General features: G+C 39.0%; 2 protein-coding genes across 9 annotated transcripts; one reads left to right on the plus strand and one right to left on the minus strand.

Annotated features, from left to right (window-relative positions):
• Positions 1-22,023: 22,023 nt before the first annotated feature.
• On the minus strand, positions 22,024-88,385 carry LOC134211926 (bridge-like lipid transfer protein family member 1). 7 transcript variants are annotated; one of them, XM_062689336.1, is made up of 23 exons: positions 88,241-88,385; positions 86,901-87,044; positions 84,756-86,840; positions 83,230-84,689; positions 82,593-83,144; positions 81,939-82,530; positions 81,515-81,616; positions 68,686-69,260; positions 60,298-61,903; positions 60,072-60,194; positions 58,179-58,341; positions 57,473-57,705; positions 42,524-43,154; positions 42,051-42,464; positions 39,830-39,968; positions 39,401-39,766; positions 35,504-37,658; positions 30,332-31,541; positions 27,829-29,520; positions 24,674-24,877; positions 24,473-24,603; positions 24,041-24,396; positions 22,024-22,530 (listed from the first exon to the last, which is right to left on the minus strand). In XM_062689336.1, exons 2-23 carry the CDS (start codon positions 87,012-87,014, stop codon positions 22,320-22,322), a joined length of 15,114 nt encoding a protein of 5,037 aa, XP_062545320.1. In that variant the 5' UTR covers positions 87,015-87,044; positions 88,241-88,385; the 3' UTR covers positions 22,024-22,319. The 7 variants fall into 7 exon arrangements, with proteins under 7 accessions (XP_062545320.1, XP_062545318.1, XP_062545316.1 ...); XM_062689334.1 differs by having other exon boundaries at positions 39,830-39,995; XM_062689332.1 differs by having other exon boundaries at positions 57,473-57,840.
• On the plus strand, positions 62,490-63,699 carry LOC134216036 (uncharacterized). 2 transcript variants are annotated; one of them, XM_062695067.1, is made up of 2 exons: positions 62,490-63,357; positions 63,415-63,699. In XM_062695067.1, exons 1-2 carry the CDS (start codon positions 62,547-62,549, stop codon positions 63,606-63,608), a joined length of 1,005 nt encoding a protein of 334 aa, XP_062551051.1. In that variant the 5' UTR covers positions 62,490-62,546; the 3' UTR covers positions 63,609-63,699. The 2 variants fall into 2 exon arrangements, with proteins under 2 accessions (XP_062551051.1, XP_062551052.1); XM_062695068.1 differs by having other exon boundaries at positions 63,418-63,699.
• Positions 88,386-101,261: the final 12,876 nt, after the last annotated feature.

The following is a 101,261-nucleotide window of genomic DNA, read 5'->3' on the forward strand; positions in this document are numbered from 1 at the left end:
ACGACACGTCACATCGTCCCTTACGCCAAATACCCGGATGAGCAGCCGAAATTAACTGATCCCGAATCCTTTCCTAAGTTCCATCTATCCTTAAATATTGTGGACATAACCTCGAGTCACCACGAGAACGTTGGCTTATATCAAAAGAACTGTGGCTTCGTAAAGTGTCGTACACGCCTGAGCCTACCAAAAAAGCGAACTTAAAAAAACGCCTTTTCCTTTTCGAATTTTGGAGAAATAAGAAGATCTTTAAGAGCATTGTACTAAAAATGTACATAGAAGCCGAAGATAAGTAACCCTCTCATATACCAATGGGGATAAGGCTACCAAAAATCCAAAAATCCATAGATTTAAGTTATGATGTATATAATCGCACACATAACCATTCTTCACGCAAACCACTAATAAAAAATATATAGAAATAAACTTTAAGTGTGGTCACGAATAAGCAATAATTTGATTTATGTGTGGATTAGGGCGTCCCAGAAAACACTATACCCGAAAAGTCGATAGATAATCGCATCTGGAGCATTTCTGTAGAACAATCCAAAATTCTGAAAAATAGTTTAGAGGTCCAACAAAGCGATTTTTGAAAAAAGCTGTTTTTTACACATTCATCAAACTCAAAACACTTTTTCGATTGTTGAACTTTTTTTTTATTTTTCTGTGGACCATAATACGGTTGATATTTTGCAATTATATGAATTCTATTAAAAAAACGATTTTTTGGGATATTTAAATGGTTCTTTAAATATCCCAAAAAATCGTTTTTTTTATACAGTATCCCCCCGCTTATCCGGACCTCGCTAGTCCGACGACTCGTTAGTCCGGACCTCGCTAATTCGGAATTTTCCGGATTAAAAAGTATCAACACCCATTTAAACACATTATGCTGTCAGTTTTCAAATTTGTGCTGTGAATTTGTTTTGGTTCATTTGTATGGATTTGACAGTCGGATTAACGAGAGAAACCCCGATAGTCCGGCCATACATTTGTCGGATCAGCGGGGGTATACTGTAATACATATTCGCAAAAAAAATACCTAGTGTTGGTAAAATAGTTTTTTCTCGTCCATTGTCATCCATTATCCAAAAAGTATTTTTATAAGGAAAGTTTTCGTGAAAGTGGATCGGCCCTCCTTAGCCGTGCGGTAAGACGCGCGGCTACAAAGCAAGACCATGCTGAGGGTGGCTGGGTTCGATTCCCGGTGCCGGTCTAGGTAATTATCGGATTAGAAATTGTCTCGACTTCCCTGGACATAAAAGTATCATCGTGCTAGCCTCATGATATACGAATGCAAAAATGGTAACCTGGCTTAGAAACCTTGCAGTTAATAACTGTGGAAGTGCTTAATGAACACTAAGCTGCGAGGCGGCTCTGTCCCAATGTAGGGATGTAATGCCAATAATAATAAGAAGAAGAAGGATCGAAAAATTATTACAACGGGACTGAGATATTGAAGTTTTAGTAAATCTTAAAAACCATGATCATTTGCTAATTTATCGAAATTCTACATTTCTCGCTTAACTTTTCAAAAGGACCTAAGTAACATTTTTTTCATGATTTAATTTGAGTGCTACAATTAAAAGCTTTTATGTTTTTCTGTTGATAGCAATATTCAAATTAAATCATGAAAAAAATGTTACTTAGGTCCTTTTGAAAAGTTGAGCGAGATTTATCTAATGGTTATTTAAACAATTTTCAACAAAATTTAATTCAGAATAAAGATGACATATTCCCTAACATGCATTATTATGTAAACTACCAACATGTAAACAAAAGATAAATATAGTTGAAAGAATACATTTGCTATTGTTTTTAACGGAATTAACAACTGTAATTCAATCTAACGAAATTTAGATTTACGCAACAACATGAGAAGATCGCAATATGGCGCATGTCAATGTCAAAATTTTTTAAAAGAACTGGGCATGATTGAAAGCATAATTCTACACTCCGAAACTCCATGGCAACCAAGCTTAGCATGCTTGCTAGACTGCCATAATCAGTTTTAACAGTCATCATAAGGTACACTGGGGGAAGTTGGAAAAGGGGGTAAGGGTAAAAATCGACTCGAAAGATTGGAATTGTTCATACTTTACAATTATTACCACACCATAACATTTTGCAAGAATAAACTATGATGCCTACACTAATACTATATTAAAATTAGTATAATACATACACTAACACGGTTAACGCTTGAACTGTCATTTTAGGTTTTGCGTGAATTTTTACATTCATAAAATCAATTCTTATTTATTCTTTATTCTTTATTTGATGCAGGGAAAAGCCCGCTTAAGTAGAGCAAAATGTATGAATTATCGCACAGTTGGTGCAAAATTTACTGTTTTTGATAGCCCATTTTGATTGAATGTTAATAATAATTTAAATTGATTTTACACTAATTCAAACATGCACAATCGATTTTTACTTTTCCACTTCCCCCAGTGTACCTTACTTCAGAAATTATTAAAATTAAATTTAATGCATTAATGCTACATAAAACTTCAGCCTGGATTTATATTTTTATATTTGGTGTCGAAAATGTTAAAATTGTTGAAATATCTTATATATTTCACGGACACGAGGTAATTTTCTGCGAAAATTATCAAAAAAAAATTTTTTTTGATATATTTAAATGATCTAGAGGTCATATAATTGTAAAATATCAACCGTATTACCATGTAGGATGCTCATTATGGTCCACAGAAAAATTAAAAAAAAAGTTAAACAATCGAAGAAGTGATTTGAGTTTGACGAATATAGCCAATATATAACAATAAGTGCAGAAAAAACAGCTTTTTTCAAAAATCGCTCTGTCGGAACCTTTATACTATTTTAAAAGAATTTTGGGTTATTCTACAGAAATGCTCTAGATGCGATTACTTTCACATAAGGCTTGAGCACCATGACTTTTCGAAAATAGTGTTTTTTGGGACACCCTAGTGTGGATCCATATCGATTATATTAGGGCGGCGCTATTGCAAAAATGTATAATCGAGACACATATACTATATATAGTTGTGTATATATAGCAGTGAAAGATTCTCTCTCAGATTCCCGAGAAAATAGAAAAAAACAAGTAGAAACATAAAAAAAAACAAAAAAAAATGTTTTAGCTGGGATTCCTATCTTTGTTTTTTTTGCACCTGAGCAGGAGAAATAAACTCAATAGTTGCTAGGGTAAAACGACCTATTATGGAGGGGTTAAGCACCGTGAAAAAACAGAATTGATTACAAAAATTACCTGTTGGTCGATTTTCACATTGTAGTAGTAGAATAGGATGCTCGTTAACTATAGTTTCGTAAATATTACATCAATTGTGCTAAAAGTATGTTGTTTTGTTTTTATCACAATAAAAACAAACTACCGCAATAATAGGACGCAGTTGCATATCGTTGCGATATTTTTTGAAGGTCAGTCCTATTGTTGCGGTATTGCATGTAATTCTTATGGAGAGCGATACCGCAACAAAAGGACCTTAGCACTACCGCAATAATAGGCTCAAAGGATTCAAATTTTTAACGAAAAATGTTGATTTTTCATCATTTTGAACGGAATTTTGTCAAACAAAAGCTGTTCTAGTCGTTAATCCGAAGAGTTTTAGCGTACCCTCAATTGTTTTCAATGGTATTATATCCAGAACGGACTATTTTAACACTACCGCAACATTAGGGCATACCACAACGATAGGACGTTTTACCCTAATTAAGTTATTGATACCTCACTCTGTTCGGAACTTGGTGTGCACACGCACAGCTGAAAGTATGCTCTTTTGGGCAGAAATAAAAGATATTTTAGTTACTAGATAAAGATTGTCGCTGTCGTCGCTGTCCGGAACATCTTTTGCTGACGAGGATAGGGGATCTAAATGTCAGTGAAGGAAAAATACATACGATTTGACAGTTTGATACCACACATGTTTCGGGCAGCAGAACAAAGGGAACCGAAGCGACAATCTTTATCTAGTAACTAAAATATATTTTGCAGAAATACATTCTTTTGTGGGAGAATGGGACTACCCACAAAAGGAGTAAAATTTGATGCATAAAAAGGATAAGTTTTACACACTTTTCCTTTTTTTATGCATAAATGTTAATTTTTGTTAATTGTTAATTCACAAATGTGAATAAAAGATAGTCATAATTGTGCATAATATTTATTCCTTTTTATGTGTAGTCCCATTCTCCCACGAAAGAGCGTACTTTGAAGTCATAATTAAATACTTTATAGTCAAAAGAGCATACTTCAAAGTATTTTGTGTGTAAACTTTTTTAGCAGTGATAGGTAAAAATACCAAAGAAATAAAAATAAAAAATAATATGCAAAATACTTCAGGCATAACATACTCTGTGATTACAATACCAAACGCATAACAAATTGTTATTCGTTTAGTGTTAAAATACATGAACATGTTATGAACTGCTCGGGCACTCTTAAATCCATAGTGAAGAGCGATTAAAATATGACGTCCACTTCTTTTATATATGTCTTTGAAGATACATTTCCTACATTCTCACATGGGTTTTTTCCCGCAAAATCTTGGTGACGAGAGTGATGAGCACGGCGAACGTTTTCACCAACAAATGAAGATGATGGAACGTCGTTACCAAGGGTTTTGGGATGAAACAATGATGGGTGTTGTTGTTGGTTTCTGATTCGAGAAACAAGTTCAAAACATCTTAGACAAAGTCATTCGATTCTCAACCATTTTTAATATTACATACCTGAATAAATTTCTTTTGTATCAACTCGGTTTTAAATCCTGACATGCCTTAATCAAATTGATATGTAGAGAAAAGAATCTCCCATGAAAACTTTACATGCGATTTGGATGCTTACAACGACATCTAGAAAAGGAACTCTAAAGCTGTTGTATTTCAGCAACATTTTCAAGTGTTTTACAAAAATGCTCATAACTTCGACAATTTCCAACCGATTTCATCCATTAAAGGCTCATTTTCTCCAGTTTTTAATGGACTTTAAGATCCAGTTATGGTATAAATTTTTGAAACGTTTTATCCCTTTAAAAATGTTGATTAAAACAAGATTTTTATGGAAATTCGCAGGAAAAATTAAAAAAATGCTGTAAATTTTTAAATAACTTCAAAATTAAATTTTTAATCAAGACATAATGTTCAAGTGAACGATAGCAAATTTATTTAGCTACATTTTCAAAAAAAGATTCAAAATTGGTGCACTAGATCCAAAGATATTGACATTTAAGTAATCGTGCTTTTGTCCAAAATTCAAAAAATCATTTGTTTGTATATCAATCAATTTTTTGTATATCTCTAAAATGGCTCTACCTTCATTTAATCTGACCACGGCATTGAATTCAGCGACGTGTACGCAGGTTGCATTCGACGCGGAATCTTTCCTAATTTTTCGCTATTGAAAGTTGGCCCAATCGGCCATTGCGTTCTAGAGTTATTAAAAAAACATTGGAAAAAATTCAAAATCGTGAAAAAATGTTGCAATGCATTCAAATGAACCCTATTTGGGAATTGATGGAAATAGCTGAATCTATCTCCCTGAAGTGCAATTTTGACCTCTCTTATGTGCTTTTCTTGTTACTCTTATGTATTTTCTTGTTTTATAATACACGAGAAAGGCACTATCACCGGTGGGCTTCGTGGCCGTGCGGTTAGCGACGTCAATCGTCTAGACGCATGGTTTATGGAGCGTGGGTCGATTCCCGCCCCGTTAAGGAGAAAACTTTTCGTGATCGAAAAATTCTCCACCGGTCCACTGCGTGTTATGTGTCCTGTCCGTTATCTAGGTGTTAAGTGTTTAGTCTGTACGACCTCTGTCGAAGACAGTGTTCCTGTCTTTTTTTTATGAGTTTCGAATAAAAGAGCTTATCACTTCAACTTATTGTTACTTTGAAAAAATCGTTAAATTGATGTACTTTCATATTCAAACATCGGACGGCGACAAATAATCGCCAATACTCAGGTACACAAAGTGATAGCCGAATAAGTAGATTACGGAACCAAAATCCAAATTTCCAAATTAAACAAGCTATTCGACGAGGATTTAGTACTTTGAAACCGGCCATCAGACGGACGGCCCTATAGAATAACCAACAGTTCAATAGCGTAATCTCCACCCTGCGTCAACGCCTTCGGAACGTTTACGACCACCTTAAGCAAACACAAGAGGTAAGTTGTCCTGGTGCGAACCGGTAAAGCTACCAATGTTTACAGGAAAAATTAACTCTTTAAACCGAAAGGATAACAATTCAATAGGTTTCCTCGGCAATTAGTCTCGCCGGTCCGAAGCGTAGACAACGCCCACAGAAAGGAGATATATTGCTCTTAACTTTTGAGTCTAGTTGAAATGTGGGGCCAGGTACGGATATGATGTACCCATAGAACAGGGTAGCAATGGAGGAGTTGATTGGGTGGAGGAATGGGAACGGAACCAAAGAATAATGGAGCGATGGAAATGAATATGAAATTGAAATAGAGGGTGGTCTTCACAATTTATATCGACAAAATTAATTTTCACTATTGAGCTTAATTTTATCCATTCCATATTACAAAAGCCCGCATCAATCTTACTTAGGGCCGATGCCCACGTAGCGGTTTTTCAACGCCACGTGCACGCAGCGTTAAAATAACGCTGGTGTGCATCGGCGTGGTGACGCTGCGTTACCGCTTTTTCCCGGTGCACACCTGCGTCTTTTTGACGCCACGTGCACTCTGCGTTGAAATGACGCTACGTGGGCATCGAGCCTTAGTTGACCCTTAATATAAGTCAAACCCGTGTGGACATAGAGCTTCTTGTATTCTGAGATTTTATATTCTGAATTTACATCCACAATTAGTCAAAACTCGTATATCGCAGAATTCTGCATGATACATAAAAAATCTCACGAGGGTAATCGCTGCGACGACCAGAAACTATACTACATTGTGATTAGAAGCCCATCTTTCGGTTGGCCGCCTTCGAACCCAACCGCGATATAGAGGTCTTGGTGCAAATCGAATCATGTCAAAAGTAGTACGCATCGTGCTAAAAAAAATGCTACATAATGCGCACTTATTTAAGGTAGTTGCGTTATTTTAGAACGGCAGATATTCCAATTTTTTTGAAAATTATTCCTTCATTTTTTTTGCAAGTGGGAAATTTGTCAATAGTGCATCGAACGAACGAACTTAGAAAATCCGTATTGGAACTTAGTGGCACTAAATTAGTGCAACTCGTTTCCAAAATAGCGAGATTCGGTACACCGACGGATCTGTTTCCAGCCGTAACATGCCAGGGTAACATTTTTCCGCCGAAGACTATTCGGTCATTTCCGATATAAATTACGTTTGCCATTCATCTTACCCCGATGATTTGAGACCAACTGAATGTGCTACATGAAAATTATGACAAAAAATGAGTTATTTTTATTGGCGCTTGGTGCGATTTACCAGAATCCAAATGTTGATTTGTGTCCCGTTTATTTAAATCAAATTAATGTGAAAGGTTTAAACAGCATACATATGATCACATATCAAACATAGAATCGAACGATTATCGAAACTATTCTCTTCGCTCGTCCTTTCAATGTGAAAGTCAATTTCCCTTTTAATCTACCTGTTGCAGCCAACGGTAACCATCTGCGTTCGCACTCGTCTGGGTAGTTGAACGCCCCCTTTCAGTTTTCAGTTCGCTGTAAATCGCCAGCTACCTCGAGTGTGTCTGTCTAGGTATGCCCATATATAAAAGGATGCGACTCAATGAGTCCTTACCATTCGAGTAGTGCACGTTGAACTATCAGGAGTTTGTAGTGAATACAAAGCATCCAAAAACATTAAAAAAAACTACTATAAAGTGATGGATTATCAACAAGGTTACGGATACGGTGGACTACTACAGGACCATTCCTATCAACCACAAAATGTGGGTTATCAATACCAGCAGGACCCAACGCCCTATTATCAAAACTATCAAACAATGCAGCAAACACCCCAGATGTATCAACCAGTACAAACCGGCAGCGCACTGGATTATCAAATGGCTCCAGCTTGGTACGTACTAAACCAACAGGCCAAAATTCTGGAGAACTCTTTGCTGCCAGGAATGATTGACCAACCGGTCAGCAGCAAACCGAAGCGAAGGAAGCAGCGAGGACCTTACAAGAAGAAAAACGCAAAGTCGCCTTCTCCCGAACCGTCAATGCAGCTGCTTGATAACGTGCACGACCAAACAGCAGTGCAAGGAAGCAATAAACGTTGGCTCTCGTCGTGTGAAGATGACGCGCAAATGTATCAGCCAGTGGCGAAGCAAATGAAAACTGATAACCAAGGAACGATGGCGCAAATGAAGGTGTCGATTTTTCGGTGCGTCGAACTGTTGGCTCAAAGCTCGGTGAATAATCGATAAAAAGTGTATCATGTTTAGTTGACAATTCTTTGCACAAAGAAGTAAAATATAAAGTGTTCGTTCCTTTTATTATTAGTTTAGATATTTGTTTTTTTAGATATGTTATAGTGAATTAAGAAGGCAATAAAAAGTTATGAATTGAAATTAATATCGATTTTTATTTAAATATGCAATTCAGAAACTAGTGTTTTTTTCAGATAATATTTCTACATTTGTAGGGCGTCTATTCAAAATTTGTTTTCTAATCTCCGGTTAATTCACGATTTGACCTACACGAAAATTACCAAACTAACGTTATTCAATAGAAAATCTATGTTTATTAGGATTTCTAGTACCGAGCCCTTTTTGTAGTAATAGTACTACGGTACTGAGAGGTCAAGTACGGGTAGTACCGGGAAAATACCAGTACTGGAGTATTTTTATTGATGTTCAAATTTGAACTGTATAATGACCTTATAAAAGTAATATGACATGCTGTCAGACGGCTCGTGGAAGTGATGGAGCGGTTTTATTTTGAGTTGCATCTGAACGGGAGAATGATTCTGGCAATCTTGACGAGCGGCGATGGGACCTGCATAATCGAACAGCTCTCGCGGAGTTCATTGCTGACGAAAAGCTGGTCAAGTGTTCGGTTGTTTTCATTTTCCTCATCATTCATCTGTTTAAGTCAGCAGTGCTATTCGCGTCAAGCAGCACACCAGATGTCTGGCCGATCAGGGATCTCGAAGCAACCGGGAAGAGAAATCCCGACTTAGGACGCTGTAGCTGAATTGATTGTGCTCAAGTTGAAATCCCCGAGGATAATCATTTTGTCCCTTGGTCCTAATTGCGAGACCACTCAGTTAAGCGCAGTGAGGTGACCTTCTATCAACACCGCACCCATAATTGATTTGATCGGGAGGGATGTGAAGAACGCAGATGAAGAGAGTTACATCAGCAGTAGTTATAGTGACCCACAATTGATCGACAGACGAGATGTCAGGAATCACTAAGCAAGATTTGAAGCAGGAGCGAACATCTAAATTACATAACGCATTAGGGAGAGGAAGGGTATCTGTCTGAGCGTTACGGCCTGTACAAATTTTGAATCCCTTCCATACAAGGGGGTGGGTGGGGGTTGAAAATGGTCAATTTTAGCGTTATGTAATTTGTGAATGAACCCTAATAGAACATCATCTCCAGTGTTTTTGTTACTGTTGGAAGATTACCTATTTTGCTGATAAACGAAGTATGATTCGTCGAACAGATTTACGTTGGTATTATTGTTGAGTCAAGGGTGGCATTGCGCATTGCGCAATCTCTCGATTCGAACGTTTTAGCTCTCGATTCACAAAAATGGCGGCATTTTTTGTATTTTGTTCGTCTTCATCCATACGGAGTACAAGATTTCGAATGGTGCCGTACTAGCTCATCAAGTATGTTCTGTCAAACGGATGTAAACAGAGAGAATAAGACATAGCTAGACTGACCAGATCATTTTGATTGAAAAACGGGACAAACGCACTTGCAAAACGGGACATGTCGAAAACCTTGTGATAAAATTCAAGAGCTGTGGAAATTTCAAAATTTAGAGGCCTAATTTTCATTTTCCGTATAAGAAGTTAGAGAAAAATTTTAAAGTGAATTTTTCAAAACCATAACCTTCTATCAAGTACCTTAACTAGCCTTCTAAGCATTAAGTCAGTTGTGGAAAAATCCTGAACAACAAATATTTCACTCTTCAAAGAGGCGTGCACGGAAAACACGAAGGAACAAAAAATTACACATTTTTCAATATTAAAAAAAATGTTGGATTTTGAAAATTTATTTTAATTCGTTCTTGAACATGCATTAAGGTCTAAGGATTTTATTACTGACCAATAACAAAAACTTTCCAATTCTGAGCAATTGAAGAGAACAAAAAATAGTCAAAGTATCCTTCCTGGAGGCTGGTTTACATTTCGGAAATCGTGTCACTGAGTTGGTTCCTCATGCATTTTCAAGGGGGGAGTTTCGTTTTCCTAGCCCAAATCCCCTAAATCCCACCCCTTTAAAATTGCATGGGGAACCAAATCCCGTGACACGTTTTCCGAACTGTAAACCACCCTTTAAAGTAAAGCCGGTGTGGGCATTAGAGAGATAAAAAATAATTTAAAGAAAAAAATGTTAAAAGACAAATGCGAAAAGAGTAATAGGGTGGGATTATTGATTTCCCGTGCCAAAACCCTTTTCCATGAATATAAGTGAGGACAAATCTGCAGATAAGAATAACAAGAATCTCATCAAGGAAAGAACATTAATAAGAAGTAATTTTAATTATTTCAATGAATATGGTTGGCTCATGTGAATAAAGATCAAATCTAATCAATTCACAGTCCTTTTTGATCGAAATTGATTAAAATGATGCTAAAAGTAGCATCACATCTCGTGAGTCTTCTCCAGTAATTTTGTTCTCATGTGCTTCCAAAAAGGCCCACACATATGGATGCTCCTGATCTGTAAACTAGCCTTAAAGTAAGTGAGGACCGAAATCCGACCAAATTTTCACTCGGTTCGAAGCTGTCTTAAAATCGTTTTGATTTTGTTCAGCTGATTTATTGATTATTATTATTTTTAAACATCGTGGTTTTTTTTACAGTAGATGAATTCGAAATATTCTGAATTATTTAGAAAGACTTTGAATGATTCTTGATGTTTCAAAAAGAATTATATGTGGTAAAGCAAGTCTGAAAAAAAAAGAATTAACCTACTTCGCAAGATGTAAAAAAATCGAAAATGAACCTAATCTGAAAATTAGAATGTCTTCCTCTACGCTTCATTTTATTGAAGTTGAAGCGTGGCCTGATTTTCAGAATATACTTGCCTACCAAGTACCCGGTTCCGTTAAATTCACTTATAAAATTTGACAAATTTTAATGCCATTTTGTAGCTCTTTGGAAGAATCAATGAAAAACGGGACAAATTGAGGATTTTTTAGATTACGACGGGACCGCACAATAAGGTCTAAAAAACGGGACTGTCCCGTTAAATACGGTACGTATGGTCAGCCTAGACATAGCTGTTTCCGTGTTTAATATGCTACGGGCCCATTCACAAATTACATAACGCTTTAGGGGGTGGGAGGGTATCTGTCAGAGCGTTAAATTTCATACAAAAAACGTTACGAGGGGGTAGGTGGGGGTTGAGAATGGTCAATTTATGTAGTTCAATCAAAGTTAATTGCCTATTTCCGGGGATTGAACCACCCGACTTGGACATTAATTTACAATGTTGTGAAAACTCATATGTGAATATGTACGTTATTTATGTGGAAGATATTGATTTGGAAAATGTATTGGAGGTAACCCCTTTGCCTTCGATGGGACTCGAACCCATGACCCTACAGTACGCTAGACTGGTGCTTTAACCAACTAAGCTACGAAGGACCTCCGTCGGCCTTCGCAACCTAGCGGCTACTGAACGAGCTCGAGATTCCCAAATTGGACGCATAGTCAAATCACTCGCAATCCATTTCTCAAGCCAGCACTTCCACATGTGTAGTACACGTTCACATTAGAGGTACGTGAGTATTTAGAATGTCTGGCGGCTGAACACATTCTTCATCAGCAACTGTACTGATCAAGTGAGGTTGTGTAAGCTATTTGCCAGTCGGTCGTCAAGCTCGTTCAGTAGCCGCTAGGTTGCGAAGGCCGACGGAGGTCCTTCGTAGCTTAGTTGGTTAAAGCACCAGTCTAGCGTACTGTAGGGTCATGGGTTCTAGTCCCATCGAAGGGAAAGTGGTAACCTCCAATACATTTCCCAAATCAATATCTTCCACATAACGTACATATTCACATATGAGTTTTCACAACATTGTAAATCAATTTATGTAATTTGTGAATGAACCCTACCCGCTCGTGAGACCATTTTGAACGCATCCGCGATGTAAGCAAACAGAGAGAATGAGAGATAATTTTATTTGCGTGAAGAATGCTGCCTGTTCGAAAGGCAAGCGCATGGATCGGCAATTAATTAATACTCAAGTAAATTCATGTTCTATGGCTAAAATAAGCAATGATTTTCAGTGAGCAGTTGTGACCATCTATTGCGTTTATTTGACAGGCTCAGGCGTGTATAACACTTAACGGAGCCGTGACTTTATGATATTTACAATCGATATCATCTTATTATCAACTTATTATCAACAGTAAGGGGAAATGGGTGTATACCAAGATATTCGTGGCGACTCAATGTTAGATTGCGCATTTGCAGGACGGACTAGGTTGGGATTTAGGTTTGAGGTATTACAGCTGCTCATCCGGGTATTCGATGTCATTAACGGTATGGCGTAGCGTCGTGCTCGAGTTGTGGTTCGTCAGGGAGCATCTTCCGGATGGCCATAGCTTCGTATTACACAGAACAATAAGACAAAAACAAAACAAAAACGAGAAAGAAAAAAATAGGGGAATTAGACTTTTATGTCAGACGAGCAAAGAAAGGCATAGATGGCCTGCATATGGCCTGTAGGGTTGTTTACCTCGGGCCACAAGGGTATCCAATAGTTGCTCTCTGGACGCGCCATTTTCCATGCAATACCAAATTACGTGTTCGATGTCATCGTAACCGGCTCCACACCCACATAGATTGCTATCGAAAAGGTTAATTCTATAGAGATGTGCGTTTAGTGAATAGTGATTGGACATAAACCTCGACATCCTTCGAATGAAGCCTCGGCTTAAGTCCTCACCTCTGAACCACGCTCGCGCAGAAACTTTAGGAACTATGGAAAATAGCCACCGTCCAAGTTCATTGTGTGACCAAATCATTTGCCAATTTTGAAGAGTACTCTGACGGACTAATGGGAAAAACTCGTTGTTCGAGATTTGTCTATCATAAACTTCACCTTCCTGTGCGCCCACCTTTGCTAGCGAGTCCGCCTTCTCATTGCCATAGATTAGGCAATGAGATGGGACCCATACAAAGGTAATCTTGAATGATCTTTCGACCAAATCACGCATCTGCTCTCTTACAGTTGTAAGAAAGTAAGATGCGTGCTTAACAGGTTTCATCGACCGGAGTGCCTCGATAGAACTAAGACTATCCGAGAAGATGAAACAATGGTCTACGGGCTGATCGGAAATTATCCCCAAAGCGAAATTAATTGCTGCCAGCTCAGCAACATAAACCGAACACGGTTCTTGAAGTTTTCGGAAGGTGGTTGAATTTACGTTGAAAATACCGAAGCCAGTGGATCCGTTAATGCGAGAACCATCAGTGAAATATCTATTATTGCAATTGACATGTTCATATTTTTCAGAAAAAATGGAAAAGATAGATATTTGTCGAAGATGATCTGGTATTCCTTGAATAGCGTGTTTCATGGACAGATCGTATTCAATTGAGGAACTGTCGTTAACGAAGTGAACTCGAGGTGGATTATTACAGTCGGGATTCGCTGGTTGGGATTTTAATACTTGGGTCATTTTTTAATTGGGCCTCCGCTGGTTGAGCCATGGCCCAACTAAAAAGCAACCGTACGTCAAAATTCAATGTAAACACGGAAAGCGGGATTGGGCGTCACTGGACATCATTTGTGATGTTTAAGTCGAAATACACGTGTTCAAATGGCTGTCAGTTGGCCCAATTAAAAAACCGAATTCATTAGTTGGGCCGAGGTCGTGGCTCAACCAGCGAATCGCGACTGTACATGGAAGACAGAGTTCTGACGATATGTAGTTGAGATAGACTCGCAGGTATCTTGAACGATGAGCCAGTTCAAGCATATTATCGAAGTTTTCTAATACAAGTGTGTTACTTGTTCCACATTTGATCAGTATTCTAAGTGAGAGCTCCCAGTAACGGTGCTTTAAAGGAGAGCGTTGAATGCATACAGCCAAGAGCAATACGCAAACAACGATATTGAATTCGTTCCAATTTGATTAGGTGGCACTCAGCTGCTGAGAGGAAGCAGAAAGAGCCATACTCTAAAACAGAGAGAATAGTCGTTTTATATAGTTTGATGAGGTCTTCCGGGTGAGCGCCCCACCAAGTTCCGGAGATAGAACGGAGAAAATGGATCCTTTTTCGGCATTTCTCTAACAAATAATAAATATGGGGTTTCAGGTACACTTGGAATCAAACCAGATCCCAAGGTATTTAGAAGATAAAGATTGGTTTATGTCATCTTTCAACAGCTTTAGTTTCAGTTGAGCTGGGTACCGCTTCTTAGTACACTACCAATTGAGTTTTTTGAGGAGAGAACTCGATCCCTAAATGTCTGGCCCAAACAGTCAGGTTATTTAGGGAATTTTGCAATGGTCTTTGCAGGACATTTGCACATGAACCTCTTAGGGAGATCACGGCATCATCTGCAAGTTGTCTAAGCGTGCATTGTCCTTCCAAACAATTGTCAATATCTTTAACATAGAAATTGCAAAGCTAGGGACTTAAACATGAACCTTGGGGAAGGCCCATGTAGCTATTTCTGGAAGTTGTCAGAGTGCCGAGAGTAAAGTTCATGTGTTTTACTGTCAACAAATTGTACAAGAAATTATTCAAAATAACGGGTAATCCACTACTGTGCAGATTTTCCGACAGTACTTCTATGGAAACAGAATCAAAAGCGCCCTTAATATCCAAGAAAACTGAAGCCAGTTGCTCCTTGTGCGCATAGGCCAGCTGTATATCTGAAGAGAGCAACGCTAGACAATCATTTGTTCCTTTATCTTTTCGAAAACCGAAATGAGTATTTGACAGTAATGCATTTTGCTCGACCCAATGGTCAATTCTTGAAAGGATCATTTTCTCCAATAATTTCCTCATGCACGATAGCATGGCAATCGGTCGGTATGAGTTGTGATCAGACACTGGTTTCCCAGGCTTTTGAATAGCTATTACTTTGACCTGTCGCCATTCTGGAGGTACGATGTTGTACTCCATGAAGCAGTTGTACAGGTCAAGCAATCGTCTTTTTGCGATATCTGGAAGATTTTTAAGAAGATTGAATTTGATGTTATCGCATCCCGGAGCAGAGTTGTTCAATGAAAGAAGAGACATAGAAAGTTCCAGCATTGAGAATGGTCCACCCAAAGAACCGGGATCAAGCGTAGATTCTCGAAATAGCGGTTCAGCTGGTACGGAATCTGGAAAGACCTTTTTTGCGAAGTTGAATATCCATCGATTGGAGTATTCTTCACTCTCGTTGGTGGAAATGCGGTTCCGCCTGTTGCGGGCCGTTTTCCAAAGTGTTGTCATTGAGGTTTCTTGTGATAGTCCCTCGACAAAACGTCCCCAGTAGCTACATTTTTTAGCCTTGAGAAGATTTTAGCTTTCTTTCAAGCCTCAAATACTCTTCGAAAAGCTCAGACCTTCCGTGTTTACGGAAAGCCTTGAAGGCATCAGATTTCTCGGAATACAACTTAGTACATTCATCATCCCATCCAGGAGTGGCTGGTTTTCTCATGACAGATGTACTTGGAACGCATCGTTTCTGAGTTTCTAGTGCGCTTTTATGAATCAATTCGGTAAGGAATTGATACTCAGCCAGTGGAGGAAGAATATCAGTTGCTTCAATACCAATTTTTACCGCCGATGCAAATTTTTGCCAGTCAATGTTTTTCGTGAGGTCGAAAGGAACATTAACTGGCACTGATCGTTGATAGCCGCTTTTGATTGTGGTGACTATCGGCATGTGGTCACTACCATGGGGATCTTGGATTACCTTCCCCGTGCAATCTAATGATAGTGAATTAGAGCATAAAGACAGATCTATTCGACTTTCCTGACCTTGAGGTCCTATTCGAGTTACTTCGCCTGTGTTCAAAATATTCAAGTTGAAATTGTCGCACAAATCATAGAAAATAGGCGCTCTGTTATCGTCTCTAGTTTCGCCCCATGCAATACCATGTGCATTCATATCACCCAGTATTAAAACTGGGGATGATAAAAGAGAGACTCCGATCTTGGCGAATAATGTTAAAATCGTGGAAGTTGATTTCATCTTCAGAAGAAAGCCATGTTTCACAGAGTGCAAATATATCGCAATCGGAGTTGCGAATTAAAAACTTAAACACGTCCAATTTATGTTTCAGACTATGACAGTTCCACTGCAGCACAGTGATTGTATCTTGTATGGCCGTATTATCCATCGAAAGATACAAGTCCTGCAAGAAGGGGCCATGAAACAGTCAATTGCTTCAGATAACTTTCAACTGTTGGAATAAAGAGGTCAATGATTGGCCTCAATGAATTCGGAATATTGAATAAGTTCAAAATACGTTCCACAAGGTCCTTAAAGGATATCAATCCTCGCTTGGACGAGGTTCTTTTCTTGGAAGTGCGAGTATCAGTTTTCTGCTCAGAGATATTCCTTGACTGAAGTTTCTTTGTAATGTCAGTTTTAGGCAATGGCGGGAATTCGGAATTTTAAATAATCCCCCATTACCATCAGATTTAGGCAAGCTTCTAGGGATGATTTTTGTTTTCTTACGGCGCAATCCCGGGGAAGACTGTTTCTTCCTCTTTTCGGGTGCGTGTACCTCCGCAGAATCATCCATATCGGCTACGTCAGAGTCCGATTCGTCTATGGAAATGACATCATAAAAATCATTTACTTGAATGGCAGCTGAAATAGCAGCCGTTGCGTTGGCAGTTGCGGATGTGTCTTGCGACATCACCATTTCTGCATACGACTGCTTAGAGCGCTGCACTAACGAACGCTTAACTTTTTGGGTACGCTTTTTGTACACCGGACATTCTTGCAAACCATGGGGAGGATCCATGCCACAATAAGCGCACTTTGTAACTTGTTGTTGGCAGGACTCCTCCCTATGTTTTTCAAAACATTTGCCACAACGGGGCTTGTTGTCGCAAAACTCGGCAGTGTGCCCCAACTGTTTGCAGTTGGTACAATTGAAAACTCTGGGTACAAAAAGACGCACCGGAAACAACATATTTTCGATATCTACATATTTTGGGAGTATCGAACCGGCAAACGTTACCCGTAGCGAACCTGACTTCGAATATACTTTTTTACCATCTACCATGGCTGCTGAATGCAATTCCTTGCAGTCCAGAATGTCCACGGTAGATTGCAGGGCATTCTTTAAACGGCCTTTTCCTGCAAGTACATCCTTGCAAGTCAGGCTCGCTGCGTTAATCACGCCTTCAATCTCGACCTCCCGCGAGGGCACATAAACCAAATATTCCACATTATAGTTCTGGTCTTTTGCGATGCCATTTGCATCCTGGTATGTAGGTGCGGTTACACGTAATTTGTTCCGATTGATCTGATGAAAATCAGTTTTCGGAAAACGACGCGTCAAGTCACGTTTGATTCCTAAAAAATCAATACTTTTCACTTTCTGCCGAAAGTAAACAACCCAAGGCCCAGGCGAAGAAGCCTGGTAGAATCGCCTGCGAACGACATTGTCTTTGGGAGGCGTTTCGCCTCCGTTTTCTTCATCCATCGAACGCAAAATAAATCAAAGTAAAAAAAAACAAATTAAGAAATATAGAAAATGGACTTAAAACTAGTTAAACTAAAAAAGAAGAAAAGAAAAAAAAACAAACAAATATTTCCGTTATTGAATTTCAACTCCTGCGAAAATATTTTTTTTTGTCGCACGCTGTACCAGACAACGGTAACAGACGGCCGGCAAAAGTAAAAACGGACAACAGCCCGACCACTGCTGTGTGGTGGCAAACTGATACAATAGAAACGTTGGATACAATGTGTTATACTCATCTGTTCCTTTTGGGCTATTTGTTCCCAATGATCGGTCTTCCACTGGATGGGACCGATAATGTTTGTGATAATTCAATCACTTTGTAAAATGCACGCGCGACCCTTGCCGTACGTACACCTTCTTTACGATCGCGAATCGCCTACGGCAATCACTTTATCCACAGTGGGATACCGCGGGATATAAAAAACTAAAACTATTTGAGAAAAAACTCACTGAGAAAATAAAGCTATTGCCTGCGATGAGACACGGTCCTTCACAACCGGCTGCTTCAAGCGATCGGCAAAGAATGTGACCGATTTTTAAAATCTCTTCAATTGAGACATTGCTACGATCAGACAATGTTGTAGGCACATTAAAGGGCTATAAGTTAGACATACCACAAGAGCCGATAGCTAACTTCTGAACAAGTTCTGGAAATATTATACAATCGAATGCAAATGACATTTTACAACACTGGCTACGACAAAAAAAAATCAACAGACCAACATTCATTTTAAAATGAAAATTCAAAGCTACAATTAAGCTCAGCAATAAATTGCTTTCATATTAGGGGGAAGGGGGTCTAAGATTTTGTGACACTACATATACTGCCGTGAATCGCATATCTGTCCCATCTTTGCTGGGTTTCCTATTAATATGGGACAAATATGCGATTCACGGCAGTATACTAGTTATACAAAAAAGCGTGATAGAGGGGGGAGGGGGTATCTAGAAATCTCAAAAAGTAGTGGACGTCATATTTGAATCGCCCCTAATGTGTTTTAACTGAATGCACTGGGGTCATTCTAAACCCCTTTACGAAAATTTTTCCCAGATGTTTTTACGTGGTTTTTCGAATTCGCCAGAAAATACCAAAAAATCACTAAAAAACTAATTTCGTTGAAATCGGTTTTTACATGAAATTCGATTAACGAGATTTTTATGTGTATTTTGAAAATAACACAGTCCGTATCCCCCACATAAACAGCGACTTCAGTATATAATAGATATAATAATAATAATAAACAAATTAATTTGTTTTTGGCTCACTTCATCAATATTTTTATGATTTATTAAAATCAACCAAATAAAACGAATATGTCAGCATAACTGAAGATTTACACTTGAATTCCATTTAAAAAAATAATTAGAAATAGCATTTGAAATTTTAAAAGAAGGCATACTAATGGCATTCCTTCTCTCGAAATACAATAATAAAACATTCATTCTCTTCACGTACAGAAATAATAGTATATTATAAACTTTCAACAAGAAATGACTCTCGAACAACATTTGAAAGCATTAAAGGTGACGAGCGTTTTGCATCCGACTTGAGTTGTTCTCGAGTGTGCTATCGAGTATCCATAATGCCATAACATCTCGCTAGTCATGTACCTCCTTTTATCGTTCGAAATCGAATCGAAACACGTGATGCCAAACATGCTCGATTCGATAGAATTTCGTTCGAAACGAGATGCCACCCCAGGTTTTGGCGAAGGCATATACGTTGTAGCAGCCATCGCTCAGGGCCAAATGATAATCGACAAGAGAACTAATGATCTCACCGACGTTCTAGTGGTATATCAAGACATACGAAGATTCTGGAACCGCACTCCTACCACTGAAAAGGGGCCGTACACTAATTACGTAAGCATTTTTTCTGGGTTTCTCGACCCCCCCTTCTCCCATGTAAGATTTTTCTCATTCAAATGATTTTTTATTTATATGGTGCGTAAGAAAACAATAAACCCCCCATAAGTGATTACGTAATATGTGTACGGCCCCAAACATCCGGTAGGTGGAGGTGAACTGGTGGAGAAAATGTAGCAATATTAGAAATCTGTACGCTCTCAGGTACAGAAGATACTGGTAACTGATTGTACATGCTAATTATAGGATTTCAGAAGACCCCGTCTCTTAACTCAGACGCAGGACCGGGACGGCTGCTGGCTGGACTGCGTTGAGAGGAATGGGGGCTTCCTCACAGCTGGTGTCAAATGCGCGTCCCAGATGAAAATTGGATGAATGCATTGCAGAGACTTGATGTTGCGGTAGAAAAATGGTAATTAATTCGTGTAAGTACGTTGATCCTGTGCGTTAGATGAAACTCGGAGACAATTCCGAATAGATGTCAGCAGAGATAACATAAGTTTGGCCTGCGCAAATCAAAAGCTTGGGATAATTTCAAGCGATAAACCATCAGAGATTGAGTGTTGAAAGGCGATGCTGAAATTTGAATCTGCATAAGGCGATGAATTTCAACGATAAAAAATGTATTGCCTTGAATAGTAAGTTGGAAGCTCCCTAATCCGCTTCTAAACTCAGAGCCAGGACGCTGTTGCAGTAGGCGCAACCGATTAAGAGGAACTGGGGACTCCCAAAATGCTGTTATCGGTGCGTCCTATTGCAGAGGTCGCATGCATTGTGGGTGGCGAATTCAGTTCATTTGTTCCGGAGAAGTAGGTGTCGACAACAGGAAGACTTCGCCAACAGGAGAAACCGTGAAGATTGATGTGTTTAGCAGCGACTTCCACATGTTTTTTAAGCTGGTATCCCCGAATTCTCGAAATAGAAGACCTATAGCCCATGTATTCGTAATTAGTGCGACTTCACGGAGCTTGGATCAATCCCAACTTTGAACGATATGAAGCACATACTTTTAATGTCAATTTTTTTCATCACTAGCGGGACCACTTTGACCGAATTTTCACACTGAATGCAGTCCTTTGCAGCATCTTAATAGATTCCGGTTTGACGCTCGGGTGAATACGGGAGAGGTACAGCCAGAACATCGGTGCGGGCTCAGGGACCCGCCGTAGAGGAGCGTTCGGCCAGGTCGTTCAGCTTGCTCTGCATATCAGGGCGCCTTTGTGCTAGTAGAGCAATATCATCAGCCATATCAAAATCGTTTAGATGCTCCATATATGCCAGAGCTCACGGTTCGGTACACGGCCAAACCTTTAAGAACAATGCACAGTAATATGATGCCCCGCCAATTGTCGTACATGCTCCAGTTGGCTAAATAAGTAGCGACTTCCCAGATATTGCAGAATAGTTTATGCTACATTTGCTCTACTAAAATGCGATCTATCCCTGGAGCCTTATTGGATTTCATGCAAGCAGCTATCCGCTTCAATCTCCTGCAATGATGGAGCTTTGAAGTTGACGCGGGTAATGCGTCGCACTCTTGCCGAGATATTGATGGTTGGTCGGGCGTCGAAGCTTGAAGAAGTTGTTCGGAATGCTCGAACCAACGTTTCAGCTGATCAGTTGGGTCGATGAGTAACTGGCCTGTCGCGTTCTTCACCGGGATCCTCGGATTCATCCTCAATCCACTCATGTGTAGTGAGATATCGTAGAGGAGGCGAATATCGCCTGTTATTGCAGTTTTCTCCCCTTCGTCGGACAGGGAGTCTACCCACGCTCGCTTGTCCCGGTTTGCAGCAGCGTTCAGCTTCCTTCTCTAGAGCAGAATACCGTTGACGGGACTCATACGAGACTGATTTGGTTCTTGCCCGATCTATCGCGGCCTTTGCTTCTCTACGCTCCTCAATTTTCCGCCATGCTGCATCTGTAATCCACTTCTTCCACTGAGTGTGCAGCTCACCCAGGTTGTTGTCGCTTGTTTCGATAAAGGCATTCTTGATGGCCGACCACTGCTCTTCTTCTCCAGCACATCCGCTGCCCGAGCTCCAAGTTCTTCAATGAACGATCTTTTCACAGCTGGATCTTCTAGTCGACGTATGTTGAATGGCCGCCCGCGGCTCTTCTCCCGCCTCTGTTTCCGAGCAAAGCGTAAACGGATCTCGCCAATTAGAAGGTGATGTTCAGACGTGATCTTTCTACGACGGGATTAGGCCCGAATAATACAGGAATAATAATTATTATTAACAAAAAGTCCCTAAATTAACCAGCAGGAAAATGTTCGGACGTGTAAAAAGTACATGAGAACACTGATGCATTATTGATGACTATTGTTTTATTCGAACATGAAGAATAAGATTTTTCTTGTGGTTACATTCAGATAACTTTGAGAACACAGAAAGCTGTGCAGTTGCATACACAACTGCTCTACATATTGCGATGCTGCTTAAAGCACGGACTAGGAAAGTTGTACCACTGAACAATTATGTTCCTACACTGAAGATATTGATTACCATTGTTTTTGCGTATTGTTTTCACTATTTCAATGCTGTATGATTATCATTATGTAACTGTGTTAGATAAATTTAAAGTCTTACCTCACCCGGAATTTATTTCTCCTGATCTTTCCCGTCTGTGTCGTTTTCCCTCGCCATGAGCAATAATTGTAGCATAAGCATAGCCTCAACCTTATCCAAAGGATCCATTACCCCCCTCTGCAGCCATTTTGGTATGGTAGTTCGCGCGTGACTGAATCCCAACTTATTCAGAATGTAATCGATTCCATACGGTTCAATTGATTTACCTGCCCACGATAACAGTCTGGAATATAAAGATTAAATTTCAAGAATTAGAACTGTTTCATATGTGTTATGAATATAATTTTTCAGGCGTTTTTTTTTTAACAGTCAACTTTCACTCATTGGGCTAAGATTGTAGCACATCTAGTACGGAAGTTAGTTGGGCTTCAATTTAACTGACTATAATATCCTCTCCCTCTTATTCGCCTCTTGTTGCTCCGACGCGTTAATCCGGTTCTCGACTATTTTTACGGTTTTTTGGCGTTTGAGTGGTGTTTCCAACCTATTTTCAAGAATGCTTTCTCCTGGATTGGGGGCAGCAGGGACTATGTCCAAGGTCTTGACGACCCCAGGATAATTGCGAGCGCACAAGCCCGAGTCCTGGACAGACCTAACACGACGGCCTTCCGACGAGACAGGAGGTTTGCGCAGGCCCAATAAGCCGCCTTTAAAAACAATTATTACGAACGATTGGAAAAAATACGACTCGATACAATTGACTTGATGATTTGCAGACCCTCCCCGAGCAAAGTCTGAAAACATAATGAGAGCATATAGAAAACATATTTTGATATTGATATCAAATTGAAATCATAATTTGTTTTCAAATATGATTCATCATGACTGATTACATATTTTGATCTCAATTTGCTGTTGATTTCTAAATTGTATGTATCAAATTAAGTAATCATATTCGACGATTTCACAACATCAAAACAAGTTTTGCTCTCAAGCTTTGCTCGGGTCTGCAGACTGCGTGGTTGGCTACGTGCAGCCTAGGACCGAGCTGAATGGAGAAAACTTGTATGCACTGTACAGGCCACCCCGGCCTTAGTCTGAGAAAATAATAAATAAATTCTGCTGGATTGATCAGGGTAGAAATATTTCACAGTCAATGCAGTGAAATACATGGATCTCAGTATAATCTGCAGTCGCCTTCATCGCCGCCGTGGTGAGTGCGACTGGGTGCAGCCGAAAAATCACTTCCAACACCGACAGTTCAATTTCGCATTCAGCCACTCACAAGTCGCTCTGACAGGCTGCTCAGTTCGCGCCGTACCGTATGACTGTGAGTGGCCCATTTAAACGCGTGGTGATTTTTTTCAATTTGGTGGGTGAATGTGTACATTTTGCTGTGGTAAATTTCATCTTCGCGGCGCAGTGGGTGATGTGAGTTCTGTTGTTTACTTTTCTGCCTCTCCGGGAATGTGAGGTTGATTTCAAAGCAGGAAGAAAATAAAAACATGATATAAAAAAACATCACCTTCATCCAGTGCTGCCGAAAATTTACAACCCTGGGATTGATAGTTCGACTTCCCAACTACATGCGCTGTAGTAAAAACGCTAAAAAAATGCCGAAAGCAACTCCAAAAATTCCAAAGGATTGGTTTGCCCCAGTGGTGCTTATTACCCCAGTCACCCTCAAGTGGGTAGCAATTTGGGCTACGATGTGTGTTAATGTTCTCTGAACAAGTTTAAAAATATTCAAAACTGTTTAACACTAAACTAAAACTAAAACATATCAAACTTACCTTACTGTTGGCTCCAGATGCCATGTTTTGCAATTGAAGTGTCTCCAATCGGTTCTAATTGTCACCTCGTTTTCAGCCTTATCCACTTTGATATGCACATTTTTCGAGTTGGATTGTTTTTCCTCCGAAGCGGCTCGATTGCTCGAACCTGACGCACCGATATCATTCAAATTCACTGCGCTCCCATTGGCAACCGAAGAACCGGATGACGACGAGAGATCATGCATTGAAGAAGCTCCCAACTGACAAGCACTCTTGACGGGTTTCAGAGATGATACTTCCGGTGTGGGCGATGGTGATGGAGTTGTCGGTTGAGGACTGGGTGACGCTGCACGTGCGCTGGTTATTGTACCGAGCTAGTAGCAAATAAAGAAGAGATCACATGAGAATACATAAAAATAAACATGTCTAAGTTTGAAATTGAATGCATACCACTTTTTCTTTCTCCTTCAAATAGGATGTGATCAAGTCGTGAAGGAAGAAAAATGCATCCGCGTCAACGGTCACAAAAATGTGATCCTCAAATTCAGTGATGAAACTACACTCGACCAGCGGCTTCTCTTCTGAATAATGAAATAAAAATTTAATTGTCAAATTCGTCATCAAAACAGCACTGCTTCCATATTCACTTACGACATGCCTCCGGAGTGCTAATTCCTTGCAGATGTTCCGTTTTGAAATGGAGCTGCAGACTAGGAAGGGCAAAAATCACCTCCCGGTTGTGATTTGGATCCTGAAGCTTGGGATGGGAAGATGTACCTCCACCTCCACGAGCACGCTCGATCGAATTCGTATGATGTTCCTTGTCTCGTTCCAGCACCGGGAAACGATCAACCGCTGTTCCAGCGAGAGAAAAAAAGGATTGATTAATTAATTGTTTTACAAAGTCCATAGATTGCGGTAATATAGTTCAACATAAATACTAGAAAAATTTTGGCTTCAGAAAGTAAAATGAGAAGAAAATGAAGCGTTCATGTCGGCGGGACAAACGAGCGTGGACGAACTCTCTGTACCTTAATGAGAAAATCGCAGTAACCAGAGATATTCACTTCCTTTGCGATATCATGCGGCGCCTAAGCCAGGCGAAAATGAATACGACTAAGATAAATGTTAAGAGGCTCATTGTTTCTGAGCCAAGTTACCATTTTTCGTACATCATGAGGCTAACACGATGATACTTTTATGTCGCAGTCGAGAGAATTTCCAAACCGAAACTTGCCTTAATCGGCACTGGAAATCGGACCCAGCCACCTTCAGCATGGTCTTGCTTTATAGCCGCGCATCTTACCGCTAGGCTACGGAGGGCCCCAGGGATCTGGGAGAGGTCTGAGCTAGAAATTAAAATTAAAATAACTCGTTATGTTCGATTGCCATGACATTTTCAGGGAAGAAGCGTCACCATTTTTGGTACATGATTTGACAATGGTGCCAATCCGGCCGGATTTATTAATCGGAGGTCCTTGGTCAGGTGCAGTCAAAACCGGGATTTTTTCTTAAAACCATTAATAAATGAGCGAAAGTGCCCAGAATGTTTATGCAAAGTGATCAATCATTTATTGACCAGTTTCGGTTTCTTGGTTAGATGAGCTCCATAAATATTCTATGCATCGTGTGCCGTTGTAGTTCGATACGATATGCAGACTATCTGGTCCGATGACCGGTCTATACATTTCCAACCTGCCTGCCGCAGCCTTCATGTCGCCGATGACGATTTTGACGTCCCGCAGCGGGCATCCATCGTATGTCTGCTCTAGCTGTGCATAGAACGCTTCTTTCTCGTCGTCAGGTCTCCCATCATGTGGGCAGTGCAAACGGGTTATTTCAATTTTGTTTTCTAGGCCAGACCGAAACGGGTTAATGATCTCCAAGAGCCCCATTATTTGATTTCAATGACTACTAAACAGCTTTAAATTCTCTGAATTACGAGAATAAGTAGGGCGCTCAGCATTGTAAGGAAGTTCTTGAGAAAATCATCAGCTTTATCGAAGCACAGTACAAGGAATTCCCATCTGGGTCGTAGCTGGAGTGAGGTAAGGATATACATATTCCATCACCGCTACTGTCCGTCATCGTAAGCATCGTAATCGATGGGATTCTGGAGCAATTGGCAGCCTATAACGAGGCTGACGTTTGACATAAAGACTACATATTTGGCATAAAAACAATAATAATCACAATGATTCAAGGGTAATTTGGCATAACGGCCACACGGCATAATGACCGTTTGGTATAGAATTAAAAAAAAAACTCGTGCTGTACAAGAGTCTCTTTGCCTTATTCTGGGCACATGCGTGTTTTAAGGAAGTAATTTACTATTTCCCTAATTCCGGGTTAATTCATGATTTAAATGAAGAAATGATGTACACTAACCAGTACAGTCAGGAGGGTCCCGTAGCGTAGTTGGCTACATGTTCGCCTTACAAGCGGATGGTCATGGGTTCGATTCCCAGCCCCTCCACCAAACCCTCGTCAGTCGCCGGATGCGCAGCCCATGCGGTAGCGTATTGGGGAACGCGTCATACCGTGCGGCTGCCTGATGACGACTGACGAAATTGTTCTTCTCGGAGGCATTCCTCCAACGGACCCGGCTTAATGGCAACCGAACAATGCAACGATCATTGAATGCACGACATGGACAAACGGACACAATGGACTCACGGTGAGATGGACTGGTAACGACAACAATAATGAGCAATGGAAATCTAAAAATAGATTCTGTGTGGATTCTGTACGGCAGAATTCCACAGTAGATCTCGGCACAGTAGCGGTTAAGTAACACAGAGTGCCTAAACAAATAAAGTAAGGAATAAAAAAAACCAGTACAGTCACCACGATATTATTTTATTTGCTCGAACTAATGCCGGAGTGGCCTGTGCAGTATATAAAAGTCTTTTCCATTCAGCTGGATCCATGGCTGCATGTTGTCAACCACGCAGACTACTGAAGGTCCGTGAATCGTCCTCCACCTGATTGATATAGATTGCGAGTTTTTGTATACGTGCCTGGTGCTGGAAATTTGGTTTCAGAAGTACCTGCTAAGCTACGGAGGACGACGCCGACGGGGTCCTTCGTAGCTTAGTAGGGAAAGCACCTGTCTAGCGCACTGGTTTCGTAGGATCAAACCCCACTGAAGGAAGTGGTTACCCTTCAATACATTTTTCGAACTAAATCTGTCACATGTTGTGCATATGCATAAATCGAGTTTCAGACATAGTAATTAATAACCACTCCGGGTGGCTCAATACCCGGAATATAGAAAATTAACTTTGAATAAACTGAACATTTAAAAATCAAAATTTAATCTTTTCGATGGAATGATTTTTCGTATGGAAATTTCAAATCTTGATCATCGGTGTAGATGACAAGAAGTTGGCGTTATCATTCAATAATGGAAAGATAGATTTATGCTAATTTTTGTCTATTTACCTAAAAAAATGTTGTGTTAAAGCTGTAAAAAATAAAAAAATAAATATTCTGAAAAACCTATTCTAGATAAACTGTGTAGGTACGCAAAAAAATGTATCAGAAAATCGATAAATTTTGTATACTGGATATACAGAAACTGCTATTGGTATAAATACGATGAATCCCTAAATTACCACAACTTATTGCCCTAGCTAAAAAATGTATTAAACTAGTGTTCGGTTTGGTAGATCTTACACCGTAAAACACTACGCAAAAGCGATCCACCAGCTTACGGGTTTGGGCATGAGCTTACATATTGTTTAATTAAAACCATGAAGAGATAAATAATAAAAAATAATATAATAGCAAATATCACAACTTACCATCAATCTCACTGTTGGCGAAAGCGTAGTGGAACCACTCGTGCAGTGTTTTAAACTGCGGCGGAAAAATCACGTTCCTCGACATTCGAACCACGGTTGCATTCGAGTGATGTTGCGGCGGTTGCTGGGAGTTCATGCCCAGTCCGAACGTTAGTGTTTGAATGATATGCACTTCTTCGGAACATTCAACGTGCTGTGCTTCCGTAGCGAAATTAATGCAAGGTTCCTTCAAGCTGAACAACGCCCACGATTTTGATTTGAAATTTACACCGTGGAAGCAAGCTAAAGAGATGTTTTTACCATGGAGCTCCATGGTACCACCGAGTACGGTTCCTATATTGGAAAGAGGTACTCCAAGAGTAGACAGCCATAGACCCTTGGTTTGCTTGAGAGGCCTTTGCCAGTGGCGGTGGTGACGTGCATCATGATGACTTATCTCTCGCTCTGCAGCTGTCTGTAGCACAGTTAGATTCTTTTTGGTAGACTCCTTGCGGCGAACACTTGAACGGTTGTTTACGGTAAGACGTGGTTCGAGATTCGAGAAAACACGTTTAGAAGATTTGAATTGCTGCGAGAAAAACTCCTCTAGCTTGTAAAACATTTTTAAAATATCTGCAGTTGTGGACTTTGAGATCATCATTTGTAGTTGATCCCATGAGAGATCGCCATGAATTAAAATTATTGCAGGATAATTGGTAGGAAGAGTGTTACTAAAGTCATGATCCTTTGAGAATTTCCACTGATCTCTCAGTTGTGCACTGAGTGAACTGATTCTAGTCATTAAAACACTTGTTCCCATGTAGTCAAATTTGAGCTCCAGCGCAAGTAGCTTGATACCAACCTTATGATCTGGTTCACAACCCGGATCTTCTCGAATATGGATAAAAGTATCAATTTTACTCAGTTCGATCGTACCACCAACGATACCTCCTTTCGCATCCAACGACGATCCTCCCAAACCAACTCCAATGTACATGTTTTTGTGACCTGTACTGCCAATACTCAGCCGTCCATCGCTCCGGAAGGCCTTTGTGAGCCACACAATATTCCCCATAACGTTACCCATGTTCATCTGAACATTTAACTTAGTAAAATTAACAGCAAATAGCACCAAAGTTTCCCACGACGTAACCTGATTAACATCCGAGGGAGAAGTATTCGAATCCATACTGGACGACTTGCGATCTTTTAATTTTGCTGTAGTACATGTAGAACTGCTGCTGCCTACACTGTGTTTCGGCAAGTCATCCTCCAAGCTTAGCTTCATTTTATCACGGCTCAACGTTTCAGGATTATCCTGAGGAAGTTCCGTATCGGTACCCGCTCGCATGCTGCTACCTTCCGAAACACTTTCCAAATCACACATACTGACCTGCGGTATGCTCAAATCACCGAGGAACATTCTCCTCACAATGCTTCGCCGATACCACGCCTTGGGAAAGGCTAGAATCTCCGTCAGTCTTCGCATGTCGTATTTAAACGACGCTGATCCGATGTCCACAATGGTGGAGAATCGTATCACGGCTTTGGACTGGTCCGACATTTTCCGACTCAGACCCGTCTCGTAATTGATCTTCTTCGACCGTGTGATGTGAAATTTGACAAATTCCACATTTATGCTGAGCGAGTCTTTCCGTTCACTGTCTGCAAGCGGGCTGAACTGATGGGATTCCTTGAGGTTTGTCTTCTTGCCTGTAGAGAGTATTGATAAACGAATAAACATTGTATGAATTGTGAGAATTTAGGAAAACTGCAATAAATTGAGAACACATTGTTTCAAAAGTACTGAATGATTGCTGCTTGGCTAATAACGGATACTTTAGATTATGAGATATCAAGGAAATAATGAAGTATTCGGAGTTCTTTCCTCAGAAAAGTCAGGAAAATATAGTACTGCTACTACCGCGTTTTGCCTGCAAGGTTTAATAAAATTCTAGGGCATAGCTGTTTAGAAATTCCAAAGGGATTTGTTAAGCAAATATTACTTTTTTGTGACTCTGATTATTCAAACACACTGATGTGGACGATGGATATGGTGAGCATATATCTATTTGTCGATGCTGACAGAGAATCGGATAGAGGTTGGCGGCTTCGTTGGAAGTTACGAAATTGGAGGAACGGGGAAATCGGGGAATTCGGAGGAACGTCACTCCAGACCCACGATTATGGAGCTTTTAAATGCTTAAGATATGGGTGTAATGACGCTGTAGACAATCAGATTTCCAGGAAGATCAATGATACAAAAAGGATGAAGCATCACTTAACCATTATAAGGCCGGAACCCGTGTACTTCTCTGTTTCGCAACTTTAAATGATAAAGTTTTATAAATATTGGGAAACTGAAATTGGATCTAATCTAAGAATTCAACGAAATGTAGGAAGTACGTATACCTATGTGGCACATTTCAAATTATGGATTCGTGCATCCGCATCCATTTATGTGTGTTTAATTTCGAAGAAAACTGACCAAACCTGAATATTTTCCAATAATTACTTTACTTACCTCCGTAAGGGTGGAATATGTAAACGTTAAAATCCGCTAAACAACCGGTGACACTAAGCCCTCCCGCCGACTTGGCATCACTTTCACTCAGGCCAATATTGGAGGGCACATCATCTTGTCGATTAGAGCTAAATATGATATCCAAGCTGGGCAGTTGGAGCATACACTCCACTCGCGATATCGGTAAGCAAGAGAAACGGAATGTCGAAGGTTGCATATGGAAGTAAACCACTACGTCGACCGGAAAACTGGCATACACGGCATAGTTGTTTTCGAGCATTTGTAAGTTGACCGGATTAGATGGGACTGATATCGCCTTCGATGGAATCGGTTCGAGTGTTTGCTCTAGGAACTCAAGAATGTGCGGAGAGATGATAGTTTCTTCCGGGATGCTTTGAAGTGTCATCCAAGCGAAAAGAGTTGCTCGCTTCAAGCCATGTTTTCGAGTAGCTGCGAATGGATCACCAGTGCTCAGCCTTGGTGAAGCATCGTCATCGATAATACGTGATTGGTACTGCAATTTGACATCCAGTCCAGGAATGTGGAAAATAGTTAGATCAACTAAGGCTGTGTGCGGCGAGTATTTTAGTCGGGCTTTCTCTTTACTTCTCCTTGGAGGAACCGGGCTACCCCAATCTGTACCAATGCTTCGTTCTCGTTTGTGGTGTTTTATGGTGCTGCTCACACTTGTCGACATTTTGTCATCTGTCAGGTCTTTTGTGTGCAGCACACATTTGCCAGACTTTACAAGCACCTTGATGTCCAGCTCGAAGTCAATGTTTGGCTCCTGCTGCTTTTGGGGATGATTAGGACTCTTTTTCCGCAATTCAACTTGCTCGCCATCAATTTCTAAAAGATCTGGAGTGTCCAATGTAGTCAATGATCCATCACATCGCGGCCAATCAAAGCCAGAGTCGGAATAACCCGTTTCGGAATCTGCACTCGGAAGTGACGATTGGCGCATGGCTTCGGTAAACGTAACACGATTGGCTTGTGGAATTTTTACCTTCAGAGATGCGGTTCGCGATGGACCTGGATTTGGTGATTCTTGTAAGCTGTTAAGCAGGCCGTCATTGCCCGTTACTTCAATACTTGTGGAACCCTCGCCTTGTTCTATGAGATCTTCCCTCGTGGGGGATGGAGCTATGAATGATCGCGACCGATTCGTGGCTTTTAGCATTGTTTTTCTGATCGTCGGTCGTTTCCATTTCTGTAAAGAAAACAAGGAAAAACATCTATTACAGTAACTACGCAAGTAAGCGTGTAAATCTTAATACCAGGCATGAAGGCTTGGGCATTTATAATATACAGGAATGGAAAGGTTTGGTAAGAAGAATATGGTTGAGGATATCCATCCTGATCCAGATGATAATAGAACCATATGCTATGGGTGTTTCGCTGAGAAATAGTAATCCAAGAAGTTCAGAAAGATGGAATTACCTAGATCTCAAAGACGTTTAGTAATAGTGCACCATAGCAGCATATATGTTCCACATAGGTTACTGTAACTCATATGCGACCGGATTCAGTCACAATTAAGTTGCTGCAATCTTTTTTCTTCTGATTTATGCTTCTTGGGCACTCTGATGTATGCCGAAGGCATGGAATAAGAGACATATGATGCCTATTTTTACTCACTTTGTGGTTACTAAGGTACTTTCAAATTTCCCAACATTTCTGACTTGTATCTTGTAATCTCATGTCGAACTCGTTTTTTTTTCTTTGAGTTTGTTTGTCGACTGGCTAAGACCAAGCGAAATTCAATTTAAAAAAGTTTCAACCAAGTTTGGAACCAGTTTCAACCTAAGTGCTGTCAAAACGTTTTTTTATTCGCTCAGGTTGGAACTAGGTTCGGGAATAGAACCCACACTCCACAGCACATGCGTTTAGAGGATTGACGTCGCTAACCGCACAGCCTCAGAGCCCACTGTTGTCTAATACAAGTATAAAAATATCTTTGGAAAATTGTTCGGGAAGTTATTCAGAAGTTGATTGAGGATTTTCCCTACAGCTTGTGTCCTAAATTAGGTCGGTGGATGGATTGAGTTTGGGAATTCTCCGTGAAGCCCGTATATAACATCCGATAAAAATTGTCACAAAAGTGTAAGTGAGGAATACCGTATAGATAATATCTAGCATTTCTTATGAAATTTATCTACGTTTGGAATTTTTCTAATTATTTCTTATAGATTTCTTCCAGTAACCCCTTAGGAGTATTTGATTTGAACAGAAATATATGAGCCTTGATTATTTAAGGAGAACTCTCGAGAATTCTTCCAAAAACCCTTCATGAGTTCTTTCAGAATTTCTTTCGGTAACTCTTTTTTGAATTCTTGTATGCATTCCTTGGCGATATCTTTTAGGAATTCCTCAGTGACATCTTTCAGGCTTATTTTTTTCAAGGAATTCATTCGTGATAAATTCTTTTGGTAATTATTCTATGAATATTTTGAGCATTTTCAATGGAAGTTGTCCCAGGGGTTACTATGGAAATTCCTGCAAAAAATCCTTCAGACAACCCCTCTGGAGTATTTTCTGAAGCTCCTTCAGGAATTCTTCCTTAATTTCCAGCGAGCATTCCTCTGGAAGTTCCTTTAGATATTCGTCCGGAAGATCCATCAAAAATCCCACCGGAAGATCCTTTAGGAATTCCTCCAGATGATCTTTCAGGAATCCCTCCGGAAGCTCTTCCAGGAATCGCTCCGGAAGTTCTTTCAGAAATTCTTCCGATAGATCCTTCAGGAATTCCTCCGGAAGTTCTTTCAGATTTTTTTTCCGATAGATCCTTCAGTAATTCCTCCGGAAGTTCTTCCAAGAATTCCTCCGGAACTTCCTCCAAAAATTCCAAGTATTCCTCCGGAAGTTCCTTCAGGAATTTCTCCAAAAGTTCCTTCAGGATTTCCTCCAAAAGTTTCCTCAAGAATTCATCCGAAATTTTATCTAGGATTTCCTCCGAGGAATTTCCGAAGGAATTTATGGAGTTACTTCCGGAGGCATTCCTGGGGAAAATTCCGGAGGAATTCTCGGAGAAACTTCCGAAGGAAAACCGGAAGAATTCCGTGTGGAGTTTCCTGAGAATTATAGGAATTCTGGTCAAAATTTCTGGGGGACTATTTGGAGTAATTTCTGACTTGAATGACTAGGAAGGAACTCCTAGAGGATTTCCAGGATCAATTTCTGGAATATTTTCAGGAGGACTTTCTTGGATGAATTTACAGACGATCTCCAGGGGAAACTGCTTTTGGAGCATTAGTAGGAGGAGCAAATTTGGAAAATCCTGGAGAATTTTTATTACAGGGTGCTGCAGAAAATAATGCGAACATTGTTTCTGTTGCTTTCAAATCCCATTTGAACTGCTCCAAGCAATAATATAAACATTTTTGAGTTCAGTTATCATTGTAAGGTCCTTTCAAACAAATCTACTGAATGTGTGCTCTATTTTTATTAATAACTAGCGGAAACTACCCAGCTTTGCCCGGGTGTTGCAAATGTTACAATGAGCTTATTTGCAGCACCGCACTCTAGATCAATGTCCTTGCGTTTGTTTTGTTTTCCTCAACAGCTGACCCAAAATTGTATTCTAATGATTTTTTACTTTTCCCCGTTAAATTCACCAACTTTTTGTATATACAAACCTTGCGGATCCCAAAACGAATCGATTAGGGAAAATAGCTTGTAAATCGGTCAACCCGTCCGCAAGTTAAATCGTCAGGAAGGAAATCTCAACTCATTTTTATTATATAGATATCCTCAAGCCAACGCTGGAGCTAAAAACACGCCTGTCGAACCTAGTCCTCCGACATCGACTGCCATGCTTATGTTAGGGCCTTCGCACAAGGGTGCGATGGTTTGCAGGCTAGTGCTTCAAAATATGCCGCAATCCTATTATATAACCCAACGGGTTAAGATTCAGACTGCTAGGGGGCCAGAAATCTTTCGACCAAAATTTCATATTGTTCTTCAGCCAGTTTGGGTTGATTGGACGTGTGACATGGCGCTCCATCATGCTGTACGACAACGTTATGATCATCGGAGAATTTGGCCTTCACCCAGGGAAGCACTTGTTCCTTTGAAATACCGATAAATAATTCCATATTGATTTTAAACCCAACATAAATGAAAACAAACGACAGTTTCAAACCATTGGACGCCTCCAAGCCAAACATCATAACATCAGCCGGATTGGTTTGGAATTAAAGCTTCATTTTCTCCAGAACATCCACAATTTTCTTCGGTGAAATGAACCAGTCCGTGCGGCCGTTGGCGTCAGCATCGATGCTGAAAAGTTTTTCGCGTCGGAGAACAGGATCATATTTTTTTTTGTCTTGACAGAGCTTGACTCGGCTGCATGAGGCAATCCCTTTCGAACATGTTTGAACTTTCTGAAAACTCAGATGTGAATATGTACATTATGTGGAAGATTTTGATTTGGAAATTGAATTGGAGGTAACCACTTTCCCTTCGATGGGACTCGAGCCCACGACCCTCAGTACGTTGTAAACATTTTGTGAATGAATGTCCAAGTCGGGTGGTTTAATACCCGGAACATAGGCAATGAACTTTGATTGAAATGTTTGAACTTGTTTTCGGCGAGAGACCGATGCATGACGAAAGAAATCTAACCACAAACATCAAACGCTAATTTTCTCGAAAGTAGAAAGTGGTAGAAACTTTTTCAAGGAAAATATTTTGTACCAGGTAGGAAGGAGTCCGCCTAAACCCATAAACCCAGTCCGGAAAATGCGATGTTATGAAAATGCCTGAATCTATGCCTAACATGAAATGAATGCCTGAATCTATGCCTAACATGAACATAAAATGCCTAACAGAGGAAAAACGAAAATAATATCAAGGTAAATTAAAATTAATCGCAGATTTCTTTGAAATTTCACCGGAATCTCAACTGCGGAACTGTGCGGTATTTTTTTCACAGATTTTCGGTGATTTTGACAGTTGAACAAAGGGAAAAATCACAGAAAGTTGGTGAAACAATTTTCGAAAAATTCTGCTGTTGAGATTAGAAATTATTTAAGTGTGAAGGATGTAATACCTATTCCCGCAATATTATTACAAGAGAATTTTTTTTGAATCATCAAAATTTTTTTGAATCAATAAATTTAGTAAATTTTAGTCTCTAGGTACACTTTTAAAAGATAGGGGAACACAACTCACCTGTAACATATCCCTTCGGAAGTACTTATAGCAAATGGCTTGCAGCCCTTGCAGTCGCCTCTCCTCGTTCTCAATCGTTTTCGATGAAGCACCGAGCGAACGCAGATCGTTCACTGTTTTCGTTTGCTCTGCAATCTCGTTCTCCATCATCATGGATCGCTTTTTGGGATCCAAAGTTGTATCGAACAGAAACTGCGGCAGCGAATCAATCGATTTACGTCCCTTCCCACCGGGATACTCCTGCGAGGCTCGGTTTTCTTCTGACTGGTCAGCGTCGTCACTATCCGGAGTATCGGAGGAGATTGGATCTTCGTCTTCCGATCCGGTTAACATGGTAAGGGTGTGACCTAATGCGGAGAGTTGTTTGCCGATATTGACGTCTAGATGAATGTCTACCCCTTCCATCTGCCATGTCACATTTAAGAACCATTTGGCGTTGTCCGGATGCTTGGCTGCGATCGTACGGGAGCACACTTCATATGTCCCGTCAGAAACTACACACAGATTCATAATGTTTGAATCGTTCATGTTTGGTTTCCAGTCATCCAGAGAGGAATCGAAGTCCTCTGCAAATCGCAAACATAGCCCAACGAACCTTCCCTTGGAAACAAGGGAACCGCAGCTACAGGCAGAAATAATTGTATTCTCGAGCGTTATGACTACTGCTCTTTTTTGTTCGAAGTCATTAACCGATCGGTTACCCCAGTGTTGAGGAGGCTGATTTAGTGGTAAGCAGATTCCCATATCTTCGACCGTTAATTGTAGGAAAAGCGTAGACAAGTTCGCAGTGGCCAAATGTTGACTTAACTTCTCAAACGGTACTTTTTCGAAAACTTGCTGGGTAGCCATTAAAACTTCTTTGTTCAGGTTAGCTCGCTTCTCTGTCCAGTATTCATAGGCATTTTTGTAATTCAACCAAACTAGTATGGCTTTGTCTACGGCGATTGGTTGCACGTATATCAAAGGTCGTTTCAGTGTGATCAACACCAGTTCTTTATCGTCATTCACCATTTCGTCTTGGAATGCATTCCGGAGACCAATTGTCGTATTAAAGAATGCATATTGCTGAAATTCAGGTTCAGCTTCATCGAATATAACATTTTTAATAATTTGTCCTAAAGACAGATTGAGATCGATTTGTGCCTTACCAAACAATTTGGTATTAGCCCCTTCTGCCAAATTCTTAACACGGTTCGATAAGTGCAAATCCAGTTGGCCTGTTTCGAACCGAACTGCAGAATTACATGGCGTTGTAGCCGTTAGCTGAATCCTTTTCACCCGTATATTCAACGAAAATAACAATCTTTTGATGTGCTGTGCTCCGTTATCTTCACCGTCCTCCAACCAAATGGGAACAGGTTTCTCTCCACCGTACACTTTTTGAACCACTTCGTTTACTTCCTTCATGAAAACCTTCTGTACGAACACCAAGTGATTGAGCAAATCGGTCGAAAGACATCGCTCGAATACTCCTATTTCAGCCGATGCAGCCAGATAACCCCCTTGACGCAGCACAACTCCATCAATTGGAGCTTCCTCTGATGAGCTTTCGGGAACATACTCGGCGCTCACATGTACTGGTGGTAAAGCGATACACGCCTCTGACGGTAAATTGGTCTCCGTTGCTTGAGCTTTGGTCGTGAAACTCAGAGTATGGTTCGGAAGATCTACGGTGAATTTTGCTTTACTGCCCGTAACGCCCGTTGATGTTACATGATCCATCTTGTACTGAGCTTGCAGCGAAGGAAGCAGCGCGGCTGTCACCGACAAGCTTTGTAGGATGACGTTGAATTGCATTACCAGCGGTTGCAGAAGGCCGTTTGGATTATTAGCAGCCACTTTAGACGTTGTCGTACTTTGTTTCCGAGCCGTTGGGACTTTGTCGCGGGCTTCCCGCTGATTATTTAACGGAGATTCAGGTTCTTCATTCTGGCGAGTCATTCTACCGGAAGTTCTAGTAACGCGCAATTCCTGCAACGTTGATGAAATTTGCTTGGAACCCCTGGTCATCATGCCGTGCAAAGCGACTGGGTGCTGCGGAATGTCTATGTTGACTATGCCGATCGAGAGCAGCCCATTGTTTTTATCCTTCCCTTTGCGAGTTATGCTCGAATATAAGGTTTGGCTTTTACCGATGGTGACTTTTACGACGGTCCTGGAAAATAAAATAAAAAGATTAAGACAATGCTTTGTATAAAAACATAATGGTAGGAAGAAAAGATATTTTAGTTACAAGATAAAGATTGTCGCATGAGCTTATAGAACTAATAGAATTCAAACAACGGACCCTTAGACTGAGAGCAGAGGGAATTCTGCAACTCACCAATTGCTCAAGTATCCTACATGTTGGTATTCAAATCGATGCTAGGCCATTTGGCCGAATGAGAAGTGGGGAGTGAGATGTGGAGAATGAGAAGTGAGAAGTGAGTAGTGCGAAGTGAGGAAGAAGTAGAACGGAAAAAGAAAGAAGGAAGAAGGAAGTTGAAAGAAGAAAGAAGAGAAAAGCAAGAAGAAAAAATAAGAAAAAAAAGAAGAAGGAAGGAGAAATAAGGAATAAGGCTAAAAGAAGTAGGAAGGAGAAAGAAGGAATAACAAAGGAAAGAAGAAAGAAAGCAGGAAGAAAGAAGGAGTAGCGAAACAGAAAGAAGAAAGAAAGAAAACGAGAGAGAAAAGAGGAAAGAAGAAACAATAAAGAAGAAAGAAGGAAGAAACAAGAAGGAAAAAGAAATACGAAAGAAGGAAAAAGAAAGAAGAAAAAGAAAGAAGGGAGAAGGAAAAAAGAAAAGAAAGAAGGTAGAAGAAAGAAGGAATAAGGATGAAGGAGGAAGAAGGAAACAAGGAGAAGGAAGAAAGAAGAAGGAAGAAGGAAGAAAGAAGATGGAAAACGGAAGAAGGGAGTTTTAAGATGGAAGATGGAAGAAGAAAGAAAAAAGAAGGAATACGGAAAAACTATAAGTGGAGAAAGAAGAAAGCAGAAGGAAGTAGAAAGGAGGATGAAAGTGTAAGAAAAAAAAAGCGAAGAAGGAAAAAAGGAAAAACGAAGAAGATATAAGTATGAAAAAAGAAGGAAGAATGAAAAAGAAAGAAGCAAGGATAAAGGAAGAAGCAAGAAGAAAGAAAGAAAGGAGAAAGAAGAAAGAAGGACGAAGAAAGAAGAAAAGATAAAGAAAAAGAAGAATAAATGAGAAAGAAGAAGGAATGGAAAAAAAAGTAGAAACACAGAGAACAGACATGGAGGCTCGAACAAAATTTCTTGCAAAACATGTGTAAAGAAACACACCGAACCTCAACGCCATCGACGTCGACATTGCAACTCACAATCTCATTTTGACAACACGATGGCGCTGGTATGCTCTTGTATGCATAATGACACTAGTGCATAGTGGCATTTTTTGATGACGCTAGCGCTGATTATGCACGGGATAACGGCGACATTCCAAAGTTATTTCAAAATGAACAGTAAAAAGTTATCACAACATGGCGAGTGCAGCTTCAACGTCTGTTCTCTGTGGTAGAAAGAAGAAAAAGGAAGAAAAAAGAAAGAAGAGGGAAAAAAGAAGAAAAATGAAGTAAGATAGAAGAATGAAGAAAGGAGAAGGAAGAAGATAGAAAAAAGAAGAAAGATAGAAGAAAGAAGAAGCATGAAGGATGAAGGAAGTAGGGGAAAGGTGAAGGAAGAACTTCCCGAACAGCAAAAGTCTGACAAATATGGTTGCAGCAACTTGATTGTGCCTAAATTTGGTTGTATATGAGTTGTGGTAACCTATGTGGAACATGTGTGCTGCTAGGCTGCTCATTTTTCACTTTTTTATTCTTGCTGCTCATTCGGCCTAATGACCATTCGGCCAAATGGCCTGACACCTTCGAACCCCATTTATGTTACTCAAAAGTACTTACTGCTGATTGGGAGGAAGTCCCTCCAACAGTACAATCATGGCACGTCCAACCTGCCCTGTCAACGAGCATTCCAAGGACGCTGGCCGAGACTTTTTGCGCCACGTGGTGCTGCAGTGTAGTGCAGTTATTTCTGCTTCCAACTTCAGTCCGCTGAGAGTCGCAAGCAAGCGAGTTCGATGGATTTTCGCCACTCCAAACACCACCAGCCTGGTACGCTCTTGCGCTACCATACCGACATCTTTAGGTAACGGAGTTCCCGATCCAACATCGTCCTCATCGTTTCGGTTGCCGGCAGTTTTAATATCTGGTAGAATGTTATACTTTCGCGCCTTGAATTGGCCGGCAGCATCCGGTGAAAGCGATACACTGGAATACACGAGAATAGGTAATTAGTGAGGCTTTTTATATATTCCATATGTGTGCACTTACCGATGGGAAATAGTTTTGGTTTCTGGCATCGCAGAGTACAGATCCAACAAGTGATAGATTGTCTTCCAGCATTTCGGTGTGTCCAGCATGCTATGGATCGGTCCCGTAAATGTAGAACGATCGAATGGAGCAGTAATATCTACAAAAGCTTCATTAACATTGGGCCCTGCATTTTTCGCAAGAGAATGGGGAAACCAATAAAAGGAATCGTGTTGAAATATTGGTTTTTTTCTAATGCTGTTTCAGAAAACCAACCAACGCAACAGTTACGTACAGCACAAAGCTTATTCACACAAACCCTCTAAAAAAGTGTGCCCTTCATTATATGAAAAGCCTTTTTGATATTTGAATTGGTGTTATGGTTTCGAAATGTTATGGGTGTTATGGGTCCAAAAATAGTTGTGGTCACATACATCACGGATGTGATCACGTCTTTTTTTGACAACCGCGTTTATCAAAGTAGGGACTTCAAACAGACCGTGGTCGCGTGGTAGCGAAGCAGGAGTTAAAGTCCCTACTGGAGTCCAGCAGGGAGACGGAGAAAAAATCTGGCATAGCAATATCATCTGAGCATAGGATAGGTATCTTTGCTTGTGCAACGACAATCCCTAATCGATGCGCACAGAAAAGATATTTTCATTTGATCATCTGATCGGGTTCTGTTCACGTTGCGAAGGTGTTGCTACAACAAGTGAAAAAAATGTTTCTTCATGGCAAACGTTTTCCCGAGCGAAGTTTGAAAACAAATTGAAATCTAAAATGATGTCAATTATTTGATTACTTCAGTTGGTCTCGTTTTGTATGGATTGACGGTTAACACAGCAGAAATGCGAGCATATGTTTACACTGAGGAATCATACTGAAAACAAATGTTGCTGTCAATGAAATGATTTAGTATAATCATAAAAATCTTAATTTAATATCAAAATTATATAATTAAATTATTCTTATGTGCATTCATAACAACAGCATATTTTGTTTGCAGGTTGCTTTTAATCTTCGTAAATAACTCCCTTAAGTTAATCGACAGCATAATTTGGTGTAAGGCTGCTATCATTATGATGATCATTTTTTATAAAATAATAATTGACATCGAATTTTGTTTTCAATGGAATCTCAACGGCAGAGCCTAATATCAATTTGTTATCATTTTGTTACCCGACTTTGCTCGGGAACACGCACTTAGAGTAGCCAGAAAGTCGGACAATAACCTGGTGAAAATAATTCTCGACAACGATCTGACGGGCACAAAAAGCCGAGGTGCGCAGCAATCAATGTGGATCGACCAGTTGGAAGACGATTTTCGGGCCCTACGGTGCCTACTTGGTTTTCGACATGGCAGTCATGGCACAAGCTGAATGGAAAAGACTTTTGTCTACTGCAAAGATCTATCACCCTGGCCTTAGCCTGAGTACATAAAAAAAATAAGGCCGGAACAAATTGATTTCTTCTCTTGTCTCATTAGTATTTTAAAAATCAAGGGGGTGAAATAAAAACATTAATTGATTAAATCGGAAAACTCATCAGTTTTCTTAAAGAATTTTTAATGAAAGTTCAAACTTTTTATTATTTTTTCGGTAAAACTCCGACATCTCCTCACAAGTAATAAAATTTGGCCACAAAATTTTGAGGCGGGTGGTGACAGAAGAAGATAATAAAATTTGTTCCGGCCTTCTAATAGAAGTTCCGGAGACTCATAACATTATCAATTCGAAGAACTGAGCAAATGTCTGTCTGCCTTAAGTGCACAGTAGCAATAAAGCAATAGTATTTTTTAGTGTTTGCATAAGGTTTGTATTCACTATTCAGCATTCGATTGGACATTGAAACAAACTTTGTAAAACCAAATATCTGTAGTAGCAAAAATGACAGCTGTCCAACTCAAAGTATTTGCACATAATAGTCATGATGAAGTGAAGAACTTCCCTTCTTAAAAAAAGTCATGATTAAGCAGTTATAGAATTTTGGATGCATTTTGGTAGCTACGAAATGATCGAAGTTAACTGATTATTAATTAATGTAGTTAAGTACACATGTAAATTGCGAAAAAAAACCTTATTACTGGAAAAAGTAGCGTTACGGATGCTGCATTTCATACATAATTAGCAAGTTTCCCCGAAACGAAGCAAGTTCATGAACAGCATGATAGAAAAACATTATTATTCAACACAACACAAAAAATGGTCACAACTTTGGAAAATAACGAAAACGTTACACTTACCCCCATACGTGCTGGACAAACCACCGGTTAACGAATTCTTCGCTTCCAATGAATTTCTCGACAATGCATCGGCAAAAGTCAACGCGGTTGGACTAGCTTTGATCGGCGTCTGTATCGTTTCATTCAGGTTCGTGTACCCCAGCTTGCCCTTGACGGACTTACCGGTACTTCGAAGCTTCTGAGCAAAACTATGTGGCCGATTTCGAGAGCTCGGTGATGGCGTTAGCGGAATCAACGGACCAAGGCTAGGCATTTTAGAACGGCTCACAGAATGGCGCAACTCGTGGCGGATTGGAATGTCTTCGTTGAATTTGTCATAGCGCTCGTCCGCGTAGTCGAAAATGGTATTGTCAATGTGCGACATAAGCGGTTCGTTCAGCGATCCCATTAATGTTGGGTCGTTCATCTCCGATGCTGTTGGAAAAAGATATTAGTTTATAATGAAATCTGTTTAATTAAAGTCCAATACTAACCCAAACTAGATTCGTCTTTCAAAGGTACACTCCGCTTTCCGTGCTCAGGATGATCTCGTAACTCGTTCTGAGCATCCTTGACGTTCTGATACATGTTGGTAATCTGATGTAATAGTCTCAGCAAAGGCATGTTTACTTGTTGCGACAGGTAGCGAACATTCAAGCTGAAGTTGATCACCGTGCTGGTGTGCTTCTTAAGTTGTCCTCTCGATACGTACAGCATGTGCTGTTTCGCATCATCAGAAAATCCATCGGTCATCTTCAGTAGTTCCAGTTCCACTCCGACGTGTTCGCATAGGAATGCTGGTTGCTCAGTTGGCATTATGAGGGAGAACTTACCGTTACCTTTTTTGCTCATTTTAGGTTTCGGTTTCTTCGCGTCACCCGCCTCACTAACCACGATGTCTATACGCATTGTATCGAACGAGCACACCAACGATAAATTTGTACCAAGGCTGTCCAACGAGGAGACATCAGTGTTGGATACATTGTTGATCATCTGTTGCGGCATCACTCCCAGACAGGTGAGCATTGGCTCGAAAATCAGGTGCGCATCAAGAATGCGGTTATTTTCATTCATATACTTTATTGAGTGAATCTCTGGCCGATTTTTTGATGTTTGGCGAGCAGTCTAGTGGTACAGAACAAAAAGTAAATAAAATGTTTAAAACGCTAGACAAAAATTTTGACCATTGAGATTGTTATAATGGAACTAGAGAAAATTTTATCTCATGGGCAGTGCTTTAAAATTTAACATTCAGGATCATTTTTACTTTAAGTATTGTGAATTCGTTACAGCACACGAGTGGTAAACATTGCATAGGACGAGCATTTAGCGGAAACTATATCACTGATGGGGCAAGATGGGTCGCCTAAGGCGAACGCTCATTGCCTCAAAATACATTTTGATACATTTTACGTTTTAATTCAACTTTTCAACATGAATATATAGACGAATTTCGCGCCAACTCTTCTATGGGGCTGGCAGCACCATCTCAGAATAGAATGAAACTTGGTAGGCATAAAGATATGGTATTTTTAAGCCACTCTGCATACTTAGTTTTTCAAAAATTGTCAAGAGTAACATCTGATAAGGGCCTAATTTTTTTTCATTGATTTTGAAAAAATCGATGTAACTCTAAAATGACAAGACCTACAAAAAAGTGTTGTATGGCGGACTGTCGTGAAATTCCCTGAAGTTTTTTTGGAAAAATATCCAAAAAATAATAAACCGATTTCTACGCTGAGGCATTCCACGGGGGCATGTCAGTCGATCCTGAGCGACCATTTCGAAAATATTTGAAACTTTGCACAGTTTTTCAATTTCATCTAAATCGTCATTTTTCGATATCAAATCTTCATATTGAGTCACGACTAACTTTTAAAAAGGGTGTATGTGAAAATGGTTCAAAAATATTTAAAAAGCTGCACAGCAAAAACGGAATGTTCGATTGTTATGATTTTTTCAGCAAAGTTAGACAACTAAATGGTGATTCTTAAAAAAATGCGCACAGTAAAAAAAATTTTTTTTGCCTTTAAAAATATAATTTTGTCACAAAACTCAAATATCTCAAAACCCTATCTTTTTGCGAACGTAATTTTTGTAGGGAAAACGGTCCATTATATTAGCTATCTACCATAAAAATTTGGTGATGGTAAACTAATAAACAAAAAGTTAAGAATAAATTATGCTTTACAATTCTATTTTATGAATTACTGTTTGTTTGTTTGTGTTTTCATTAACAATAGTACAATTTGGGCTGTTGATTTCTTTTTACAATATATGGGCCTAGATAGAATGGGTCTAATTTTTTACGATTTTCGTTTGTAATATAAATGTGGTCACCGATTCTCAGATCTATTGGATTAATTTTCTCGTTTACTACTTTTTGTCTACTTTCTTTTCGCTCTAGCAAATTGTCTCTAGCTAATTTGTTTGTTATATTCAGTTTAAATTTTAATTCGTTGTAATATTCCTCAAGGTTATAAATCGGCTCATGGTTTGGCGTTTTCGAAAATCAATTGGTAAATTTGCTTTATGTCCAAATACTAATTCAAACGGTGTAAAACTGTGCTCGATATGGGGTGTTGTGTTGTAGCTGAATGTATAAAATTGAATCCAATCATCCCAGTCATCTTTGTGATCATTGGTAAAACATCGCAGATACTCGTTCAAGCATCTATGATTTCTCTCCAATGCTCCAATTGTCTGTGGGTGATACGCTGTTGAAAATTTTGTTTTATAGATAAAAGTTATAAATTTGATCAAGGACTTCGTTGTTATACTCTGTGCCTTGATCTGTTCTAAATTCCACAATATTTCCGTAAATCAGAATAAAATGTTCGACAAGCGCTTTTGCTATTATTGCTGCTTCTTTTGTAGGTATGGGAATACAAACTACGTATTTGGTTAGATTGCATTGTAGTGTTAGAATATACTGAGTTACCGTTTCTCGTTCTTATGAACGGTCCAACTGTATCCGCTGAAAGAACTTCGAAAGGTTTTGATGGTGTGGTAGTAATAACTTGATTTTCTTTAGTATGTCGGTGAACTTTATTGATTTTGCACATATTGCAAGACTTGACAAAATTTGCAACATCTGCTTTCATGTTTCTCCATTTGTATACTTCTCTTATTTTCAAATACATTCTGTGCTGTCCAATATGACCTGACGTCGGGGTCATATGGAAATTCTGAAGAACTTCTTTGATTTTTTTCTGTGTTGTCAGTAGTTTTGGAGGATTGAATAATATTATTTCGCATTTGGAAATGGCTCTGTTAGCGATTTCCTTGAATGTACTAGCGCTGATTTCTTTGAAAAGTTTATCTTCGAGTGAAATGGCCAATTTATCTCTTCTATATTTTATTAAAATCTCTTCAATTTTCAGAAGAGCATACTCTAGCGCATGACTTCCGTTATTCAGAGTAATTTCAATACTTCCCAATATTTTTGTATAATTATGGCTGTATACATTAAATCTTACTTGGTTTCGGTGCACTTCGCAACCAAGCTTAAGGACTTTTCTGGTCTCAGAGGGATTTTCAGTTTGCCAAGCATTAAGGTGATCAATCTTATTACTTGGTTCTTCTGATCTTAGTTTACTATTTGATTGTGAACTGTGTTGTTTTCTTGCCATTGCCCTAGTGTTGACTGTTAAAACTGATAATTTTTTCAGTTCATCTGAATTTGAAGGAATGCGCGAAAGTGCGTCTGCTCCTACATTACTTTTTGCCTGAAACATATTCAATTTCAAAATCGAACTCTGCTAAATCTAAGCGCATTCGTGTTAATTTGCTAGTAGGATTCTTCATGCCGAATAGATATACTAGTGGCTTATGATCCGTACGAACTATAAACTTTTTCCCGTGTAAATAACTTTTAAAATGATTGATGGCCCAATGTATGGCCGTTAGCTCTTTTCAATTGTTGGTTTGTTACTTTCACCTTTTGTGAAGCTTTTGCTTGCGTAGGCGATTGGTAAATCATGGTTGTCATGTTGTTGTGAAAGAATGGCTCCACACGCTACGTTAGAAGCATCCGTAGTAAGGGTAAATTCTTTCGTAAAGTCTGGGTAACGCAAAATTGTCGGAGATATCAGTAATCGTTTTAATTTCTCAAAACTGTTTTGATGTAAATGTGTCCAAGCAAATTTTACACCCTTTTTCAATAAATTGTTCAAGGGCTTTGCTATATTCGCAAAATTTGGCACAAACTTTCTGTAATAATTACAGAAAGCGACGAATCGTCGTATTTCATCCGCATTTGTAGGTACTGGGAAATCTTTGATGACTTGGAATTTGCTATTGTCTGGTAAAATCCCTTTATCTGTAATACGATGTCCTAGATAAAGAACTTCTCTTCGAAAAAAGTTGCATTTTCAGGGTTGAGCTTGAGATTATAGTACCTCAAGCGCTCGAAAACCTTTGTAAATTGCTAAGATGATGATTTACTGACCAACCTACAATAATTATATCGTCAACATCTATAAAGGCACCATCAGGATATAATCCTGCCATAGCGATGTTCATCATTCGCTGGAAGCTATTAGGGCTAATGTTTAACCCGAAAGGTAATCGCTTAAAATTGAAGTGTCCAGATGAAGTGGAAAAAGCTGTGTATTTTTTGCTTCCGGATCCAATGGAATCTGGTGAAATCCAGACATTAGATCCAGTGTTGAAAATATTCAGCATTTCCTAATTGATCAAGAATTGTATCAATTCTTGGCAATGGAAATTTATCTGCCAAGATTTTTTATTCAACTGGCGAAAATCAACGACCAGTCTCCATTTTTTGCTATTGTTGTCCGATTTTTTGGAACAAGTAAAATTGACTATTATACGGCGATACTGATGGTTCTATAATATCGTCCTTCAGCATCTTTTTGAACTTGTTTTTTATTTCATCATTTTGTGAATAAATATTCTTATAATTCGATATAAACTGAACGGGGTCCGTTAAGTGAATATTTTGAGTATAAAAATTTTTGTGCTCAATTTCTCATCTGACATACAGAAGATGTCTGAATTTTGTTCGATTAATTTTTTCAAAGGTCTGTACAAAGTGGGGAACGTTTGAAAAATCTATTTTAGAAAGCAATTTTTGGTTTCGTTCATTATTTAAATTGGGTTTCGTCGCGATTTGTTCATAATTACAAAGTTCGTCGACAACGGGTTGAAAGTTCTGTATTTGTGCTTGTTTGTCAGTTGTGTTGATAAATTTTATCATAGCATTCGTTGCAGATACTATTGTATTTCCACAAAATATTCCAGGTAAAATTTCCTGTGAAAATACTATAGAATCAGAAGTAACTTTGAAGTTTGGTATTCTGCGTACTACTTCACACCTCGGTGGGAGAATAATGGTGTTTTGGAAACTATCCTCGATTGGTATTGAAACAACATGATTTTGGTAATTGAAATTTAATAGCCAATATGATATTTTGATTTAATTATTCATAGCATCTATAAGAAACTTAGACACGATCCAGTGTTGTGATCAAAAGTATTGATAGTGTCATAATTTTCATTGCACGTGACTGGCGAAAAATTATTTTAATAGTGTTGAAACCTGTTGATAATAACGTTGATAGAAACATATCAGAAATGTTATTTTTAAGACAAAAGCTGCAAAATCAAAGATTTATATACACGTGTACGTCTATAGTTTACCTGCAAAAAATATACCTCTTAGAGAATAGACTTTTTGATGGGGAGGAAAGGGGTATCTTGAACAACAACAAGGGGAGGATAGGTACATACCGGGACAATGCTCACGAAAAAGCAAAAAAATACTACTACTAAGGTTGTTAAAGATCTTATAGTAATTTTTTCTTCAGTCAAGCAAATGACACCAAACTAGTCAGTAAAAACTTAAAAGTGATTTTGTTTATTGAAATATTACGAACAACATGAGTAGCCGCTTTCTCAACTGTTGTAGGCCGTTTGATGGAAAAAGTGTTCAAAAGAGTTACGAAATCTCACCGAAAGCACCATAGATAAACTGAAAGCGACTGGTTATGCTCCAATGTCCACATTGAATACAAATTTACGCATTTGCACGTCCTGCCGTCTAAACGTTGACAAAAGAGCAATCTGTATATCATCGGTTGAGCAGAGCGCAGGAAGTTCGAAAACGACAGCAACTGAGGAATTGCCAGATGTATCGACAACAACTGAGGAATTACCAGAAGTATTAAGTGCTGAGAGCCTTGCCACCGTACCATCAGCGAAATCTGTTTCAATAAATCAATCGAAAGATGAGTGTATCCAAAAGGTCAACATCGAACGCTTTAACGAGGGCATAGCTGGGATAAAAGTGACCTGATTAAATGGAGTAAGATGGACTACGTTTATTACCCGGAGAAAAATACCGTGAAATAAACGAAGCTGTACGAAGAAACCTCTTCAAATTAGGACCTGATGATGTGGAAAATACAGACTACGATGAGGTAATTATAAATATGAAGGAAAGGTTCTCGAATGCAGCCACGACAAGGAAAGAAAAATTATTGATTTTGTCGATGCTGCCAAGTTCGTGGTCTATTCAGGATGCCATTGATGAGTTCAAAACCAATAGAAATACAGTAAAAGAGGCAAAACAATTGAAGAATAACTGTCTTTCAACCAAAAATACTAGGTCTAGTACTGCATTAACAGATGAGACAAAAGAAATAGTAGTTCAATATTTTGAAGATGATGAAGTAAGTCGAGCTATGCCTGTCAAAAAGATTATGTATCAGTAAAAAGATGGAAAGCGTCAAGCAATCCAAAAACGATTAATGATGACGACTTTGAAAGAAGCGTACACACGCTTCAAGGAAATTCACGATAATATTAAAATAGGTTTTTCCTCATTTGCAAGCCTTCGGCCAAGGCAATGTAAGCTTCTTTCCAATTCAGGAACACATAATGTGTGTGTGTGCACAACCCATGAGAATATTAATCTTATTTTACATACAGTCAAACCTCCATGAGTCGATGTTCTATGACTCGATATCGACTCATGGAAGCAAATAATGCCATACTAAAAAATATTTTCTGGGTTACTGTGATGGTCCCTTCGAACAGCTTTCCAAGAATTTTCTATTCCACATCTCGATATTTCCATGAGTCGATGGTCCCTTCGATATCGACTCATGGAGGTTTGACTGTAGTTTGAAAAGAATCAATTTAACAAAGGATATTAAAATGTTAACTGGTAGTCTTTTGTGTGAAAATACAACATCAAATTGCTATCTACGATCTTGTTCGGATTGTCCAGATTCTTCATCATTGGAAAATACTTTATTCGCTGAGTTTGAAGAAAAATATATTGATCAGTTATCATTTGAGCAATGGGTGACCACGGATAGGTGTGACATAGAAACTATTGTAAAACCTGTAGATGAGTTTGTGTCATATTTTTGCTTGAAATTAGAAAGTTTAATCCCTCACGATTTCATTAAAACAGAACAATCCAGCTTTTTAAAAATACGAAAAATACATTACAAAATGGTGAATTTTAGTCATTTGTGATTTTATGAAAATTACAGCTTTGTATTGCAAGATGAAGTGCAGTCCCATCACTGGAACGTACAACAAGCTACAATTCATCCATTCGTTATTTATTTTAATGGACGCAAATTGAACACTTAAGTTTTATTATAATTTCCGAAGATTTAAGACACGATTCAGTATCCGTAAACTTGTTCATTGAAAAATGATTAACTTTTTACGCGTTGATAAGCATAAAGAAGTCAAAAGATATATTTCATGTCTGATGGAGCAGCGTCGCAGTACAAAAATCGTAAGAATTTTTCGAGCCTATGTCAATTTAAATCAATGTACGGAATTGATGCAGAATGGCATTTTTGCTACATCACATGGCAAAGGTCCTTGTGATGCTATTGGAGGAACAATAAAGCGCATGGCCACAAGAGCAAGTTTAGCCAAAGAACGTGAGCATCCAATTAAAACTGCGAAAGAACTTTTTGATTGGGCAAATCGTAGAAAAGAAAAAGATTTAACCAAATTATCATTTTGTTTTACTACTACTGAAGAGTACGAAATAAAGGCTTCAGAGCTCAGCGAGCAATTTAATAACGCGAAAACGATCCAAGGAACAAAAAATTTCACTGTTTCATTCCATTGTCGGAAAATAAAATTAAAGCAAAACTATACTCAAACTGTGCTGATAATAATTCAAAAGTGTTCGATATTTTAAAAAATTTGAATAAAAATAAATAAAAAATAAGTAGGGTAACCGTACCCTTAGTGGAGGTAGCACCAATAGTGGAGGTAGTGGGGTTTTAATGAGATTTATCATATTCATACACGTTAGGATGGTTTCAGTTGATGCGTCGTGCTTTAAATATCCTGTTAAATGCAACTTATCTTAAAATTTCGCTTGAAAAACTATTGAAAACAATGATTTTCCTTAACAAAATTGACTCCCTTGCACCTATAGTGGTGCAACTGTACCAATAGTGGCGAGTCCCATAAGAAATCAATGGATAGCGCCACTATGGGAACCAAAATTAATTTTTACCGCCACTAAAGGAACAGTGTACCCATAGTGGTGCAAGCAATATTTGGTAATTGTTGATGTTAAATGACATTTATCTCATTTTTGTTAGCAAATTTATTAGTTTTTCTGTTGAATAAGATATTAAAGCTTTAAATTTCCCATAATTATCGATTTTTAAACAATATTTTGTGCGTCTACTAATACCTCCACTATTGGTACTGTTACCCTATTAATAAACTGTTTTTATGATATCATAACCCATACCAAAATTCAAACCCAAAACTCTTAGAGTTTCTATAACAACATTGTGTAACTGCCACATTTAATTTAATACTTAGGATAATATTAATTCATTTTTATTTATTTATACATATAATATTTATACATATAATATACATAATATCGATGAATACATAAATATGGAATATCATACAAACAACTTGTTTAACTCACGCAAGGCCCTTAACAATAAAATCAGCATCAAACTGCGATTCTTGAAAAAAAAAATACACGGAAATTTTTTTTGTTTACTATATGTGAAAATTGTGAAATGTTTGAAATGTCATAACTTTTTTGTTTATTAGTTTACCATAACCAAATTTTTATGGTAGATAGCTAATATAATGGACCGTTTTCCTAAAAACGTTCGAAAAAAGATAGGGTTTTTGAGATATTTGAGTTTTTGTGACAAAATGATATTTTTAAAGGCAAAAAAATTTTTTTTACTGTGCACATTTTCTTAAGAATCACCATTTAGTTGTCTAACTTTGCTGAAAAAATCATAACAATCGAACATTCCGTTTTTGCTGTGCAGCTTTTTAAATATTTTGAACCATTTTCACATACACCCTTTTGAAAAAGTTAGTCGTGACTCAATATGAAGATTTGATATCGAAAATGACGATTTAGATGAAATTGAAAAACTGTGCAAAGTTTCAACTCAATAGAAAATCATGAATTAAAAATTTTCTTAAATTTTGATGCTGTTGCTTGGAATCGCTCCGCTGAAAAAAAATAGTTTTAAAAATTAAAATCGATATTACAAAAACACCTCATCTCAGAAATCGATGAAATTTTTTCTGCAGATAGGTATTTCAATTATCTAACTTTTCTGGGAATAATGTTCCTGTGACATATTTAAGGAAAAAAAGTTTTTCTAACAAAAACTTTTTCCGTGTCCATATTGAGTAAAAATTTATCAGCGTGTTTTATGCCTACAGCGCTAAATATAGGTTCAGCAGCCTATCATAAACCATTTGACACATTTTGGACGTATAAAAATTTGTTTAGGGAGCAATTTAGCATAATCTAACATATTTGTGGACCAACATTTGAAAAGGGTTTATATTTTCTTTGACTTTTTGTATCGAAGTAACTTAAAAACAATTGAGTTTTAAAAAAAATAACAAATAATTGCTTTGATAATGGACAAATGTTGCCGAAACGAAATTGAAGTGATATTTAACTGTAATACAGGTCGGACTCGATTATCCGTAGTATCGATTTTATTTTCACTCCGGATAATCGAATCACCACAAAAAAAAATCAAATTTGCAATGAAATAACAAAAAACTTATGTTTTATTTTATTTGCAGTGGTGTAGTCAGCATTTATTGGAGAAAAACATTGATTAATCCACCTAGCGGTATCGGTGACTTTCTGGTGTAATATGGAAAAATAGTATTTTTGCCAAAACTTTTGAGTCTATAGTCCGATTCAGTATTGATGCTTTGCAACTTGATGGTTGAGAACAGGTGCCAATAAAATAGCTAGACTATTTAAACTTTTTTATGTAAAATAGTATGTTTGCTTTTATTCCTTTTGAGTCCATTGCCCGATAAATGAAATTATCAATACAAAACAATATGCTTCAATAGGAAACAGGATTTCCCACTAAATGCAACCAGTTGGAAGCAAATAAGGATAAGGATAAGTACCGCAAAATGGGTTAGATTTTGTGCACTCAAAAACACAGACATCACCTCAATTCGCCGATCATAGACGGTTGGTATGTAATACTATGGATCTCCGAGCCATCTAAAATAATGTTAAAAATGTTAAAAATTTAAAATTATCTGAATGTTAAAAATTTAAAGATAATTTGGGAGATTTCCTCTGAAAGCTAGAAGGGGACGCCGTGGTCACTACTAACAATTTGGTTTTGCTGAAGTTGTTAACTAAATGAATTACATAAGTGTGACAATCAATACACAATTTTAAAATCTCGCGCTTAGTTTCATAGGGGCGTAACTGTATTGATCGATTTCTCTTCATCGATGTTTTCTTTTTATTATTGTACCGAGTTGCGATAGTTTGTCGATGGTTTAATGGTTTGGTGTGATAAAGGATGAGTGTATATTGCACCAGAATCAATAATCACGGTTGTAGCTTTTGAAACAATTGAGTTATTAACAAAATATAAAATCGATTAAGAGAAATCGATCAATACAGTTACGCCCCTATGAAACTAAGCGCGAGAAATGATTGATATAACAAGTTTAAAGGAGGGTTGGAGGATAGGGTTGAAAATGGTCGATTTTCGCGTTACGAAATTAATGTGTAATTTTAATTCAAAACATGGCTTAGAAGCAGAATGGCACTTTTTTGCAACATTGCACGGAAAAGGCCCTTGCGAAGCTATTGGTGGCTCTCTCAAACGAATGGCAAAACGAGCAAGTCTTCCCAAAGATTATGGAAATACTATTAAGACTCATCGGGAGTTGTACGAATGGGCAGTAACACAATCAGACAAAAATATCTCTATAAATTACATTTCTGTTATATCTTGAATGAGCAATACTCAACAATGGCAGAAGAGTTTGATAAACTATTCAAAAAAGTAAAAACTATAACTGGCACACAAAAGTTTCATTATTTTATACCAATCACTCATAATAAAATCCTGGCTAAAAATGTTCCAACTCAGATGAAGACCTAAATGTCTTCAAATTGTTCGAGTAAATTTACACATGAATGAGTTTTTTTTTTGCTAAACCAATTTTAATCTTTACATTCATTGATTTATTTTCTCGGTGAACGAAACGCTCTTTTATGTTTCAGATTTTACAGTTAAGACAAATTTGCAATAGTCCATCAAACATCACAATTTTGTAAATCTGGTCATTTGTGTGTAACATTGATATAAGAAATCTAGGAAAATATACGCCCTTTTCAAATGTTGGTCCACATTAATGTTATAGAAATTGCTTCCTAAACAAATTTTTAAACGTCCAAAATGTGTCGTTGGTTGATGATAGGCTGCTGAACCTATATTTGGCGCTGTATGCATAAAACACGCTGATAAATTTTCACTCAATATGGACATGAAAAAAGTTTTTGTTAGAAAAACTTTTTTTCCTTAAATATGTCACAGGAACATTATTCCCAGAAAAGTTAGATAATTGAAATACCTATCCGCAGAAAAAAATTCATCGATTTCTGAGATGAGGTTTTTTTGTAATATCGATTTTAATTTTTAAAACTAATTTTTTTCAGTGTAGAAATCGGTTTATTATTTTTTGGATATTTTTCCAAAAAACTTCAGGGAATTTCACGACAGTCCGCCATACAACACTTTTTTGTAGGTCTTGTCATTTTAGAGTTACATCGATTTTTTCAAAATCAATGAAAAAAAATTAGGCCCTTATCAGATGTTACTCTTGACAATTTTTGAAAAACTATGTATGCAGAGTGGCTTAAATATACCATATCTTTATGCCTACCAAGTTTCATTAGATTCTGAGATGGTGCTGCCAACCGCTGGTCGAGTTGGCGCGAAATTCGTCTATAATAATGGCTGATAATCAGTATGTCAAGGGTATGAAATGACAAAAATTCCACTTATTCTATTTTGAATCATTAAAGCAAAAGTCTATTTTTCTGTCAATCTAAAACTGCCGGGGTATGATGAGATAAACGGCGGTACCCCGTTTGGCATAATGGTCATTTGGCATAAGGGCCGTATGGTATAATGGCCATTTGGCATAATGTGTATGCGGTGTCAAATTGAGGGCCGTTTGGCATAATAGCCATTTGGCATAATTTGTTAATTACTCAGATGATGCAAAGTAGAATTTAAAGGTTTAAAGATTATACGACGGTACAACTTTTCGCGGTAATCCATTTCTTGATGTATTATGCATCTCGAGATAAAATAGAATACTGCGGCTTCCTGCTGATTGCTTCTCAGGTAATCGCAACGGTCACTAAACACAACAGAGTCAATGAAAATCTCACCCACCGTAGGGGCTGGGAATCGAACCCATGATCATCGCAGTAATCCATAACATATTTTATAATATGGCATAACTTGCTTCCATGACTCGATATCGGCTCATGAAGGGTTCACTGTATATCCCGCTAAAGACTATTCACTTCAACACCTTATCATTTTCATTTCCTATAATTTACCCTTCTTTGAAACGCAAGCAGTTCTTTGTTCATTTCAATGGAATTTTTTAGAACTGACCATTTGTTAAAAGCCTTGATAGCAAAGCTTTTATTCACTTTTTCCGTAATTTACACTTCTTTATTGCATATGAATTGTGCCAAAAGGTAATTAATTTGGAACCGTATATAAATTATGCCAAATGACCTTTATGCCAAACGGCCATCAATTTGACACCACATACAAATCGTCGTTATGCCAAACGGCCCTTATGCCAAATGGCCATTATGCCAAACGGCCTTCAATTTGACACCGCATACACATTATGCCAAATGGCCATTATGCCAAACGGCGTTATGCCAAAGACATTATGCCAAACGGGGTACCGCCGAGTTAAACAGCGTGGCAAAATAATCAATGGAATCATTGGTACAATCGAAAATGCGTAGCTGTAACGTAAACGTAATCTGAGCCACTACGTCAAGATTAGCAACATAGAAAAACAGAAACAATTCAAAGAATAAATATCTGATCTGGTCTCTTCTTCTTCTTCTAGTGTTTTTATGGAACCGGTGACAGCGACTGTGCGTCCGATTTATACTATGTTCGCACTACAGTCTGAATAACATGTTATTCAAATTATCGACCAAAGAAAGCTCATCAAGATAGCCGAAATACATGTTACAAGGCCCTAGTGCAAACATAGTATTAGGGTTCGTACCTCACAGTTGTTTAGTTGTTTATTTTTGTACCAAGGGACATCGCTGTAGTGTGGTTGTATGGAGAAAAAGTGTTTACCGTTTTCTTTAGCATACGTGGTATACCAGCCGTTCGTCTTGTTTGTTTGGTCGATGTTGCTTTGGCTATCTCGTCTGCTATGTCTTTGTCTTTGATTCTGATATGACTTGGGATCCACTGTATGGTTACCTTCAGGGATGTTACAATTTCGATTAAGTCATGTATCATCAAGCTCCGTTTGATGTCCATCTGTGCCCTTTCTATCATCTGGCAGGATGAAAGCGAGTCAGTGAACAGTACGGCTCCCATGACATGCTCGTCCTTCAGATGAATCAATGCCACTAGGTGCATGTTTCCAGTTTTAGTTCTAGGCTGATTCTACGATTGGTAAGTTCACAGAATACTCCTATTCCACAGGAGTCTTCTATCTTCGATGCATCTGTATAAATGTTGGGTCGATTTTTAAACTTGTTTTGCTGATGCAGAAATGATTGTTTCAGGACTCGGGATCGCAATTTATCTTTGCTGGTGCTTCTTAAAGCAACGTCGTTTGAATGTCTAGCGTAAGATGGTGGTAAATTTTGGTATCTGGAATAATCGTATCGAAAATGGGCTGGTGTTTTAGATATGTCCGCTCTATAAGCATATGAACTCCTGGGGTTGTTGAAGTTTTTCCGTGCGTACGGCGTTGAACGCATTGCTTAGGTCCAGGAACACTCCGATTGAGGTTAGTCCTTTTCTACCGTTTTCTTGGATGAGGTTCGTGATGTATGTGGTACAGATGTTCGTGGATTGTCCTTTGCGGAACCTAAAGGAGAGTTTGGGTAATAATTGCTGGCTATCGATGAACTTGTTTAGTCCGTCAAGAACTGCTGTATTGATAGTTTTTGTCAGGTTGGGCACTATAGCGCTATATGCCTGTTTCCGGCTGGGGTTGTATTGTCCTTACCCGTTTTTGGTACGGCAATTATGCGAATTTTCTTTAGATTGTTTGGAAGACTTCTCTGTCTCCAGTAGCGATTGAGGTCAATTATGAGGAAATTTATCACCTCCGATACGACATATTTTTGTCCACAGGTCGGTTGAGCTGGTCTGTGGATTCACTCCCTCGGCGATTTTGTTTATACTTTCCTTTATGTTCTTTTTTTTCCTTTTGACAGGAAAATGGAAAGTGGCAGAACTTCGTTTGAGGTTGATCAGGTTATCCAAGGTGCTGTGTTGGTTAAGCGCTGCCAATGCATTGCAATGCCTTCTTTTTCGTATTCCACGCTGCCTCCACTTCATTCATCGTCACACCAGTGCTTGGGTTTGTATTGGTTCATTTTTCAATGAATTATTGGCAGAGGCTGATTTTCTACCCGCCGCTGTCACATCCAGGCGCTATCGTATATGCGCAAAATAGCCAGCATGAGTTAACCACCAGAAATTTGTATGGCGAAAGACATCCCGAAAAACTATTTGGTACCGGTTACGATTTGAATATGTTAGGACTAAGCAAACATAAGCTCTGCGAAACCCTTTCCCCACTTACCCCACTGTACTGCCGTCCCATGTCGTTTTTAGTTGATGCCCTTCTTGCTGCCCTGGTTGCCAACAAAAGAATCCATCAATGGATTTAAGAACAAGAACGGATTGCTGGCAAGCCTGTTATAGCTAGGCTGATAGAGAAATCACTGCTCTGAACAAATACGACAGTACCAGCACATTGGGAATAGCATCGTAAAAAAAGACATGGGACAACTATGATTGGCATGGCAGTAGTAGTACCTTGAAAAATAAAGTTGTTCTATATGCCGAAGACCTTTTGATCGTACCTACCTCTTGTTTATTCTTATCGCGATTGTTCTTAGAGTTCCCATTCTGCTGTTTGGCCATCCAAGAATAGAGATCTTCCTTCTGATTGGGCGGCGGGGTCCATGGTTTGTCCATCGAGTCCGACGAGCTGCACACCGAGGGCAAGGAGCCCTCCTTCAGGGCGCCATACTCAATCTGGGGATCATGCTTATCGAAAATGATCGGGAACATTTGCATGCTAGAACGCGACGACGGTGCTGCCGGAGGAATAAAACTCTTTACCGATGATTTTTTCCGCAGTTTGTTCGAGTTGTTAGTACTGGGAGAGGTGTTAAGGGAGTCTCCTAGCTTAGTTACGTGGATCTGTACCGGTTCCTCTGGCATTTTGATAACTGTTAAGAACATGGAACAGGAAACGCAAATCGAGATGTATTGTTGTTCAGAGAAGCGCAACCACAGACAAACGGAGCCAAAACACGTGCACATTGCACTCCGTTTGGCTGTGGCGTAACCATCTTTCGCATAATAATTAATCCAAAACCAACAGAAACCAACACATACTCGAAGCTACACAAATATGACGAAAAACGAAAATGTCTACACACAGCATGTGAAAGTGCCAGACACAGATCAGAGAGAGAGAGAGAGGAAAAAGACAGGTATACGGGAATGTGCGGATCGTTCAAGTGTGCTGAGAGTGCATTGAAAAGTACAAGGTAAGGTTCGTTACCATGATGTAGCTGGGAACCTCCTGCTGCCATCGAGTGTGGATGAGCCTGAACGCTTTGGCCCAGCAGCATTGTGCGTTCGTTCTCCTCATCCATCAAAGGATGGCTTTCAATGATACCCACCGGATAGTTCTCGGCGTCGATGTCATCCGTATCTTCCGCATCCTAGTGTGAAGGAATAAGAAAAGCAAAGTGGTATTTGGCGCAGAATGAATGGTTGTGGATGACACGGGTTGGAGATTCAAGGAACTTTTGGAACTGGAATATTGTTAGAAACAGGTTGGCCGATGAAAATTAGGGTCGGATGTATGATTTTATCATCTTGAACTGTTTAGGAGATGTGTTTATGCAGGGAACGATCTTCTTGACATATTGAACAGATTTCATAAATTCCTCTGCTTGGAAAGTTATTAGTCATTGGATGTACAAGAAATCTAAGGATCGATGCTATCATGTCAATAAATTTAATACAAAAATGTGTCCTAACCGATTTGCTATGTCAGTCAAATGTTTAAAAAATTGTTTTGAGACACACTTTGGACATGGCATTGCCTAACAATTATTTTCGGAGTGTACTGCACACTTTAAGTCTTGAGAAGGAAATGCTGGCATATATTTCCAATTGCATTCAATGAATAATAATTAACATATTTGAAGGTTTATCATGTAATTAGCTCAAATTCCCTTTTACTACTTATAAGCCATATTTTTTACCGCTGTGTTACGAAAGGCCCCCTAACAATCGTCGATCTGTTGCGAATTTCGACATATTTTACATTTTCAAAACCTGGTCATTCATGGAAGTAAGGCCAGAACAAATAATAATTTCTTCTCTTGTCTTGTTGTTGAAGCCCAATAATGAAGGAGGAAGAGAGAAAATTAATAAAGTTTTCATGAAGAATTATCTGAAAAAGTTCCCTGTTCTAATATTTTTCTATGACAATTAATAAACCCCCCTCCCACAAATAATTCAGCTACACAATATCGCTGAAGAGGGGATTTAAGGAGAACCAAATAATATTTGTTCTCGCAACATAAGTGTTTGCAGCAGTATTCTGGCATTTGACTAAGCTCAACATCAGTGCTGTAATATTTCGATTTGACCCTAGAAATTAATTACCGTGATAGATTTTCTGAACGTCTCGAATAAAAGCGCTTGGTTTGTTCTGCAATATTGTTAACATTAGATTGCTGTGAATCTTATAGCTTATACTATCGAGCAAATGGTTACCGGTAATTATTCAATAATACCAATATATAATATAAAAATGATATACTTTATATTGCGCTTGATATATTGCAACGTAATGTTAAACAATATTGCCCATCATATTTTTGAATTATTTTCTAAAATGATTATATATTATTATAATTAATATATATGGACAAAATAAATATTACAGCACTGTTCAATACAATGGTGACAAAAAATAGAATCTTCCTGCTACATGCGTCTATCACACATAGACAATTGATGGAATAATGAAATTAATGTTTTTGTTTTGTTATTATCGGCATGAATGCGTAATATAGGTTAATGCGCATCGGTGTTACTATTGCTATTTTATCTGAGTTGATTATTAAGGGTTATTCACAACAAAGCCTCCTCTCCGATCCAAGTACAAACAAATAGCGCGGCGGACACATCAAGTGGCACTAAGACACTGCGAACTTTCGTTTCAACTAAACTTGCATGTGTCTGAACTTACCCCAAATCGGTTTGTATCTCTGAAAGAGGAGAGCTTTTAGTGATGTTAAATGGAAACGTGTTCAAAAATTGTTATGATTGGATTATGTTTTTGTTTTACGGAGAGGAATTTAAATGCATTTTTCAGTGGACAGGATCAGGTCAAGTGCGTATTAGGAGTGTTCATATTTTGCATTAAGTTACTTACCTCATCTTGCGGTAATGCGAAGGTAACACTGATTGGATTATTCAGTTTACCTTTGTATTGATGCTCGAATAGCATCGGATTGTAAAGAACGTTTTTCCATTGGCGACTCAGAACGATTACAGCCTGGAAGGTAATGATTTGAACATTTTAGATTTTTTGGATGCACAACCACATCAACAACTTCTTAATGTAAAGCGAAATTCAAAAAAAGTTGTTGGTGCCTTACCTGTCTGAGAGTACCTAATTGCGGCACATACTGCTGCTTGAGATCATTTTCGATTTTTGCGACGGTTTCCTCTAGCACGTACTTTTGCAACATTGTACACAACAAACAGCTTGGATCCTCCTGCAGTGTCTTCGCCAGCGGAGTGAACATTCCCGGGTATCGGCTCTTAAGAGGGCGGTGCACTGTTTGCCGTTCCCAAGCATCAGCCATCAACGCCACCAGAACAGCAGTACGCCTGACGTACATTGCCCGTATTAACGCTACGATTTTGATAGCAAAACGGTTGCTTGGGTTCATCCAAGCAGTAATGGCTGGCGATGCAGTGCTGAGTAAATTCCAGTCCAACCGTGAGTAGTCAATTTTACGAGTGATAGGTGTTCTTGGTGGTGCAGCAAAATTGAACCAAACCGTTTTGAAATCGATGACACATGATGACGTTTTCCCGTTATCATTTTTCGCAGCGATTATTGTCCTCTCTCCGCCGATTCCGTTCGATCCTTGACGATCTGTTCCTTGATCAGTTTCTTCTGGGCGTGGCGATCTGGTTTCACTAGTCTTGTCTTTTGGTGTTCGATCTTTCGGGGTACCCGTCTTAGGAGTGGATGGTTTCTTAATGCCAATTTTGGCTAGTGCTTCAGCGGACACACCCGCTTCGTTTAACAGCGTCACCAGATTAAGGGGATTGTTGCCGGTGATACTGCTTTCATTGGCTTCAGTGTGGTTAGGCTCCGGGGTAGGTTTCAACGCTTCTTCAGCGTTTTCAGACTTTTCAAACTGGGAGCGTTTTACAATTTTCACGCTAACTCCTTCTAGTCCACACTCGAACATGATGTATCCCATACCAGAATTACCATCTACGGTAGGTTCTTCGGGTATTTTCGTGCAATCGAACATAGCTCGGCTCCTGTGATAAGGAATCGCTGTTATAACGATTTGCGAATCTTGCATGATTACTGGGTCATTCTTCAGTCTTCTTAATTGAGCATGTGCTTTTCCAACGTCCAGCGTAATTATGAGTTCTTCCAGTTGTTTTTCGGAGGTTTCCAATAGCACAGGTTCACCAGGAATGTTGTCCGGACGTGATTGAGACGAAAGATGTGCCAACAGTGCTCTGGTTCCCCGAATTAAACCACTTTTCTTAAGTCCTCCGGTGCGTACAGTGGGTTGCGTGTAAACAGTGTGCATTGACGCTTTTGTTGTTTTTCCCAAATGAAATCTGGTTGAAACCCCTTCAAAGCATACGGCAAGCAAAGAGGCACAGCTGAGCTCTTGAACGTTATCCAAAGCAGCAAAAGATATTACTTCTTCGATCACGGAGCTTTGAATCAGACTGACATTGACCTTTGGCAGCACAATCAATCCTTGTAGCTGGGTCGAAATGCTTTCCTCGTATACATCTGTAAGAACTGGCCCACCGGGCCCTTGCAAGTTACGTTCAGCTGTAGAACGTTTTGAATTCGAGTGAACTTGTGACCAATAGCTCAATGATTGATCACGCTTCAGTATGTTGACGGCTTCAACCTTGCGCACGCAAGAGGCGTGAACATCGTTGATTATTGTCAGCGGGTGCAACGTGGACAAGGTTGGAATCAGTGACTCTATCATTCTGAAAAAAAGGAAAAAAATATATTACTGTCAATGAACCAAAACAATAAATCATTTTGATTATACAAGAATTGAAAAATATATTTATTTCAAGCTAACATCAGACAAAACATTTTAGGGTTACTGCTCAACGACTTCAGGGCATAGTTCCTATGTTCATCCCATCAAATACAAAGCAATGGAAAAAATCTTGATGTTTCCAATTTTTGTTATTTTTTTTTCAGCAGTGTGCACGCATATTAGCAGAAATAAGCAACGATATCGGTGCTGTATCTTTGTATTTGCGATTAGATGAAAGAGATGTAAGTGGGTACAAATTTCCTATAAATTCGTGCTTGTATAAAGCAACACTAATCGAATGTATTATTGGGAATAGTCGAAACTGATAAATCTCACATTATCTCTTCTCCTAGAATAAGCGTAAGTGAGCGAAATATAAGAAGTAATAAGTGAGCAAAATCTAAGAAAATTTAAAATGTTGATTTTATAAACATTTTGGAACAGCCATTTTGGCTTGATGTCATCCCATTCTATCCAATACCCTTCCGCATCACATTAGAAATTATTAAGTAGGCTCTGCTTGTTTAAATGTCAAAAGCAGACAATGACGATCTGTTGTCTCAGGATTTGTTTATGAAAGAAGCATGAATTTATTATATTTACTATTGTTTATACACATATATTTGAGTCCACGATTATCATGTTTCCGGTCTTCAGTTCAAAATAATAGAAAACAACCGATCGAGAGCAACTATAGGAAAAATTCTGATCGTTTTCATGATGACAGCTACGTGTACAGTGCAGATTATGCCGATAGTGAAGCCAGTGTCTACGAGAAAAATACGGATTCGGATAGTCTTCAGACCTCGCGGGCACAAAAACGTTCGAGTTCTGAGACACTCGGTGATATAGTAGATCTGACTAGTTTCAGCGATGCAGAAGTATCTCTGGCATTATCTATGCTTACGGAACGCGAACTTGATCATCTAGATCAGTTGATGAGCGATGATCGAAATGACGTCGACGAGATGATGGCAAAACGAGAGACAAACGCTGAGAAAAAGAAACGAGAATGCCAGGGCGAATCATGCAATGAATCTTCGGAAAACGAACAAGCTAGATTTTCTAGAGACGTAAATTCCGAAAACAACCAGATCGCCTCATTTAGATCTTGGTTCTCAAAAAGCAAGACTACAAAAATAACTAAAAGACCCACAAGGAAGACCGTTAGAACAACTAAAAGACCTTCGGTTCGAACTACACACCGAAAAACAGTGACCAAGCCAACCAGAAGACGATCCACGGCCATAACCAATAGAGGACACACAAGACAAATGCTTTTAAGTAACAACAACGACATTCTGCGTTATGGAAGCAATGATGGCATTAGAGAAATCATAGATAAAAATGTGAAGAACAAGATAGATTTGCTAACAAATAAAATTAAAAAGAGAGGTTATTTATAGACATAATTGCCAGGAAAAGTTATAAGCAGTTTCTTGATAATTTCAGCAGATGAAACACATTCATCGGCAAATAAGCGCTACAATCAAGATTTTGTCATCCGACGAAAAAGAAATTCCATATCCCCGGAATTTGCTGGAACCCTGGATGACTCCTTTCCGCACCCTAACCGAGAGACGGGTCCATTTCATGAACCACTGGGACCCCTTATCCGCGTTAAGCGAATTCTTTCTGGAGTATAGCATCTTCTGGTTGCTGCTAGTGTATTGTATTCTATTTTATATCTGTATTTGTGTATGTCAATAGACCTTTTTTAGAAATCAAATTGTGTTGAATTAATTGTAAATTAATGATACCTAAAAGGCGAGGAAATAGCAACAGATAGGATAGCTACACTCATTTTGTTCTGGTTTCGATACATTGATGTAAGAACTACATTGTTTGGCAAGGCTGATCTCATTAACTGTATATGAGCAAATCGGACCACCTTCCTTCTCGCCAGTGAGAAAAGGGCAGTTTACATGCTGATTCTCTTCACTTCTTATTCAAATGGAAGCTTGGCAGAAGGAAGTCGATCGATTTACATTGTCCCAAAATTGGCCCGGCTTGCTTTAAAAATCCGCTTCTATAATTAACACTAGGATTCATTCGTTCAGAAAAGTTCAGGAGCTTCGGCTAATGCCACTACTGACTTCCGTCCCGTAAACCCGTGGTAGAGCATTGGGCGGCCTAATCCAGCCGTCAAGCATACCCAACCAGATAGGTTTACCGTCAAACGGGGTGACTTGCAACACTTTTCAAGTTTCTCTCTCAATAATACTGAATTCAAAGGATTTATTCATTCTACTAGCACATGATACTTTTAATGTGTCCTAATATTAGTGATTAGACATATAATCAGACATATACTTACTTACTTGATACTTGATGGGCAAGTAAGTAAGTATATGTCTTATTATATGTATAATCACTAATATTAGGACACATTAAAAGTATCATGTGCTAGTAGAATGAATAAATTCTTTGAATTCAGAATTATTGAGAATTATTGAAACAGACATATAACAATAATAAAAATATGAAAATAATATCAAAATGATAGGTGTTGCAAGCCATCCCTACTCCGGGGTGACTTGCAACACTTCATCGAATTCAATCATAACATGTTAATCAACTTCATCCTGGGTCATTCTTCATCACTGTCAATGGCTGGCCTTACTTGAGGGATCTCCCTCCCCTCATTCCGATTTTTTTACGATTTCAACGGATCGATTGATATTTTGAAGTCATCGGTTTTGAAAGTACTTTATGTCGGTTTAATAATGGTATGCACCACCCTGGATAGTTGTTTTTAAAACGGTTTTTCCTTTCTTTCTACGCCATCTAAATTCCAACGATTATTTAAGATCATTATTTTGAAAAGGCATTTCCGCAGCAAGCAGTAAAACATCCACAAGTGATTGATCTTCTTGGAGATTCAACACTGTTTGACCACCGTAAGTCTTAGTTTTAATGTTTTCTGTATTAGGATAATGTAAAATTGTTGTTAGGGACAAATCGTACCGCAAAGCGGCTTCCCGGAAAACAATTTGTTTTTTTTTAACTTCTACCGCTGCCTTCATCAAAGTTTTCTTTGAAAAATTAACATACATGCGACTTCCTGCAGGTTTCTTGTACTTTCGCGGCATGATAAAGGAATTCTGTAACATAAAATCAATGCTAGTTTGAAAAAAATGTTTAAAAACTGAATCAGCAGTTTTTGAAAAATAAACTATCGTGTATCAGCTGTTGCAGGGGGACAAATTAAAAAAAAAAGTTGATATTTGAAAAAAAAAATTATTATTATTTTATAGTTTTTTTGCGGAATTACATACCTAATTAGGTACTGTAACTGGATTATTACTACTGTAATTAAAATTATTTTCAATTTGCAACACGAACTTACGATTTATGACGTTCGACTTATTTTAGAAGGTTTGAATCGACAATATTAAAACCCATCGAATGCATTCTGATTATGATTATGATGGTCAATATTAGTCATATTTCAAATAGCGACCATGATTTGCTAGATATATAATTTATCTACAAACTACCGTGGTATAGCAGCCTTGTGTGCCACATCAAAACTATTCGAGCTTATTGTTCTGGACTTTATCAAGCACAATTGCATTGACTATGTTTCACGGGACCAGCATGGATTCGTAGCGAAACGATCAACTTCGACGAACCTTGTTGCATACACATCGCTTATCATCAAGTCCATGGAAGCACACAAACAGGTGGATGCAATATACACAGATTTCTCAGCTGCGTTTGACACAATCAACCACAAAATTATGATTGCTAAGTTGGAACGTCTTGGAATTTCTGGATCACTCTTGGACTGGCTTAATTCCTACATGAACGGTCGCTCTATGTCGGTTAAAATAGGAGAAGCTACCTCTGTACCATTTCTCGTTGCTTCTGGTGTTCCACAAGGTAGTCATATTGGGCCTTTCCTATTTTTACTTTACTTAAACGATGTTAACCTTCAACTCAAATGCCAAAAATCTTCATACGCTGATGATTTTAAACTTTCCTACGTAGTAAGCGGTCTCCAGGATGCTGCTACTCTGCTAAATGAGATCGATAACTTTAAAAACTGGTGCACCATCAATCGTATGTATTTGAACCCTTCTAAATGCTCGGTTATATCGTTCACAAGAAAGCACTCTACTGTTTGTTTTGATTACTCGATAGAGGGTAAATCTATAAATAGGGTTTCGTCCATCAAAGACCTAGGCGTTATTTTGGATACGAAATTGAACTTTAAAGAACACATTGGTTACATTACTTCTAAAGCGTCTAAGACCTTAGGGTTCATTTTTCGCACGACTAAATACTTCAAAGATATTCACTGTCTGAAAATTTTGTTCTGTTCATTAGTTCGTTCCACACTCGAATATTAAGTTGTCATATGGGCCCCTTATTACGCAAATGGAATTCAACTAATTGAATCCATACAGCGTAAATATGATCGTTATGCTCTCCGTCATCTCCCCTGGAACGACCCAATCAACCTTCCCAGATATCAAGATAGATGCATGTTGATTGATCTCCAGCTTCTAGAAGACCGCCGGAATATCATCAAGGCCTGCTTTGTTGCAGATGTGTTGCAGTCCCATGTAGATTGTCCTAGTGTTTTACATTCTTTCAATATTGGCATACAACGACGCCCTCTCCGTTCGTATCAGTTGCTCCGTATTCCTTCGTACTAACTACAGTTTCAACGAACCTGTCGCAAATATGTTTCGTTTATTCAATCGCTGTTATCATGTCTTTGACTTCAACTTGTCTCGTTCTCTTGTGAAAATGAAGTTTAATTATATATTTAAGGGAAACTGATAAACTTGTTAAAATTGTCTCTCAATGTATTTATTATTGTACTATAGTTTAAGTGTAGTTTATGTCATTAATTATTTAGTTAGTAAGACCATCATTTGGAATGTATGCATTTGTATTCTGTTGATGAGAAAATATGAGGAGGTTTTGCGCCCATTTGAGAGAGAGCCTAAGTTAGCTCTACTCAAATGGGCTTTTCCCTGCTCCTAAATAAATAAATAAATAAATAAATAAATTAAAAAAAAAATCTATGGTGCAAAATCAATTTCTGTATCCGGTATCTGTCCCCCGGGTCCGGACATCGCGTTTTTTTCATGTGATCAAATAGCCATCCTTCACACCTGTTATGTTAAACTTACTTCAATTCAGTTATTTTTTCTTACAGAGGTATCAGAAAGCTATAGAAATAAGCAGAAACAAAAATTGAAGATGTCATTGAAAATAGAGGGAATTTTGAGTAGGATGTAAGAAATTGAGCTAGATAGACAAAAAAGCTCTACTAACACGTGTTAAGACTCTACTAGACAGCTACAACAGTTCCTCCACTTTATTAAATTTATTATCAACCGTATTTTAGATCACAACCGTATTTTAGATCTATGTTTTGCCAGTGATCAAGAATATGCTTTGTCCGTAGTTCTCCTGCATTTACTCCTCTGGTTGCTCATTACTCTCCACAGCTTCTTTTGCTTATTTAAGGTCAACTTTCCCAAAGAACCCATATTGTTTGACGCCTCTAAGTATTTTTAAAAGTTAAGACAAAAATCGAAAAAGTGATGTTTTTTTAAGATTGGCCCGATTTTAAACGAAGATCGGGTGTTCAGGCCGGTTCATACGTGCAACACTTTTTCGGTTTTTGTTTTCGATTTTAAAAATAGTTAGAGTCCTCAAAAAATATGGGTTCTTTGGGAATGTTGACCTTAAATAAGCAAGAGAATAGACTGATACAATAAACCGAGATACAATTTTTGACGGGAAAGTTCTATTAGGCACCTTTATCGAAAAAATATTTGGTAGGCGTAGTAGCGTATACTTTTGTGCACATTTGGTACCAAATAGTTTTTCCATCGCTACCAATTAATGCTGCTCGAAATAGTGACTTTAGTAACCAACGTTGACAAAAAAAGAGACCAAATAGTGACTTTCAGTCAATGCCAAGAGAACTCATAACCTAAAAACTCATGTACTACGATTTGAATCAAAATATGCATGATTCGAATCATTCATATGACTCACCTTAGGATTTTTGTGTATTCTCGCTTCGATTGATTTTTCGGTAAATAAGTTAAATGAAGCGATTATGCATGAAAAAGCTTCTTTAAAATTTTAAACGAGTTTACTTGCGCGTGAGAACCTGACGAATAAGATTTGGAATGATTTTATAAGTCACACTTGTTATTGAAGAAAAAGTGATTAAAATTAAGTTTAATATGTCGAGGTGAATCGGTCTAGTTGGATTCTCGATCCCATTCTGCTTACCGTACAATATGAATAGTGACATAGAATCTGGCCATCAAGTTATTATTGAAAGCTAATAAGCTGGCCAGGTTTGAGTAGCCATCGAGCAAGTAAGTGCAGTGCGTATTTTAGTCGTCGCGGAAAAAATGAAATATTTATTTGGTGTTCGGTGGCTCATGCGCATGTATTGCGCTTTGCTCCGGTCAAAACAGGCTCGATCTTCAATAGTTTGCAGTAGCTATCGAGCAAGAAAGTACATTGCGGAGTTCGTAATTGAACATGCTACGTACTGAACTCGGATTCGGGTGTTTAGTTAAAAAAAACCCAAACGTACAAACAAAAACATACACGCAAACCCACCAAACAGGCACACAAATATGTACGAGGAAAGCATGCCATAATGCCATGTATTCGTAATATTACAAATCTTTATATTTCCATAAAAAAATTTAAAATATTGAAACAATAATAACTTACCTTTGCAAGCCCTCGAGCAATAGGGGGGTCAGCATCACGTCGACCTGTCCCTTGAATCGTATCACCACCGAATTTCGCGTGGCTGTCTCTCCTTGAGAGCTCAAAAACTCATTTTCATGTTCTTTGCTCTCCTGCTTTTCGAAGCTGCCCCGCACCATTACACTGGGGTCCCACGGATGTGGCTTTGGCAAGGTGGACATCCCCGACGTCGAAGTTTGCTGTTGACTGCTTCCATCGTAGCGGGATATAATTTTTACCTCCCGCCAATTGGAATAGTTATCGAAATGCGGGACCAGCCTACTCCCGATATAAACGAGGCCTCCGTCCTCGTTCTGCTGGAAAAGCGGCATTGAAAATGCATCCGCCCCTAGCGGAAGCGAGCAATGAGACCAATTGGAGCATCGCACCTGAGCCAAATGGGTTACATAGCTGGCCATCAGTAGAGGTGAATCAACGATCGGACGATTGATTTGCATGTGCAGGTTAACCAAGGTGATGTCCTCTTGTGAGGAGAGAGCCGAGATGAAGGAGCTCGAAGAAAGAGAATGCGATTCGGACGAATCGTGTGGGTCCACCTGTAGAAAAAATGATCAATTAGTAGATTTTTTTTTAATTACTGAAGCACTGCTATTTATATTGGCTGGATACGCGTTACTTGCTAACTATGAAGAAAAAGCATATTTTTACAGTAAATTAAAGAAAGTTCATTATCAAATATTAATTGCTAAGCGTATTTTTAAATAGTTATTATCCTCAATGGAAACTATGTAAAATGTTCAATAGTTTGGTTACTAAGAGAACCTAACTTCGTTTCATTAATTGGGAGATATTTTGATCTCGAGATTCAAACAATATGAAGCTATATTCATCTATATGTACAACTGTCTCTCTTCTCTTGCATTTTTATTAGAAATACTAGTCTTATAACACCCGAACTAACCGGCGCCTGCTTTTTAACCATCTACGATCTACTGCGAAGCATCGCACACTACCTGATATTCCAACAAAGCCTCCTGGCAAGAAGATCGGATACGTCCCTTCCAAGAGGCTTGGAATTCTTCTTTCAAGAGCCTTGTAAGCCTCTCTCAAGATGCCCAGAAGCGTCCTTTCAAGATGTGCAAAATCCCCTTTTAAGAAGCTCAGAAGCCTCCGTTCAAGAGACTCGAAAACCTGCTTAATAGATTCGGAAGCCTTTTTTCTGGCTCGAAACCCGAGAAAAGTCTGAAAACACAACGAGAGAACAAAGAAAACACATTTTGAATTCGACATCAAATTGAAATCATAATTTGTTTTCAAATATGAATCATCATGATTGATTACATATGTTGATCTCATTTTGCTGTAGTTTTCTAAATTGTATGATCTGACATCAAACTGTGTACTTATTTTGTTACCAATATCAAATTTAGTTTTCGATTTGCTCTCATCGATAGCAGGAATAGTTTTTGATTTGATGTCACAGTAAGATTTTTCTGCTATACATTTTGTTTCTTTAATCGTTAAAACGACCAAAAAGATATCAAATTAAGTAATCATATTCGGCGATTTCACAACATTAAAACGAGTTATCGTTTTGCTCTCAAGCTTTGCTCGGGAAGCTATATACTATTCTTTCCAACGTCAGCTAGAATCTTTTGCCAACTGATGCAATGGCAACCGTATGATAGTCAGTCTCGAATTAAAAATCCGGTTAGATTCGACTCCCGAGCAAAGTCTGAAAACATAAGGAGAGCATATGAAAAACATATTTTGATATAGATATCAAATTGAAATCATAATTTGTTTTCAAACATGAATCATCATGACTGATTACATATTTTGATGTCTTTTTGCTGTTGATTTCTAAATTTTATGATATGACATCAAACTGTGTACTTATTTTGTTTTCGGAACCAATATCAAAATTAGTTTTCGATTTGCTCTCATCGATAGCAGTAATAGTTTTCGATTTGATGTCACAGTAAGATTTTTCTGCTATAGATTTTGATCTTTTAACCGTTAAAACGACCAAAAGGATATCAACCTGAGTTATCAAAATTAGACGATTTCACAACAACAAAATTAGTTATCGATTTGCTCTCAAGCTTTGCTCGGGCTACACGCGGATTACCAGCATAGAACGTCTGCCTCATGTCAAAGACTTGATTCGTAATTCTAAATTTCCAACTGACGAACAAGATGCACATATTACATAACTATTGTTGTTCCTAACACTTTCAATTCTACTTTTGAACGAACCACTATCACATTTAAAATCAAAGCAACGAGAAAACCTATTGAACGCGGTAGAAACTTTTTAAAAAGGATCGCTTTTTCCATAGGTTGTAGGCCTAAAAGGCAATGCAAGAGCGTTGGAAGAGCGAAGAGAGCGGGAGGGAGCCGAAAAACTAATATTGCCTAAAATATTACATGCATCAATTTCTCCTATTATAACCTTTGGAAAATAGCTTCAGTTTTTGTACGTCGTGCTGATACAGTTTTCATATTTAAGAGTAAGCTCAGATTTTCATATGGGGGCAAGTTAATCGGGTCATTCCACAGGAGATACGCTAATGTACGTCGAATAAAGCGGCGTTGATTTTACACGTAGACTCCACGTAATATATAATAGGGGGACCATACAAAAGACGACAATTCAAGTATTGAACGAACCAATGAACAGTAAAGCAAGCGAGAACAATATGGATCACGAAACGATTGACAAACTTTTGTGAAAAAACTTAGTTGATGATTTGCCTTTTAAACATTGGAAACCATATGTTGTATAAAGTAAACCCTCCACTGCCCAAGGCCGCCTTTAGACGGGGTAGGGGCCCTCCTTAGCCATGCGGTAAGACGCGCGGCTACAAAGCAAGACCATGCTGAGGATGGCTGGGTTCGATTCCCGGTGCCGGTCTAGACATTTTTCGGTTTGGAAATTGTCTCGACTTCCCTGGGCATAAAAGTATCATCATGTTAGCCTCATGGTATACGAGAGAGACGGTAAGATGGTATACACTTTAGAATGGTTTCAGTAAGAGCGTTGTGCTAAGAATATGCTGTTGAATCCAACTTACCCTAAGATTTCGCTTGAGAAACTATTGAAAACAATAATTTTCCTTAATAAAATTGACTCATTTGTGCCTATAGTTGAGCAACTATACCAATAGTGGCGAGTCTCATTGGAAATCAATGGATAGAACCACTATGGGAACCAACATTATTTTTTATCACCACTAAAGGATCAGTGTACCCATTAGTTGTGCAAGCATTTTTTGGTAGTTGTTGATGATAAATATCATCCTTCCCACTTTTGTTAGCAAATTTATAAGTTTATCTATCCAGTTTTCTGCGAGTGGTAATGGCCGCCAGCTTGCCTGCGGGTTAGTCTCTAATTTGACGTTTTTGGGGGTCAACTGCACCCCCCGATCCGAGAATTCTGTGGCAGAATGTGGCATATAAGAAGGTGCTGATTAAGTGAATTCAAGCCTTCTTATGTACCACATTGATCAAAGTGCTTGAACGGTGGGTGCAGTTGACCTCCACAAACGTCAAATCAGAGACTAACCTGCAGGCATGCTGGCGGCCATTACCGCTCGCGGAATACTTGATTGGGTAAGATATTAAAGCTGAAAATTTCTCATCATAATCGACTTAAAAAATCGTTTGTGGATCTACTATAGTATACTAGACTCAAAATAGTGACCAAGTCACTAAAAAAATGACTTGCAGCCAGCCATGCTACTTTGATTATGTTGTGTACCTAATTTTCAATGAATCACACACTTTGAGCGTGGTTACAGCGGCACACTAGGAGTTAACTTTCAGAAATTAGTATGACGACATCTAAGGCTCGATGCCCACGTAGCGTCATTTCAACGCAGAGTGCACGTGGCGTCAAAAAGACGCAGGTGTGCATCGGGAAAAAGCGGTAACGCAGCGTCACCACACCGATGCACACCAGCGTTAAAAAACCGCTACGTGGGCATCGGCCCTAAGGGTCGATTTCTCAAAATTAGGCACCCATATCGAACAAATATTTGGTAAGCGTAGTAGCGGACACCTTCCTGCATAACCGGTACCAAATAGTTTTTCATGAAAAGTTCTTAATTTTGAGGATTCTCGCGTTATATGTCTTTCGCCATACACATTTCTGGCGGTTAACGTTAAATGCTGGCTATTAGCGCATATACGATAGGGCCTGGATGCTGACAGCGGTGGGTTGAAAACCAGCCACTGTCAATAATTCATTGTTCAGATTTCGAAAGGTTTTTTTTATGTCGATCAATAATATGAACTTCAATGCATGTGGTTTAAATTTAATTTTCAAAATGCTACACAATATGTAATTAAAAATTGAGTTTTTTTTGTTTCTCCGTGTTTTCGCTCGTATACCTTTGAAGAGTGTAATATTCGTAATAGGGCACTGCACGGACTGCTTTGTCTCTTTCTCGCTGCAAAGAAATTAGAAAACAACAATAAACGTAAACGTCAAAATGTATAATGAACGAAAGAGAAAGAGATGTTTCCGTGCAGTGCCCTATTTGATATTTTTCACAACTAAACTTATTGAATAGAACACGCTCGTTCGGCTGAACTCAAATTTTGGTCGATTTAACTCAAATTAATTCAAACTCTGAGTAACTGAGTTTTATGAATTTGAGTGACTGTTACCCAAATAAATATAAATAAGTGGGAAACTCAAAATTGAGTTCACCGTGAAAATTTCTTAAAAATGGCGAAGTCCGGATGCTGAAGATAATCAGAAATCATATTCAATTATAAAACGTGAGTTAAATACAACTTGTTTAAACGCTAAATTTAAATACTATTCTCTTCTTCTTTAATTATTAAATTTGCAGATATGTTGAACGATAAATAGAACAGAGATTGAAATGAAGACAAAACAATCTGGAGAGTGCGTTTCTTTTCGGTAAGTTTGGAAGTATTCAATTAAGTTTGAACCCGGAATGGGGGACTGCAGTTCGATTTTTATCGCAATCCATTCTTTATATGTGAAGGTTATATCCAGTTTTCCGCGAGCGGTAATGGCCGGCAGTTTGCCTGCGGGTTAGTCTCTGACTTGACATTTCTGGAGGTCAACTGCACCCACCGCTCCGAGAATACTGACCAATAAAAGAAGTGGCTGATTAAGTGAATTCAATCCTTTTTATATACCACATTGATCACAATGCTCGAACGGTGGGTGCAGTTGACCTCCAGAAATGTCAAATCAGAGACTAACCCGCAGGCAAGCTGGCGGCCATTACCGCTCGCGGAAAACTAGATTGGTGATTGGTCTCCTCTAATCGCTTTCACAAAGCGGGCCATATCCGCCAGTGATGCTTCTTCTTCTTATAGGCATTACATCCCCACACTGGGACAGAGCCGCCTCGCAGCTTAGGGATCGTTCAAAAATTACGTCCATCGTTTTTCGGCATTTTCAACCCGCTCCCCCCTCTTGTCACAATCTGTCACAAATCACTAACCCCCTCCCTCCCCCTGTACGTACAACAGTAATGTATATAATGTTTCGTCTTCTTCGTGCACTATTTTTACAAGAAACTTTTGAGAATTAACTCCCTTAATAGCAAATTTAAATATATTTTTGCTAATCAAATTGTTTCTAAGATGTAATTAAGTACTTTTTATTGTCGGACGTAACAAAAGTCGATACCCCCCCTCTCCCCCTGTCACAAACTGTCACAAATTCTAGACCCCCTCCACCCCCTCAAACCTTGGACGTAATTTTTGAACAACCCCTTAGTGTTCATTAAGCACTTCCACAGTTATTAACTGCGAGGTTTCTAAGCCAAGTTACCATTTTTGCATTCGTATATCATGACTCATGAGGCTAACATGATGATACTTGTATGCCCAGGGAAGTCGAGACCCAATCCGAAAATTGTCTAAACCGGCACCGGGAATCGAACCCAGCATGATCTTGCTTTGAAGCCGCGCGTCTTACCGCACGGCTAAGGAGGGTCCACCAGTAATGGTTGCGCAGCATTTTCCGGAAAAAGAAATGCCAAAGTACTTTTTACCGTCATTTCACTGCACATTTTAACTGTTGGCACAAAATAAAGCACAGAAAACAAACGCACGAGTGACCAATACGTCTATCCACATCGAGATGTGATCGTCCACTAGAGGCACTTATCTTGATCCGCTTTGTTTGCAATAAGTTGCATTCGACGGGGAATCCATTGTTTCCTATTGAAAATTGACCAGATCGGACTATGGGATCAAAAGTTATGGCCAAAATACGATTTATATACAAAAAAACACGCTAAGAAATTCTTACTCAAATTTTTTTAGTATATCTAATGTACGAGAAAGGCACAAACACCGCTAGGTGGATCAATCAGGTTTTGTTATATGTTGTGGGCCTGTTACACTGGCCTCCTGTGAGCACGCTTGTTGATGTTAGCAAAAAGAAGCGACGAGATTGGTGCCATATTTCTTTGTTTTGCGATGAGATAAATATAGGTCCAGTGAGATGAAAAACGGAACAGTTGATTGTTGAAAAATCAAAAAAGGATGAATAGATTCAAGAAATTATTTCATTTCATCAAACTCAAAAACACAATTCTAAAAAAAATCAAAATTTGAAATTGATGAAACCACAAATTGAAAATGTGTATTGCCCAAAACGTGTTTAGACCGATTTTAGACAACCCAAATATAAATAATAAATGAAAGGTTACATAATAGTCGGATTTAGGATGCTTGAAACATTCCAAGTCGCGGTTGATTGCATTCGGGTCATTTTTCAGTCATCTTGAAACTAGATTTGTTATAAGTTTTTAAGCAGTTACAGGGTCTTTGAATTGTAACCTGAGACGAGACCTGCAAAGACGCTGCTTCTTCTCTCTTGTTTTGACACTTGTTCTTCTTTTCATCACAGTTGACCATCGAGTTTCAACTGTTTAGTCAAGTTTCACAGATTGTAACCATAACATTGAACTGTCATAAGTACTTAGTCACAATAAAGTTTTTAATTAGTTACCGAAAGACTATCTGAATAGTAGTTGCCAAGTAACAAAAACATCACAATAATTTCATGATATATAGCGAGAGAGCCTCCATCCTTATTTGAATTTCTAACACCATTGATGTCTGGTGCAGAGATACTGCACATGTACACTTTTTTGTATATTCACTAATTTGCAATAAGCCATTTTATGAGACGTTTCGCGGTGGCCCGTTTATTTACTTCTAATGTTTTGTTTTGGTATGGTTCTGCGTGAACATTTCGTTTGGAGAAAAATATATTAAGCTCGTTTAGTGGAATGTATTAAACCGTCTAAGACGAATTAAGTACTGTCCATTTAATTCCACCAGTTAATTTTCGTTATCTTTGCAGATACGTATTTCGACCACAACTGTGTGGTCGTCTTCAGTGTCTTGTACTTGACTCGACTTTTTCGTTTGGTCCGAACACAAAATAATGTTTGTAACGTTTTACTTTTCATTCGTGTTTTCTTCAGCATTTCATGCTTAGAATGCAATGGTATGAATTATCTAATGATACATTTTAAGAATCATATGAAAAACTATGTTCTAAAACCCTGGTAGACGAAAAGTAAAACAGGCAGAATTGATGATGGGACCCATCGGAATGTTCGGTGCGAAATTACCAAACAAACGGGCTCCCACTAATTGTCAAAGTAGATAAACACGAAAAAAACAGCTATTTCGATCTGTCTCATAAAATGCCTTATTGAATTTTATAATAAAAAAATAAAACAATGCGAATTATTCCAAAAGTTGCCAAACGTCAACAAAGTGAGTTACCCTGAAACATCAATAGCTATGGAAGCAAATTACAGTGTAACTTTGAGGTGAATTACTAGTTGTTACCTGGGACGGGACGTGCAAAGAGGAAAAAATGTAAGTTCAGCTGCTGCCAGTCAACTGCTGTCACGAACTGTCAGGTACAGCCAGCGGCTTTTTGTGTGAAAGTATTGGTATCCCAGATAAAATATTCCACATCATTTTTGTTTTACGAAGACCTTTTTACTTTAACGAGTATTCCAAACTATCCGTTTAGCTTGTTAATAATCAGTAATAAACCTGTGTTTTGTTCCCGGTATAAAAATCCTTATGAAAATGAATTTACTATTTCGTGAATTGGATACACTTTTATTGTGCTCAGAAGGGTCCACCTGGGGCTTAGGTGAAACAGTCAAGTAAACAGTTGAAACTCACCTGTCATAAGACGAGTTTATACCATCCCATTGAATTCCACCACTTAATTGTATCTTGACAGATACGTATTTCGACCTCAACAGTAAGGCCGTCTTCAGTGTCTCATACTTGACTCGACTTGAGACACTTGACTTGAGACACTGAAGACGGCCTTACTGTTGAGGTCGAAATACGTATCTGTCAAGATACAATTAAGTGGTGGAATCTAATGGATGGTATAAACTCGTCTTATGACAGGTGAAAACATTCCACTAAAAAGCTCAAAATAATTTTCTTATCAGTTGAAACTCGATGGTCAACTGTGATGAAAAGAAGAACAAGTGTCAAAACAAGAGAAAAGAAGCAGCGTCTTTGCAGGTCTCGTCTCAGGTTGTTACTAGTAACTTTTCTTCAGGCGTACTAGTTGCAATGTAACTTGTTTATGATTTGTAAAAATGATAGGTTACTTAACCCGTACACTACTAAAAATCTACACATATTTACTGGCAAAAATCCATAGATTTAACTTATGATGTATATCAGTGCACACATAATCATTCTCCACACGAACTACTAATAAAACATATGCAAATAAACTTTATGTGTGGTCTCGAATTAGCAATTATTTAATTCATGTGTGGTTCTATATATATTATATTAGGGTGAAGCTATTGCAAAAATTTATAACGGCGACACATATATCTTATATAGATATTTTTGGCAGTGTATGTAACTCTTACTAGTCATTGTTATATAACGTACTGAACCTATCAATTTCTATTTCACAATATAATAGTTTGAGAGTATGGTATTTGATGGAAGGCATGAAACATTTCGAACTGGATTCCAGGGATGTAGCTAAGGGTGGGCAGGATCACTCCCAAACAATTAATATAATAAATAAGAAAACGGCTGTTTTTATGAATCTACTTTTAATTTTTAATTCGAGATTTAGAGATATAATAATAGAGACATTTTTTTCTTTATTGTTATTGAAACTTATTTAAGAACAAAAATGCAATCATGTTACTGTAAATAATGAAACCTAAAAGTTGGTTTAATCGAGGGCGCGAGGTTTTAAGCAAGCTAAAATGATAGGCAGTACGCATTCGATTAGTTGAACTAATGCTCTCGAGTGAACAGAAAAACCCATCTGTGTTTCAAAGTGAGAAGATGTAATAAAGTATTCAGTTCGATCTGTGACTGCAAAGAGAATAGTCGTGTTTGCTTTTTCTATTGAAGACAGAATATTCACAGAGTCAAATAGTTTAACCTTTTAGTAAACGGTTATACAAGAACATAATAGTCGTGAGCAACAGAACCGTTATGCGTGAGAGAGTAATTAATTAAAGAGAGAGAGAGAAAATTGTCAACATAACGTAGGTTAGCTGTAAGTTAAATGTTAAGTTAATAAAGAGTCTGATTTAAACCACCGCAACGAAAAGGTGTTTTAATTGTGTTAATAAGAAAACCAGTGCCGCCCGTGGTCAGCCCAGTCGGTTGAGGTACGCTTCAGCTGTATGTGTTCTTCAATTCATGCTACGAAGTACGAACGAGGTAAACTCGACCTGATTCGATGTTACGGAGCGCTTTGGGATGAATTCATGTTCTTTAGTACTTATGTAGTAGCGTAGTAGTTTCTGGAACTGTCCAGTAAGGACTCGTTAACTAACACTTCTAAAAGATTCTTATTGTTGTTGGTTAGGTACCTATGTTAACTCAAGAGGTAAATGAGTAGAAAAGATAGAATTGGTTTGATCTCAAAGTCAACAGTAGTTACCCGAGCAAAGTCTGACATCATAATGAGGGAAAACGGAAAACATATTTTGATATCGACATCAAATTCAAATCATAATTTGATTTTAAATTTTGCTATTTGTGTTTCATTACTTAATTTGATTTCAGTTTACTGTTCCTTCTAAATAATATGACCTGATAACTGATTCCTTATTTTGTTATCGAAAACCGTTACCCGAGCAAAGCTTGAGAGCCAATCGATAACTTGTTTTGATGTTGTGAAATTGCCAAATATGATTGCTTAATTTGATATCTTTTTTGTCGTTTTAACGGTTAAAATAACAAAACGTATAGCAGAAAAATCTTACTGTGACATCAAATCGAAAACTAATCCTGCTATCGATGAGAGCAAATCGAAAACTAATTTTGATATCAGATCATACAATTTAGAAACCAACAGCAAAACAACAAATTATGATTTTAATTTGATATCAAAATCAAAATATGCTTTCTATATGAATCATTTGTTTGAGAAACTGCATAAGTCCATTTTACACTATTTCGAGAAAACATCATAAAACTGTTTTTGGACAAACTTGCACCGAATCTTTCGATTTCTTCGATACAGATCAATAGTTTTTGGCAAAACTCAACACCCTGAGGCACTTTCAGTGCAAAACATGTAAGCAGTACTCTACAATTGCTCTTCAAAGTACGTGGACATATGTAGTTTCTCAAACAAACGAAAAAAAATTCATACATTTCTGAACAAAATTTTTTTTCGAATTTTTTCCAGGATACGTATTTTTGGACGAGGATTCATCTCATTTTGGCCAAAAATGTTACATATGCAGTTTCCTCAAACAAACGGTTCATATGCTCTCATATTATGTTTTCAGGCTTTGATCGAACTATCGTAACTATTCGGAACACCGCTCAAAAAATAAACGTTAAACGCCATGTTGAGAGCGACACCAGTTTTAAGCATTTTGTATGTGTAACAATGGAGTAAAGCTTATACAAACCTTAGTCAAGTAGATAATAAATTCCATTTGGAGATAATTAAATACTTATTGCACTTTTAAGTCAGCCATAATTGAAAGAAAATTAAAATTATAAATTTACCCATTGAAACTATTTTACCCATATTCTTTCTCTGAATGATTTAGTAATGAAAATAGGCCTCTTCGAAGTAATTTAATACATGTTATATGAAATTGGTTTCAATGGGACAGTTATGCTTGGAAATTCTACAATGGGACAAAATGACCCGATATTTTTTCGCTAAGTTTTCGAACAAACTATATGTATTTATTTGTTCACATTAAAATATACATTAATTTAGAACGTTTGGTGCATAAAACTCAAAAATGATAAAAATCGACATGGGACAGATATGCTTGGGACGGCAGCGGTCATTTTGTCCCATTGTAGAATTTCCAAGCATAACTGTCCCATTGAAACCAATTTCATATAACATGTATTAAATTACTTCGAAGAGGCCTATTTTCATTACTAAATCATTCAGAGAAAGAATATGGGTAAAATAGTTTCAATGGGTAAAAAGGTTAGTCCACCTAACATCGTTAATGCCTTTCTTGTGCATTATGAAAGTTGAAAAGTAATAATTAAAGCATATTAACATGATTTATATTAAAACTTGAGTGAGAATAGTCTCTCATTTTTTTCGCATTATATGTATTTATTTACACTTTTTCTTCTTTCCTTATTGGCATTACCATTTTTGCATTCGTATATGATGAGGCTAACACGATAATACTTTCATACCTAATTGCACCTGAATATTTCTTTGACCGTGAGTCCAATCAAGCCACCTAAGCATTATCGCTTTGTAGTCGTGCTTCTAAGCGCATGGCTATAAGGTAGGCTCAATTCATTTACATATATACAAGATTTTTGCAATAGGGAAGTGACTAATCGATTTTCAAAAGCAAACAATGGGCCGAATTTCCCGTCGAGTGCAACTTATTACGAAAAAATGGTCCTTAACACGTGTTTACAAATGTTCATATACGCACCCCACACTCGTGGAAGTTTCCACTCGACACATCAGATGCTGATCTGAAATAAATTTCATAGGAATCATCCAACACCTTCGCAGTATTGCGGTATTTAGTTACCACGGAACTTGATTTTGATGCTTCTTCATAAAATTCTTCTAAAAAATTTGTCTCTTTGGGGTTATGTCCAAACCACCCCTGGCTACGCCACTGACCTGAACCAATTCTCACTGTCCTTATACTTATGTAAGGTATAATATCTCTGGGGCTTTTCAGACACACTCGTCCCCATGTCAGATTTTTTATACATATTTTTTTTCTATGGAGCGCGAGCCCCCTCCCCCAAAAGCTTACGTTATTACTGTACGGCCCCTTACAACAATATGCTTTGAAAAGACCTTATAATGCATCTAATTTGAAACAGACCAGAAACAGATTATCCAGACCCAACTAAACTTTTGCTAAGTGCAAAGTAATCTGATGATACTCTAGCACTGGGACAAATATGCTTGGAATTATCAATTTTGTCTTCAATTTCGCAGCATAAATGTCCCACTGAATAAATTCCACTAAAAAAACAGTGTTTATCCTTTGAAACATACTAAGCCATTAGAAATACACTATTTTCATCGATATACGTTTATTAATCAAAATTTCTTGGGCAATTTAGCTACAAACTGAAAAATATGTTCCCAACTTCAATCGCAATTTTCGACATGGGACAGATATGCTTGACACGGCACTTTATTAGTTAGAACTCAAAGCATGGTATTTTAATCAACAAAACATTACACACGGAACCAAATCAAACAAAGGGAACAACAATGACTTAAATGAGGGGCAAAATCAGACAACTATGAAAGGCAACTACTACAGCCAAACTTGATGGTAATTCTACTCACGTCATAAACCGGCTTGAAATGTCGGAACTCGGGCCTTGGAGATATGTTACTAAACTTGCGCAGAGGCGTTGCGAGCCCGTGAATCCGACGTTCCTCGTCATTCTTCTTGGCGCAAATGGAAATTCGATCAATGATTTTGACATTGGGTGGAGTTGAATTGATCGAATTTTTGGTATTGCATGGCGTGATAACAAAGAGGCATTTTTTTCATTGCATCGAAATTGTTTATGATTGTGAACGGGTTTCACGTGATTGTTGAGTATTTGCGTTTTTTTTGTTTGGTGGGGCGTAGGCGTAAATATAAGAAAATATTCACTATTAATCAACTTGTTCTTGAGCTACGATTTGACTACAATTACGAACTGAGAAACCTCATGCAACTACAACTTGTGGTACTTTGATATACAAACAAATCAGTACTCACCAGCTCTGCGGTTGATTGTGGTCTCATCGGCAGGCTACGATGTTCCGGTGTGTGGATTTCGTAGTCACTGCGATGCGTTGAAAGCTTTCCTTCCATTTCGTTCGGGCCAACGATGCTGAGATCGGAAGCGAATCGTTTCTTTGGAATAACCGTTGACAGATCGGTAGCCGCCTTCAAGCTGGAACTCCGCGAGGCGTGTAGATCTTCATCGGCAGAGAAAAATGCTTCCGAAGGGTTCTCCGACGTTAGCGATACTGTCCGCTGTACATCCCGTATGATCACATCCTCTGGCGGCACTTTAGGGCTAAGCGAGTGTTCCGAGTCCGATTCCAGAGGATGCGGCTGAGGTGCTGACTGAGACAGTTCGGTTGGTTCCTCCAAGACACTTACTGTGTCGTCGCCTTGGAAATATTCCATAGTAAGGCGCGAATCGGACGCGCTGGTTTTTGGAGCCTGCATCTTGATGGCTTTTGGCGTGAGCAGACGAGATTCTGAATCTTGCCGCATGGAAGAAGATATCCTGGAGCTATTGGCTTTTGGACTGGACTCTAGTAACCTGTAGTATGGTACATCGTGCGAAATAGTGTTTTGTCTGAAAATCGGATTATCAAATCAGTTTCTCTTATTTTTTACATTGAAGGAAAAGGTGCCTACCTTGCACTGGTATATGAAAACCGCCTACCCCGACTTCGATCCGCACTGAGTGGGGATCCGCCGCTGTCCTTTTCCTTGACACGCTCTAGCGATGATTTTCCGGACTTATCACCTCCACTCCGGATCATGGTACTATTAGGCGAAACATCACACTGCTTTTGAGTCATGAAAGCTTCATGCTTCGGAGGCAGGGGAGATTTGGAGTCCGTCGTGCAGTGGCGAGTGCTACGGAGATTTGGCTTCCCAACGTAGTCATAACACTCCTGGAGCGAAACCGGCTGCATGCTGTAGGGAGGTGTGTGGAACACCAGCTGGTCTTCATGGAGTAAACTTTGACCAAAGCCATATTCCCGTGGGTTGGGGTGAATATGGTAACGGGCAATGTTGATGAAGTCTTGCAGATCTTGAGCAGATGGCTTGAAAAATCGAGCTCCATTCCTGTTCGACCCGAAAAAGGCGCATCCTCCGACACAACCACAACGAATCGAATCACTGGTGTTTGCCCATAAGAACCAGAGCTTTTTGTTCCGCTCGTCGTGTAACTTTAGATAGCTAGAAAAATAAGAAAATATGTTGTATTATGTGTAGCGATACTACATAATAATGAAATGAAGCATAAATTAGTCGTTACACTTACTTGTGCTGCACCAAATGAAGACAGTGCTCCGGGATGGGTAACGCCGAGGCCGCTTCGATAATTATGGGACCCAGCGACAAACAGCCCACCTCCAGCCACGGTTCCGTCGAGTCAATGTCTCTGTTACTGTTTCGATTATTGGAATGTATCGATGCGTAAATTTCCTCCTTCTCTCGTCGGAAATGCTCCGAATCGTGGCTCCGTCGGTTTGGCAACGACCCATACGGGTCCTCTTTAGAATCCCGACGATGGGTGTGAGCATGCGGTGGTGCTTGCTGTTGATGTTGTTCGGACAGTTTCTTTGCCTTGGCGCCACCATCGTCGACCCTTTTGTAGAGTGGATTAGTGTCTTCCTTTTGATCCGATTCATGTTTCAGAGAGTTTTGGTGACGAATTTTCGCCGAACGATTGCTGCCAGTGGTGTTAGTATTGCTGTGTGAGTTTCCATTGCTGTGGCTGAAGTGTCCTCCGGTGGAAACAAATTGCCGCAATAGAATTGTTGGAATCAATCCCGTGACACCTGATTTTACTTGCTGTCCGTGAAGATTGCAGGTTGCTATTCGTAGGGGTGAAATCCATGTATGTAATGCTGTTCCGTTTTCAATTAGATATAGATCGACGGCGTCGATTGCTACACGGGTCATTCGATACTTGATGTCCTCGGTGGATGGACAACGATATTTGGCATCTTCCTTGGTATGAGGACACACGTTGGTGGGTATACCATGATGACAGTATCGGACGGTTTTCGGAGATTTGAGCTCGTTCTCCGAATCCATTGTGAGAAAGGCCAAGGTTTCTAATCCCGTCACTATATTGCACAACTGAGGCAGAGTCATTTTACCGGACAGCTTTCCGAGTTGGACCTCCAGCAGCCACGCATATTCGAGAGTCTCTTCATCTAGCTGGCGGCCTTCATTACTAAACATCGCATGTCCTCGAACTTGGACAGCCGACAGGAGCAAATGGCCTTGCTTCAGATGCTTGTCCTTCGAGGGCCTTATGGAGCTGTCCGATGAAATGAGAAAAGAAGGACTCACCAGCACCTGGAGTTCCGTTTCGTGAAAACGTTTCTTCATCTCGAATCCTAATCTTTCAATCAGTACCACTGGGCAGGGAGGATCGTTTTCGTTGCAATTCTTTATCACGTGGGCTTGCAAATCGTGTATCGTTACGTTGACGGTTACTTCCAACGGGCGGTACAATCTAGGATCGAATCGTTTCGGTTTTTCTTCTGCGTTGCAACTTGCTTCCGAAACCGATTTGTTAGGATCATCTTTCGAACTGGTAGATTTAGCTACTCTGCTGCGACCAGCCGTGCTCGATTTGGAGTTTGAATTCTCCATATCCGTGAAGGATTGATCCTCGCCGAAGATGTTCTCTTTTAAGTGAATGAAGTTCCTTAAAATCGCACCGTATGCCAGCATTACGGAAGATCCAATCTCGACATCAACAGTAACCTGAGAATAGGTGATAAATTCGTCGGTTAATGAAACATACATCATGAAAAACTTCCATTAACTTACCTGATCCGGTGGCAAACTAGTGGGATCAAACCGTGGCTGCCCTGCGTCGTTCCACGTGATCGCCGGAGATTTGCGCATCTTCGGTATTCGCATTGGACTGAGTAGAATTTCCTCTTTTTCCGGGGTTGTAATGTCCGCTTGTGGATCCGGCCCCAGCGGAGGCATTGGATGGTACATGTATTTGATGGATAGAGCAACAATGGGAACGCTCCAACAATCGATCCATCCGGTCGATCGCTGGCAAACTTTGCGCCATTTTTTACCCAACAGTTCGGTGCGCTTTTTGATGTTGCCATCTCGCGTCAGAATGCGGGCGTTTTTGTCGAGCGCCACGAGAATGGGCTTGGTGCTGGACTGTTCCGGCAGGTACATGCTCAAATCGAGACCTTCGCCGTGGATCCAGAATACGATGGGGATTTTCAGAGGAAGGAAATCGTCGAATGGAAGGGTAAAGCTAAGATCAAAGAGATCTCCACAGAAAGCCAAATGGTGGTTCTCTTGGTTAGTGCTGGAACAATCGATCCAGTTGAATTCATTACTGAGGGTGATGATTTCGAATTCCTGCAAAATCACTCCAAATTTCCAAGTGTAGGGAACGAAGCTGAGAATGTCGGGACGAGCTTTTGATGCCCAGTCGTCGATTAGATCGGTGAAGAAGTATTTGTGAGAATAGACGATGTAGGCCGTCGCTTTTGTTCCGGTTAGGTTGATTGTCCATTCTTGGTGTGCATTCCACCGAACCGGATAGTGGACCTTAACATTGAATTGAAGCGTTTCGCATTCGGCTAAACTACGGTACTGTAGGCTGGTAGTTGCTTCGACGTGCAGCAGTTGTCCCGTTACTTTGGTCGTGAATCCATCTTGCAGCGTTATCCATGGTAGAGTGACCTCCAAACAGGACCCAGCGCCAATGTTCACATGAACAGCGTTTGTTTCTTTGTTCTTAGAAAACAGAATGTCGATAGTCGCTTCGTTGAGAGTGCATAGATTAACATCAAATGATTGCATTTCTCGACGATCGCCAGGTTTTGGTGGTTTTGTGACCTGCATTGCTTGATAGTCCGGTGGAAAAAAGAACTTAAAAAGGTTGTCCCTTTGGCGGTCAGCCCATGGACCGTAACTGAAATCGGTCCCCTTTCCGCATTTAATATCGATTCCCCAAACGGGAGGCGATGCTTCTACCACATCTCCGTTGGCAAGAGTCAAAGTCACAGGTTCTTCTGGGACAATTCCCGCTTCGTCCATGTAGAAATACAATTCCATATTGTTCGACATCATAACTACAAATCCTTCACCCATGTAACGAGGCGGTTCGTCAACTAAGCCGGTGTACTTTGGACTTGGGGCCAGCAAAACCTTCGCATTCTCAACCTTCGCCTTGACAAAGTGCATGAAGTGGTCTAACTTGGACACTGCTGGTTTGGTGCTATAAACACAATGAGCCTCTTCGACACAAATCGAGAGCGTTGTAGGCGTGAGTCGATTTCCGAACACGAACCTGCCGGAACAAATATCAATCTTGATTACTGGTATCAGGTCTCGCCATGTTGTAGCGGTCATGGCTTCTGGTCGAGGTTTCTTCAACTTCGTGTGTTGCTCACTACTTTGTCGTTGATTTTCGTAGTTCATTGCTTGCTCTTTAAATCGTGCAATTTCCTCTGCACTCATGTTCTCCGTCGGAATTAGAACGGAGGGCTTTAGCCCAAATGTTCGCTCGAGCTTCGCATACAAATCCGATCGATTATACACATGCAATTCGTATCCGTTGAGCATGACGGACAGTCTCGTATCCGAGTGGGACAAGTCTTCCGATACGTCCTTTGGCACGTACGATCGCCACCACCGGAATATAAAATATCCATCCTGAACGCGAACAGTGTAATCGTAGTTGACATACACAAAATCTCGAAACATAATCTTCCCGGCCAAAGGGTTTACGTTGAGCGAACCGATCTTAAAGTAGGCCCCCCTCACAAACAGCCGATTAACCAGCTTAGTGATGAAATATGCGAACAGGCGTGAATTGTAGAACGTGATGTACACAACCCAGATGATCGAGGTAAGTAAAGACAGCAGCAACCACACCTGAAATCAATGCAACACAATAATATACTCCAGTTGCAAAAAAATCTCCTAATTACTTACCATGTTCTTGTCCAGTTTCATGTCCTCGATCGACTGAGTGGTGTTGAACTGACCCATGCTCAAATCCAGGTCCAGATCGATAAGATCTGGCCCCTCAGACACTTCGTAGCTCATCTTGATGACGCGTTTGTGTTGGTTTCAGTCCTGTAATGAACGCAGTAAAAGGGGCTATCAAATGAGTAATTAAAAAGACCATCTAGACCGGAGTCAAAACAAAAAATATATACCGCAGCGGCATTTTACGCAAATCGCTAATTGCTCAATATGAACGTAAATTCAGACAGATCAGGCAGAGCATTCATTTTCAAACAAGCAGAAACGGAACACTGTTCGCTCATTTCACTATCCGTGTAGTGTAAAATTTAAAATAGTCAAACGTAGAATCAAATTTTATGTTTTTTATGTTTCTAATAATTTTTTCTCCACTACTACGTATTCTATTGCCAATCTAAAAGCTCTTTTAGATATCTGTCTGGCATGGAGTACACAAGAATACTCCTTTTATGGAACTATTTATTTTCTCCAGTATTGGATTGATAATGTGCAATGGGTTCAAGATAATGTTAACTTAGTGCGTATAACAGCAACAATTTAACACATAACATAAATATATATTTTAGTCCAAACCATGCTGGTAATATATTATTTTAAATATCACACTACGCTAAATGACTAAGCAATGCATTTCAATGTTGAGAACCACTGCCGCAAAGTTCGTCCTTCATCAGTGACTCAACTGTATAAGTGAACAAAAAGCATAAAACCTGAACACTCAGCTAAAACATCACACGTCTCAATCGCCAGGAAGAAAATATAGCTCAAAGGTCAATGGACGCTGCTGTGCTGATAATCCATAGCAAAAATCAACTGGTGGTAGTGCTTCGCCGTTAGACATCAGCTGTTTGCCAGACGTCTTCCCGTTAGCGTAAAAAATCGTAAACATTCTCTCCCAACCACCCACTGACCAAACCAAAACAAAAGTGACAGCATTCTACCACCCCACCCGAAATTTGCACAGCAAAATAACAGCACCTGTCCAGCCAAGAAAATCGATTTCTGTCGGCAAGGTCTCGCAAAATCAATAATCACTGCCTTCGAAATTGCGTATCACGAATATCTGCGGATTATCTTATCTATTCGTCATTTAGTCACTTTTTACGCTGCAATGCAACATGCTTATCACAAAAGACACCCATTATCAGCGACATTAGTCATCAATCAGCTCCTTTTCAAGTAAAAAACCAAACTCTTGCCTCAATGGGTGGTGCATTTTCTTCTTCCCAAAAACCACATTTAGCTTGCACCGAACCGTTGAAATTTATGTTCACTTTCTTACTCACCTGATTAACTTTCTAATGAACATAAAAATAGACCGTAATATCAAACATAAAACACATTTTTTTACGAAAAACTCAACATCACAAATTGATCAACAAACACGATCGCCATCTTGTTTTTCCTAATTTGACAGAAGTTATAGACCACAGCTTGAGCTACAGATAACGTACTCGCCCCGTCACTGTAAAATAAGCAAATTACGTCAATTTTAGAAGTAGTCAACAAAACTAAATATGCAAACTGCTCCGTTTTAATATGAATTAAATTACACATTGAACAAATTCCTGCTTTAATTTCCCATTCTCTAAATAAAACACTGCAAGCTCAAAGCTGTGGGTTTTGCCAGTTCGAGTCTAATTTTTACCTGCGGTAATTGGGCTGTCAGCTAGCTGGCAATATCTGCCACATAGGCAAAATTGCTGTCACTCGGTGTAAAACGCCACCTTGGCAGAGACACACAGCACGGCCGATTATTAGTAAACATTTGCGGCACGAAATCATCATCGACTTCTTTAAACGACGTCAAGGTGCGTGTCAATGCAGTAGGTCTTCGAGATTTTATAATTATCAGAAGGATCAAATTAAATTTGTATCAAATTATGAACATTTTCATTCATGAAATCGTGCATAAAATTTACCCTTTAGTGACGTCACATGTTTATGTTTACGTGCCACCGGTCGGAGCTGGTGATTTTATGCTGTCACCGCTGTGAACGCAGCTAGTGAGATTTCGCTATTCGACACTAGATGGATCACAGAGATTTTAAGCAACAGGTGGCACTGCCTGTATATGAATTTTCGGTGGCAAAATATATTTTACATATATTTTAATCAGGGGGAGAAGGTGGAGCACTGAATCCCTACCCCAACATGTGCGACATCTGGATTTGGTTCTAAACTGTAAACAACAGTGTTAATTCTCTACCACCACAGATAACAGATATTGAGGCTGGCATCCCATACGTGTGTAAACATCCGCAACCGTTAATTCAAATGTATTTTTAATAGGACGAGACCAGTGACATTCACGCTAAAATTCCGCTTGAGGCTCTTTCAAATCATTCCAACAACACTAATACACCTGCTGGTAGAAATTGCAATATTGACACTATCAGACGAGAGGTGGCGATGCTGCGTATTTATATCAATGTGATTTTGCATATACAGCAGTGACAACTGTTGTTGAATGGCGTAAGTTATGAATGTTACTTTTGTACACTCTAGGTGGAGAGCAGTCATAAAGAAATTTGTACACGGACAGATAAATCAACCCAAACTTTGAGTTCAATATACGCACTATTGAGAACATCGCAGAAAAAATTTACCCAAATTTGGGTAGTTTTCCCTTTCTTTCCCATGATTGCTATCAAAACTAGAGCAAGATGCAAACACCTCACCGAGGTTGCTCAGCCCAATAACCCAAATTTGAGTAAATTCAATATTCTCTATTTTGGGTTGATCAAGGTCCGCTTTGGATAAATTAAACTCAGCTTTGGGTAAATTGTTTACATGGGATTAAAGGCAAACTACCTAGTGCCAGAAAAGTCATTTTACTCAAATTTGGGTTATTGGCCCAAACTGCGGTTTTGAGTGCAAACAACCCACTTTTGGGTAGTTTTGGTTTTCAGTGTAGTAAACCGCTCGAGTTTAGTATGGAACTGTAATCAGATCTCATTTATTGTTTAAAGTTACAAAATGCAATAAGGGTATAAAAAATCAGAAAAATATTTGTAGCTTTTCTACCTAGGTCACATATCGCTGTGATGCGTAGTTAGTGAGAACGGGCCATTTGTCCATACAAGAAAATTCATTTTACTACAAATGTTGTGGCGCCATCTCTTTCAACCAGCACCTTTGGCCTTGTCCTATTGGGACCGCGTTTGGCAATCGATTGGAGATGGCGCAAGGATCATTGTTATTGAAAACGCAGCCCGATTGTGGCTGTCAAATGCATTGGCTGCGTTCGACGGTTGTAATTCAGCTGCATCCTTAGGTACTGCCGCAATCAGTTGAGTAGATGGCAGTAGTGGGCCAACGTATATCAATTCAAAAGTTTACACAGGATTTTCAATAAAATTTGTTCTAGCTTCAATATCTGTTATCTGTGCTACCACCTTTTTGTTATGGCGAGGCAATTTTTATGCACACTTTTGTTTTCGATATTTTATCAAAATTAAACACTCAATCATGCAGCAATATAACGATGTGGTATGCTTGAGATACCTGCTTGATTATAGGGACTCAAAAAAGAATTTATTTGCAGTAACTAACCGAATATAAAAATGTTCACATTAACGATTGCGCCCTAACACCGGTTCTAAGCGTCGATGCAGAGTACACGAGCTTTGTTCGCCAGTGACAGGCGTATGAGGCCCTTGATTTTAATATATTTTACATGCCAGTCGGGACTAGGTGGTAAATTTCGATAGTTTTTAGCGCAAAACCATGCGCGCGAGAGGCAGTAAAACACGTGTTGATTAACTCGTTAACGCCTATGGGCTTCAGGTCCAGATGCGTTGACCGCCCATCTTTTTATCTTTTTATAGATCAGTTGCATATAAATGCATATAAATAAAAATGAGAAATATTATCACAAATAAAGTCTTCGACATAATTCTGCTATGAACTTATCTCATTCACTTGGTTATCTATTTGGTTGAGAACTAACTCACATTGTGGCGCTAGTGTCATATAAATGTTCAGAGCTTTTTTTTCGTTCTTTGGGGTTTTGAAAAGCTGTTTAAGCGTCATATTTTATATTGACACTGAATCACAAATATGATTGGCTAATCCAGTTAGCCGATTTACAATTTTAACGTTGCAAATTTCATTGTACTTGTGTATTTAATTAATAAACAACAGCCACGTGCTTCCAAATCGGTGGGGGAAGATATCGCGTATTTTAGTTACTGATATAAATCATGAAACTGATTGGTATACGTCGATATTGTGTTACTAATAATTCACTATTTACATGAGGATAAAGGCACAGCATGTGAGCTAAGGGTAAAGTCAGAGTAAACGCGACGGCGTGATATGACGCGACACGACAAGTTCAATAGACAGTAATGCTGTCCAATTAGAGCTTGAAGTAGCTCGAAGTTTCTCCCTGTCCTGCTCATGCCCATTTGTTGACAAAAAAGAAAGAGCAGGACGGGAACAGCTTCGAGCTACTTCGAGCAGCTCATTGGACAGCACTAGTATACTATAGTATACTATAGACACTAGTACTGTTCATTGATTTGTTATTCTTTTACGTGTGTCCGGGGTTGCCATTATGCCAGACTTTTTGACATCAAAAAAAAACCATCTACAATGCCAGACTTTTCGAATTTGAGACAGATTTTATGTGACCAGAATCGGAAGAATATGATACATGGGATTCTACAGCAAAAACAGATACACAGTGCCAGCACAGTGCAACTCAGGAAGGTGGCCCCAGCCTTTCTGGCTAGTATCGATTTTAATTTCGCAATCTGATGATATCAGACTGTCAATAAATTAAAATCCTCCGATCGACCGGCTACAGCAAAGTTTGAAGGGCCGGTTTCCGTTGACATTCAACCACCTGATCTTGCAGACGTTGATGGTGAGGCCCGCCGCAAAGCAGCATACGGTCAGCTCGTTGAGCCAACTCTGCATCAAAGAGCGTTGCAGTACTAATATAGCGTTTTGTGATCCTTAGCCAAATCAGAGTCATATAGATGTTCCACAACAATAAACTGTCAATACAGCTCAAGGTAAGGTACACGGTCAATTGCACCTATCAAGATCTCATTGATTACGCTGAGAAGTAAAAGTGAAGATGAAATGCATCCTTGCCTTACATTAGCGACTATCCGAATGGGGTCAGACAAAGAACCGACTTTATCTGAAAATACCCTGTATCCCTGGGAGCAACATAGATTTTCGTGATTCTGACAACAAAAATTCCGTCTGTAGTCAATGAATAGCAAATAAAGGAACACTTCCAAATTGTTGATCGGGACAAAATATTGCATATCAGTTGCTACATCATTCGCATATACAGCATAGGGTCAGCCCTGAATATATCTGCCGACAGTTGATCGACAATCGGATGAATCCAAGCAATGCGTTGTCGGATCTCGCTAATCAGAAGATGATAGTCAAATGCAATGTCAGCACTGCGTTTATCACGGACTGGATGGAAATCCGAGAAACGGAAAGATGCGGAAGATTGATACACGGTAACCAGAATATACTCTTTTAGGACTATAAAGTACGCATAATGCTGGAAAAGTGGAACTACGCATAAAAGGAGTATATTTCGTTTACTCATTTATGAGTATACCGCTTATACGGGGCCCTCCTTAGCCGTGTGGTAAGACGCGCGGCTACAAAGCAAGACCATGCTGAGGGTGGCTGGGTTCGATTCCCGGTGCCGGTCTAGGTAATTTTCGGATTGGAAATTGTCTCGACTTCCCTGGGCATAAAAGTATCATCGTGTTAGCCTCATGATATACGAATGCAGAAATGGTAACTTGGCTTAGAAACCTCGCAGTTAATAACTGTGGAAGTGCTAAATGAACACTAAGCTGCGAGGCGGCAATGTCCCAGTGGGGGATGTAATGCCAATGAAGAAGAAGAAGCTTATACGTCAAACGATGCATACTTTTTACTCCTTCTCTTAAACTGAAAAATGCGTATTTTTTACTACAAATAAGAAAGGTAAAATGTATACTTTTTACTCCTGAATTATTTATTCCCAAAAGAGAAGACGATTTCTTAATGAAATAAGGTAATAATCATAAAATGAAGTTTGATGCAGTCATATTTATTCGTATAAAATTATTGCCATATTAAACACATCAAGTTATAGCGAGCTTCCTTCTCGGGCAGTGTGCTCCGTGGTGTGCTCATCGCTTTCTGTAGCATTCCAATGTCGGGCATCTCGTAACACTTTTGCTACACTTCGGAGAGGGTTTCGAAAACACCCTTACGAATCCAAATCTCCCGGACCCAAACGGGCTTCCCGCTCTTTCTTCTCCTGCTCCTTGGTAGCTTATTGCTTGTTTACCCGAGCTCGTTCCTTGAATGCATCAATCTCCGACCGAAGCTGCTTCTTGAAGTCGGCTTATGCTAATTGGATGCTGCATCAAGCTGCAAAAGGGAATATGAACCGAAAATATTATTTAAACATTTAATTCCCAGACGTGTTCTCGTTCAAAAACAACTCACCTGTTTGGAAATGTCCATTAATAGTATACTGCAAACCGAATGTAGGCCATCAGATTCGACATTCCGAACACCTCATAGTTTATATTTTCAGTTATAGAACATCTAAAATTAGGAATATAAACTTAAGAGCTTTACCAAATTGTTCGTCGAGCATTATTTTTATTTACTAGTTGCTTTTTAATTGATTTTTTATATTTCCTTCCTCTTACTAATTTGGTTATGATTGGTTAAGAAATTTTCTTTTCTCCAAAAAAAGTAGTCATTTTTAATTCCATTTACATTCTCTAAAAGGAGTGAAAAATACTCCCCATCAATAATTTAAAAGTACGCGTTTTTTGACGTATAGGCAATATTCTCAAACATGAATAAAAAGTACTCCTAAAATGAGTATGCCGATGTTACCGTGTATGACCAACCAAAAGTACCCACTCGGAAACATCTTCTAGATGTCTCCCGTGATATCTCTGAGACAAAAAAATTAGTCTACTAGATATTTTTCTTCGATGTCTAGAACCTGTCAGACCTCAAATCCGCCTCAAATGCAACAACCGTTTCTACCTCAATTTTAAAACCGTTTGAGCCGATAGTGATTTGACAGATAGATTCTCTTAGATAACGCAGAGAATTCTCCTAGACATGGCTAGGTGGATTCTACTAGATTTTTGCTAGATTTGATGGAGATATGGGTACCTTGATCTTTCTACTTTTCATTCTTTTTTTATTTTCGGATGTTTACATTACATTTAGAAACATTTTAAATATATTTTATATTTTATTTCATGCGAATAGTACATTTTTCTTAAGATTTATGAAGACTAGATGAGTTCGATGAACAAGTAGCATACTTCTGCCACAGACAAACAGACGTAACAGCTTGAATAATTTATTTAAAAAATCATCGCTCAACTCGTTTACCACCATCTTGCGAGCATGTTATACGAAACAATGTTTCGTATGACATTGTCACCAGAAGGCGCTAGAGTGAAATGTCAAACTCGAAGGATAACGACGCTAGCGCCTCTAGTTGTGAAACGAGCAATCAATCAAATTCAAATTGGTCGTTTAAGTCATGGTCGATGATATTTTCTCTAGTGTTACGTCTGTTTGTCTGTGCTTCTGCTATTGATCAATGATCGATCGATGGCCCAAAGAGAATAATAACTTATTTAGCCTATAAAACGGTTCCGTACTCGGCCCTGCTACGAACGACGGAAAAGCGGTCCATTATAATTGCAATCCTGTTTGAAAGAAAAAAAGAAGGGTTTTCGTCACGATTATCCAGTTTTCCAGTGCACAGGTAGATTGAGGTTTTGGAAACGCCACTGGGAGGACAATTGTTCCATACTCACCACCAGGCCACCCACAACGCCGGAGCCAGACCAGGCAAATCTGATCTATAGAAGTCCGAAGCAGCATGCATTTGATAACTACAAAAGTAGCCTGTAATTTCTTATAGTTTGATGACGGGTTATCTAAAATATTTGTCCGCGGCGGAACTACAACAGAAATAAACCAACATTCGACACTTTTATTTTCGTTCTATTCTGATCTAATTACCGCGCAATCCGTTATCAAGCGGAACGGCATATTTCCAGTAAATTCGTCGGCGAAATGTTCAATGTATACTCCCGAATACAAAACGGTGAGAAAATTTTCGGAAACGTGGTGCGAGTGCGAAGCGGAACATGGAAATGAAGCAAAAGCAAAGATGGCGGGGTGCACTTTTACAGCACTTAGTTGAAGGCACATGGTTGGTGCCCAAGATGAATTTGAAGCTTCACTAGGGTGGTTTGTGTCATAATGAGGTAGATTTTTGTTCGCTTTTAGACATTTTCCAATGCGGGTGACTACATAACCAGAGATGGCGACACTAATGAACTCGACAGCATTCCGGTATTTTAATTGTGAGTCTGGAGCAGGCGATCGAGTTTTACCAGAAGGATGAAATACGCCGCTAGCAGTAAAAATCGCGTGCAAAAGACGCTCACCAAAAAATTCCGTTTGAACATAATTCGACACGGTTGTTTCATAAGGGCCAATGTCGCAAACGTAAACAATGCCTTTTCCTGCAAATTCCTCAACAACTAGGACGGCTCCCAGCTAACAATCACTTGGAACTGGTGGCGCTCCGCTCCTTCTATCGAACGGAAGTGGAAAATGCCGCCAGAAGTCTCTAATCTTCCTGAAATCTGCAGAAGAAGTCAATGTTTACGTTTGCGACTTTCGCCCTTTTGAAACAACAATGTCGAAGTATGGTTCCGTACAAGGTAAGATTCTACCAAAAGTCAACGATAATTATTTCCTACGTAGCATTCATGATTGAATTTTGCACAGAAAGTACATTACAAAATAAATTCATATTAGTTCTAACGGGGGAAGTACTTAGGCGGGGGAATAAACTTACTCTTATAACTTGATTGAATGCTAAGCTCTTTATTAATTATTGTGCTAATAAAATTCATTTTAATCGTAGATTGGAGATCTTATGTCGTTTTCGGTTAATGCTGGGTCGAACCTAGTTCTGCACCGGATCCGCTCTAACTGCTGTCAAAACGTTCGGTTATTCCTTCAGGTTGGATCGCGATCCGCACCAGATCCGACCCAAAATGAATGAGGTTCGCTCTGCCAATTTATCGAGATCCAACCTAGGTTCACCAATACATTCGAACACAAACTGTCAAACTGGTGTTTATGTTTACGCTAAAGGAAAATGAAAACGTAAAAGACTCGGATGGGTATTTGATTTTGTTTGTATCATTTGTTAAATTTATCAATTTTGTTGCTGTTTTCCACGCAAAAATGGATTATTTTAATTTTGTGTTGTCTTCAAGCTTCTCTGATGGTGAATCGCATTCAGATATCGACATATTTTTCGCTGATTACCTCAGATGGTAGCTCCATTATAAACAAAATGAGGGTTGAAAATTTTGTTGAAAATGTGATTTATAAAATGCAGTGACGAGAAGGTAGCTGCTATTTATTCACTATTACGTTGTGTATTCGAACATATACTTTAGGTATAATTGCTCTATCAATGGGAAAATAGCATACCAGAGTATCTGCCGCTATGAAGTTATTTATACCAAAGTGTTCATACCATTATTTTATTCATTATTGCAGTTCTGTGCATAATTTGTTCAAGGTTACGGATTTGGAGAATATAAACATAATGTATTTAGCAAATTTATTGTATTTATTTATAAATGATTATTCATAAATATATTCAAATGTTTATTTAGGAACAGTTTTTATACGAATTGAGCATAATTTTTGAGTGGAAGAAGGGTTTTTACTTGTAATTCATTAAAAAACCGACAAAGACATATTTTATCCCATTGATATTTATTATGTTGAATCTCCTGTTTAGATTATGTAGTGAAAAATGATTTGCCTCTTTTGTATATTTGGTTTTTGCAGTTCTGACGAAATCTCAATTTATCCCAAAGGGTCCCCTCTTGAATGCTGTTCAACTCTTGTGCGATTTGATAATTTGTTTTAAAATAAAAGGCCCCAAATCTCAATTGCTTTCATATTTTCTTGTTCTGTTCCATTTCAATGACATATCTGATAATTCAAATCTACTGTAACACAATCACTGTTACCCAAAAAGCCATATAGAATCAGCATAATAGTTTATCGGGAAACACGGATTGGCATAAATTCTTTCACGGCAATCCACATTGCCGGCGTCATTCATTACAAGCTCCTAATCACATTAATTTATTGATGGATTAATAGTCATTTTAGTCATTAAACAATTAACAGAAGAAACGTCTGATTTCCCCCATAATTCATAAAACAAGAAAAAAAAACTAATAACAAAATTCAGTATTTAAAATATGTCTGTTTCTGCCAGCTGATAAAAGTGCGAATTGAAAACAAAACAGATGATAGGGATTAAGTTCTCACTTATACCATCATACTGACTCGATCCCGATTCGTTTTTCGTTCGGTTATTCAGAGTCGGGGTCGGACCTGACCCAGGTTTAAAACCGAAAACGACATTACTCACACATCCGATCCATTCTCATACACTCGACATTCTGATTCGCCTAGAATTTTAGATGACGTTTTCATTGCCATTTGCATCGCTTTGTTGCACGTGGATTACATCAGTGATGACAGCAAGAATGCCGCGAATTCAACTCTTTATTATCCTGTCATACCATACACGTCTTTTTCCATGCAGTATATAAGTTCGAATGCTCACAGAAACAGTTGTAATAGTATTAATAATCCGATTCTGGATGAAGCTGCCTGTCTTAGTTTGGTTGACAATGATTTTTTGCTTTGTTTCAAATATTAAAAATAGTTTCTTTGATACATTGTCACCCCTTCGCAGTAAGCATTGCAAATCCTCGCGTTGAAGCAATAATGATGGCGTTAATGATGGATAAACAATTGAACGCGTATCCTAAAATATCTGAAAAGAAAATGTCAATACTATTATACATAAAAAATATCCATACTAATTGTCGAAATAGAAGTTGCTTAGGTCACATCGCTTTCCATGGTGAACCCCGATCTATGTTTCTGATTACCCCACCCAGCTAACACAAATTCCTTCCCGTGGTAATTGTGGAGATGCAGAGGTATTCTCGGTCTCTATCAGCAACAATTACCACACACCAACATTTCCTTCCTTTCCCAACTGACTGTAAGGACTTGTTCGGCGCCGTTATTGATCAACATTATAGAGCTGCTGGAACGTGCACTTCGAGAATAGTTGGTAAATCCCAACCACTATTCACTTGGATGGGTGGGTGTACCAATTGTCGCCATACATAAGAACAACTAGTTTTTAAAAAAATAAGTAAAAGGCATGTGGGTGAACTTTATATATCAAGCGAAAGGATTTACTTCCTGCTCCTTAGAACAGTTGTGAAAATCACAATAAAATTTGTTATTATCCTCCTTCTTCCTTCTGCCTTCTTCTTTCTTCCTTATTCCTTCATCCTTTTCCTTCCTTATTATTTTTCCCTGCTTCCTTCTTTCTTCTTCATTTTTTTAAATTCTATTTTCATTCTTCCTTGTGTCTTCTTACTTTTTTTCTTCTTCCTGCTTCCTATTTCCTTGTTCCTCATTCCTTCTTTCTTCCTCCTTCTCCCCTCTTACTTCTTCTATCTTCCTTCTTCCTTTTTCGCTTCTCACTCCCCACTTATCATTAGACCCAATTACCGTTCGGCCTAATGACCATTCGACTTAATGGCCTTCGGCTTAAATGACCCAGCATCATCATCGCATATCAGTCCCATCTTTGCAGGGGACAAATATGCGATTTTTGGGCAGTACATATATTGCAAACGTACTGACCTAGCCCAATCCAAATCCAAAAAAGAGATTGCAGTTTCTTTATCTGGGATTCTTGTGGTTCGGGGAAAATAATTTATTCAGTCATACGGTTGCTTGGTAAATTTACCGGTATGTGGGTACGAACTGCTTATGAACCGTCGCATCAGCTGTGCCGGATGACTACAATCGGAGCAGTACCGAATCGTCTGCACCCGCTGATGTGGGTAATAATAGAAATGACGACAAAGGAAATCAGTAGATTAATCTACCTTGCAGCTTTTTTCTGAATGCTAATGGTTTTTTTTGAGAGGGTAATCATACATTTCTTTCTGCAGGACAATATAATAGTAAATTACCTCTCTTTGAGCGTGATTACAGCGGTACACTAAGAATTAACTTTCTGAGATCAGTATGGCGAAAGGTATGTATGGTTTGATTTCTAGAAATTAGCGTTTTTATTGAAAAAGTATTTTGTAGGTGTAGTAGCAGACCGACCTACGTATACCTATGATGGTCGTACACTCCGTGTTATCCGGATCAAAATCGAAAGTAATGTCTTGTCCCAGGTTACTCGTTCTTAGGGCGCCAGTCGCCAGTCTCCCTGCACACCAGCCGCACGCGCATCTTCCTCGATTGCACATAGCCAACGAATGCGTGGTCTACCCCGGGGCCTACGTCCTCTCCCTGGTTCTCTGCTAAACATGACTTTTGCTAGTCTCTTTTCTGGAATACGCACTGCATTTCTAGCCCACTGTAATCATATCGTGGTGCTAACATCGACTCTGACCTCGACTCTGACCACTATCTGGTGATGGTTAAACTGCGCTTAAAGCTGTTCTCTATACTGCATGCGCGCAGCATCTCGAGGCATCATTGCCAGAAATGGTGAGCTCGGTGGGGTCCCTCTTGAGGACTGCAGCTGAAGTACAGCTAAAGCAGCCATTAACGATGCAGCGGAGAGCAATGTTGGGTATGCGGGGCGAAGTTGACGAAACGATTGGTTCGACGAAGAATGCAGACTGATTTTGGAAGATATGGATGCAGCGCGGGCGGTTGCACTGCAGCAAGGGACCCGGCGGAACGTGGAATGCTATAGACGGAAGCGGAGACAGCAGACCCGCCATTTTCAGGAGAAGAAACGCAGCCTGGAAGAACCGTAGTGTGAGGAGATGGAACAGATATACCGTTTTTAAGAAATACTCAAGCACCATCAGAAGCTCAACGCATCCCGCAAAGGCTTCGTGCCTCGAGCCGAGATGTGCAGGGATAAGGATGGGAGCATCTTAACAAACGAACGTGTGGGGATCGAAAGGTGGAAGCAGCACTTCGAGGAACACATAAATGGCGATGAGAGTACAGGCAGCGGGGGAGACGACTACGTCAGTTCAGCGGACGATAAACGAACAGCTCAAGAACACTAGATCAATAATATTAATGATATGAGTGTATTACTTCTACGTGAAGCTAAACGATTTACAATGATATGGAAATGCTAATATCATCTTCCTAACTTAGACGTACATGTTCATGATAGAATTAGAGGTGTGAAACCAGCCGGCTCACCGGATGGGAAGGAATCACAGGGTCGTTTGAGCAGCATCTTTCCAATCTCATTCAGTTCCTTGGTGAGGTTCATTGGCACGGGGAACACAATGATAAAACAACACTTGCTTGAGGAGTTTGCACGACGACGGACATACAAATAAAGCCTTACAACAAGGGTGCTCAAAAGCCGTAAGAAAGCAATTTTATATTCACCAGAGGAAGACGAGGCTTGAATGTTCCCTTTTGAACACGGACAACGTAAAACAATAGGAAGTGCAAACTAAATAATTCAGGGCTGCGCTCTAATAAAAGTAGACGGCACCACAAAGTTCCAATTACAAACTATTTATTAATTAACTTGTCCATTTTGGACACCTCTTCTACACTCTGACGTCACATAAGGTACTTGCGTATGGTTTTCGTTGGGATCCGGATCCGTAGTGGTTTTGGCTTGTAGGTGGCAGTTGATAGGTGGCGTTGCTGTTGATTCCGGTGGCGTATTCTGATGTCGGTGGGTGGTCCGTAGTGGCTTGAGTATACTTTCGTCGGAAGTTCGGGGCAGTTATCGATGCTTCCCGACTCGACACGGAGACAGACGGCTTCCCGCATGGAAAGGCCTTTCAAGATGGCTGACTCACCGTTCTCCGACGTATGCTGCCCGAAGTGGGGGGGGGGGTCTCTCGAATGTCTTCCTTTTCTGCGCTCATCCATGACTTTGCGGATAGACGTGCGCATCTAGCGAAGCTTTGTCGGTCCAGCGGCTAGCCGGAACTTGTGCCGAAGAAAAGAAAATAAAGAGAAAGGCCCTTTATGGACCTAACCACATGGATTAGCACCCTACTGCGACGCCATCTTCTACACCACATTGCATAATATCGATAATCAATAATATTTTACCTTTCTCTTTTCACAGCAACTATTCTTATAGATCCGTTTTCATTAACATCGGGCACATTATGGGCGAAAAAGACGTACTATATCTTCTAA

The sequence above is a fragment of the Armigeres subalbatus genome, chromosome 2 (assembly GCF_024139115.2).
Source record: "Armigeres subalbatus isolate Guangzhou_Male chromosome 2, GZ_Asu_2, whole genome shotgun sequence".
Lineage (NCBI taxonomy): Eukaryota > Metazoa > Arthropoda > Insecta > Diptera > Culicidae > Armigeres > Armigeres subalbatus.

Coding starts and splice junctions, on each gene's coding strand:
- LOC134216036 (XM_062695067.1), top strand. CDS start 62,547: ATGAATTTATTATATTTACTATTGTTTATACACATATATTTGAGTCCA. Junction 63,358..63,414: donor AAATAAAATTAAAAAGAGAG/GTTATTTATAGA, acceptor TGATAATTTCAG/CAGATGAAACACATTCATCG.
- LOC134211926 (XM_062689331.1), bottom strand. CDS start 87,014: ATGAGCTACGAAGTGTCTGAGGGGCCAGATCTTATCGATCTGGACCTG. Junction 24,878..27,828: donor CGCCAACAGTGAGATTGATG/GTAAGTTGTGAT, acceptor TCGCTGGAACAG/CGGTTGATCGTTTCCCGGTG. Junction 24,604..24,673: donor TAGCACTCCGGAGGCATGTC/GTAAGTGAATAT, acceptor TTCATTATTCAG/AAGAGAAGCCGCTGGTCGAG.